The 112,096-nt window shown below is 39.9% G+C and overlaps 4 protein-coding genes across 23 annotated transcripts in view; 2 read left to right on the top strand and 2 right to left on the bottom strand.

The window, feature by feature from the left end:
- GPRIN2 (G protein regulated inducer of neurite outgrowth 2) overlaps positions 1-15,014 on the bottom strand; it is an 18,160-nt gene extending 3,146 nt beyond the window's left edge. For both annotated transcript variants that reach the window (XR_008205261.1, XM_052677801.1), the window contains exons 1-2: positions 14,496-15,014; positions 1-848 (exon numbers count right to left, since the gene is read on the bottom strand). The exon at positions 1-848 is cut by the window's left edge. Coding sequence is in view for 1 of the 2 variants with exons in the window: in XM_052677801.1 (XP_052533761.1) it covers positions 1-832 (832 nt within the window). In the remaining variant the exon portion in view is untranslated. The remainder of the gene's footprint in view (positions 849-14,495) is intronic.
- A 10,209-nt stretch (positions 15,015-25,223) lies between these two features.
- LOC128078186 (synaptotagmin-15-like) lies at positions 25,224-36,602 on the top strand. 4 transcript variants are annotated; one of them, XM_052678174.1, is made up of 8 exons: positions 25,224-25,440; positions 29,565-29,757; positions 30,379-30,521; positions 30,769-31,064; positions 32,111-32,281; positions 32,734-32,854; positions 34,639-34,815; positions 36,058-36,602. In XM_052678174.1, exons 1-8 carry the CDS (start codon positions 25,434-25,436, stop codon positions 36,192-36,194), a joined length of 1,245 nt encoding a protein of 414 aa, XP_052534134.1. In that variant the 5' UTR covers positions 25,224-25,433; the 3' UTR covers positions 36,195-36,602. The 4 variants fall into 4 exon arrangements, with proteins under 4 accessions (XP_052534134.1, XP_052534136.1, XP_052534135.1 ...); XM_052678176.1 differs by lacking the exon at positions 25,224-25,440 and having other exon boundaries at positions 29,597-29,757; positions 30,360-30,521; XM_052678175.1 differs by lacking the exon at positions 25,224-25,440 and having other exon boundaries at positions 29,597-29,757; positions 30,348-30,521.
- Positions 36,603-39,452: 2,850 nt separating this feature from the next.
- Positions 39,453-76,427, bottom strand: SHLD2 (shieldin complex subunit 2). 16 transcript variants are annotated; one of them, XM_052678159.1, is made up of 12 exons: positions 75,989-76,427; positions 75,836-75,896; positions 57,074-57,120; positions 55,823-55,967; positions 53,054-55,482; positions 51,696-51,803; positions 50,887-51,081; positions 48,411-48,545; positions 45,281-45,487; positions 43,725-43,959; positions 40,852-40,967; positions 39,453-39,854 (listed from the first exon to the last, which is right to left on the bottom strand). In XM_052678159.1, exons 5-12 carry the CDS (start codon positions 54,579-54,581, stop codon positions 39,682-39,684), a joined length of 2,697 nt encoding a protein of 898 aa, XP_052534119.1. In that variant the 5' UTR covers positions 54,582-55,482; positions 55,823-55,967; positions 57,074-57,120; positions 75,836-75,896; positions 75,989-76,427; the 3' UTR covers positions 39,453-39,681. The 16 variants fall into 16 exon arrangements, 15 of the variants coding, with proteins under 15 accessions (XP_052534119.1, XP_052534120.1, XP_052534128.1 ...); XM_052678160.1 differs by having other exon boundaries at positions 55,823-55,876; XM_052678168.1 differs by having other exon boundaries at positions 53,054-53,822; positions 75,989-76,426.
- A 46-nt stretch (positions 76,428-76,473) lies between these two features.
- Positions 76,474-107,071, top strand: GLUD1 (glutamate dehydrogenase 1). Its single transcript, XM_052678172.1, has 13 exons — positions 76,474-77,138; positions 88,207-88,287; positions 89,080-89,135; positions 90,030-90,093; positions 91,282-91,376; positions 95,861-96,040; positions 97,424-97,561; positions 100,039-100,176; positions 100,306-100,386; positions 101,152-101,275; positions 101,503-101,594; positions 104,708-104,770; positions 105,699-107,071. The coding sequence occupies exons 1-13, from the start codon at positions 76,709-76,711 to the stop codon at positions 105,816-105,818; spliced, it is 1,662 nt and encodes a 553-aa protein (XP_052534132.1). The 5' UTR covers positions 76,474-76,708; the 3' UTR covers positions 105,819-107,071.
- The last annotated feature ends 5,025 nt before the right edge of the window (positions 107,072-112,096 follow it).

The following is a 112,096-nucleotide window of genomic DNA, read 5'->3' as shown; positions in this document are numbered from 1 at the left end:
TGTTTCCAGGCATGTGGGGTCCTAGAACAGCACTGTGAAATCTTCCAGGATCTGTGTAAACAGTTGTATTATGTGGAATACTACCACTGTCAAAGGTATTTGTGGGTACTTTTTGGTCTATAGGTAGAGCTGGAAGATGAGTCACAAGGTTTTGATAGTGAGTATTTTCATTTATTTCTGATCCATATCTTTCTGCTTGGAAAGACATCTTCACCACTGATGGACCGTGCCTGCTGCTGGAAGAGCTAAGGCTTGAATCAGTAGCACTGGTTTCTATGTGAGTGACATAACACTGCTGTTTGCAACTGCAGGTTAGGTCTGAATGGCTTCTCTGGAGAGCAGCTCTTGGTTCATCCATTTTACCCATGCTTTGCTGGTGCTTAAAACAGGCTGAAGAAACATTCTCAACAGTACTGCTCTTTACACACATCTTAGTGTCACCCACTTCCCAGGATGGTGAGGACTGTTCAATGATAAGAAAATGGTTTGTAGTCTTAGATCTGCTCTGTGAATTGTTATCGGGTGACTGACTGTTCATGGTTTGGACCACTGAGTCAAGTCCCATCAACCCAGACTGTGAGAAGGACCATCTAGGACTTGGTACACTTCTGGCATCGCTCTCATGTCCCAGGGTTTGGCAGACAGTGCTGCTGTGGCTTTTCTTTAGCTCCTGTTTGTTGTTTTGCCATTCCAAACTTGAATGCCCAGCACAAATGAGACTTGAGGAGCTCTTTGACAAGGGGTGACTATTGACATTCAAGAGACCATGACAAGTAGAACTTAGCGTGTCCTTGTGGGAATGAGTGTGGAGCTGGTGGCTGTCAGCTGACATGGCAAAAGGAAGAGATCTGCAAGAAATGGTGGGGGAGAAAAAGAAGCAATTTGAGAAGGTAACATAGAAAAGTTCTCCATGTTTTCTACTTACTGACAATACTCATCTAAACAACCTCAAGTACTGTCTCCGCAAAATTTAGGAAAGTTCACTCACAAGACCAAGAGATCAAAGAGGGCAAGGTCGCACATTTGGACCTCTCAGTGAGAAGCTTCTCATGTGTTATTTACAGCCTCAAAGAGTCATCTGCCAGTGTAACTGATAAAGGGCATGCTTTTTGCTCCATCTGCCAATCAGGAGCTCGGTTTTTGATCCAAGCAGACATCACTGCTTACACTTGTAATTCCATTTTCAATGTTAACTTCGGTAAGCTAATAATAATAAGTTCATCTTGTAACATTGCCATCACTTGAAATTCACCTGCATTGGCAATTTTTCCAAAATGAAATTACACTGAACATGACAGCATTTAAAATACTATTATTTGGAATCACAGAATCACATAGTTGGAAGGGACCTCAAGGGTCATGAATCTCCAACCCCCTGCCACATGCAGGACCACCAACCTGCACATTAAATACCAGACCAGGCTGCCCAGGTCCCATCCAACCTGGCCTTGAACACCTCCAGGGACGGGGCATCCACAACCTCTCTGGGCAGCTGTTCCAGCACCTCACCACTCCCATAGTAAAGAACTTCCTCCTGACATCCAACCTAAATCTCCCCTCCCTCAACTTCAAACCATTTCCCCTTGTCCTGCAGTTATCAACCTTTTCAAAGATTTTATTCCTCTAATCATATCTCTGAGAGGTGTCATGCTCAGTGCTTTGCAATACAGACTTGCAGTTGGCAGCAATATCCTTTAGCATGAAGATTTGCTCAAATTTGGACAAAATTGTATGCCAAAAAAGGCAATCTCCCCTCCTTCATTCGTGTTTTCTGAGTTAGCAGTTAAACTAATTATAGGCTCCAACTGCAGCAAGCCCACCCTGTACAGCACACAGCCTCTCAGGCCTATTGGACTCCATTGACTGCTGGCATCCAGGGATAACACAAGCATACTTCCTTCTGCAAATGAAATTTCAGACTCTTGGGGCTAAAGGCACTGCCAGGTGCAGCCTCAACATTGCTCTATTTCTAAGAGTGTTTCAGAAGCCCTCACAAAATCATGATCAACACTTAGAAGAAAAGCACGTGCTGGGAAAGGGACAGGTTTAAAATACTTCCCTCATCTCCTCCTCCAGAATGTTATCTATCCTGCAGCTACTTATGCCTATGGGTATAGTCTGCCACAAAGAGTTCAAAGGAGTCAATAGGATTAAACACCAGAGCATAGCAGTCTGCAAGGCAAAGACCTTATATTTAATCTCTTTACAAGTCAACACCTGCAAAGGCTCTCACACACACTGGGATGAAATGATATTTACTGATGGAAATCCTGTCAGAAATATTCAGTCTCAAATGAAAGAAAGCTTCAAACAGGCATGGTGTAAAAGTGCTACATGGCTATGGAAGCTTTAAAGAGCTCTCTCAGTAAGCTCACAAGGCTCAAATATGTATATACACACAGATACCAAGACCTCTGTATGCCTTCTTTATGCATCATTTCTGCAGGAACCTGTGTAACCAGAGTGTTGCAAATTTCAGTTTGATTCATGATCTAAACAAAGAGCAGCGATGCATTCACTAGAATGCAACAGACCTGACATCAGTGGAAAGAATACCCAGCATGATGTTCAAAATGAAACCTCCAAAGCAAACACTTTAGGATGCTTTTTTTGTCCCACCCATATAGACTCCAACTGCAGCTGAAACCAAACGTAGGGCCATAAGCAAATGTGGGCCACAGACCTTAAAAACCAATGTGAACAAACACCAGTCAAGTAAAACAACACCTCATCACATAGTTCAGGACATAGCTAAATATGGGAAGGAAAAACAAAACAAAAGACTAAGAAAGAATACAAAGCTTCATCGAAACAAGATGAACCATCTTTCTTTAGAACAATGCACTTCTATACCATGTTGAAATCCAAAGTCACATTTTCACAGGCAGCTCAAATGCTTCCCCATCTGTAAGGCTACCTCTTGCTTTCCCCCTCACTCCCTTGTAGCTACAAGCCCTTACGCAACTATCAGGCACCCATGCACCCGTGGAGCTCTGTGAGAAGGTGATGGGTGCAGAACAAATGTCTGGTAGGTTTGGCCTTCACTGACCTCTGCTGCAGCAAAATGTTCCCACTACATTTTACATTAGCATGAGTGAGCACGCAGCTGTGTCAAACTGCGTCAGCTTGCTGACCCAGATTTTTTTTTTCCCTCCTTTTTTTAACTGGCTTAGCATTCACTACACCAGATCATCAATCCAGCTGAGCATCCAGCCCCATCAATTGCTAACATCAGCACGGGGAAGAAGCAGAAAAAGACCACCCACTCTACAAAAACAAACGGTGGCATAAGCTCCAAGCAAAGCAGTGCACTCACAGTGCTTTTCTTCCAAAGACTTTGGCATTGACATGCAGTTCCATACTTGCCTTCTCACACATCCTCCATTCATGTGCGCGCTGCTGGAGCTGATACCCCAGAGTACACAGGAATTTTTGCAAGTACCATACACCTCCCTACAAGAGCTGGCACAGCTCTGCATTTACACACACTAGAGATGCTGCAACAGGAGTCTGTACAGATTGCATGCAGCTGATGAGAAGCAGAAGGAAGCCAACATGTCTGGGTGTGCACATTTTCAGCAGGGAGAGGCTGGGGACAGGTGAGAATCATGTTATGCTATTTAGAAAACAAACAGAACAACAAAAACTCTCTACTGTAATTTTATAGTCATGCAGAGACATTGCATTTTGTAAATTCTAAGGGAATCTGCACCTAAATGCACAAATAAGAAAGCATGATCCCTGTTATGAATATACAGAAAAATGTTAGGCAAGGAGAGAAAGGATTAGGATAGAAGTGGAATTAACATCCACTATTTTTGGCTTAGCTTCAGATAGCTTATGAGGGAATCTAGGCTGCTTTCACTAATTCCACTGAACTACTTTAAAGCAATAAACGTGTATTTTGCTATGACTTATGATTAAAGTTGCAACCTATTTAATGCACTAGTAAATTTAGTCTCAGAACATTAAATATCATGTATGTTATCGATTGAAATATTAATAATTATCGTTTCAAATACTTCAGCACTTTTATATTGCTTGCACACACTTCCAAGTTCAATTCTGACAGCAATCACAATTGAATATAAAATTGAGTATTTCACTGCTATCACACCATGTGAAGAGGAAACTTCCGTGTGATATTCAGTACCACCTAAGCCATTATGATTGTATTCAGCTCCTGTATCATGTATTTGGTAGTGATTGCTTTCTTTCCTGCCCTGGAAGGTTTCATAAGAACGTTATAATAAACAAGGCATCCACAAAACAGATCCTGGAATTCATAACAATGAGAGTAACATGGAATATTGGCACGTAGAAGAGAATACATTAATAACAAATCTAACAATGCTTGTATTTCCTCCAATAAGCAAAGTTGATAGTAATACAGCAGCTGAATCTGCTAGCCCTGAAAAGTGGTGGTTCTTTTTCTATTTTGAATGGTGTCTGAAGCAAAGAATCAGCACCATAACTTAACAAATTCTACCACACTATGATCTACATAAGTACTCTGTCATCACAAAAAGTAGCTATTTTTTGAAAAAAAATCTGAAAAAAAATGATTCCTTTCTACATTCTATGCTTTCAAAACCAGCACCTGACTACAAAGTAAGTGATGAAATCAGAGTCAGCCACAGAGATGAGAGCTTTAATTTGCACATGTGGAATGAAGTTAGGGGATTGGATCCATACCAAAGGTCTAGGTTGACAGACGTTCTACTCCGCAGTGAGCAGCAGCTCTTTCTGACAGAACATATGGCTTGATGGGCTGTAAGGTCTTTGCCCAGAATTTGCTACTTCATTTGTACCCTTCTGGCCCTTGACAACCTGCACAATAACCAGCTTCGTGTGAGAAACAGAACTTCTGCAGCAGCACCATGCTCCAAGACAACGTGTGTTTTGTAGCAAAAGAATAGTGTAATTTTAATGAACTTACAAGATTTACTCGAATAGAAGGCTGCTATATCTAGGTTCTTAACTCTGCTTAATCTTATTACAGACAGCATGGTTATAAATTTGAAAAGGCAAGAACAGTTTATGGTTAAAATAGCAGAAAGTTCATTACAGCCTAAGCGGCAGCTGTTACTCAGCCATAAGCATTACTAACACCTATCTGGGACACAACACAACACACACAGAAATAACAAAAGGAACTCAATTTCTGCCTAAGCATCCAAGTTACCTTTGGTAGCAGAAACAATGCTGAACATTCACGCCTGTTCTCTTCAGGGCTGCTATTTTAAGGAATGCGTCTTCATTGTTAGTATCTACAACCAAATTCCTGCCATAGATGATTACTATAAGACAAGTGACATAAAAAAAAGTCTTTTCCAACAAGACACTGATTTCTTTTAGAGCTATACTCTTTTTAAAGAGGCTTATACCAACAGAATGAAAAGAAGTACGGCCGTGTCTAATAAACCTGGTCCTGCCAGGTTTGAGAATTACCACTAACTTGCACAACATAAGAAAGGTCTGTTCTGCACTGACTCAAGACTGACTCATAATATGAAGCCTGAGGATCTCCCTCCTACTTCACTCACCTTAAAGAAATGGTCCATTAACAGTAATCACTACTGTTGGAAGGGGCTAGTAAAACCACTTGAAAGGCATTGGCAAAACAGGATTAGCCATGTTAAAAAGCTTAGAGATTCAAGTGTTTGGGATTTGTTTTTTGTGGGTTTGTTATTTTATTTCTGCAAAGTGTAAGGGCAAGGAAGAAACTGAGAAGTTGAAATTGTGGAAAAGATAGTTCTCAAAAAGGAACTTCATTTCTAAATTCTGTAAGTAACACTAAATCAGTGCAAACAGATTAATACAGAATCAGGTTGAAATCCCAATTACTTAACCTTTAATCCATCATCTTCCTGTTGGCTTTCCATTTTGGAATAGTATTATATATTTACTATGCCTTGTTTAAATCTGCTAATGCCATCCTCTAATATTTTAGGTCATTTCCAAGTACCAGGTACTTGGACAGACCAATCTGGGCATCTATGGACACCATCAGATGCTCACAACAGATCAGTGCAGACTGTTTGTGATTGGGAAGATATTTCAGGTCTGACTGTATGTTGTTGCTTCCCCTGCATCACAAGAAGCATTGGTGACAGGGGTGATCAATGTAGTTTCCCTTGTAGGACAAGGAAGATTTGACAGGCTAGAAAACGCAAGACCAGAAGAGTTATGGCACTCAGTGTTCAGGCCAGAAAACACAAGAGCAGAAGAATTAAGGCACTCAGTGTTCAGCAAGGCAAAAGCATAGATTACGACTGCAAAATGCACACAGATTATTCACAGCTTCTCCTTCATTTCTGTTAACTATCACTTTTCTTGCCAGGCTTGGCTAAATATTTCCAGTTCTGGCTTTCTCCTCTTTCGACCAGCTGAGTGGACTCTGTGTGTGGCATCAAGATGATGGAGATCAAATCATGAGGTTAACATGGGCAGTCTGGTCATCAAAGACTTCACCAGAAGATCATGAAATAATTATCATGTCAGAAATGAGTATGTTCAAACATTTGTTCATCCATACACCTCAAAGCAGAATAGTAATGCCAACAGCGTGCATCACCCTCCATTCACCCTCCATCACCATCCATCACCAGCCATTTGAGGGGAGGAGGGAAGAGATCTGCCACAAGCAGATGTGAAAGCAGGCTACAGATTACTTTGGGAATCAGTCTTAGTTGTTCTTAATGCACTTATCCTCTGAAGTGGGTAAAACTCAGCTGTTGGATGGAATCAGGAAAGAGAAATTCAGTAGCCCAAGGCGAACCCCTAGATACACACAGGCTATGAAGTTGTTTAAATCACTGCACGCTTGAAGGAGTTTAAGCTCTTAGAAGCAGGAAATCAATGCTCAGAACCAAGTGGAATCCAAAGAAAAGGTTGAAATGGCCCTGGCAGTGAGTGAGCCAGGGGAGAGATAAAGAAGGAAAACAAGAGCTGGGGAGTCTATATTCCAAAGTGATACTGACAAGGGAGGTGAGCTAAGAAGTATGAATGCAAAGAAGGCTATTTTTATGATAACTTTAATGGAATTCCCAAGAGGGAAATTCACACTGGGCTGTAAATAACTTACTGGGAAAGCAGAGGGCTACGCTCTATCACAAGGGAGGCATGTGTTAGGTACAGTCCTGATGCCACCACAAGACAGACTGTGTAAGTGTGCGTCTTCTTCACCACTGCCCTTTGTTCAATCTTCTGTCCCAGAAAAAACTTCGAAGATCTGCTTAGGATTTTGATCTTTTTAGAAAACTGTGATATGCAAAACATTACTGTACCTGCTTGTACACACAGACTGACCACAAGGTACAGCCTGCCCTAGAACACAACTGACAGAGCAAAAATATCATGAGATACTGTACAGTTGTACTTGATGCTTATTGTTAATATACGGACAGCTCTTTTTATCCCTTAAAGCTCTCCTATTCTGTTGGGAGAGTTAAAACTTTTCAGTTAAAGATCAAATATGTTGAGATGCTTGAGTGATCAGATGGATTCATTAGCTGAAGCTTTAATTAGCATGATATCATGCAGCACTCATGCAGAACTATGCTTACAGTGAAAAGTGTATGCCTACAGAAGTGCTACATTAATATAATTGCCTTGCTGCTTTAAGCAGAACAGAAACTGTTAATTCAACTGCCAGATTTACGCTAGTAAGAGCTGCTAGCTACTGATATCCACTGGAATAATAGAAGTCCCATGAGAAAAACATTTCATAATGTTTTTAAGAAATTAATCTTTAATGCAGAAAATCTGCAGTGACCGATCCACATTTGGATTTATTTCAAGACAGGCATTAGAGTATCTTTTCTTCTTCATAGCAGAAGGTTCAAAACCTACTCCATCACATGTATGAGGGAACAGGGCTGGTCTGCTGTCAAATGACTCATCCTTCTCTGCCTTTCTGGGTCAGCTTTTAGTCACAACAATGTGTCCCCACAGTAAACTCACTTCAGTAGAACTGTGTAAAAAACACACGGCTACAGCTTGCTCTTCATGCCTCCACTTATCTTGCCTGTGTGTGCAAACTGCATGGCTCACCACTGCTTGTGAAGTATCATGAACGTAAAAATCATACAGAAAACCCAAAGTCTGTCTACGGCTTGTTCCAGCCTCAGAGTGAGGAAGTACCACTACATATCAGTGCAACCTGCTTACATGAGGTCAGCAGTTTGCACGTCTAAAATCCCACCCAAACATGAGTAAGTCAGGTATCCACTTGTAAATTCACATGTCTTAGCAGAAAATACTCAAGCTACCTTCTTTGTTGTTTGCTTGAAAGCTTAATAACAACAATGGAAAGAGGTGAACTCAGCTTGGTTTAGCATCCCATGCCATATGGATACCCTAAGCTTTGCCTTCAGGATTGAGCACTGTAGGTAGTTACTGCTGATTGCAAGAGCAGTAAGATACTGTGATGCTCCACTCTGACAAATTAAGGTGCCTCTGATACCTAAAGCGAGTCCATGGACAGCCTGCAAGCATGCTGACAGGAAAAAAGAGGCCAAAGTGCCAAGCCTTCATATAATATGCCCTGTCTCCTAGATGATCTTATTCACTTGGACTCTGTGTTACACTGCCAGCAACCACAGCTTTAGAGCTAATCAGGGTGGCAAACAAAGAAATCTCAAGCCTGCCTTGAAAACACTACTTGCTAGCTTAGGGCACAGCAGCTTCAATGTCCACGTATCACCATTACTAGCAGAAGGATGGCAATTCCTACAGTGACATCAAGCAGAAATAGTGGTGACATAAGCAAAGGTAACATAATCTGAAGATCTTCGAACATCTGTGATGTCCAGAGAAAATGTTTACAGACTGAAAGATGCCTCAATTAAAACAATCAAAGGTGGTACATTCTTAGATGTGTAGTAGCACTTTTCTTCTGCCTAAATCAACTTACCGAGCAAACTACCTAGCAAGACCTAGTAGTTAACCCTCAGTTCTTGTTCTTTCATTTTCCTCTGCAATATACCAAGGTTAATAAAAAACACAAATTCCTTATTAAAGTTAGTGTTTACGAATTGTACACGAAATACTAGAGAACAGGAAGATTCAGAAGGACAATCTAACTACAACCTGCAATTACACTGAGCAGTGGTGGGGAACAAAAGAGGACCACTTCCAAATTATCAAAAATAATTGGTTAGTGATTAGAAAGAGGAAACAATTGCCTCCTACTTCTTTGTTTACAGATATATGATATGACCCTCAGCAAGTCATTCACTTTGTGACTCAGTTTACTCATCTGTGACTCAGAGATTAGATGCAGAAGCCTCTGATGTAGATATTTAGGTCTTAATTCATGATCACAGAGCACTCTAAAATCCCGGGATAAAAGATACTAGACATTGAGAAGAGCATATTCTAGTCCTTCTTTACTAATATTTGCAACAGCAAATATTTCAATAGTTCAAGCAAACAAACAGCATCTTTTATACAAAATCCATGTTGCACTTGCAGAAAACTTCTATCTGGTCAAGTTTAGGACAAGGGATTCCTAAAAAATAAAACCAATATTAACAGTAGTTTTATTTCACCAGAACAGAGAGAGTTTCTTAAAAGGATGTCATCTGTGTGCTACAGATCATATAATGTAGATAATATACATGCTAATAGCAGCTGTATTATGTAGCAAGATTTATTACAAGTAGATTCACTACATTTTTTATAAGCAGAGCTGGCACAACCAGAGATCGTGTTGCCTTACAGACCTTTGTTCATTTGCAAGCTTTCATTTACTTGGATGAACTTTTCACTCTGGCAGAAGCCAGAGAAGCTTCTTTAGCAAATTTAAGGTTGGGTTCACACTGCAAGCTCTGTTCAAGGGGATAAGTTGTGTACACATTTAGTCATGCAGGAAAGGAAATGGACTTTAGAAGGTCTATTCAATCATGTTTGATAGCGCTGAAAAGTTCCTTTTGCCCTAGTGTAGTATAAGCTACCTTTAAACTACAGAAGCAAAGAATACAGCAGAAATTGGGGAGAGTAAACTTCTCAAAACTGATGTTTTGCCATGTAGTAGTTATGCCAAAATGTGATGTCTCAAAAAAGCTTTCCCAGTTATTCTGTAGTCTAATCAGATCTATGCAGGCAACTGTTGTCTATAGCTTTCAGAAACAAAAAGTATCCTTCTAATCTCTCAAGAATAGAAGAAAAGCATTAGAACTTGGATAGAAGAAGGTCTACATTCACAAAATGCTACCCAAAGCCTTTGACATCAGAGATCACAGGGAGAAAAAACAAGACGCATAAAAGCAGCAGACCAAACTTGCAATTTTTAGCTCAACTTCAAGTGCATATGAAGAGCTTCCTCAAGAGCTTTTGTTTATATTCTTCTCCTCTTAGCCAATTTCAACCACAAAACGAGCTGCAATAGCCTCTACTTCCTTATTAACGCTTAGTCATGTTCAGACACACAAATACAGAAGTCTAAAGAGAGGAATTCAGTAGCTGCAAGACAATGGAGGTTCCTCTTACCAGCAGGGTAAAGGCAGATCCCACCTGTACTACCTGGACTGTTGGAAGAGCTCATTAAGCATCTCCTATTAACTACTAGCAACAAGATACCAATTATGTAAAAGTATTTGATGTTGTAGGAACTTTTTGCCATTCAAGCATTTTTGATGTATTCAAGACTAAGGTGGACAAAAACCTAAGAAATCTCATCTAGCCTCATAGCCATCTCTGCTTTGAGCAGGAATTGCAGAAGATGAGCTCCCAAGGTCTCTTCAAAACTGAATGATTCTGTTATTTCTCTTTTCATCATCTTATGTTTTCATTTTGCAATGACAGATCTTCTTTAATGGCTTAGTAGAATTTGCAGCTTCTACAAGGTAAAACAGGAATGAGTTTTGGCAGGTCAGAAGAGTAAGCCTAGTACTGTACAGACAAGGAGATACAAATGAAAGAGGCAACTCCAAAGGTTTTTTTTTCCAATATGTCAGCAACTTTTTTGTTGCTAAAAAGCATTCTACTCATTCAACAGTTTAAGGGCTATTTCAGAACCAAGAAAAGCTGCTGAAACAGGATGCATCTTTGTCCTTGACAACATTTCAGGACATTCTTATCCACCCTGCATATTCACCCTGTTCAGTCACAGGCACTGAACTTTCCAGCAAACTCTTTGCAGGAAGAAATAAAATAATTTCAGAAGCCTAAAAATACCCATGTTCAGACCTTGTGTATTCACCATCTCTCCAACTTGCACACCAGGCTTGTATAGTTCATGAGCTGAAAAGGAAGTTTTGTCCAGTTCAACTCAGATGAACTGAGTTCTGTCAGTCTTATGCATTGTTGACTGGAGTAAAACTTCTGCAAGCCAAATGAAGGTCTCACATTTGCTCAATCCATTAATCTTCGTAGGTGTGCCCTTGCTAAAGATTAATTAGAGAATATTCTGTAGAAGGAGAAAGTCTCCCGCTCCTTTCTCTGCTTCGTATCAGATGCACAAGAGCTAAGCCTTAACTTCGGAAGATACCTGACACAGAGCAATAGGTCATTTCAGAGGTGATCTTTTTTTGGATGCTTCATAGGTGCAGAACAGCACTTTGAAATACTCATGCACTTGATGCTCACACTGAACACCAAGCTGGCAAAGATGTGGCTGATGATGTTTTCATTTAGCTAGTCTGCGCCTGCTCCCGAGTGAGCGTATATACTTCAGCAGTCCCAAAGTGATACGTGGAGGCTCTTGTTGCTAAGAAGAATTGCCCTGAGTGGAACTTTATTCTGAAGTCCTTTAACACCTTTGGTAAAGGAAAGAGTCTATCTTCCCTGCCATTTACTACTGAAGAGTCCAAGTCCTACAGGACTGCTCCTCACATATACATTGGCTAACTGCTGCATATCTTCAGATGAATTCAATAGCAGCTCATTTAACATCTCTCAGCTAATTGTCTTCTCATGGTACCCCTCCACAGATATTCCCGGCCGCTGTACTCCAATATTTATTTTCATTCCTTGCCTCTTTTTGCTTTCACAGAAACAAGATCTCTCTTGCCAATGAAGCATCACCTCCCCACTCCACATTCCACAAAACAAAAAGACCACCAACAGTTTGGATTATTTACATATTCTAGACATTTTAATAGCTAAAAAGCACTTTCACATAGGATGATGTACATGCACACACCTCTATCATTCATGCAAGTTAAAAACCCATCGGCATTGGCTGACTACTCTTAATATACAATTGAGTAAACATCAAGGATTTTACCTTAGGAAAGAACATCAACATGATGCTATTACAGAAATGAACACAGTTTCAGCCACCTTCATAACACTGCTTTCTACATGCTTATTTGTAGAGTAAGATAGTTTACAACCTCCATCTTGCAAAGGCCAAAATTACAGAAATCCTTTTCTCATTCCTATTTGCTTCCCCTGTAATTCCCTTATTACTGTACAATGAAGCCACAAGAATTGACTAAAATGCCAGTGCTCACAAAATCCATGGTGCTGCTCATCATAGCAGGGGAAAAATAAAAAAAAAAATTAAAAATTGTAATATTATTTGCAGCCTATGATTCATGCTATATTGTTCTTGGGAATAGACTGGTCTGGGACTAAAAACATGCAAAACATTGCATACAGCTGCCGAAGACATATCACCCAGTCCCTTTAAGGTCACTTGCAACAATAAAAGCATGGTATACAGTAACAGCAATAGATTTTTGTTCTTTTCTGATTCACTGGAAAATGCTTATGGAAAATGAATAAATACCATTAACAGAACTCTCTTTGAAAGCTGCTTTCCTAGACTGCATTCTCCTGAAAGATGTGTAACAGCTGGCAATACCCAAATGCAAGGGATCGATCAAATACACTCCATCTTCATATTCAGCCTCTAATCTCCAGAAGAGTTGCTGAAGAAGAAAGAGGATTTTGCTGCTCTTCTGTACGGAATTATTCTGCAGAAAATATAACATTATCTGACCAGTATAGCAAATACTGCTACACATCTGGAGTGGTTTAAAGCAACCTCTAAAGTACATCATTTTGTTGTTGCTCTAAACCAAGAAAAATCTAACTTTCATAAGTATAATAATCATAAATAATGATTTTTCTTTGTTCCACTTCCCCTCATATATTCTTGTTTTTCAAGTTTATTTTGAAATAATATGGTTTACCGTGTAAGGAAAAATGTGGATTTGGAGTGGTTAAGTAATGGATATTCATCAGATTTGATGCCATAAGCCAGCTCAAATACTACAATACTGTATGGCATTTACTGCTCCTGTTGTTTGTGCAGCCCTAGGAAAGCATCAGTATCTACACTCTAACTACAACTCTGCAGAGCAAAGCTCAAGTGTAAAAATGTCTGGGTAGCAAAATCAACAAAACCTTACATTCAGAGAACAGTGCTTTCACAGAGTGACTGAACCATGGCATAGAAAACAAAGCACTCAACAAATCCACCCTCTTAAACGAAACCTCCCCCTAACCTAATTATTACACACACAGATTCCTCAGATCTTACTACAGTCCTACTACTTAACTTTAAACGTGCAAACAACTACTTGCAGACTCATCTGCATCCCGGAGTGAGGAAATCACTGATATTTTTGTGTTGGCTAATTACATCGAAACGAGAGTCACTGGAAAAAAAGATCAAAATCTTTGTATGGTTCATCATTTTTATGCAAACCTCTATTATGAAGAATATCCAATAGTTATCTTCCCAGCCAATCTGTTATGCTTTAAGTTCTGAATGCAGAAATAAACATTGGCTTTTCATACCCCTTTTAAACCTCTTCTCCCAAACCCACAAGTGCATCAGCACAAATTCTTACATTTAATCACAGGTTAGGAACTGCAACGTATGCACAAAACAGTCTTCTACAGTGATTTCTGATGAAAAACACTGACTAACAGCAATTAAAAGCCAAACCAAATTGAACTTTCAGCCTTTAAAAATACAAGTTCCTGTTTGAGATGAAAACACTAAAGGCTGTCCTAAATAGTAATTGATTATTTACTCAGGAGAGAAGAGTGTAGAAACAAAGCTGACATTCAGAAGGATTGAAGCATTTCCCTGTTTTTCTTCCAGTGTGAGGCATTAACCTCTTAGGAATTAAGAAACCAGCATATGGTATGCTTGGTGGTAAAGAAAAGAAACCATTCTCCAGTAGATTAGCACCAAAAAGTAATACTTAAAGCCACATATAATCTAGAAATAGGGTGACAAGTCTATTCTACCAATACTTGCTACCAGGCATATACATGCACACCTCAGTTAAAACACAAGCACAGCAAAAAAAAACCCATCCCACAACATGTAGCACTATATTAAATTCCATTAAAGTTCTGAGCCATAGGTCTCATATTTTACCAAAAGAGAGAACTACAATTTCCTTGGCTTTTTAGGCTTTTTACCAACCCCCTGCTGCCAGCACAGCACTTACAGAAGCCTGGCTCTGTCTCTGTGCAATTCCTCTCCCTTCCCCTCATCTGCTTTGTTACTCTCCCGTGGTCCTTACCTTGCCCCTACTCACAGATGGCACATCCAGCTTCCCTGTCCAAGCTACTTGGAGGGGATTTAAAATAGATGCTCAGAAATTTGTGGAGAATGAAAGCCAAAAAAGTTCAGATTTCCTTTAGAAATTGGGCTCTTTGATCCGCCTGATGCTGTTGACACTAAGGTGAGTACATAAGGGGAAGGAGGGGGGATTGCTAGAGAGCATCAAAGGCAGGAGACCGGGAGATGGGGTTTCCTCTGCCTAGAGGTGACGCCCCTTCCTGCCTCCCCCCTGGCTGGAGAGGAAATAAAATGGAGCTTAGAAGGGAGGGAGAGAGATAATCCTGCAGCTTCATCTGATTAGAGAACAGGGCCTGTGCAGAGCCTGCAGAGCCAGCAGTGCCGCCAGGGAAGCACAGGGAGGGGAGGCAAAGAGGGGCAGGAAGAGGAGGAGCAGAGAGAAGGGGATAGAAATGAGGGAAAAAGGAAATGATAGAAGATATACAGAGGAGCTGGCAGCTGGGCCAAGCTACCCTGCCTGTGTTCAATTTCTACCCTCATGGAAATGTGAAAACATCAGTAGGGAACACTCCCTGCTTCTGGTAATCTAGAGCATAAACAAACAGAGAAGCAACCACACACACACACACACAGAACAAAAGACGAACCCAAAATGCACCAGTTGTATGGGTATGGACTGGTGACTAATCTGTCCCAATGGATTCAAAAGACAGAATGTTTGAGCTGACTGGGAGAGATGGGAAAAGTAATATGCCACAAATTGCTGTACCTCATAGGGCACCCCCCGACATGGCAAGGTTCTCTATCGCTGCTGCCGTTGAGCATCCACTGTCCAGTCCTGTCCTATTCTGGTGGGAGAACCCCACCTCGCAGGCCACTTTGTTGGCAGAGGGGGGCCAAAACCCTCCCCCCCACCTAATGCTTTTGCATACACAAGATTGCAGCCTGAAGTCTTCAAAAACAAAGTCATTTTCTATATGCTGTCAGGTTTTCTCTTAAGAAATCCTTCACACACACACTGAGCAATTGCTCCTTTGGCTGCAGGTCAGAAGGCATTTCAGGGGTTAAAAGCCATGCCTAGGTCAGCAGCAGCCTTCTGACTTTATTTCACTCGACAAGTTTATTACAGCAATGAAGCAGAGTAGGCATTTCAAGTCAGCAGCTTGTGCTGACCTTGTGCACCCTGCAAGGATAGAAGCAGAAGTTCCTTGAACCCCTTTGTTCCAGAGCACTCCTTTTGTGGTTCCTAGCAGCTCAGGCAAACCCCCCACAATGGTACAGGACTTTGCAAGCGCTGCTAGAATCACCAAGGTTGGAAGAAATCTCTACGATCATCCAGTCCAGCTGTGCACCTACCTCCAATATTTCTCCACTAAACCACAACCCTCAGCACAACATCCGAACGTTTCCTCAACACCCCTATGGACAGTAACTCCATCACCTCCCTGCGTGGTCCATTCCAGCACCTGACCATTCTTTAAGAGAAGAGAAAATAAATTTTTCCTGCTATCCAACCTGAACCTCCCCTGGCACAAACTTAGACCATTCTCTGTAGTTCTACTGCTAGTTACTTCCTTATTCCAACAATAGGTGTTGGCTGAGGTGCTGAGACATGCCCCAGCACTTGTATAACCCAGCACTGTTCTAAGGATACAAACTGAAATGACTCCATGCACAATCCTTCCAGTAAAAAGCAACTTCCAAATTTGTCTCAAGTTGTCCCATATCCCAAGAACACGTACAGAATAAACATGAGGATCATAGCATGTTTTCTTTAAAACCTTTACAGGATAGAGTCGCATAGATTTCCCGTCCAGGATTTGATAAGTCCAGAAAGATTGACAGTTTTCAATGAAAGCATCAAAATGTTCTTACTGAGAGATACTGGTGACCAACTGTTACCTGAACAGCATACCTATCATTGGCACATATAACACTGTGATGGGTACACAGCTTTTTAATTTTTGTGTAATTGGAAAAGGCACAAAGATGTTTCAAATCCAAGTTTGCAGAATTTATTCTGCTTCTTTCTTTGACTAAGTTCACAGTTGCAGGAAACCAACACAACCATGGTGTCCTCAGATACATTAGGCTAACTCCAGCCTACGTTCATGAACTTCTTTAGGGAAGAAGTGCCTCTCTGAGCTGACTCACAAAAATGCTGCTTGCAATTTGCTGGTATCTCTGCCCACAGGCTTTGTTTGCAAACCCCGGAAGGCTGCTATTTCAAAGCCACTTAAGCCAGTGAAGCTGCACCTGCAACCAGGTCAATTTTAGTTTAATGCATTTCTGAAACACCTTCCAGTCTACAAGAAAACATAGCCCTCCAGGAACAGCATACTGTCTTAGGGGTAAACACTGCTCATTTGCCTGAATGTCATCTGTCACAGCCAATTCGGATCAGGTCTTGGACACTGCCATTGTAAAATATTTTTGAGTGCTTTTTAAGACTAGCAGCACTGCAGAACAGTCTGCGTGAACTTTCAAAAAGCAGCTAATGCACCCCAGGCAAAATAAACTTTCATTATGCACAGAACCAGTTAGATGCTCTTCACTCCAGATACTGCTAGCCCCTACTGAAACTGGTGCTCTGTATACAGTGCCAGATTTTCAGCTTTTGCTAAATGTTAGTCTGAGTGCTCATGACAACCCAAAGGACTTTAAGTCAGACCAGCTTTCATGGTACTTTAGGCAAGCAAAATACATCAGAGATCACTTGAAAGCATAGAACTGACAATTTGCCTTCAATTTGACATAGGCAACACAGGTTAAATGAAATTGTACGAAGAAAGCAACTCTATCAGATAAGAAACAAACAAAAAAAAGGTCAAAATAAAATTATTCACAAACATCTGTAATTCAAAGACATCACAGACTGGCCTGCATTGGAAAGTATCTCAAGGATCATGAATCTCCAACCCTTACGCCACATGCAGGGCCACCAACCTGCACATTAAATACCAGACCAGGCTGCACAGGTCCCATAAACCTGGCCTTGAACACCTCCAGGGACGAGGCATCCACAGCTTCTCTGGGCAGCAGTTCCAGCACCTCACCACTCCCATAGTAAAGAACTTCCTCTGGACATTCAACCTCAGTCTTCCCTCCCTCAACTTCAAACCATTTCGCCTCATCCTGCAGCTATCAACCCTTTCAAAGAGTTGACTCCCCTCCTGTTTGTAGGCTCCCTTTAGGTATTGAAAGGCTGCATTGAGGTCACCCCGCAGCCTTCTTTTCTCCAGTTAAAGAGCACTGATATTTACCAACAGAATCCATCTGAACACATACTGACATTCTACTTAAGAAAGCAATTCATGGTGTATACATATATATATGTTTACTTAAAAAGAAAGCTACAAAGCATCCTTCCATGTCGAGGAGTTATTTAGGAAAAGGAGTGCCCCAAAGGCCAGCCCATCTGTGGCCAGTACGATGAGCCTCTCTAACTTATTTTTTCTGTGAAAAGAAAGATGATTTGTTGGGTTTATCTCATCTGTTCACATCATAAGGTCAATCATGAAATCTGGCAGGTCACAGACATTCAAGCTTCTTGGGAATAATGCTGTAATGCTACTGACAATTTTTTCCAAGGAGCAGCACAGATGCGGTACACTTATTGGGGGATTAATCTTTCCGAAAGCTTTCAAGGCTTTTTAGTACTGAGAAAACTGGTATTTTAGAGCCACAGCATCTATTTTTTTTTTCCTATCTTGCTTTTGAAAGCACCTTGCTCAACAAAGCAGAGCAGTTCTTTCACCTTGATTTTGCCTTGGCAGTTTAGAAGGCAGCCTGCTAGTATAAGCAATCTCATCTGTTTCAAAGACTTTTCCTTCTGTTTTACCAAAATAATAGAATAACAATTGATTATGAAGAACGCAAACAAGATGTCTCTTTTAGGCATATTTTGTGTAAACCAAAGATTTCACGTCAGGAAACCTAGAATTTCATCTTAAAACAAGGGACTGTTTCTCTGCTCTCACTTCTGCTTTGACCAGATCTCACTTCCCACTGTGCACAACTGTTGTTCTCCACTGTTGCTTAATATCCAGCAGGAAAAAAGTATTAAATAAAAGCATATATGGAAAAAAAAAAGGAAAAAAAAGAAAAAAAAAGCACACACACACAAAAAAGCCCCACTGCGAAAAACAAACAAGCAATCAAACAAAACCAAGCAAAAATGGTTCCAGCCACTTCTAGAGTAGCTTTAAGCTGCCTCTCATGCCACGAGAGCTTTGCCCTTTTTGAGAATGTAATCACATGTTTAGATTCACTCCCCATTTTGTTGCAAATCTTCCATCTGTTCTGTTAGGTGCCTGGGTTCTCAGAAACACAGAAACAGGGAGCAGAAAAACAAACAGGACAAAACATTACTCTTTGAGAATGGCAGTAATTTTAATCTACGTCTTAGGTCTGAAGTCTTCTCAAAAGCACATTAGTGTATACAATAATGGTCCTTACTTTCCTTTCACAAATAGGAGTCAAATAATTAATCGGTCTTTGGACAACAAACAGAAAAAAGAAAGTACTGGTGTCTTTTCTGGGTTGTAGAAAAGCCCCCTCATAGCGGGGGCTAAGTGCTGTAAACAAAGCCTGCTCCAGAGACAGCTGGCTCTGCTTAATGACAGCCAGACATCTAAATAAAGATTTGAACTTTTATGCCTCAGTTTCCACATGTAAAATGAGGAAACAGTATCAGCAAGAAGCTGGGGGAAGTACCAAGGAAAACACTGTACAAGAAGAAAACTGCAGCTTGGAACATAATTCCCCACTCTGAGCCACTTTGAAAAAAACATCACTGTGCAGCCCCAAGAAAGGTATTGTTTTCTCATATGACCTGGGATATTCCCAGTTTGGCTCAGAGTCATCACAGTGTGGTTGTCTGGTGGCCCATGGCCTCTAGATTAACATTCAACACTCTTAAAGCAGCCTTCCTCTCCCTAGGCAATATGCTTTGGCAGCAAATCCATCTCCATCTCTGACCTTTGCCTTGCTCTGCTGTTCTCCCTGATATCCCTCAGGTGAGTTGAGATCAGGATGTGTGGGGAGAGAGCATGACAGAAAGGCAGATGGACAACAGAGGCTTCAGGATATTCAGAGGAAAGTGAAGAGGGCTTTAGATACAGTCTCTGGAGCTGCCTTTATTGGTTCACCCTCATAACAGCAGTGATCTTTGGTTAAACAAAAGAGAACAAATTATTATGCAACTAATATAACAGGGATGGCATTCCAAATTAGACACGGAGAGCAACAGTACTGTGCATGAAATATGGCATGCACAACTCAAACCTGTAAGGTAGTACACACAGATCTCCGAGCAGCTCCACAGCAAGGAAACAGTGCTATTTCAAGTTAGACCAGTGCCAGAGAGAACTCAGTGAGAAGGACTGTAAGCCCCAGGCTGGATCTGCCCACAGTAATCTGCAGGTTTGACTCTGTGACGGATTGAAAAGCAGCAACAGTGTTTATGCAACAAAATCTTGTTCTAAATCCATTAGTTTATGTAACCTTTGCTCATGGACATAGTGACTCACAGGTCTCAGGAATCCAAAGAAAATCTTTAACTCTCTCCCATCCTTCAGTCCCCCTGGTTGCCAAATACACAGAATGTTCAAAGCTCTCATTCATTCTCTCTGAGAAAAAAAAGTAGGTTGATAGGAAAGAAAAAAAGTACCAAGTCCTAAAAAGCAATGTGCTTCTCTGTAAACACAATCCAAGTTGTATAATACATTGGATAACAGCAGGCAGGTGTCCTTCAGGTTAGCATTTCCAAAGTCGTGCTGTACCACCAGATCTCAGGCTGGAAAAGGAACAGAAATGGTCAGATTGGCTCCTAGGGAAAAAAAGTGTAAGCAGTGAGAGGAGCAGGCAGTGTGCAACAGGCTGCAGCAGGCAGGCTCGGTCACTGCTAGCCTGCACACATCTGCTTCTTTTGCCACCCCCCTTCCCCCCCCATCAGTTGATGAGTTCACATAACTTCTGTGATGTTGCCCATGTGACTATTTCTGATTTCATTTCTAATGAAATGGAGGGTTCCGACACAGGCTAGAGCCCACTGATATCTCACGGAATTATGTGCATTTAGGGCCAAATACCACTGTATCAATTATACTTAAGAGATATCATGACTTCTTTTTTGTGCATACGAGACACTACAATTTATTTGTACAGCACCACACATTCTGTGAATGGTCCTCCTTATCTTTATTTTTGTGGCAACAGCAGTACAAGAACAGGCTCAGAGTCGTTTCATACAGAGCCCCTTTATATACTACGATGCTTTCCCGGTGCATCCTGTGATCACACTGAACCCGTGTGTCAGAGCCAGAAGCTGGGTCAGTCACCAGCACAGCCCTGTGCAGCCGTTTGCACGTTGCAACCCAGCAGATGGAGCCAAAGAGCTGCAGGTGGCCCAGCAGCTTTGCAGAGGAGTGCCGCTGAACTCAGATGCAATTAGGACTTAATTACATGAAAACTTTATCCTTTTTCCCCTTCGGTCAGGATACTCCAGATCTCACTAATCCTGCTCAGATTTTGGGCACTGTTATCTTACCATTATTTTCAAATACAAATGTGTGGGATGGCCTCTGAAAATCTGCCACTGCTATATACAGAAAGGTCTCTGTGTGGCTGTGCCTACAGAAACAACTACAGAAGCCACAGATCTTCAGATTTCAGTATTTCATTCCAATTGTATAAGCTCCCCCCCCAAAAAAGATCAATTTTTGCTCACAGTTGTAAATTCCCAGTCCCACTGAGCTGTACCCACTGGGGCTGCATTGCATATGGTATAATTGCTATGTCATCACACATGTAGGAAAGTATGAGAACAAATATATGGCAAGGGGTTCGTTTTGCATGTGTACACAAGTAACTGTGCAAGGCCTTGTCCCAGCTGCACAATTTAGATTTCTGTTACCAAGGCCAAATGCTGTAAAAGCCAGAACAAGAAGGCAGACATTGCCCCCAAAAGCTCTAAAATCAAGCAACACAGAGCTTCCCAGCCACCGCCTCTGCAAGAAGCCTCTGTAGGCCTTGTGCACAACATCTGTGAATTTGGAGCTTGTTATTAAAAGCCTTTCTAGAGGAACATTCTGTACTGATTTTTATTTAGAACAGCAACAGCTGTTAACTTTCTCAACTCAAAAATATGCCATGCAAACACATTACAACAAAGCAGACACCATCTCCAAAATACTTATTGTAAAATAAGAGAGTGCATTTAAACAGCATATAAATTCACTTTTTTTTTTTTTTCCTGTATGAAACAGAATGCAGAGAAGTCACTTTCAAGAAAGCTTTTTGTGTTACTACATTGATTCACCTTCATACCAAAGCCCAACTTTGAGCAGGAGAAGGTGCTATTCCTAGCAGGATTAGGAAACACCAGTGGTTAAAGCATACTAAGAGCAAGAGGAAAATACAAGGTAGAAAAAGAAAGATTCTAAATTCCATAGAAGCCCTGACATGCAGACCACGTACATTTTTAGGCATGCTGTAATGCTGCTGAAAAGATCTTTAAGAAGGCCCTTAGGAGACAGTGAATGCATTGTGCTCCTGGCTGTCGGGGACAGAAATATATAGCAATAGAAGAGCATCAAAGCATGGAAAAATCTGTCTTGCACAGCATGCCCTGTTTCTCACATGCTCACAGGCACCACTGAGCTGTTCTGCTTCAGAAAGAAGCTGACAGACACACTCAGGAGGAAGGTTTGCACAAGTCCAGAGAGAATTCTGCCCATCTCTCCATGGAGAGCATCAAGTTTAGTTACAGATTCAGGGGGTTCACTGGGCCAAGATGAAACACCAGAGTTGGAACCCAAAGTGGGGTTCCTGTGTTAGGTTTTAGCTTCTTCATTTTCCCTGCCTAGCTACCTTTCTCTTAGGTGCCTTTAGAGGCAGCACACATGGCAGCTGGTGAAGATTTTCTCCCATTCTCTGTTTTGGCCCTGACTCCCTCATACCTGCAGATCTACTGTGAGCAGTTCTGGATCATGACCTGAGACACTCTGAGAGCTTCAAGGCAACAACTGCCAACAGTGAAGCTGAAAGGAAGCATTTCTGGGGGATTGGATCCTTTCTGGATGTCTCTGCTCTCTTTCTCTTTCACTCCTAGCTTTTCTTTTGAAAGGAAATCAACAAATGGCTCCCAGAACAGATCCACCAGAGGATATTTTATGACTAGATTTTTCATTTGCATCTTCCTTTACGAAATAGTCACATATCCATAGCTTGCTAAAGCCAAGAACTAGAGGTCGGCACAAGGCCAACAGCAGATTGTGGGAAGAAAATCTTATCTCCAGTACACAAGTGTGAATCTGGAGGAATTCCAGTTATTAAGCAGTCTATAAAATAAGGTTAACAATAACTATTATGTCAAAATGCTTTTGCAATGGTTAACTACCAGTAATTAAGGCTGGCACACAATTTGGGAGACTGTGAATAAAATGTGCTATAGAAATTCTAAGTACTGATTATTTTTGCTATTCACCATTATACTTCTGTATACTGATGTAATCTATTTGATGCACTGAGGGTGGCTGTTAGAGCTCCCCACAGATTTGAGTCCTTTATGTCCCTGACCGAAACATTAGTCTGAATTAAGTTAGCTACATATTAATTGAGAAAGAAAACCTACCTCTGTACAGAAGTCATTCTAGCTGAAGGTGCCACCAGTGTGAAAGTGAAAATTCACAAGTGCAAGGAAGTGGCGGAGATGGCTGGAGAATTCAAATACATTTCACTTAAAATGCCTGGATTTAAAGGAAAAAAAAATTAAAAGAAATCTTTTCATTGAAAGAAATCTGATCTAACATTAAGAGTGTTAATAAATTACAGCAGAGACCACATGTTAGAGGGAATCTAGCAACTTAACTATGCCAGCACTACCTACTATTAGGACAATCTGGTGCCTATGATTCTACAGCAGCATCTTCTCTAAGTGTTTCTCTATTCTCTGCCATGGGGTGTTCCTCCTACAAACAGCATTAGGTAATTTTATGCAATCCACCTCACTGGAAACTCAGTGGTGTAAAATACACTGAGCAAAATATCTCAAAGCTATCCAGGTGAAGAAGTAAGATATAAGATAAAGGCTGCAAACAGGTGCATTACTTAGGTTGGTGTCGCAGGAGCACGGCGACATCTTTTTAAAAAGAACACATTTTAGAAAGCTGTTCTGCTATAGAATGCTCCTTAGACTGAATGTTCTGACGTTTAACCACAATTCCTTAACAAATTATTATCCATTTCAAACTTGTCTCTTTTTCAGAAGTTTTAAGAGCAACATTACAGCAGCACACCTTTTCTACGCATTTCCTCCATGATCACATCTGTCTTTCCCATCTCACTTTCAGCTTTGCTGAAGCTAGGAGGCATCTAGAAGTTAGAAGAGAGCAGCTAGGAAAGCAGTATCGTCATTCCACTGCACCAAACAAGGCCAACCAACCTTCACTGAAATAAAGAGAGCAGCCTTATGCAAAGTGGTGTCAAACACAGTAAAATCACAGACTACTTGGTATCTCCCCCACATCATGAGCTATACTGCTCCCTGAGAATGAGTATTTCCAAAAACATTGTATAAATAAGCAATCAGTTAACAACAAAAGAAACAGAAGAGAAAAATAAGCAATTCAGAAATCACGGGGTCTGACTCGTAGTTCTCATAGCTAATACTACAAAAATAATTTAAAAGGGGAGAATTCAGCATCATTTACTCTGCATCCTAAATTAGGATGCGTCAGTAGTTATCCTGAAGAAAAGTAAATGTGGTTGTAGTTACAAAATGAGTTTTTAAACCACCCTTTAAAGGCCTCAGTAAGAAACAAGACTTAGATGGGCACAATGCAAAAAGTTACTGCTATTTTACAGCAGAAAATGCAGATATTTATGTTAACAAAAAAGAATTTGTAAAAATAATCTATTTACTTTCTTCCAGGGGACTCAGAATTCAACGGGAAATGCTAAATCAAACTGCATCAACAGTGGGACATTCTAAGTCCCATACAGATGTTTGATTTTTAGCAGAATCCTACTAACTTAATTCCTATGCATTTCTTTGGCTTTTAAATTAAAATGGTGCTGCATATCACAGAACACAATCAATCACAGAATGGCTTAGGTTAAAGATGACCTTCAAGATCATCTAATTCCAACCCCTGCCACGGGCAGGGTTGCTAACCACTTGATAGCTGCCCAGGGCCACCTCCAGTGCTGGGGCATCCACAACCTCCATGGGCAGCAGTGCCAGTGTCTCACCATCCTCTGAGTAAAGAATTTCTTTAACATCTAATCATAATCTCTCCTCTTTTCATTTAAAGCCATCGCCTCTTGTCCTATCACAGAGTAAAAAGCTGGTCCCCCTCCTGCTTATAAGCTGCCCTCAAGTACTGGAAAGCTACACTGAGGTCTTCCTGCAGCCTTTTCTTCTCCAAGCTAAGCAAGCCCAGCTTCCTCAGCTTATCTTCACAGGAGAGGCGCACCAGTCCTTGGAGCATCGTTGCTGTTCTCTCTGGACCCACTCCAAACCCTCCACATCCTTTTTGTGCTGGAGACCCCAGACCTGGCTACAGCACTCAAGATAGGGCCTCACAAGGCAGAGTAAAGGGGAACAGTCACCTCCAGCTCCTTGCTGGCAAGCGCACGTTAAATTGAAGGTACAGATTCTTACTGCGTTTGCTGAGAAAGAAGCCAACACTGGCAGGCGGAAGGAGTTAGGATGCAGAACTGCTCCTGCACTAGGCACGAGTGAATGCGTTAGTTAAGACCTGTCTGGTTGCGTTTGTTAGGCGAGTAAAAGATTAGACTGTTACCACCGAGGTGCTTTTCGTGGTCAGCCGGCCTCGGGGCGGGGCCGCCCGTTCTCGGGCCCCGGGGGGCGGCAGCTCCCGGCCAGGCCGGGCGGGGCAGATGGAGGCGAGCCGCAAGAGGAGCCCGAGCACTCATGCCCGGTAAGTAAGGGCTGGGAGCGGTGTCGGGGGTCAGGGGGAGGCTTCGGGAGAGCGGCGGTGGGAAACCGGACCCCAAGCAGCTGGGCAAATGGGTCAATCCGCCATTCGGCTTAGGCTCTGCCTATGTTAACAGCTGAAATGTTGATAAACCTGAGTATTCGTATGGGGATTAAAAGTTGTGATGGAGAAGTGCCTGGCCACACCGTCCCAAAAAGGCTTACAGCGGAGTTTGAGTAAAGATTATTATAAGAAGATGCTAGACAAAAAGGGGCCCAGACCAGAAGAGGCACAAGGTACGCACCAGTGTTTCTCTGTGTTGTGAGAAAGGCTGTCAGCACAAAGTTCTTTACAGAGAGCAGAGAGGTGCTGGAACAGCTGCCCAGAGAGGCTGTGGATGCCCCAGGTTGGATGGGGCCCTGGGCAGCCTGGTCTGGTATTCAATGGGGAGGTTGGTGGCCCTGCATGTGGCAGGGGGTTGGAGATCCACAATCCTTGAGGTTCCTTCCAATCCTGGCCATTCTGTGATTCTGTCAGCACTCGAGCAGCACACACACCCCCACTGCAGGGGGCTGTAGTGCCATGGCAGCTCCATGGCTGCTGCCACAATCCTATGCCACAGCACAACACAATACATCAATTGCTCACAGTGGCAGGTAGATATTTTAGAAGATACATATTTCGTCCTGGCACACAATGGTTTCAACTTAGTTCAGTGGTTGGCTTTGTAAGCGGTACTACATTGTGCCCTAAACCACTGGTTCTGTTTCTGATCTGATCAGATAAGATGAACTAAATAAAGAAAATGAGCCAAATGCCCCTTGCCCTCATTAAATCCCAGGTAGATTTGCTGAAAGGAGTGCAATAACTAAACCGGCAGAACTGGACACACTGGCAGAGAATGGCTCAGAAATACTTATTTTGCACTGAACAAATTCAGGACATCAAACTTATGAAAGAAGAGATGAGCAATTGACGCTTTTACTCAAAATCAGGACACAGCTGCTGTTCTTGGCTGCATCACAGCACACCTCAGCTTTCTGTTCTTAATGACAGAAGTTAGAGGAGAATACAGGGTTGCTGCTGGGCACATTAAGGACTGGGGATTGGAGAGGACACACATTAAACAGAGACCAGCTGAGCTCGCTGAAATATTAATTTCTGAAAGGTAGACCAGACAGCTGAACCACCAGCCATCAGTATTTGCATTTTTGATACAACACCTCTGTGAAGCAAATCACTCATTTCTATTTACCTTCACTGACATTAAATTAAAGCACTTGCACTTTCTGCATCAGGCCTTCTAAGCTATAGATCTATTGGCTGCCTGTCTGAAGACACACCTGAGCGTGCCCTATGAACCGCTGAGGAACTCACACACTGGAACAGGCTGCCCAGGGAGGTTGTGGATGCCCCATCCCTGCAGGCATTCAAGGCCAGGCTGGATGTGGCTCTGGGCAGCCTGGTCTGCTGGTTGGCAACCCTGCAGATAGCAGGGGGTTGGAACTACATGATCATTGTGGTCATTTTCAACCCAGGCCATTCTGTGATTCTATGATTTCTGTGCTCAGGGCTCAATTTGTTAGATATTTCCTCATACTGTGCATTTTTATAAGGGAAAACTGAGCTATCAGTGTAGCGTAACAAGATTTGTCCTCATGTTAATATTAACTCACTTCAAATAGGCACTCATTTCATGTTCCATAGATTAAGTACTGCACGAATAAGCCTGGCTAAATACCAAAGCATATCCAGCCTGGAGGAAGGCACAGCAAAGTGCTCATTGCTGTAGAATAGGCAGGAACAGGGAGGCTGCTCCATGAGCCTGGATACACAGCTGACAAGAGGGCTCACAGGCAGCCAATGCCTGCAGAGAGCTAAGGGAACACACCTGTAGGAGAGCTGGGAAAAAAAGAAAGAAAGAAAGCTGGCTCTTGTGATTGTACCAAAGGCAGGAAAATGAGATAGGATGGGAGAAAGGCCTTGGTAGCAATGTGGCCTGGTTAATTTTACAGCAGAGTATTTACGTGTGTTCTGTAGCCAAAGGACATTCCGTATCACCCATTGCAACATGGTAACAGAGAAAAGATCAGCAATACTTTTATTTGCAGCTTGCTTCCCATGCTACTAGCTTTGAAGTTGTTACTCCAAACTCCTACCACCAGTAACTGAATACCCTGTGCTTATGTTGTCTTTATTTCTATTGCCATGCAGAGGTGACTAATTGCAAGGTATGTGCCAAGCACAGACAGAACAACAAGGGAGGAACAAAGCATAAATACTTACACCACTACCAGATGAGTCGTAGCTATACAGGTTATGGGTATTTTATGGCTATCTTTATAGAGTTCAGAGTCTGAAAAAAGAAGCAAGGATAAAAAAGGGTGCAACAGGAATAGTTAGAAAAAAGATGAGAAAGCAGAAACCTTTAATCAGAGAGGTGCTGAAAACAGTTTGAGTTAATGCCTTGGTGCTAATGAATACATGGAATAGCAGCAGTCATCTTCCTACCTTGGGAACACTGCCCAGAAGGAAAGGCAGCCCATGTGCTGCTCTGCTCCAGGACACTGGGATCCGATCAGGAATGGGTCCCTACCTATTGGAAGTAGTACAAGAAGGCCATGTGAAATTGCAGTCAGTTTTCCAATTCCTCTGTGCCTTACTTACTGCTGGATGTTACAGACCCCACCTGAGGAGGCTGCATCTCAGCACACTAACTCAGCTTGCCCACACAGTATCAGAATTGAATGAGATAGCAGATAATGGGGAGTAGATTTTAATCAAGCTCTTCTATCTAGATGTCAGTATAGTACATGACACTCATTAAAGACTCAGATAAAGGAGGGAAACATAATTATGAATTTCTGGATTTCCATTTTTGTTCCCAAAAAGCAAAATTTGTAGCCTACCCACGTTATTTCTTACACTAACTCTGGTCAGGAACCTCTCCCATTCAGAACATTTAACCATGAGCTAGAAAGCACTCCAGCCTAAGCCTCACAATCGGGTCAGACACTGACAAGCCTCCCAGTTGGTTGTCTTCTGGTATTTGAAAAGGAAATGACGCACTGGTGGCAGCCAATGTCCAAAGCAGGTTCAGATCTCACTCTCAACCACCAGTCTGCACCTTAAAACCAGAGACGAGAAAAAGTCAGTATAAGTTGTGAGAGAACACCAGGGCTCTGTCACAGCGATTCCAAAGGAGACCTTGAGAGCTAAGCTCAGTCACTGCACAGTACTCAGCTGATCCTAATTCATCTCCCGTCAGCGTAGAGAAAAAGAGAATTCTGCAGTTTGGGTTCACTGTCACAATTCTTCACTGAGAAGCAGCCATGTCAGCTCAGAGTTCAGAGCTGGGCCAAGGCAGGCTGGTGTAAATTGCAGTGCAGAAATTGTCTCTACAGCATTTTGCTCTAGGATTCAGCAAACGTAAGACAATGAACTGAGGTTCACTATCAACTGTCTGCTCTTGGCCTAAAAGGAAATTTTCGTAACGGAAATCCTTATATTCCTGTTAATTAATTTCTTAAGTTCCCAGTTTTATTGGTGTGAAAAAAATATAAGAAAACCCAAGTAGATTTGATTTTATCTGAAATAATCAGGGTTCAGGAGACAGCGTGTACTGGATACTTAAGTTTGCCTTTACCAATCAGGAAACATGAAAAACAAAAAACATCCTGACCTTTGCTTTGTTCATTGTGCCAGGACTAGCCTCAACCCAGCATAGATGAAGCATTGGTATATCAAAACAAACTGATGTAGTAGTACCTCTTGTATGTAGGTGCTCCCAGGTTTTCTTTTTCTTCTGTTACAAAAGATCCAGCACTTCTGCCATGCTAAGCTAAGTGCTTATGTTATGGGAAAATAAGGATCTATAACAACTAGGGCTTGAGTTGTTCTTCCCCTAGCTGCAATCACTGTCAACATACCTGAACACTTTCTTCACATCTTCAGGAGTTATACCACAATACAGCCAAAGACAAAAGAGTGCACTAGAGCAGAACATTGCATTTCAGGATGTTTTTAAAATTTAAAGGAAAATGTTACTTTTAATTTTCCCATCTCCCCCCCAGAAGGTGCATAACTTTCATCCTGCTATCGTGTTTCGTGTGCTTCTGTTTGTACAGAACAAGTAGTTACTGTTGCTGGAGGTGTGATAGCGGGGATCCTTTTATTTGTTCTCGTTGGAATAACTGCGTACTTGCTCTGGAAGAAGCTTTGCCTTATTTATTCTTATGAAGAGCTCCCTAATCCTGTCAAAACAACACCTGTGAATGCCATTTTGCAAGATCAGTCATCTTCTGAAATTCAACCTAAAAGGTATATAATTTTGTTTTTAAAGTAGGCACTTTAACCTGGTGAAATTCAAATCAGCTATGATCTGATTAAATATATACGTTCTGCTTTGTTCTTTTCTAAAACTATGAATGCAATGATAATTTGTAATTTATGTAAAAGGCAGTATAGTTGAGTATTATTGCTGTATGGAACAGCTTTATCTGTTACATAGACAAATACGGCCCAGGTATCTGTGTTGTTCCCTGTAGTTTCAAACATAGAATACAAAAACTTAGCATTAGGATTTCAGTTCTGAAAGGAAACTTTCTTAGTTTTATTATTACCACAGGGCTTTGAAGCTCTAAAACAAGAAGCTGCAGTTAGTTCTTCATTTTCTTTGAAAGATTTATTCTAAAACAGAAGAGGAAGGTGAAGGATCTGTGAAGACATCAGATCTGAGATCCCTTAGTGGACCTCCAGGCATTACACAGATATTTACAAACAAGGATATTTACTTTCTCCACCTGTGAATCTCTTTTTGTTTGTTTGTTTGTTTGTTTGTTTGTTTGTTTTTAATCCAAGGTAAGTAATCATATTACTGTTAGAAAGTTTGGTTTCTGTATTTAAACTAGAAGAATCAGTAGCTGTTGATGTCTTGAGCAGATCCAAAAGCGTTCCATTTATAATTCCACCAACACTGCATGGGCGAGACTGGATTAACCTGACCAATGAAGAGCAAATTCAGGAAGACAATAACTCCTGCATGACTCCCCAGTCTGGGCCACGGTCGTCATTTCATTCTTTGGGTATGACATTTCAAAAATACAGCTCTTGGAAGGGCAGTCTGATTATGCAGCATGTTCGTTGAAGGCATATCAGACATAGCATTGCTCAGTACAAGCCTACAACTACTCCCAGATTTGAGGGAAAAGTAATTCAGATGCAAATATTATGCAAAGATAGATAAATGCAATTTCCTTAGTACAGCAGTGGGTACAATAATGCCCACGACAGTCTTGAAACTAACATGTTGATACTTTTTATTTTGTGAAGCTGGAGCTTACATTGTAGGGACCATTAACCCAGAGCTGTACAAGTTTCCTGAAGACAAGAGCGAGACCGACTTTCCTGAAGGCAACGTTGGCCGTCTCTGGTTCTCTATAGAATACAAGCAAGCATCAGAAAGGCTCCTCGTCTCTGTGATAAAAGCCAGAAACCTGCAGCCTCCCACTGACTCTTGCAGTCCGTTTGTGAAGATCTACTTGCTGCCTGATGAAAGACGCTACCTGCAGTCTAAAATAAAGCGTAAAACCCTTAATCCACAGTTTGATGAAAACTTTGTTTTCCAGGTACCTGTACTTTTGATGAAGCAGCTTTTTGTTTCCAAATCTTGTCTTATTGAATTAAAGCACACAGAATCACAGAATCACAGATCACAGAATCACAGAATCACCCGGGTTGGAAGGGACCTCAAGGATCATGTAGTTCCAACCCCCCTGCCTAGCAGGGCCACCAAACGTACACATTCAGATCAGGAATTCATTTTGTGAAAATGAATTTTCTATACTCCTACCGAGACACAGGTGTTTCCACTAGAGGTGCAATTTATTACTGGGCCTTCTGGAGATTCCAGGCTACTTACCCAAGTCTGTGGCTCCAGAACCAGCCTTACTTGTTGTCTATGCCCAAGTTAGGGATTCCTGAATTTGTCCTACGAAGGATAATCATAGTCTGAACTATGGCTGAGCAGTGCAGCCCAGCAGCTCTGAATGTCCAATGAAAACCTATATTGATGTTTTTGTAGCTTTTAATTTCTTTACAGTGAAAACAGACTAGAAATTAGAACCCATGAGGTCTCTGGAGCAGTATTTGTATAATTGTATAATATGTAGAAGCTTGGCTTCTGCAGCAAGCAGCTTTGCACAGATGTCACTGAATTATTAATCTTGGAAAAGACCTTCAAGATCATATGTTCCAACTGTCATCCCATCACCACTGCACACAATAAACCATGCCCCTCACAGAACAAGCATTAAAACCAAAGAAGTTTGAGTTTCAGACAACTAAAAATGTTCTAAACATTTTCTAAACAGTCTTCTTAATCATTCTAAACAGACTTCTAAACATTTGTCTCTAGAAGTGAATTTATCATAGCACTAGATTTTCATGGCTTGAAAAACTGCTAGTTCTGCATTTTAAAAAATCAACTGCTTTACATTGGATCTTCAGATTCCTGCATAGCTAAAATTTTGGGCAAATTTAGAGCGCTGACTTGAAATAACAAAAAATCTCCACCTACTTACATCACTCTTTGTCAAATTCCTCTTCTGAAGTTATGCTTGCATGGAAAAGTCTCAGATAGCCTAACTATTATTTCCTTCCTTTTCCTGTGCAGGTTTCCAGTAAAACATTGCTTCAGAGGACTCTGAAGTTTCTGGTTTATCATGTTGATAAGCAGAAGCACCACCACCTCCTAGGCCAAGTCATTTTCCCACTGAAAAATGAAACCTTAACTGATGAGAGCAAAGTAGTTGTATGGAGAGATCTGGAGAAAGAAAACCTAGAGGTAGGTACACATGAGGCTGCTTGGCATTGTTCAATTTCTCTTCTCTTGGAAGACGTATTGGAAGGGTACAAGTAACTTAGAAGTGTGTTGTACTGAATACATCAGATGCTACAGTTTGATAACTATTTGGATTTCAAGTTCCCCTCTTATGAATCTGCAGCCCAAAAGCAGCTGTACAGGCATTATCCAACTGTTCAGAGTCGCATGAGAAAGTACTTCATGTTATTTCCTTCTGTTTTGAAATTGTAAGAGCAGAAAAAGTTCAAGAGGACGGAAGATCCAGGAAAGCTGATTAACCAGTGTTATCAGATGTCACAACAGCATAAAAAAAAAAATTGCTATTTGCTGCCTTGGTGTAGCAGAAAGCACTAGCATGAAGAAACAACCCTTTCCTCCCATTTATCCATGTGAAGTTTTTCAGACATCTGATGAATGCTATTTCGCTTTCCAAGACTCCCTCGGAGTATGGCGATATCCAGTTCTCCCTCAGCTACAACGACTGCCTGGGTCGTCTTACTGTGGTGGTTCTGAGGGCAAAGGGATTAAAGCTCCAGGATGAGAGCCCTGCTGTCAGTAAGTGTCACTTCCTCTTTGCTACAGAATTCCTGCTCCAATTTGTTCCTTCCTCATTAGTCCACCCAGCCTTATGCTGAGTGACTCTCAATAGAATAAACAGAGTCATTTGAATGAAAACAAACTGTATTTTGTTACTGGGGTTATTAGATTTTGATAAATTGGTTCTACTGTGTCTTGGCTTTGGTTCTTAATAGTTCGTCCTTCTACTTGAACACAGTGAGAATCATTGCTTTGCTGCGCTCCTATTCAGAATTAACAGCTGCCCCAGGGAAAAGACCTGAGGCAAATGACAAAAGGTTAAGGGCTGCAGAACAACTGCTTGCACTGAACAGCTGTCCCAGGGGGAACTGAACTGGGAGAAAACTCCCACTTCAGGATGGCCTGGCTGTTGTTTCAAGGACGGTGGCATGGAGTCACAATGGTTAGCCCTTCCTGCACTGTTTTTGTTTTTTTTTTTTTCTTCTGGGACATCTTACTGAAGTGCCCTTGGCCTCAGATATTGAAAACAAATTTTGTTGTGTCCAGAACTTTAGTGGTTTAGTGATGGGCTCTGAAACTAAACAATATAAATGCAAAATAGTATCTAGCAGCTAAAAGATGTTTAGTTCTCTCTGTTCAGACAAATCACAAACCATAAGGTTTCTTTGAACAAGCTGTTACCAGCATGTTTGACTTTAGAGATCACCTCTAAATAAGTTTATAGATTCTCCAGCAAATCCTACAGAGACAGGAATGAGAAGCTCTTGACATGGCTCTAATCTTTGATAGAAAATACATAATGTAAGACCATACAAAGAAATTTATTTTTAGATTCAGGTGAATTACGTGTTTTTAAGAAGTAGTGAAGTAATTAAAAGCTTGTATGGAGCAATTTACATAGTTACTCTTTTCCATATGTAGCACTCAGGTAACAGCTCAGCCAGAACAAGCATCTGTTTTGGTAATTCTGCAGCCCCTGAACAGTAGAGAGAGCCTTGTGGATCAGTGGAAATAACCAGGAGACACAAGGAGCCTGCCAACATTGGTTCAGTCCTGACATTTCTGATTGTTTTTGTTACACAGACGAACCTTAATGAACTGAATAGCAGGGAATAGTAAACACAGTATCACAACTGAGGTAATTTCAGCCAGCTCTGGATCTCCCTGTCACAGATTAAGACCACAGTACAGTACAGGTCCCCTACAGGAAGCATAAAAGTATTTTGTTGTCACCCTGTCCACCTTGTCACCATTTTTGTAACTTCCAAGAAGACAAAGTAGAGACCATTTAAAATCATTCACTTCCTTTCTACAGATTTTCTAATAAATTCCTCATAGCAGGACCAGAAGACCTTTTCAAGATTCAACTGAATAGGAGAATTAGTTCCCCTCAAACAGATACAGTTCTATCAGAAATCAGGTATCAGTTCTATCTCTCCACGTACATACTACATGGCCTTCCCTTGTGTCAGATCAGTTGTGATCACTTACACGAAAATAAAGGTTTGTTTATCAGTAGCTTAAAGAAAAAAACATCAGATGGAAGGAGAGTACAGGAATGGAATATCAAGGATGACAGGTAAAAACATGACTGTTCTTTTCAACAGTTCTAGAGTTGGAAAGGGCAGGATGAAGCTGCACCCTCTGTGTACTCTCCGCTTAATGTTACACGTTACCATACTGCCATATACATTTCAATCATTCATAATGGAGTTTTATACTTGGCATTCACTCCTGAAAGCAAAAAATTCCTTAAGCCTCCCTAACTGCCTCTGATATCTATTTCTTTCTCCCCCTACAAGGTGTCTATGTCAAGGTCTCATTAATGAACCATAATAAGTTAGTCAGAAGTAAAAAGACAGCAGCTGTTCTGGGATCTCCCAATCCAGAGTACAATGAATCCTTCAGTTTCAAGGCAAATAAGACAGAGCTGGATGCAGCAAGCCTGAGTCTATCTGTGCTCCAGAACACTGAACAAAGTAAGCTACATGTTACGGTTGTTAAATCTCTTATTACATTGCAGAGAGGATTAAACCTGGAAGGGACTCATAATCATTAACTTTTAATCATAAAATATCAAAAAGATTTGGAGTGTTATTTGCTCTATTTAAAAAGTAGAACAACTTATTTGCAGTAAGTGTATGTCTCTTTCAGAAGAGAAAAATTCAGCAAAAGGTAACTGTAGGCTAGTCACTATCAGAACACAAACTGTTGTATTTTTGGTTCATTCTGGTATTCTAAGGAAACAAGCTTATACAACTATCATTTGTGAATGCTTATGCATATAAATCCCCATCTCCAAAATTTTGAAGCCATTTACAATATTTGGAAGATGAGCAGTAATTTTAATTATCACAGCAGTTCAGGCAGTGGGATACAAGAGAGATTAAAAACATTTCCCTTGCCTAGCAGAAAATTTAATGCTTGAGGTCACCTTTTAATAATTATCAGAGAATCCATTAAGGAATTCTGCTTAGAGAAGCAAATCAGAATTCAGCATTTCCACTGCTCAGAATGCAAGCTTGCCCCTGCAGTGCCAATCCGATCTCAGTAATTTAACAGTAATACTCTTCTTTGGATTCATACTGGTCTAAAAAGAAAATAATAATAACTGAGTTGAGTTTACGGGTAGGTGGTTTGGAGGATTGACAAGGATTAGGATCAGTGTTTGAGTCTTTCATCATTTTTTACTTGCAGATGACGAAACGCCTTACAATAATCCTGAAATTATCTTCCCCATCCTAGGCTACATAGTTGAGAAGAAACAATCAGCTTAATCACAGAGCAGAAAGATAGCTGGTGGCAGAACATGAAATGGAACCTGTGTATTGATTCCCACCTGGTGTCTCAATAGCTGGATTTCCCAAGCTAGAGTATCATACAACCCCTGCTAAGCTTGTCAATGCCTTAAACTAGGGCACACTTGAACAGTACACTTGGGTAGAGGATCCAGACAGACAGAACTGTGTGCCTTAATCTCATTGTAATTTAAAGCATAGGCAACAAGGTCTGAACTGTCTAAATAGCCACTTTAGGCATCTAAAAGTATCTTAGCACGTAAAAACTAGGGAGATCGAGTGTAGATTCCTTGGCAAAAAAAATGTATTTAAACATAGTTTTCAGAACATGAATTTCTTAGAGAAATAAAGGTTAAGATTCTAATTTATATTTCACATAAGCACTCATGAGTGTTAATTACTGCTTTTTTTTTCCCCTCCCAGAATCACATGTGCTGGGGCGTGTTGTAGTTGGGCCATACATGTACAGTCGAGGCAAAGAACTAGAACACTGGAACGAAATGATCAGCAAGCCCAAGGAGCTGGTTAAACAGTGGCACGCTCTCTGCTACAGCACTTAAACAGCATCACTCTATGGACAAAAAACACACATAAATGGAGAAGCTCTCACTGCCCTTTAAAACCTGATGATAAAGGATACAAAGTCTTTGAACGGTGAACACTCCTATGCAGGCAGGAATAGAAGTATATTCTCCAAACACAATCAGAAGACTTGGTCCCTGGTAGTCTGGAACAAAACCCCAACCTGTCCTTGTACGTCTCCCCAGATATCTCTCTGCTGGAAACAGAGCACGGATTAAGGTTTGACCTACTATGGAGATTCCTACATGGAAAACTCAGTCAATTGGTGGAAGCCCTTAGGATTTACGTTTGTTTTAGTGGTAGTTTCCTGCACTAATTAAATTACTGTTCTGCAACATAATTTAAAGCAATTACTTTCTCTCAAAATAAATACAATTCTTCTCTTCCTGACTGTTCACTAGAGTCCTGACCTTCACACCTTTTACACCCTACTGTCATAAATCAGATAGGCTACTGCAGAAAAGCATTTTGTACAATTTTGTACAATTGTGTTCCAGGAGGAGCATAATTTCTACAAAGTCAATTTCCTTTCAAACAAGATATTATGTTAATTCAATATAAAAAACCTTTCGATTTCTCATTGTCTACAGGAAAATACAGTGAATGAAAATTATACCTGAGAGGAACTGTTAAAATAGATTACTCTTCACCTGATCAACCATCTGAAACATTAAATGGGGTTCTCGGTCTGTCTTGCTACATCAGTGGATATAAGAGTACAGCTGTTAGAATTTAATCGAATATTAAAATACCCTAAAATGAACATACCATCAAATGAACATACTGCCCCAAACCTAAATTTAACTACAAAACCACAGAAAGTTTATCCAACATACAAATTAAATTCCAAAAATAATGAAAGAATATTTAAATGCACTTACCAGCATACTTCATGTTTCTCAACCAAAATAAACAAAAAAGGTTCATTTTGACTCTTCCTGCACGGCAGTTACTCCAGTAATGAAAAAGATATGATTAAATAAGGTACTACGACACAGTGCTGTTGTCACACTAAGATGCAAAGCACAGAAATCCCTCACCCACAAAACATGCAGCAAAGAGACGTAAGACTATACAAAATATGACTCTTCTCTCAATACTTCCATTACTACTGAAAAACTTCAGTATTTCCAAAGCTCTACAATAATGCTATCATGTACTCATAGAAAAGCAATCTCTTTCAGTGGCAGTGAGCAGCAATTTACCTGTTTTACAGCAGAAATGAAGGATACACTCTTGTTCTATAGGGTATTTTTGTAGAGAAGAAACCCCGCCACTACTCAACCAGAACATCTGTACATCATACACTACCGTGACTTCTGTGCTAGTCACAATTATTCTTACACTAGTCTTCTAAGTTCGATGATTAGTCACCTCTATTAGTCCCTCCTTCCTCTAAGTGAAGAACTGAGAGGCCAGATGCATTTATTTGGTGACTACCTGCTCCTAACAAAATGCTCTAAAAACAGCACCTTGATATAAGAGAAAAGGAACACAGAGTTACAGATGATCATGGATCAGATGGCTCCTGGGAAGTAGAACTCCATGCCAGACAGTAGCACAGAAAGATAGTGCAATGACTTCCCATCTGGAATGCACGCAAAGAAGTCTAAAGTGAAAAACATAAGACAGTGGGACTTAAAATTTCCAAGAAAGAATTATAAAAGCAAAGATCAGAAGCAAAGCTACAGCACCACAATAAATTAAACTGACATTGAACTAAACTGTTACATTACATAGATCAGATTTCACAAAGGAACACTATTAAAAGAGTCAGAGAGTGACCTGAAAGGATCATGAGAAGAGAATGAGGACCAAGTTAGCCAGCAACACAACCACAATAGATGAAACTCAGCAGTTAGATGCACGTAGTTCAGCAATCCAGATGGCCCGAAGTACTTCCAAAGTTATGAAATCATCCTAATGAGGCTGCACAGCAACAGGATGTTAAACAATCTTTAGAATTTCTCTAACATAATTGATGCCTGGTTTTCCTAAGTCTTATTAAATTCAAAGAACTCCTGGAATACCTTAATTCATACCAGATTATTATTCATGTATACGCCTCATTTAAACAAATACAAACACTGAAATTATTCTTTCTTTCTGTATGTTCTCCCCCAGCACTAAGTAACCCACAATCTGGAATCAGGCAGTGCTGCGTGAAGTATAGATGGGATGAGGTACAAATGGTGAAAATCTGAACGGTGAGGTAATACTCATTGCAACTCATCTGAGTAAGTTTCAGAAAACCACAGTTTTAGTCTTATGAGACAAGAGTCACACATTCAGAGATGGAATAAAATAATAGGGAATTGTTTTTTAATAGAAGATAGCCAGAGATTAAACCACAAGGGCTTAAGGGGAGGGTGGGCGTTCTCTTTTTAATCAAGTCTACATTTTTGAGAACGTATTTGAGGCTTGTGGAAAGCTGAAATGTTATGTAGAGACATTCACTAACTGAGAACAACACTGGTAAAGGTATGCAAGAATGCAATCTAATATAATATAGAAAATATGATTTATACCTTACAGCTTGTCTCAATAAGAGTCATAATAAGAGGCACTTAGTCTCACTTGGAGGCATAACTTACATCAGAATAGAATACTGATCACTATCTTTCTATTTGATCACTTTCAGAGTAATAGTTATCAGACTGTTGCTTTATAAAGTCAGGTAACATCATCATTTACTAATCTTTTAACAACAGTGTACTTTGATAGTGTCTTCTAAGACCTTAAAAAGAATCAATTTAATTTCTAAATCTGATCAAACTGGGAGAAAGTTGTGTTAAATTGGCTGTAACCAATTTTGAAATTGGCTCAATGTGACTATGCGTATTTCTTTGCTACCTTACAGCTAAATACATTAAATGTAATTATTCAAAAGAACTACTTTAAAAGAACGCACCATTTAAAATTATTTAAAACCTCTGAGATTACTGCAACAACTTGTAGCTACACAAGATCAGATCCTCAGACAGATGTGATCCTCAGACAGATGTTAAAAAGAAAATAGCAGCAAAACCACTGAGGCAGAACAGTAGAAATATTGCTGTTAAAAGACAGACTCAAACAGAGAGCAAGCACAAAAACAACAAATTGTAACTTGGTGATCTTTTTCTTTTCATCATTGTGACAAAAATCAAGCCACTACATTTCAATTCTCTTCCTCAGTCTGCCATATGAAAAACAACCAGACTCAACAATAGAAAACTTTTCCAGAGAGAAGAAAATTGAGATATCGGCAAGAGTTTATTAAGATTAAAAATGTATATATTCATTTATTTTACAACAATTGCAAAGTTTTACAGCAATACTACATACAATCAGCTCATATACCATACCCGTTCTTTTCTGATTATTTATATTTAAACCATTTGCTTCCTTGAGCTAATTCATTCTCCTTAGGTTTGCAATCCATGCCTTACAGTCTCTTATTCAGTCACTGCAAAAGATAATGCTTCAAAGATCAGGATGAAAATTTAGCAGGTGGAAATCCTTTTGCAAAGGATAGCTGTTTTCATCCAGCACAAAATGGCTTCTGATTTCCAACAAATAGGATGCTTCCATATCTGCTAGCAGTGAATGACACAGATCTGCGACTATCATGCCATAGGTTATATCCGAGGAGGGCACTGCAAAAGACAGAACAATTCAATTTACTTAACTTTCACAATACCACCTAACATTCAAGTTTTACCTCCATGAAAGCTACACTGGATTACCAGAAGAATAAACCAGCATCCAAGTAAGATATTATTTGGTTCTCATCTTTTTTTTAAAAAAAGCAACATGCCAAACATTTCTCTCAACTGTTGAATCATAACACTTATGAGTCATGTACAAAATGAAGATGTACCAATGGAAACAACACAGGGGCTGAGAGACTTGCCTGTTCAGCCTAGAGAAGAGAAGACTGAGAGGAGATTTGATCAATGTTTATAAAAAGTGCAGGAGGCAACTGGAAGAAGCCAAACTCTTCCAGTGGTGTATTGTGATAGGACATGGAGTAATGGCCAAAAGCTAGAGTGTAGAAGTTCCAAACAAGTATATAGAAGAACTTCCTTATAATGAGGGTGACAGAGCACTGGAACAGACTGCCCAGAGAGGCTGTGAACTCTCCTTCTTTGGGGATATTCAAGGCTCATTTTGACGCCCACCTATGCAACATATTGTAGGGAACCTGCCCTAGCAAGGAGTTGGACTCAATCTCTAGAGGGACCTTCCAACCCCTGGAATTAAAATTAAACACTGTTCATAGTTATTTACATGACTAATGTATGGCAGCTATTTTTCAAAGCTTCACAGAGATTTTGTTTTCATATAAGGAATCCATTTAGTAGCAAAATATTTAGTTACATGCTGTATAACAGATACTCATAGTCTCACCTATTACTGTTGCTACTCAACTCTGAACTTCAGAATTTTTTAGATAGCAACTAAACGTTCTCTTTGGGTTGCTTTCTTTCCCCTCTGTTTATTAAGTCTCATATACAACATGAACGTTCACCAGACTTATCCAAAAGAACAATCTCATACATATCTTAACTGTCAGTAAGTAAAAATTTTCTTTTCACTGAAAACTTTGCTGCCTGTAGTGTTTGTACTACAAATTCATTCATGGAACAGTACCTACTGATCTTGTCAGCCAATCTGCAGGAATATTAAGGAAGATTTTTTCCATCAGCTCAGACACCACATGTATATTAATCTCACATCCTCCATCTTCCACTGTCATCAAAGCGGGTCTAGGTACAAAAACAAAAGGCTCTTGAAAATTAGCTGCTGCAAAATTTGCAAATGAAAATTATACAATGTAATACAATCCTCCAACACATCAAGTAGAAAATTTCTATGCACACATCTGTCAAATCTGTACAGGTAGAACATGAGCTTGAAATACACCAAATATCACTACACAATGTTAACATTACTTCTAAAGTTACAAGTAAGCCTTACTATGAGACAACTGCAGAAAGCCAGGCTTTAGTAATCTCTTTCACTGAAAGAGGATGAGAACTTTACCAAATGACTTTAAAACAAAACAAAACAAAACAGAGAACATAAACATAAGGGAGATTATTTAAAAAGGGAGATTTTTTTTGAAGGAGTCTTTCATTCCAGTAAGACTCCTAAGTTATCTGAAGTCTTGTATAAGCAAAATATAATGCAGGAAAATTTACACATCCACAGGTTTTCTCTATTCATGCTTTATTACAGTTAAAGGCTGCCCAGAGAGGTTGTGGATGCCCCATCCCTAGAGGTGTTCAAGGCCAGATTGGATGGGGCCTTGGGCAGCGTGGTCTCATATTAAATGTGGGGGTTGGTGGCCCTGCATGTGGCAGGGGGTTGGAGACTCATGATCCTTGATGCCATTCACAGAATCACAGAATGGCCAGGGTTGGAAAGGACAACAAAGTCATACACATTAAAGTACTTAAAGTTACAGCATTTCAAGAATCAACAACAGCCCTTATTTACCTTTTTACACTTGACCAGATGTGGAACTTTCAGTCTACTCTACGTGAAAAAAAACTAAAACTGTCAGAATCTGTTGGCAGCTTTGCAAGCACTTTGTCTCCCCACTGACACTTCCAATCACTAAGATTAAATACCAAGGAAAACACTGGAAAAAAAACCAACATTTCAATTTCCTTAAAATGTAATGAAAGTAAAACAACACCAGACTAATATATAGTCTTATTTTGCCATTACTGAAGAAACCAAATGCTTGAAAATACTTCCATGATTTACGTAAGCTGGCATAGTATTTCAAAGGAGGTGTCGGCACAGTAGTTATTAATATCAGATCCAAAGAGGAGATGGTCTTACAAATTAAGCTTGTATGACCATTTGGAAATTAAAACAAGTTCCTTTTCTGGTATTTGTCAGTAGGTACTTCTGATGTTTATTGATCTTTAAATACTTTGCACAGCGTCCTGCATTCTAGCTGCTAAATGTCAGTAAATGCCACTGCTGTCAACTGCAGTGATTTCAGAGAGCACCAAGGAAGACCTCGGGAAGCAATTTATTCAAAAATACTAGTAATCCTCACTCATATTACCAAAAACCTGTTTGAAAGTTTAGAACGACTTATGAAGAGATCATTGCCACCTATGCTGTGCTTCCACCGAATATTAACAAACTCACTAAAAATATGAAAGAATAAGTAATAAATCTGCAATTGTCTGTTGCTACCAGCAAGTACCGCTACATAAAGTGTAAAGCTTTGAAAACCAAAGACAAAGGTGGTCTAAATATAGTAGATAAGTTCTTCAATAGAAATTCTTCTTCCTTGTCTCTTAGTTTTCAGGATTTCTTCTAACTTTTCTTATTCATATCACAGCCCAGAAGGATTATGCAAGTACTTACACACTATACAGCACTTCAGTAAAGATAAATGTTCAGCATTCCGGTCATACAATAATACAGATAAAAGAAAACCATTTAAGCATATATACATACATCTAAGCTTGTATCTTCAGCACCTAGAAAAAAAAAGCTAAATTGGGTTCACAGCAGATGAACAAAACTGGGCTCCAACAGTTCAGTGGAAAAAGTTGGTGAGTTATAGCACTGACACAGGGAATGACTACATTGACCTGCTGAAGTAGAACACAGATTTAAGACAACATAATTCTCTTAAGTATAAAGATCCTACCACACTATCTATCTAGTATCTTAAATATTTGCATTCTTAAAATAACATTATATTAGGCTTATTAATTCCTACTCTTCCCTGAAGCAGCACCTCAAATTACAGACTAATCATTCAACATCAACACGCATTCAAACGCTGAAGATCCAAACACTGGAAATCTGTTATGATTTTTCTCTCCTCTTCAGTGAGAGGGCAAATGGATGCAATTCACGTTCACCTTATGAAAGAGGTGAGGGAATCTTTTCAGTTAAAAATGGAACTTTTTGCACTTCATTCTCCCTCATAGGATAAAAGCAGCATATAATTTTGCTATGATACTTGAATTTACTTTGGGCTTTTGAGATGTATAATTATGTTTCTACATCAACTAGATCTGTTTTGTTTCTTAAAGTAAGCATCCATCTTGTGTCACAGTGCCATCTACTGAGAACTTCACATCCCTGCTCTTGAAGAATGCTATTGAAATCATTTGTTAGTACAATTTCCACCAGTTTAAATATGTGGCTGTGTGTTCACACATTTCCAAACTTGGGCTGAAAGAAGAGTCGCAAGGAGTTTTACTCTGGTCCTTAAACTCCTCCTTCATCCTAACTCATCAAAACAGAAACGGAAAAACCTTGTTACACAATATTCAAAGGAAGGAAAAAGTTGAATTACGTATGGGTGGAATTCTTTAAAACTAATACAGCAATTCATAAATTGATCTTCGATAATAGCTTAGAAAACCAGAAGACTTAATCACACCTGAAGTACACAATTTATTATGTAGGCAAGAACTTAAAGCAAAGAAAATTGCAGTTCACTTATCTAATAGAACATTTTATTCTTTTTTTTTCTTGTTTACCTGTAGAATATTTTTACTTTGTTGTATGGTAAACATCTAAAACACTGCTTGTAGATCATGTTCTCATCTGCCTGAAGTTCCAAGCCACATTTAGCACAACCCGAGTATGTAATTATAGGCAGAGAAGCCAGAACACACTCCAGTGAAGTGTCAGCATGGAAGATGAGCTGCCTGTACTGACCAGTTGAAATAGTAAACTTCAGCTGTAAGACACGGGCTTTCACTTGAATCACTCCTATAGAAACAACAATTTCAAATGAAATTGCAATCAGTTTTATAGATAAAGCAAAAGGAATAGCTTTTTATATATATATATTTATATAATAGCTGATGAAAAAAAAAAACACTGATAAGGCTTCATGAATTTTATTCATTAGAATCACATTTAAAATGTCATATTTAAGAAATTTCTGCAGTGAAGAATTATTGTGCCTAATACTAAATCAAAAATTTACAGATGTAGTTTCCTCTTAGCTACTGCTGCAGTAAATGCCAACATAGAAAAGCTTGAACAAAGATCAACAAAATGCAATTATTTGCAAAAATATTTGGCAAAGTCCATCAGTACCAGAAAGCAATCAAAATTATTTTCTATCAGAAGAAAGCTGACATTGGAACACAAGTTTTCTGATGAGATAGGTCAAACTGAAGAACATTATTCCGTGGTTAACAGAATATCTACTTTGGAAGTAAAAGAAACACCATCATTAGGAGAAGATTCAGTAGCTTCTATAAGCAGGAATATAATGGTGATGATTGAGTGTAATTACACAGATTGAAAAAGAAACATTCAAAAGACAAATGGAAAATTATTTCTTAAAGATCTATAGATCTCAACGCATACCAGCAAATTGAATCTCACGTTAGGTAAGTTTTAAATACAGGTTATGGATCCAGGAAAATGCTACGACAACTTGACAAGCCCATGATCTGATGCATCAGATGCATTCAGACAGTAGTTTGGTAAAATCACCTACACATTCCAAACTCAGCTCTCAAAAGAGGGGTGGGTAAAAGTGTGATATAAACCACAACTAGAAGTAGAAACTAATTTGCCTCCATGGTTCAGAGAGACACTAAAAAGCAGAGCTTGAACAATTTGCCTTCCACTGATTTTGTACATAAACGCTTTGAAATTAATTTAACTTTGTTACTCCTACACATTTAACACTAACTTCAGAAATAAGCTTTCAACAGCAGCAGCGGTTTTACTGTAATTCTAGAGAATCAAAGAGTATCCCACAAAATCTTTTAGAGGCAAATCACATCATTACAATAGTTGGTGTGGGCAACAAAAGGCAGTAATTCTCCGTATGTTCCAAAGCTATTTGTGGTGTGGCACCACACAGCAATAGTTTCTTACTTCTGTGCTTACAAAATGAAAGCTGCATTCACAGTTTGGCTGGACACCAAGCTGTAGCCTGTTGAATGAATTCAGGCTTTCAGAACTGCGTTAAGTTTAAAAAATAATTACTTGGAGAAACACACCAATAACATTTTATTTAGCTATGTACTACACTACATAGACACTACAGTGCTAAATATAACAACTTTACCTGAGCATTTTTCCTCCAAATGCACTGAGAGATTTGTCACTTTCATAAGGGATGCTTTGCTTTTCTGAAACCTTTCTTTAAATGCAATTGCTCTTTTGTCATCATCAAACAAACACTCACAGGATGACCACGGAGTTGAGTGCAGTTCAAAGTCACCTGAGACAGAACTGCGTTGAACCAGAAGGTATTTAAAGTCCCACAGATGACCTACAGAACAGAAAACAAGTAAACAAGAGTTTAATTTTTATATTTTGGTTAATTTACAGGAAACTGAAGTCATGAGACTGAGTAACCTATGAGTTCTATCTCTTTTTTTCCTCCCCAGTTCTCTTCCTCCTCCTACTGGAAGCATGGGGAAGTGAGGAAACAGCTGCATGGTGCTGAGCTGTCTATTAGGTCAAACAAAACCAGAAACATTTGCTATAAATTATATTTAACAGTTTTTAGTCACAATGATTTGTGTGCATCCTGAGGAATTTTTCAGATGACACCAAGCTGAGTACTGAAGAAGGAAGAAAAGCCATCCAAAGGGACCCAGACAAGTCTGAAAAGTGTCTTATGGTATAATTAAGGTACAGGTTGCAAGCCTAATTTGGTCTTGAAACTCAGCATTGGCATCACCTTCATACTTTGGGAACCATCCCTTACAAACATTACCTGTGACACGCTACCTTGTGCTCTTGGAAAGCTGATGTATGGAGGAGACGAAGGATACTCTCTAGCTCCTTCAACTTCCCCTTTTCCTTAAGGCTAGAACTTAGAACATTCTTGGAATGCTCCCACTAGCAAGATCCTATTGCTGTCTCCTGTATTTCTGATTTTGTGTAAGATTAAGCAGCTACTGAGAAATACTATCAAGAGATATGCCCTAAAGCAGGACGCTTATGGGTGGTAATGTTTGTGGAAGGATATGGGCAGGTATCTACCATGGCTGCCACCTCCAATGGTTTTAGACTTCACCCCTGAATCACTGCAGAATCTTACATGACAGATAGAATGTTTGAAATAAATAAATAAAGGCATGCTCCAATCCTGACAATGCCAGAGTTACAGCTTTCCATACTGTGCTGGCCTATCAATTGTGCCTATCAAACAATGGTCAAATGCTATTCAACACCCTCAAAGGAAAGAGAATACCTCTAGATCTGACTCAGTCCCTTTAAGGATCATAATACAACCCTTTTTCACTAAGCCAAACAAAATATTGACTGACTTCATACATGGCATGCTTCCTCACATTCTCATATCCCTGCATAAATACTTTCAGGTCAATATACGAAACGTTGCTGCAATATTTTTGTACATTCCTTTTTAAACCATAAAGGTATTCCTACAACACTACAAATACACTGCTTTTCATATTTGCCTTGAAAACTTCCTTAGCATTTTCCCCATCTTCAGAGTTCAGAATTTTACCCCATGTTAGTAACAGTCCCCCAAGAATGCTGGTTCAACAAAAATGCATTTAATATTTTCAGTAACCTACATCTAAAGAAGATGAAAACATGAACTGAACATGTGATGACTGTACACTGGAAGCCTGAGGGTGTTTTTTTTTTTAATCATGAGATGAAAAACTGAACTTTTACTGCCAACAGTTTTTCGATGCTTAGAAGAGGTAGAACTTTGTGCAGTTCAAATATATACACAGCTTAAAATTTACAAGTCCCCATTCCTTGCTCTAGAAGGCTGGGCTACCTAGTGTGTATCCTCAGCTGTTCTATCACTGCAGCAGGAATGGGATCACGCGCTTTCCTCATGTAACCCACTCACACTATTAGCTGCTGTGCTGTGTGTTCTTGCTCAGTATCGTGGGAGTTATCTTCCTGGCTGTCTTACTTGGACCAAATGTTCATGGCTGGTCTATGATACATATTTGAACAGTTGTGAAAACACTCTTATCTTGAATTTCAGATATAATCTTTTAATCATTAAAACATCAGCTACTAGATACACAGAAATCTAGCTGGAGAATAAGACAAGTTTTACAGAGAAATACAACTGCTCAAAGTTAGAAAGAGTTGCATCACCTGTTCTGTTTTTCTACTTGAAGCACCAGGGAGTTATACCATTTTGTGTCTTAGAAATTATTTGTGATATTTAATCAATTTTTTTGAGCTCCAATACATAGTATTAAAAATACATTAGAAATTCTGTATTTGAAGTAGTAATATTCCAGCACACTAAATTCCATAAAATTTCTAAACATGTGTCTAATAAAAAGCATATATCTGCCCACAGCACAGTATGCACAAAGTAAAAGACACGCAGATTTCAAGTAATAAAGTTAATTGGTGAGTGCTTAAATTGGACTGTGTTCTCCAACTAGTTCAGGTGGGAGGTCCTGCACTTATGTGAATTATTTAGGAGTATAAATTAGTTTTAAGCTCAGGAGGAACAGGTGGAATTTAGAATCTACATGTAAAAACTCTTGTAGTGAAAATTTATCTGAGGTTGTTTAAGCTTTCTAGGTTTTATTTTGTACCATATGACAACTGACTTTAGTAAGGTGTGCTCAACATCTGAAGTAATACAGTATTTGTTTCCTAAATGTATCCACTGATGAGAAATGCAAATGAGTAATCAATTTAGAAGCCTAGATTCATATTTTCTAAAAGAAAAATAAATGTCACAGTTAAAACACAGGCTGTGTAATTCTGCAAGAAATGCTGCTGTCAGTTAATGGCTGGGCTAAATAGCAGGACTGCTGGGATACGTAACCTAATTCTGGTGGCAGGAAGCAGACAGCACAAATGAGAATTAGAAAAAGCAGCAATTCAAGCAAAAAGAGACAGCAACTGGAAGACTGAGCAAAACTAGTAGCTTACTTTACACCATTTTTTTGTTTAGTTGGTTTCTTTTGGTTTTACTTGCAGTTATGACAACAGTGCATCTTGTAACTAGATTCAAATTTGGGAACATTCACACTTTCTCGGTATTGTAAAATGAGCTCACTGATGCTGATGAGTTGCTGATGGCATTACTTCCAAATAGATGACAATTGTTAAAGATCTATATCAAAATATGACCTTTTCAAGGAGACCTGAATAGCAAACATGACCAGTTGAACATTTTAAAGCTGTTACTGTAATCAGAGAAATCCTATGATAGTAACCTATAAAGGTTTTACCTTTTCTCCTCTGAAGTTGAGGGCACCAGGCAGCCCCTGCTCCCCACAGCACCATCTTGTACTGTTGATCTTTGTCCTGTTCTACTGTTAGAATGATTTTTCTCTGGTAGCCTCCTCTGTAGCTATACACAGATTCTGGAAAGTTTGAAATTACGACTTGTCATATAGCACAAAGCACATTAACAAAAAAATAACACACCTCAATATTAAAATAAAACCATGCTAGTATGTTTTGAATGCAACTCTAGGTAAACAAGAAAACACCTACAATTTCTTCAGGACAGAATGAAAACATTCTGTAGTTTCTTCAGCAAGATCAATCTGGTTTGAAGGAACGCATAAAGAATATTAATTTACCTTTATCCACCTCACTACTTAGCAACAAGACAACTTCCTAGCAGGTATCTAAGCATCTTTAAGCTTAGATCTTTCTACTTACACCAGTCAGGATGATGAGTAAGAAATTGTACTCAATCTCTCAGCAACAGACTGCCATAATTGGAAACTGAAGTTAATGTACTTTCTGTGCAATATACTCAAGTAACAGCTCCACAAATTTTCACAATTCATTACAGTCATGTACAGCACAAATTAATATAGACAGTATATATAAACTGAAAATGAAGGTAAGGATCTGTAAAAATCTATGGATAATGCCCAAGTTTCAGTTCCACACTTTACAATTATTTTTATGAGTTGAATCTTTGAACAAAAACTCATGCTTTCTGTCCTAATCAGAGATATGTAAAATATAATAGGAGATTCCTATATTCAAAAATCTCAACTTATGAGTAAAAGAGATTCTGACAATTCAGTTAACAAAATTGATGTATTTTTCTCCTTCCTACCAATACAAGCACTAACACAAGATGACAGTGCAACATGATCAAATTAAGATGAAGATTATTATATCTAGGACTGTTGTACAGTAAAACAAAGAAGTCAATCAGAGCAGATAAGCATGGAAAAAAGGGGAATTCCTTTTCCAGCAGCTAGAAAAAACATGGCAAAACACTGCATAAAAGTACACTGCATGAGACAACCCTGATTCAGTTTTTGTTCATTTAGCCCCTCAAACTGATTCCAACTGTGTGAAATTGAGACAAAACTGATATTTTCTCCTGGCAAGAACTCTGAAAGGCATCACTTATTTCTGCTGCAGTAAGTGTAATAAGCTCATGCAGCCTTGTGAGCATATCTATGGCTCTATATTAAGAGCTGATGTATGTCCTGATTCCAAAACAATGGAAGCAAATTAACAATTTTAAGATGGAAAAAAGGCTTCTGTAAAGGGAATTCCAAAATACCTGCATTCTCTATTATAAAGGAATGTGACTATTTGAAAGGCACTAAAACAGGTTGCTCAGAGGAGCTGTGGATGCCCCATTCCTGGAGATGTTCAAGTAAAGGTCGGATGGGGCCCTGGCCAACCTGATGCAGTGGTTGGCATTGCTGCAGTTAGAACTATGAAAGTGTATTTCATTAAGATTCCTTCTAATCCAAGCCATTCCATGGTTCTGTTATTCCATGAAAAGCAATAGCGCATTAAACACATGAACTGGTGACAAAAGTCCTTTGGGAGTCCTCACTATACAAAGGAAACTTACATTTCCAGAACAAATCACCTTAACGAGGTCGCTTCCTGTTCTGTTTGCATGAAGAAAATATATTGCTGTGAGACATCTTAATAGGTTCATACTGGCAATTTGGTGTTGAAAATTATAGAGAACTTGCACAGACACACGTAAGGACAATAAAAAAATACTGCAGATATTTAAGAAATGAGAAATGTAATACTTAGCTTTAAGATCTACACTAACAAGGAAAAGAACAAAAAGAAAAACATTCTGAACAAAGCACTATAAAGGAGCACAGTTCCATTATAAAGGAAAAAGATAAAATTCCATAATAACTAAAATTGTGTAATTTTGGAAATCATATGATCTACAGTCTATAAATATTCCTTTGGTGGCATGAGGCACACATGGAAGTCAGATAGAAAGCAAGGTTTGAATTAGTGAAGCCTGACTATCCCCCACGATGCTTTAATCAACAAGCCAATATTCTAAAGCAGCAGTCTACAACAAGAATGCACCTTTGAGTTTCAAAAGCTATTAAAACTAACTTATATTCTTTCACTGTAGATAAAGTATATCTGTCTTTTCAGCATTCCTACTATACATTCCTTAGTGAAAACAAATCAACCACTCAGTGAGCAGGAACACCGTGTCCATGCCCACTGCCTGCATACTTCTCACACACATCTGCATGCTACTGATCAGCTAGCATGCAATAAGCTCACTCAGCAGCTGATTGCAGTCATTTTCTTCCTGTTTAGCCCTTGGTCTTCACAAAAGTTTTGTCAATTGTATCAAAAATTTGAGCATGGAATAGGAAACAACAGGTAAAATGCAAATAGCCATTTTACAAGGCGATTCTGAAGTTCCGAAATTTGAAGTTCAGAGCATGAATTTACCTGTTAATATGGCAATGCTGATAATTTTTAAGATGGAGTGAACCAAAGTGTTTGGCTGAAGCTGGTCAAGCTGAACATACTGAACACTGTCCAGTCTCTGAACCTGCCTTCGTGGAATGTCTCCAAAGTGAGGAAATTCTGATGATACATATGCCAATAAGCCATGGAGAACGTCACCATTCACTACAGGGTAAACTTTAAATAAAAAAAAAACAAAGTTAGAGGGACTCTCCTTCTTTTTTTGAGCTTAGCAGCTTAAAATCTATCACCTGTGAATATTTAAACTAACAAAACCAAATCTGTTCTGAGAATTCTAAGGCAGGGAATGCTTGAGATGTGCACTACTTGATTCAAAATTAATCTGTACTTCATCTGCCTCCTCTTGATAACATCCCAACATTAACTATAGTTGCAGCATTTTAAGTTACACCAAAAAGAAGAAAGAGGCCTGGTATTTTAACTTACTAAGAACAGCCATTCTTGACCATTTACCCAAACCTGTCTTAAATAGGTAACAGTAACCAATGTCAGGAAGACTAAGAACAAAGCAAGTTCCCAGGAACACTTGTGCTATCTTCCCGCTTTCCTCCAACGCTCCAGAAATCCTCATGCTTAATAGGCTGTAAATAATTTTCCCTGATTTTCTCATTTTCTTAAGCCTTACGAGGTCGTGGTGAACTTACCTACACTGTTCTGTACCGTCCAGCTGCCTGCATTTCTACTTTTATCTACATATGAGGCATTGCCAATAAACGCATTACTTCAAACTAGTATTTTAACACAAGGAAACTTATGCATTATTATCTTACATTCTTCTGGATTAAGAACTGAGTAGTTCCCCAGATTCAGTAACTGACTGGTAAATGTAGACTGCAGCATTATTTCTCCATACCAGTGATTCTCATACATCATGATATCTGCAAGAAAAAAACAACCTTATTAATTCATGTGCAAACTGTATTGAAGTACCATACTTATTTTCTCAGCTACAGAACCCAGAATCTTGACTTTGGCTCCACATCAGAACTTTACTTTTGACTCTCCCCTCTTTAGCTTGCTATTTTCAGTCTCTCATCATCTGCTATGTCTTCTTCATTCTCAACTTGTTTGCCTGCCCTCTCTCTCTCTCTGCCTTATGCCTTCTTCACTACCAAAGACACACTGCATCTTAGTGTGCAACACACCTATGGCTGACATTGATATATGCAAGGGACTTGCACAAAAACGTGGGAAAAGCACATACACAAATTTAGTCATTCAAACTGCTAAATTTAATTGGCTGCAAGATGGCAGGAAGGTGCCAAAGCTGTAACACCACCCACAGGAGTGATCATATGAAGTAAGAATTTCAGAGATATCACTTTGAAGCACAGTGATTTTTCTAATCTACCAACATCCCTTCAGAAGACTTAATCAATTTGTTCATTTGCTTGGCTTTATCCTTCATATAAAATATTTAATAGCCCAACTGCAAGCGTTGTATAAGCAAAATTGCTAAGCTATTACAGTGCAACATTTCTGGCAAGTAATATAGTACTGAGGTTACCTAGAAACACTTTTGATGTATTTGGGAGTAAGCAAGTCTAAGCAGAGAACAAAGCTCACCTTATCTTCAATTGCTTTAAGATAACTACCAGTGCAATGTAAGTGCTTACTTTAAGAACTCTTGTTAACAAAGAGATGTAGGCATCTTTAAGGTATCATTGAGCTATTCAAAGAAAAGTAATCCTATACTTTTTTTTTTTTACTTTTTTTTTTTTTGCAAAAACTGAACATTTAGATAGCTATAAAGTTCTTATCAACCCCAGACCTAGATTAGATGCAATGTAGTTTTCTATTTTATTGCATTCTCTTAACAAAGGGAGCTCCTAATATGTATTAACAAGTACAAAGCATTCATCAGTACATGTCTTCATATGCTGCAGAGAAGTTCAAAAGAAGAAATAACTAACGTCTGGTCTGTAACAGCACTTTTGCCTTAAAACATGGACAGGTTAAACTGTCAGGATGACCACAATAATTCAAACTGACAATGAGCGATATGAGTGATACAAGTGATGTTAGAAAAACTGACAGATGGTTAGGCATAATTCCAAGTTACACACTGGTCTACTTCCAATGGGCATTTAAGATCCATATTTAAAAACAAACCAAAACCACTTCTCACCTGTAAGTAATACGACATCTCCAGGAAACACAGTGAGCGACCAAAACGCAGCACCACGCCACAGCACCACCTTTCTCTTAGTTCCTGACTGATCAATAACTACAATTGTTGCTACAGGAACTTTACATGAAGATTTGGGTCTGGTCTTCATCTGTATTTCTTTGATAAGACACGGGTGTACTACGGTGACCAAAACATTGTACTTCTGATTTTTGCAGCAGCAGTCCTTAAGTGGTGATACTAATTTCCCTTGAGGCTTGAACTCCATCCACTCTTGACCCACCGCCATTCCAGGACCGGATGGGGAAGAATTCAATTTAGCTCTCTTTGATTTAAGCTGCCTTTTAAATGTTGTGTTAAAAATATGAAAAAGATCTTCAGACTTGTGGGCTCTTTTATAAGAGTTCTTACGAGAGCTTTCTACTTGAGAGCACAGTATCCCCGAGCTCAATGGTTCAATATGGATTTCATTTATGAATTGCCCAGCAGGAACTTTACATTCATGAGACTCCCCTGCATTTTCATTAGAGCTTTTTTCTCTTCTTGTGTCTTCAAAGCCAATGTTTTTCTCATCACCATCAGAACTGAAAAGTTCAGGGGAACTTGTATACTCCTGCTTACACTCATTTTCAGCCAAACAGAGACATCTTCCAGCACCAGATTCCAATTGGTAGTCATCACATTGCCTTTCTTCATGCTTACTCTGTCCTTCTATCTTCAATAGTTCTACGGTTCTTTTCCGCATCTCATTCTGGCTCTTAAAGTGATCCTGTGCAAAAGCAGCTACCTGACTTGAAGTCATTATGCTACGAAATTCAGTATCAGTCGACACTGCAAGATCTGAACAGTCACTCAATTCTCCTTTTGCTTTTGACTCTTGATTTTGGGGGAAAAACATATTTAGATATCTACTTAAATGTTCATGGTGATCATTTCTGTGATTCGATTCAACACCTTGTTCCACAGAGCTTAGGTGTATGTTGATCTGCTTTGTACTACCAACCAGATCAGAAATGTCAGAGTCCCTAATTCTTAAGTGACTGGATTTTCTTTCAGTGAAGTCTGAACAACTGCCATGTGATTGTTCATCCTGTCTACCTGATTTCACAAGTATCTGAGGGAGGCAATCTGCAGCCTCATCTGTGTGTGCACTTATGTGCCCATCTTTGGATATTTGAAAATCAGAATAAATTAAACCTCTTGTCTTTTGGGATGAAGTAGCACAAGTTACTACCACAGGTACAAAAGATTTCAAACACTCCTTTTCTACCATTAATCTCTTCTGTTTAGACTGCTGAGAGCTGTAATCATTTGTGGGAACTGCTGTGACTACAGAGTTTCCTGCTTGAAACACTAAATGGTCAGTACCTTTGTCTTCTTCATTAAAAAGATTGTGTATATCATAGGAACAGTGGAGTTCTTTCCACTTCTCAACAGCAGGTACTGAACTACTTTGTTCCGACACATCTAGCAGGCTTGAAATACTGGGTGCTCCAACAAAAATATGAATTTGAGGTCTTTCTGACATTTTTTTTTTTTAAACTTTAAACAGTGTGATTTACACAGTAACTACAATACTAAATGCTGCCAAAAATTATATGCAAACTTTTCCTTATTTTAAGGTATATAAATTTTGAAGGAATATTTAACCGCTGATAGAAAACATCACTTAAAGTCTACACATTTAAATGCACGATTTAAAAAAATGGAAGTTACTTCCTGTTTACTTACTTTACAAGTAAGTAAAGAATACTAACTCATTTCTCATCCTTATACTTGGAAACATGGCAGATGTAGACTTGTAGTGAAGATCAGAATGTAATGAATAGATCCTAACAAAGATCTCAGGAATCAAATTTTATTAGTAGTTCACTCATGACATGAGCAGACCTGTGTTCAGATATCATAAACATAACTTAAAATTATAAATAATAAAAATAGAGCTACTTTTGGTTAATTTAGAGGAATTTGGTAGAAATGCATGATTTTACACAGCTATAAATTAACAAGCCTGGTTTAGCAGAAAACCCACAACATTAGGTCAACTAATATTTTAAGGCCAGGTCTCAGGATATTACCAATAACTTTATAAATATTTAATAAAAACTAAGTAGTCAGTGTAGATTGAGCAAATGATTTAGAAGTTAATTCATATTTTTTATCATGCTGTCCAAGTTCCTAGCTTTTCCAGCTTGTTAAAAAAAAAAATTTAGCTCACACTAAGAAAAAATACTTTTTTCTCTTAAGATATCTGCTAAGCAGTCGTTTTAAAATACTCAGATACAGCTAAAAGCATTGTATGCATTAAAATGCAGGCACCTAACGGCATGTTTAAGTTTTAGCAGCAGTGTTAATCAGAGCTGTCATAGCAGGAATTCTGTGAAGGTAGGAAACAGAGCACCAGCTGAGAAATTCAGGAACTAATCCAGCTGCAAACAGAAGAAACAGCATTAAAACAGACACAGCAATCAAAAATACAGGTTGCTCTGGAAGTAATGCCTCATAACACCATTCTCAGCTTTAAAGCATTATTTTTCAACATAGTCACCACCATTCGTTGTGCATTTTCACCAGCAACCAATGACAGGCTGCACACCGTGCTCACAAATATCTGCACCAGTGGAGATAACGGACTGATCACTGCTGAAATGTAGCATCCACCACCTCACTGTGCTCACACCCACTCTTTAGGCTCCATAAATGTCCAGCAAGCATCAATGAATGCCAGTGGGTGTCATTGTATCTGCATGGCAGAATTCAATTCCACACCTTTGTTTCATCCGTGTCAGGCGCCATTCCGTCAGACTGCCCTTCTGCTGCCATCTGTTACACAGCAACAAAACATACTGCAGTGTTGGTGGGAAGGCTCAACCTCTACTGCCGTATCACCAAAATCCTCTTCTGACATCAAGAGCTGAGAAAAAATGGGAGGCATTACTTTCGGAGCAGTACTCACAGTAGCACTTTTCAGTTCGCCCTTAACTGCCGTTTCCTTAACAATCCACTAGGGGTCGATAAACCTGCACATTCAAATGCTCATAGCAACAAGAAAAACTACAAACATCCCGGCAGTCTAAACCCAGGTGTCTTACAGATGCAACTGAGGAAACAGCATACAGCCACCGAGATCAGTCAGAACACAGCACATAAAGAAAAGTTACAAAACACAGCAAATGACACTACAGTCACTTAAGCTCGCCTGCAAAATAAATCATACTTAACCTGGAGCACATTTCTATATTTATGCATTTAAATTACTGCTTGAAGGAATGCAACTTTTGAAGGACAATTATCGTATGTGTGGAAGCTGTATATTACATAACTATGGAATGATAAAACACTAATAAGCAAGAAGAATCACCAGTTCAACATAGAAAATAATAATGGATCAGTAAGAAAGGAAAGAAAGGCAGATGAATTATTCAGGGACAATAGCAGTGGAGAGTCAACATAGTATGGCTAGGGTGCAGTTGGACTTCATGATCTTGAAAATCTTTTCCAACCCCAGCTATTCTACGAATTTATGACAGTGAGGCTGAATCCTTAAACAAGTTAAGAGATAGGTAGGAAAAAAAGACCTCCAGTGCACAACACAAAATAATTTCAAGAAAAGATCCACCACAACCAACAGAACTTGTTACTCCTATTTTATGCGAACTTCAGAACTGTAATCTGACTGGAAAGACTAAATTCTTTCCTCCATTTCAAACTTTGTCTACTACCAGCTTTTTTTTTTTTTATTTAAGTTATGTCAGTACAGTCACTACAGATGGGTATCCTTTTAAAGCAAGTACCCTATAATGTAATGTTAGGTCTAGTAAGAAGGAAGAGATACATGAGATGTTGAAACAAATTACAAAGATCTCTTCTACATGTGCTATAACACAAAAGAACTTAAGTTCTGACACCATCTGTGCTATTTCTGAAGCATTTAGCAGAGATTAGCAAAATAATATCAACGGGCTTTGTGAGGAACAGTTCCTTCTTTTCAAGTAACTTTTACAAGGGCTGAATACAAACCTGCCACAGGTGCTCCAGTCCTGCAGTCCATTGCTTGTCCTTTTGACCTGCAAGAGATATCAGAGGCTTTTCTCAATTCCACTAGAAAACCTCAACCATTTGTACATCAAACCTTCAGCAAACTATGTGTTCCAGTAAAAATAATTTACTTAACTATTTTCTATACTCTCAGAGTAGGCCAGCAGAATGCTCAGAAGAGCTCTTAATAAGGAAATAAAAAATAGGATTCAATTGCACTGTCAATGAGCCCACCAATATCAGTCTTTTATGAGTTCTGGGGACACTGGAAGGGCAATTTGGCTGCTGAGGAGAGATAATAAGACATGTAGAGGCTAGTTTATAGGGCTGGAGTTGCAAGAGCTTTCAGTGACTGAATTAGATATAAAGTGGGTATTCTTGGTATAATTGTCTTTATAAAAACGTAGTTACTACTATGAAGCTACCTTTCAGACTCCCTTTCTCTAGACTGAACAAACCAAAGGACATCAGCCACTCCCCCGTATGTCTTTCCTTCACCATCTTAAGAGAGCATTGAAATAAGGGCTACAATAGTTTTATGTACCTTTTATAACGTGGCACCAAACCCGCACCCAATACTCATGGTGAGGCCCCACAGCACAGCAGGACAATCCCTGCCCTCACCCAGTGGCAGTGCTGGGCCTGACAAACCCTTTGGGCTCCCAAGGCACACAACTGGCTCGTGTTCAAGTTGCTGTTACCAGAACGCCCAGATTCCTTTCTGCAAAACAGCTCTCCAGCCTCTTGTCCCACACTTGTACTTTTTTTTCCCTGCCACCTTTACAGATATGTTGTGTGCAGAGTTAAGCTTTCTTCAATTTCCCAATTCCAAAATTTCTCCAAACTTTTTTTTTTTTTTCCACTTCATAGATTTCTGTAGGATATTACATCAAAACAATTGAATCTTGCTACTACTTAGCAAATTTCTGCTTCATTGATATTTTCAATACCTTCAAATTTGATTTGTCTTCAGAGCTTAGAAATGGTTGGTCTCCACCTTGCCCACAGCAGAGGGTTTGAGGTAGATGATCTTTAGGGTGCCTTCCAATCCAAGCCACTCTATAATTCTAGGCATTTCCCAGCTCACCTAATGAGCCCACTAGCAAATGACCTTGTTTGGCAATTTGAGTGATTTGCTAGATCAAAATCACCAGCCACAGTGTCAATAATAGACAGTGATTATAAAATGATTATAATCACCTCTGTCTTGAAATGAAAAATACTTTTAAATAGTTTGGGCAAATTCCCCATAGGTAAAATTGTTTAAAGAATCATTATTATGCCATCTTTAGAACAACATTAGTATTTATTTAATGAATTTTGCTACCAAAGTTCTCTGCCTTGCTCTAGAGAGAAAGAAGAATTACTATTAATCTTAAAAAAAAATGCAGAAAATGGACAGTCTAATAATATTACAGACACTACTATCACAAATTAAATGTTTGTTTTTTAAATTGTGTATTTAAGTGATCCGACAGGCTGAGGGAGCTGGGCTTGTACTGCCTGGAGGAAAGAAGGCTGCGGGGTGACCTCACTGCAGCCTTTCAGTACCTAAAGGGAGCCTACAAACAGGAGGGGAATCAACTCTTTGAAAGGATTGATAACAGCAGGACAAGGGGAAATGGTTTGAAGTTGAGGGAGGGGAGATTTAGGTTGGATGTCAGGAAGAAATTCTTTACGGAGAGAGTGGTGAGGTGCTGGAACAGCTGCCCAGAGAGGCTGTGGATGCCCCGTCCCTGGAGGTGTTCAAGGCCAGGCTGGATGGGGCCCTGGGCAGCCTGGTCTGGTATTAAATGTGGAGGTTGGTGGCCCTGAATGTGGCAGAGGGTTGGAGATTCATGATCTTTGAGATCCCTTTCAACCCAGGACATTGTGTATGATTCTGTGTGAAATCTGTGGATAGAAAGGGGTTAACTATGAAGATAACAGGAGCTAAAGCTTGTAAAGATAACAAAAAACTGAATACACATATCCATTATATCTGTTAATTATTACACTATTTCTTAATTTGTGAAAAGGTTCTTTATCTGTAGAGCCAATAAAAGCCTACCTTTTTATCTCTGAAATGGTCAGAGTCTGATTGACTGGTCAATGATCTTTTAAAAACTGTAGCTACATCAGCAAGTTTCACATTTGCAAGACACTGCAGCTAAACATTAGTACATGTACTGCAAGAAATACATCATGGTACACAATATCTCCTTCAACGTACACAGCAAGACAGGAATTTTTAAAATTAACAGTTTTTAAAATGCACAACTACTTCACTAAATGTTAAATCAGAGTAATTTGTTGTGTATAGGACAAAATATCCAGACTTGCTTGAAAATTCCTCTTCTGATAGAGGTACTCCAGAAACTTTTTGTGAAGCTAAGTACCCCCCAAACTACCTTAAAAAAATTGCTTTTATTCCCTATTTTACTCTTCATTAAAGGTGTCCACTCACTACAATAATCACTTGAGCATTAGGCCAAAGTAATTTAAAGGGAGCAGGAGCATGACAGATTCAGCTGCTCATCAGTTGTGATGAATGATAGTCATAGGCATAAATTCCTGATTTTCAAAATGATATGCAAGTAATATGTCATCAGGGCTTTACTGTTCTATGCACAGCAAGTTAGCTGCAGAAGTTCTACCTCTAGGTAACAATTTTGTTGTCTTTTACACAGTAAGCTTCAAGCAATAAATAAAATTACACAGACAGTAATGTATCAGAAGATGAAGAATTAAAGCAATATTATGGAAACACGCATCTTTTCCCCTCTCAAATTCTTTATAAGATACAACTATGGAGTGTGCTCTTTTCACTTCTGATGTTGTTTGATTCTGAACATCTTAACCAGTATGTAGTTCATAACCTGATTCCTACAACATGAAAAATTCATTGGCCATTGCCTGTTGAAAATTTGGCTATTTAGAGAACAAATACATATAAGAAGGATATTTTAAATCTTAAATATGAGCTTTTTTACCCCTCTCTCTTTTGCATGGTTGATTCTACACTTCTAGCTGTAGTTAGAAGACAGTGGCACTGACCTAACAGAAAAACAACTCTTAATATCTATCTTCACAGCATTCACTTCCAGTTAAATTCACTCTGTAGTTTCTTTTCTTGAATAAAGTTATACTGTATGACTGTTAAGTAGAAAATGTCCAAAGATATACACCAGTCAAAGGAAAAATGGATGCAGAATGCTAACTATATCACAGGCAACAGACCTGTGATAACCTCAGAAGCCTGAGCCAACTGCATGCAGTGTAGTGACAGTTTCACACATTTTTACATTCTGAACAACACTGGGACAAAGATATGAACATACAACATGTCTGTGCAACTTGGCCAAGAAAAGAAAACAGCTCCAATCAAAAATATTTCTCTTACACTGCAATGAAGATGTTTTCTCTAAGTGTTTGGACTGTATATAGGTATTTATTCAACAGCTGCATTAGATATGAATGTAAAAATTTTTTTGAAACCAAAGTATGCAAAAAAATCTGACAACTTAAGCATTACACATTTCCAGTTCAGTCACTGAGATAACCCTTCTCGCCTGAGAACTGGAGTAAAGGGACTATGCTTTTTGATCATATTCATCAACTTCCTGCTTTGCAAGATCTTGTCTTTTAAGCAACAAACATTACTTATTGATTTTTGTTTTGCAATACACTAAAATCACATAATTAGAGATGAACAGTGTCTGTTACAAACAAAAGTAGTTAAAAGTTCTTTAGAACAGTGACCTTATGAGTAGGAAGGAAAGATAAAGGTAAAAGGTCAAAGATACACAGAAGCAATGTGCGTGTTTTAAAGAACATGCATTCTATAAACCCTTCACTTTGAGAACTATTTCAGAAAATTGAGCTACTATACTTTCTGCCAAGGAAAGACACTCCTCCAGATACTGCAGTATAGTCCAAAACTTCACAATTTAGAATTAAAATGTTGGGGGGAGGGGGAGGTGGTGATTTTTTTTTTTCCTCCCAGGAAAAAATAAAAGGTCAAGTCTGTAGAAAATTATCCACAAGCATAACTACCAGTAAAAACCTATTCCACAATTTAAATCTTCTGATAAACTGAAGTTGATACATAAATACAGGACATAAGATGAAAATGAGGCAGTTCGTCATTGTCAAAGAAACAAGATCTAGCAGCCCTTTACATCAGATTAACTGCCTGTATATTTATTAGCATTATGGTGAAAAAGAAAACATACAAGGCTTGCATCAGATTTTTATTTTCTTATTGTAAAAGTCTGGTTATTTTAAAAAGGCCAAATTATTTAATCAAGAGAACAATTTGTTTCCAAACTGAGTAACAACTCACTGACCTTTGTTTTAGTAAGGTTTTTTTAAATCTATTTTTAAGACAGTAAATGCCTTTCAATTTAACAATACAAACACCAGTGCTATTATACTGTGCTACAGACAACATGAATCAAGTACATCTTCCCATATAAACTTCCAAATTTAAAGGGAGTTTATAAAAAAAGATGGAGATTGACTTTTTACACAGTCTGATAGCGACTGGATAAGAGGGAATGGTTTTACACTAAAAGAGGGGAGGGTTAGGTTAGATGTTAGGAGGAAATTCCTCACTCAGAGGGTGGTGAGGCACTTGAACAGGCTGCTCAGAGAGGTTGCTGATGTCCCATCCCTGGAGATATTCAGGGTCAGACTGAACAGAGCTTTGAGCCATTTGATCTACATGGTGACAACCCTGTCCATTGTAGGGGACTGGAACTACAGTATTTTAAGGTCCCCTCCAAGCCAAGCAATTCTATGACATCTAATGCATTTCCCAAAGAAACCAAGATTCCACTTAGGTTCAAAACATGTAAGCTGGTATTTCATGTTTCATGGAAGTTTCTAATATCCATCTTCCACAGCCTGTATGCAGCACTTGGATTAACTGGTTGTAGCATACAAATAGCCATAATCAAAGGCTGCTCTCACAACTGCACTCACCACAGTGAGTCAAAAAATAGAGGTTACTCACCCATTTTGTATGTTGCTCCCACCCTACAGCAGGCAAAAAAATAACAATATTTTTTCTTTACAAAACATTGACTCAAAAAAGGAGAAGACTATAAAAACTGGAGATCAATGTTTCAGACAAGAGCTGTAGGTAAGACTGCCGTGCTTGTGCCTTTGCACTGTGGGAGACAGGGTGTTGAAAACCTACCTTTCCTAAAATGAACAAAGCCTTATGCAAATCAGTTGTCTGTAAGAGTTACTAAAATACCTTTCACTCTTCACAACTGGATACGTTAGCACTAGAGTTTAACAAAAAGTCACACTTCCTGTTGCATTCTGAAGTCAAGTGGTATATTTTTAACCTGTCAGAATCATTAAGCAACTCAAGCTACATGCTTGTTAACTCAAAAGGCCACCCACTCACCCAAAGGAGTCATAATAGCAATCACTAGGATCAAGCTGTGCTCAAAGACTGTGTAAAACTAGAAACTACTTGAACAGTTCTAGTAGGAACCAGATAACATACATGCCCACAAGAACTCTGTACACCAACAACTTACTAGTTTGTTCTCTTCCTCACTCTGTATGCAAGACCCCTCCATAAGAACAAGCAACCTTTCTATAAACAGGAACTAGTATATTTTTTGGCCAGACTGAGAATATGGTACCAGGCACCATTGGTACAGCCACGTTCTGAACATTTTAACTATGTATTCTGTATGCAATTACATCCTTCATGTAAGGTTATTAATTTACTTTTGTGTGGTACAACGTAACTTATGATTTTATGTATTAAACAGAAGATCTCTTGTGATACTTTCATAGCTCAGGAAGAAAGGAAAGGAGGCTTTATACAGTTTCTCCATAGATCTAAGACCTCAAAAGCATACAACATGCTTCTGATGTGAGTGCTGCACTTTAAACAAGTCAGATTTTTAATTACATGGGAGTGATACAGCAATAGTGATACAATACAGCAATTAGGATACAAGTCAGCTTTTGTTCTTGAAGATACAGAGAAAATTTGAGGCTAATTTGGACTCTCTCCTTCCCTCTGACTCCAAACAAATACATTTCAGCCTTAGCAACTGAAAGATATGATCTTAAAAGACAGCAAGACTCATTTCAGAGATAAAGCTACCTTTAGCAGCTATAACCTTCAGAGTAGGGCCAATCTGGTTCTATACAACAATGAATGGCACTACAGAGATCACAGATGGTTCACTGCACATCCTTGTTTCTTATTGTGGCTACAGAACCAATGTACCTGCCCTTTCTTTATAGGACCCCATGAACCAAGCAAACAGTTCCACCAGCATTATGGATAAGGAGTAAAGTTGTTAATTTACTACAGTGCTGCAGGGAAAAACAAAACAAAACAAAAGCAGGAAGATAAAATTTCAGAGTATTTTAAATTAAACTGCTTTAAAAATTCAAGACTCAAAAAGTTTAGAAGGTTTTTTTTTGTTTTGTTTTGTTTTTTAAGTATTTGCCTATCAAGAAATTAAGAAATGATTCATAAATGAAATTAATTGCCATTAGCTTTTTAACAGATAAGCCTTTCCATTTCAATGGTTTAGATAGATATTAGTTTAGCAAACTAGTTAAGCTTTAACAGAGAACAGGTGACACTGAGTAACTATCAACACAGCTGACTGAACCAAAGGTGCCTTTTAGACATAAATTTCCCCCATTTCAAAGGTAGGTAAAGTTCTTGCTCCCCAGCCACCCTCCCCCTAGTAACTAGAAGTAATTTGTACAACTTAGAAGTTGTAAATCACAATTTTTATTCTACTCAATAAAAAGTTATGTCCATAAATTTGCTAGAAGATGTCAACACTGGAGAAAATCCATCTATCACCGTGCACAAAATGCTTGAAGCATTGGTATATATAGCCTATACAAACATCTGTTCCCACAGTAATCCAGCAATCCAAACCTACCTCTGACAAAATCAAAAACCTCAAGATGAGGTGTTAGAAATCATCTTTTATCTTCCTCTACTGTGTTAAGTCCTCAACAGCGTAACTACTGATTAAAGCCTTCTTGTATCTTTATTATTCTCAGTAAAGATATATCTTCTCCTCGCTGTATTAGTGTTAGAGGCAATACTCAATTACTCTTTGTACCAAAACAGTATTACTCTATTGTTGGGCACTCCATTGCCTTTAATTCAATAACTTTCTAACATAAAACTATTACTTACAGTACTACACAGTCCTCATTATTGAGCTGTATTACATTAAGGGTGAGAACAGCTTCATCCACCTGCTGCATTACAAGTAGCTTATCTGAACAGTCTTTAAAACCATTTATTTCACTTACATTTTTTTCATCCTTGGGAATATTCTAGACACCCCCAGTTCTTCCCTCAAACAGCTTGGGATAAAACTGAGCCACATAACTGCATGCTCATCACATTCACTCATGCTAGCAACCCAATTTAAGGAGGAATAATCTTCAGTGAGAGAAGATGGTGCTCTGCATAACAGAAGATGATCAGTCTTAGTACCAAAAATTGACAAGACCAGTAGAAAAACAAAACATGAAGAAACTCAAAATGCCTGAAGGATGTAGCGTATAATCAGCTATTGTCTTGAGTACAGAACAATTAATGAGTAAATACACATTGTTTTTGTCTTTCCCAAGAAATTCACAATTAAAATCCATTTGTGAGCTCTTAAGAAGATAGCAGATAAAGCAGAAAAACAAAAAACTATTACATTAAACATACCACCTACTATCTTTTTCCAGATACTTGCAACCTTTACAACTGATCAAAGAACAAAATGTACTGCTTGTTGAATTCTTATCTCTGCTGATATTCTGAGTTACTTGACATGTCACTGCAAATCCTACACTGATGTTTCTAATTCTATACGGAGAGACTTATCTTGCTGGTAAAACCAATATACCATGCAAATCAGGAGACATGAGCTCTTAACAACTTAACATGAAATGAAATATAACCACACATCATTCAACACAATCATTTTGAAACACTGGAACAGAAAAGATATCTAAGAATTAAAGACAAACAGCTGAAGTATCAGCACAAACCTGAAAAGCAAGTAGAGATGCAGTTTATGGTATAGATATCAGAAGTAACTGAAAATATATCTTTCCCAAAACAAAGATTAATGTTCAACAGATAAGATATTCAGTAACAAATGAGCAAATGTTCATTGATGTTTGAAGCTTCTGTCAAGAACTCCTATAACATCACAACATAAGGTACAAAGTATTATAAGCTGTGGCTGCCAACAGAAAAATCATGCAGAAAACTGAACATCTGGATCACTGTAAAAAACAAAAACCAAACAACTCGCAATAAAACATGGGACCAAGCATTTAATCCCCATGAAGAATGAGCAAATATTTGGTTTGATAGGGAATGAAGAGTAAAGCATCCAAAGCACTGCCATCTTAAGCTGTAATGCTGGTTAAAAGCTGTAAAAATGTGAGAGAAAAAAGGTATCAGCATAACACTGAAAGAGTTAAGAACCTCGAAATCTGATTATGCATTTGATTTCTGTACACTGACATCACTTGATTTTTTTTCCTCAACCTGTAAAACCCACATTCCATTCTTCCAGCTGTAAAGGAAACTAAAATTCTAATCCCAAATGGGAACAACCTGGCAGACCCTTTTACTTACATCTACCCCTTTAACTTGGGAAATCAAATGTTTTAAAGAAGTGTTTACAGAATCACAGAATTGTAGGGGTTGGAAGGGACCTCCAGAGATCATCGAGTCCAACCCCCCTGCCAAAGCAGGTTCCCTACAGCAGGTCGCACAGGTCGGCATCCAGGCAGCTCTTGAACATCTCCAGAGAAGGAGACTCCACCACCTCCCTGGGCAGCCTGTTCCAGTGCTCCGTCACCTCACTGTAAAGAAGTTCTTGCGCACAGTTTCCGGCCGTTTCCCCTTGTCCTGTCTCCATTCACCACTGAAAAGAGACTGGCCTCACCATTCTGCCCCCCACACCTTAGATATTTATAGACCTGGATCAGGTCCCCTCTCAGTCTTCTTTTCTCAAGGCTGAACACACCCAGTTCACTCAGCCTTTCTTCAATTTACCTTAATCCAGGTACATTTCATGTCTGAGGTTCTGACCCTGGAAGCCATTCAACGCCCAAATACTACTTTCCAAGTATCCCTCAAATGGCACATTGTTTAGGAGACATCTTGAACAGCCTGAGTTGGCAAGTAAAAACAGAAAACATCCTTCAGCAGCATCCTGCACTGATAAGAAACGCAAAGGCATGTGTATTGCTGTATCAAAGAGTGGTGTTACACCAAGTTAGTATTTCTTCCCATAGTCACAGCCTTACTTAAGACAGCTTTATGAAAGAAAGGTCTTGATTCAAACATAAATTTCAGAAACCAATCTCACTGAGATGTTAGTATTCTGCAAAGAGGTGAAAAAATCTTAAGAGGCTTGAAGGGACTGTAAATCACCTATTCAGCTGCTAACCTTAGATGAAGCAAAGCAGTTTTAAGGGGGACCAAAGCTGTTCCTGTTAGAAGGTTATAATAGGTTTTCCATATTCCATTAGATTGCCAATCTAGATCCAGGCTCCACAACAAATTTGCCACCACACTCTGTACTAGTAACAGTACTCACTGTAATTTAAGACTGGTCCAATTCCAGTATCTTTGGAAGGAAATACTGAATTCATAGGTCAAGAGCTAGATGCCAACCGCAGTACTATTGGTGGAAAGCCTGCCACTGATCTTCCAGATTAATAATGCTTAACAAACATTGATGAAATAAAAGATTTGATCCTACTCTAGAAAGGAAAAGACCTCGTGGCTGACAAGTCAAAGCTCTGTCTACTGAGGTCACCTTGCTGTACACCGGAAGATAAGGGAATAACTAAACTACACCATGTTACTGCAACAGGGTCAATTTAGGATTGGCAGTTAATGATCTGACAGGGAAAGTCACTTTGGTCTCTATGTCTCCAGAGTTTATATCCTCTAATGATCTACTTTGGATGGCAAAACAAAACAGAAAAAGCGTACTAATGTAGCCCAAGAAATGATGCTGTTTTCAACTGATCTAACAGGACTTCTCAGCACACTCAAAGTCACAATCATATCTACACTGGCATATTCCCAAGCAATTCATGCCAATTCCAATATCTATTTCCTTTGAGTAGTTTCACCTCACTCAGCACATTAGCAAGTAAACTTTATAACAAAATATAGCCAAAGATCAAGTTATATTACCTACTCCACCCGCCATCCTCTGAAGTGGTAGATAAAGACTTCCTGAAAAAAATATTTCAGACATGCTAAACAAATAACTGAAATCTGTTAGAAAAACCTACTTTCTATTCGACAACCACTCTCATTCAAACAAATGCACCAAAATAATGTACAGAGGCAGCTACAGAGAGCATGTGCTGTTCCCACAGGGAAAGCTTTGCTCATTTCCCTAGTACTCTTTCAATCCAATAGAAGCTGGAAATTTTACATAAGCTCATTTTTTCATCAATTCTTATAAAAACATACGTGAACTCCAGATTCATTACAGCTCACCAATTCTGTTCCAAGCAAGGAAAATATCTGAGAAAATTTATTGTGCTCTGATATCAAGAAATATTATTTATCGCATAATAGAATCAAAGACTTTATGCCTTGAGAAAACCTACATATGACAGAAAATTTGTATTAGCTAGCTATAAAAGCAAATTCCATAGGTTCCCCATTTCTCAGAGGATAAATACTGCAGTTGCTCATAACTTCTGTCCTACACCTATTACTAATCCGAAGTTTGCAAAACGAGCTCACATTCTAAATGATACTTAATGTATTTGTCATCCGCATATCTTGAAATAGGGACGACCCAACTACCTCTTTTTCTTGTGAGAACTGAAGATAGGAAAGTAATTTGCTTCAGCCCACACAGTATGGTGAAGCTAGCAGAGAACTTACAAGTTTTCATGCTTGTACTTTAAATACTGCACTACCACTGCTCAGTGCTACTCCTTTGCCCTTTAGATAACCATCACAAACCTAACCTTTCCAACTCAATGTTACAGTTTACCTGTTGACGTTTTAAAATGGTTAGTCCATTTCTATATCTAATTTCCTCTCTGCCTGCAGTACGAGTTACTGCCTTCAGTCTAATGCTTTCATATTTTCACTAAGTTTTCAGGTGCAAGTATAAAATAATCAAATAATTTAAAGTTGTTATTAGCGTGCCTGATTTAGATTTTTTGTTTTGTTTTGTTCTATTCTTGAAACTCATACTATTTGAAGCAGGTTCTCTCCTACTTTATATATTGTGAAGGACCAATCCACACAAGCATGTCTTGGTTTTCAAAATGTTAAGAACTCCTTTGAGATTTGAGTGCTGAGGCAGTGCACTGTGTTCTGATATGACTAAGACCTGCATGCTCTGGGAGAAAAAAAAGGTGATAAGAGTACAACACTTGGCCAAATACATATTTCCTTAAGTTAACAGGCCCATTAATTTCCTTGACTTGAAATAGCCTTCACTGAGTTAGTCCTGTAACAAAGAATGAATTAAACTAGAACTCAATAACACTAATAGGCTTGCATTACAATTATGGGTTCACCAGTGAGGCATAAAGTATACCAAAGGAACAGAAACAGCAAGGGAGCCTGGCTTTTCCCTTGCCTCTAATCTCCTACCTTCACAAGGCATACAACAGACAGAGGAAGAAACTATTTCTGCTTATATAGCACAATGTTGTTATACAGCCCAATATTACATTTGTATTTACACAACTACCACAATACCAATATGCCCTACTAACTTAGTGAACACAGAGCATGTACTCATGTTCAAGAAAGCTGACATCACTAACAATAATTGTGTATTATTTGGACTGGCAGTTAGATCTTCACTGAAGACAAACCCCACTTTATCTACAAAACTGATAAGGCAGCAAAAAAAAAAAAAAACAAACAAAAAACTTCAAAGTAAGTGTTTTTGCCAGTCCTTGATGTTTTTAAACTGACAGTCAGATGACAACAATAAAATACTCCTTAAATTAAGGAAAATCAGCTACCAACAATGATGCAGAGCTTATCTTCAACTTAGACTTCCACAGTAAAGAAAAATAAAATCAGAGGTGATAAAATAAAACAGATAGTAAGGCATTATCTTGCCAACACTGACAATCTTAGATAACAAAGAATAATCAAGAAAATGATCAGAGAAAAGGAGCTCCAGTATTTCCACAGAAGGACATGACTCAAAAACCAGTTCATTTAACTAAAAGACAGACTAAAAGTACTCGGAATAACTAGCTTGTTTTTTGAAATAAATTATTTAAAGACAAAGAAGTTCACTCAGAGTGAGGGACACTAACTAAAACAAAATCATCGCATTCTGTGGTTCCATTTGGATGAGTTAGATCAAGTTCACTTCCTGTTTTAGATCTCTAGATCCCAAGGCTACCATGAACAGTGCTGAGGTCTGTGAAAGATAACTAAGGCAAGACATCACACGCACTTATAACATTGAGCATAGCCAGTGAAATGTTCTGGAAAATCCGTAATGTATCGAAAAATACCATCTAGCATTCCTTCAGGCTACTCTGATGAACAATACCAACATCAAATGCATTAACAAACTAATTGTTTCACTCTGCACTTCAGCCACTATCATCTTCCACAAAGGACACTAGTGCTATAAATCTCCCTTGAATTAAGCATTAAAACATTCTAACAACAGATTCAATAACCAGTGACTTCCTAAACAAAAGGATAAAGCTGACTTTGTTCAAAGTAATACGAACAGAAGCACTACAGGAGACTAGTATTCTCTAGTTCATAATAGTTTTACTGTTTATCCTTAAAACAAAAAGACTCTTGGTTTATATCAACAAGAATTTCTGATTACCAATTCAGTATTAAAAGCAAGAAAAAGCTGGTTTGCAATCTCTGATGCTGGGATTCCAGGCTGTTAGAATCTCAGGTACAATTTTCAGCCAGACACCCAAGACCATCAAGAGATGCAGAAAAAGAAATATTGTAAATGCTACTCAAACAATTATTTATTTGCCCTGTCAAGCCACACTTTCTATTATGTTATGCTGACTAAAAAAACCAACACTGCTCTAAAGAAATAACTCCTGGTAAGCAAATTGACTCAAGTACTTTTCTTTCTACCACTCTTCAGGGCAGAGAAGCTTGCAAGCTCACAGTGTATCTGTGAATGTTTTTATGCGTGCATGCCTGCCAGCTCTCCCACTGCCAGCTTTTTCAAACACATCTGACAGTTGGGTGAGAAGCTCAAATATATTGTTTGGTAACTGTATTATCTCCCCTTCTGTTTTTCAAGTGGATGCGAGAATGAACCAAGTGAAATCCAGCTATTACTCCACAGAGTCAAAACAGCTGCTTTCACAGACTCCTACTAGTACAGGAAGGGAGAGAAGTCTTTAAATTGACCTGCAAAAGCCTCTATTGCTTAATGAATGCCACGTTGACTGGAAGGTCACTGAAAATAGATTAATTTGTTGTCAACCCCAGCATGCTTCAGTTCAAATATGAAACCTGTTTTGTCCTACAAATCTGAAGACCTGAAATGAATTTACAGAAAATAAGCTTTATAAAAAGAATGTTTATATTTCCACCATATTACCTGGAAACACCTACTAGTAAGTAACAACTTGAGAGTAACACAGTACCAAAAAATGACACCAAAAATTTTTGCATATCTATGGACTGTCTAAACAAGTGACGAGGACTTTATCTCCTGTGTACTTGAAGAGCTTTTTATATCTGTTCTGTCACAAAGCTGAAGTAAGCAGTTGGCAGCAGCAGCCATCACGCACAGCAACAATATAAACAGATGGAGACAGAAGGTCTTTCAAAGTGACAAACATAAGCACCGCCACTTTCCACAGCAATCAAAAGCATATTTACTCATGAGGCAGTTATCAGAATCAGTTCAATATTTTTTGACTTCCACAGCAGAATTATTAACATTTAAAAAGCTCAGAATGCTTCCCTCTGACACGTGCTCTGACAAACTGGCTGAGGATGTGTTCCCCTTACTGAGGGCTTTTCTTCTGCTTTTCTCTTGATATAATTAGGAAAATCTCACATTCTGCAAAACTAACTCTATTACCAGAAACAATAAATGATACCTTGTTTCAGATTTCCAGGACAATTGAAAAGCATTCAGATTGTTTCAATAATAAATTGAACTATTATTTTGCTCAGCTGCCCATATTTTTGTGGCAATATTTCCAGCTTAGAAAACAAGACTCTCTCATTTCAGACTCTCTATTTTTCATGGTAATCTGAATCTGACAGGCTCCTACATGTACAATTCAAAGTTGCACTCTCTATAGTGCAATAGAGCAACAAAAAAATCTTAGCATATATACACATGAACAAGATGCTAGTGGTTAAAGCTCGAGTTAGTAGTCATGAAAATAAATGAAAACATGAAAAAAAAAATTAGACCAATGGTGTCTAAGCATCTCACTAGTAGCATTATGTATTGGAAGCTTTCAATTACTATCTAAGTCATCCACATACCTCTTCTCCAACTTAACCACATTACAGAATGCACATTTCCAACCTCCAGCACATATATACCTAACTCCTGCAGCTTGCCTAGAGAATCACTGACTTCAGGTTGTTTTGTATCAAGAAGCCCATGAAAAAATCTGCCAGCCTGTTTTCCAGAACTGGTATAGCTAAACACAGCTGAAGCTATTAAGAAGAATTAGTTTAGATACCTCAAACAGATAAGGGATTAATAAATCTTTGCCAGAATTCAGGAGGTCACGATCAACAGCACAGAGTCTAGTTAGAGCACTGTAACTAGGGTGTTCTCCAGGGATTAGTACTGGGTTTGGTCCTGTTCATCACCTTAATCAGGGACCTGGACAAAGGGACAGAGTCAACCTAGAGTAAGTTCACAGACAATACAAAGCTGTGAGGAGTAGCTCCAGTCATTCAGCAGGACCTGGACAGACTGGTGAGTTGGACAGAGAGGACCGTGATGAACTTCAGTAAGAACAAGGCTAAGGTCCTGCACCTGAGGAAGAGTAATCACATGCATCAGTACAGGTTAAGGGCAGACCTGCTGGAAACAAGCTCTGAAAAAAATGATCCAAGGATGGGGTTGGCCTGGTGCACAACAGGTTGACCTTGAGCCAGTGCATCTGTGGCCAAGAAGACCAATGGTATATTAGGGTGCATCAAGAAAAGTGCAGCCAGTAGGTTGAGGGAGGAGATCCTTCCCCTCTGCTCTGCCCTGGTGAGGCCACATATGGAACACTACATCCAAATCTGGGCTCCTCAGTTCAAAAAGGCAGAAAACTTCTGCAGAGAGTCTTTGTGGCCAGCAGAAGGCCACAAAGAAGATGTGGGGCCTGGAGAACCTCCCACACAACAAGGAAAGGCTGAGAGATCTGTGTTTCAATAGTCTGGAGAAGAGAATGCTGAGAGGGGAGCCAATCCAATGGGGGCAGACTCTTTTCAGTGGTATGCAGCAATAGAACAAGGGGTAATGGGCACGAACCGCAACACAGGAAGCTCCACAAAACCACGAGGAAGAACTTCTTTACAGTGAGCGTGACAGAGCACTGGGACAGGCTGCCCAGACAGGTGGTGGAGTCTCCTGCTCTGGAGATATTAAAGACCAGTGTGGACACCTTCCTGCTCAACCTACTGTAGGAAATCTGCTTCAGCAGAGAAGGTGGACTCAATCTCTAGAGGCCCCTTCCCACCCCTACAATTCCACATTCTAAGCAGATATGTTTAGATATTGGTACTTCACACTGCCTATGAAACATCTTCCCATCAACTTCAGCCGCTAATTGGTTGTCAAGAGATGACTGAAGATTTCTAGTCAAGAGATCATTTTATAAGAATGCTTATGTGGTAAAGTCAAATTAAAACACAGTCTTCTGAGATTTATCTAATTAATTTGTTGCCTCTAATGGCTTTTCACAGAGCCAGCCCTCCAGCAATGGATCTTGAAGCCAGATGACCGTGCCACACTTTTCATTTTACCCCTGTTATATCAGGTACTGGCTTTGTATAAAAAGGACACAAGTAACAAACAGGATACAAAGATTTAGCTCTAAAAGTAGTGCAATTTATTCACAAATTGTGAATGAAAACTAAGCTTAGATCAGTAAAGCTTCCTTACATATTTAAACTATGGCATACCTTATGAAAATTATATAGGAGGGCTGCTCCAAAAGTAATACCTCCTATGTTACTACATTGACCTGCAGCATTGGAGGCAGATGTTGATGGTACAGCAATCAAGGTTGAATCTTTCCATCAATATTTTCTTATGTTTTGTTGCCATGTGACAGATGGCAGCAGAGGGCCAATCAGACTAGATGGCATCTGACATGGAAGTGTATGTGGAGCAAATGGGCAGAACTGAATTCCTCCATGCAGAAGAAATTGCACCTGCTGACAATCACCAATGCCTGCTGAACATTTATAGAGCCCAAACAGTGGATGTGAGCACAGTGAGGTGGTGGGTGGCACATTTCAACAGTGGAACAGCAATGTGGAAGACAAGCTATGTTCCACAACCACCACACAGATGTATTATTTTTTTTTTTTTACAAGCATGGCATACAAACCCTTGTTCATGGCTGGCAAAAATGCATAACTGACAGTGGAGACAATGATGAAAAACAAATAGTTTTTTGCTGAGAACTCGGTCTATCAGTGTTATTGCGCTCCTTGAATCTGCTGTAGTTTCCATGGAAAAAGGAGGAAGCATTAATGTCAGAGAAACCTACGTACATAAAAAGGAACACACACTTAAACAGTTGCCCCCAACTTTTCTGAAGACGCTGGTACAAGATTCTCAAGTAGAGACATCTATGCACTCTACATTTTCTTTAACATGAAACTTAAAATCATCATCAAGATAGAAAACCCAATTTGTAAAACTAGACAATGCCTTAAGACCTACAAAATAATTATTAGATTGTTGTTTGATAGTATAGCAACATACTTAGCCACAATATGCAAGTAATTCCAATGTTACTGTGAGACCTCATATACATATGGCCTACTGCATACCCTATATTTTACAGGCATGCACAATGTTCTAAACAAAAGGAATATGACTGCAGTTTGTACTCCTGATCCATGTCCTCCTGTTCTACAGTAGCTATTATTCAGCCATTCACACATCTCAGAGACTGAGCATTTTTCCATCAGGCTACAATGACAGCCTCAACTCTTGCAGAGTAACTGTGCCAAGTTCTGTGCTTATCTAGTCTTACTGAGACACCACACTGTTTCCACGCCCAGTGATCTTAACGGCACTAGATATAAAGTTTCAAGTTCCTTTCCAGAAGACCCCAGAATACTTTAAACAACATAAATTTGTTTTCAACACATTACTGTATCCACAATACAGTCCATGGTTTTATGCATGTATCCCAAATGCAATTTTGTACGGCACTGTTTTATGTTCCTCATGAGAGATCCACCTGTGTATGTATTATTGCAACATTACCAGTACTGTATAGCATACCCAAGAAAAGTAAGCATTGTCTGTGATTTCTGATGTAATAAGTTAGGGATATAAAATTACTGACACGTGAAATTAAATGAGAAACAAGACCTCGTTTCAACTTCAAGAAATGCTTAATTACCCCACTAGACTACAGCCTTAATTTAATAAAACAAGTCATTTCTAGAATCACTAGAATAGAGTTCTTAGACATACAAACAAACAATACTTGGATTTTATTGCATAATCAATTTATCTGATAAGAAAAGCATGAGAAATGCCGAACACTTCATGCGTTAAGGCCAAATACTCAAAGCTTGCTGACACACCTCTACCTGCAGAGCATTTAAAAACTGCATTTCTGTTACCAGAAAGTTTCTCAGTTTAGCACACAAAAGGATTAGTTCTCAGCTCAAATTCACTGAATGAACATCGCCCAGTGAATGCGCATACTGAAAACTCAGAACAGAAGGCAATCCTGGGTCTACTTTGGATTCAAATCGGCTCAGCCAAAAGAAGGAGTGAAGTTGCTAAGTCTTGCACAGAGTCCTCATTTCCGTTTTGTGTTCTCTCACCTGCTTTGGTGAGCCAACAAGGATGGCAACTGGGATGCTAACTAGTAGTCGCTATTCTAGCTTGAAATAACGCAGTTCATCCTAGGGACATTTTAGTTCAACTGAATAATACTGACAGAAAACACTATGCTGAACCTTACTGACCTCTTAGCTTTTTATTTTCACTTATAAAATAACTACTAATGATGCCAGACACAGGATAGAGATCACCTTGGTCAGCTGCAGATTTTCAAATAGTTAACCACATAATATTCTGGTGTTAAAGCAGAAAGGATTGAATACGAGACGCGGAATTGATTTTATCCATCAGGCTTTAAAATTTGACACATAAGATTTTATTTTGTTTGCTTTGAAACTATTACACCTTAAAATTTGCATTTCCTCATGGAGGCACAATATAGTGCGCTTTATTGCATGTATAGCTAGAAAGTAATCAAGTAGCACACAAAGATGTTTCAGAAGCTCAGATAAGTTACATCAGCTTGTTCATCTCCCTTGTTGCACGTTTTTAGTAACAACCCATTATAAAGTCTGATTAATACTCTACCCATAGAGGTATTACTGTAAAAACATAAATACACTACATATGTGTGGCTGTGTATTTCCATGTATGAAGAAAGGCACATGTATGTAAGACTAATATTTAAGAGGAAACTGAAGGTTAATGAAACTCTTGGATGTGAGGATGAAATAAAACTTACCTTAGAAACCAGCTGGTTCTTTTTAACACAGCTACTCAAAGAGGAACCTCCTGATAGCACGCTGTGAAAGAGAAGATGCTGTTAACCTCTGGTTATTACAACTGCCACTTCCACACCTGACAGGCTTTTTATAAGCCTCCCTAATCAGCTCACCTTTGACTGCTCAACACCTATGATTAGGGAACACGGGATGGCGAACATCATTTTCGGCTGCCTTTTGACTCCCACCTCCGCAGATTATTTGAAACACTGAGACAGGGGGGAGCTACTTATTTTCACGAGGCGGCCGCGCAGCTCATTCAGCACACGGGACAGCAGCAGTGCCGGTGCTCCAAACACACGGGCACGGACAAAGCTCAGGGCCCCACACGCTGAGCCCGCAGCTCCGCTCACAGCGGCACGCCGCGCTGCCCGCACAGCCCCGCGCGGCGCACACGCGGGGCCTCGCTGCTATCGCTACTCACAGCCACCAGGACGCAGTAACCCGCCACAGGAGTAGAGCTAAAAGGTGCCGTTACTGGTGGTGGAGGCCGAGCTCGGGCCTGAAAGAAAACCGGCAGCGAGGCGGAGCCCGCGCACGCGCACACGCCTTCCTAGGCGAGCAGGGGGCGCCTTTGAAAGGAAGGGCCGCGGGGGCGCGCACCGCTCCCCCCGCGTCCCGCCGGGGGCGGGGCGGGGCGGTGGCGCTGCGCGCATGCGCAGTGCGGAGGAGCGGCGCGTTCCTGTCTCTCCGTACTCCCCCCAAGTTTCCCCCCCCCCACCTCGAGGCCGTTTAAAGGCGGCGGCGGCGGCGCCCCGCGCCTATTGTGGAGCGGCGGCCGCAGCAGCACCGGCTCGCGTCGTCTCTGCGCGTCCAGCGGAAGCGCCGACGCCATGTACCGCTACCTGGGGGAGCAGCTGGCCGCCCGTCTGGCTGGCAGCGCCGTGCTGGCGGGCGCGGAGCCGGGCGGGCCGGCGGCGGCGGCGGCCGGGGGTGCGGTGGCAGCGTGGGGTGGGGGTCGCTGCCCGCGGCGGCACTACTGCGAAGCGGCCACCAAGGAGGACGACCCCAACTTCTTCAAGATGGTGGAGGGCTTCTTCGACCGCGGCGCCAGCATCGTGGAAGATAAGCTGGTGGAGGGGCTGCGCACCCGCGAGAGCATGGAGGAGCGGCGGCACCGCGTCCGCGGCATCCTGCGCATCATCAAGCCCTGTAACCACGTGCTCAGCGTCTCCTTCCCCATCAAGCGCGACAACGGCGAGTGGGAAGTGATCGAGGGCTACCGGGCGCAACACAGCCAGCACCGCACCCCTTGCAAGGGAGGTGAGAGCCGCGCCGCCCCGCGTTGCCCCGCGCGGTGCCCCGCGGAACTGCCTCGGAACGCCCCGTGCTGAGGCCGGGGGAACGGGGGAGGGGGACGGTGCGCGGTGGCTGGCCCGGCCCGGGCGGCGGTTAGCGCCGGAGCTGCGGGGCCCGTTATCGAGAGCAGCGCCCCCGTCCTTGCGGCACAGCCTGCCCTGCTGACGCGTCTCCCCCCTTCATAACGTCCCGCGGCAACTCGCGGCGGTGGCTGACCGGGTTGCCCGCAGCACGCCGGCCTGCCCAGCTGCCCTTGCTGTAATTCTCTGTCAGACACCGGCGGCTGTCGCACTGCTGAACTGTCATTGCCTAAATTACGCTTGTTTGCTGCTGCTACTGTTCGCACAAAGCCCTTTTCGGTACTGCCTGTGTTACTGCTAAGAGCTGCAGGCGGGTAATGTAGCACAGCTCGGGAGCAAATGAAATTATAACATGCTATTTAGGATCTGACATGACGTATCGGAAGCTATCGGTGCTGCTCAGAACCAGAGGAATGTTTGTTTTCTCAGTGAAGAATTACAAAACACTCTGCACGTGAACAAACAATGAATCTGGCTGTCAGTTACCCTCTGTTCCACATCAGCATCTCTATAAATCTTCAGCAGAATTCCCTGATTTTCAGCAGCGTCCCTTAAGCCTGTCTGCTGCGAGCCTGGAGCCAACACTGGAGCATGTGTGGAAAGTTACAGCTGCGCCCTGCAGGCTGTGGTCCATGGCTGCTTCCTCAGTCCAGTAGGCTCCTGGATTTACTGCTTGATGCTATGGACAACTGTGCTTCTTGCAGTCTCAGATAAGATCCAAAAGGTGCAAGAAGTAAATGATGTGGCTCTTAAGACACGATTCTCATGCACTGAAAATTTCAACGCTGTTAAAAATCACAGCTAAGGAAAATAGCTAGCCCTCAGGGTTTGTCTTTATTCTTCCTGTGCCATTCTACACCATGGGTTAAGGAAGGACTTGCCAATGATGTTTTCTTTGTCCTCTATTCAATGCAGTGTGATTGCAAATGGATTTTACCTTCCAGTGCTGTGTAGGGATTTGCTTATTATCAGATGACAGACCTGGATTTATAGTTTATTTAAACAGGACATGAGATACATTACGTGTAGATAGGCTGCTTGAAACCTGCTATTAAAGAGGTGTGCAAACCAGAAACATTTCTGAAACTGCCAGGAAAAGGGGTGACAAAGTTATTTCTGCATCCGTCTGGAGTGCACCAACCATATGAGCTTTTGTCTAAAAGTGATTTTTAAACTAGAATCTTGGTAGATTCCACAGGAGGGGAAAAAAATACACAAAGCCCAGTGCACTGTAACTCAAACTCCCTAGTACGAAATGGAAGAGCTTGCTGCACTGAGTGTCCCACGCACTGAGTCCAGAGTACAGCCTAAGTGATTTGAAGCAGCAAGGGACATAAGGTCACCTTTTAAAAGAAGGGGGTGAGCTGGCAGCTGGAAGGCTTTCAGAGCATTAGGAGTTGCACAGTTCCTAACATCACAGATGCAGGCTTGTGAAGTTTGGCTTTGCACTTAGTGTGAAGTAGCTTGATCAATTGTTCCCCATACCAAATGTTATGTTTTTAAGGACCTATAATTTGTACTGAGCCTTTACTGCTAGGTAATCAGTAGCAAATCAGTACGCTTTGTCATGTCTGTCAGTCTTTGAAGAAGCACTATACTTCTCATCTTCCTTGCATTCCTGGAGCTTTAGATATTGTACAGTTGTACAGTTGCAGTTGGATTTAGGTTTGCATCTTCAGGGACATCTACAGAAAAAGTACATGGTATGCATATTAATAAGCTTTGAAGAATATTAAATACCATTGTTTGCAGTTTAGGTGATGGAAGAAGTAAGTATGGGTGCAGGAAATAAATGATTTTAGTATTTTCAAGGTTGTTGTCTAGTTTTAATCCTTATTTCTGGACACACATCCATACTAAAATTCTTCATGAATGATTGTATGGCTTCTGTGTACTTTCTTGTTTATGTTCATTCACAGATTTAACCAGGAACTAACCAAGAAAAACTGTAAATCAAATACTTTAAAAAAATTTTTTTTTAAACACTATAGACCTGGAGAGAGCTCATTACTGGGGAAACAGAAACTGAATTATTTGTAATAATTCTACATTTTAAGCAGCGCCTTACCATTTCTACTGAACACCTGTGTTTATAGCTTAGCACTGTAGCAATTAGAATCTTTTTTCTTCAGTTACTGATGTCATCTTCAACTTCTTTTGTCTGCACTTCTTTCGCCCCTTGGTGAAACCTCGATCCCTGGTAGTCCAGCCCTGATCTGGAAAGTGCCAACCTCCTTAAAGCAAAGTTGACCTTTATAAAGCAGATTTAAAACTCAGTGCACGCAGGTGATACCTGCCAGTAGAAACTACTGGTCATTCATACCTCCTTTTGTAGTCATTTCTGTTGTCTGCAATTAGGCAGAACTCAGCAGAGCAAATGTCATAAGAGGCTTGCCTTGAAAGTCAGGGTACCAAGCAGGCAATTGGCCTGGTGCAGATGGAACGGCAGAGCACGTGGGTTGGGCTGGATGATGGCAAATTCAAGACCCCTAAGTTTTTCTGTAGACAAACTTCTGTACCTCAGTGGAAACTTGGCTGTCATGTTCCTGAACAAGCATGACACTCTTAAAGGCCTACTTCTAACATCCTAATACACATTTAATATTATAGGAAAATATTTAATAGCTTACTTATCTCACTCTCCCACCAAGTGGGTCTAGAAACACAAGCCAACTTGATTGCGTCAGACACTGTCACTGCACAGAACTGCATGTAACCCTTTTCTGGGTCAAGAGAAGCAATTTTAGGAAATCTGTGTTTGTAACTTCAGTATTTGTTTTTCACATCACAGAGAGAGAGAAAATAGAAATAACTTTCTGCATCTTGCAACACTTAATTTGTAGATAAAAGAATTCTTGACTCTGAGAACTACTAACCTTTGCAACTCAGGAAGGTAGCAGTTTTTTTTTTTGACATGCTTCTCTCCTGTGCTTCGGAATCTTTCCAAAACGGTCACAAATTTAAGCGATTGATCTCACAATACTCAAATCTAGGGTTTAAACACTCCATTTTCTGCAAGTGAGATGTTAGCTGGACTAGAAACTGATTGAGTACCTCCACATGCCATTGAGAACATATTACAGAACACAGAATTGTAAGGGTTGGAAGGGACCACTGGAGATCAGAGTCCAACTCCCTTGCTAAAGTGGGTTCCCTACAGCGGGTTATGCAGGAAAGCATCCAGGCAGGTCTTGAGTATCTCCAAAGAAGGAGACTCCACAGGCTGTCTTGGCAGAAGCTTTTCCTCATCTTCACGTGGAGCTTCCTTTCTTCCACTTTGTACCCACTGCCTCTTGACCTGTTGCTGGGCCCACCAGAACGAGCCTGGCCCCATCCACTTGCCCCCAGTCCTTCAGATATTTGTGAACATGAGCAGTTTTCTTGCGTGGAGGAACTCGAGTTGCTTTTGATCATAACAAGACGGGACTAATGCTCATGGTAGCTGGATCCATGCAGTGGGTCACATTATTCTTTCCCTTGCTTATGTAGTAGTTTGCATGCTAGTGGCCGGAATTAACAGGAATCCACAGCTGCTCTTATTCATTGCACTGACAGCTGGATGAAGAACTAAAACAAACCAAATAGAGTACAGGAAACGAAATGGCTGAATACAAATGACTCCATTGAAAAGTATCCACTCAGTTACTATTTAAAATAATGAATCTTTGTAAATACTTTTATCAGGTTCTGTGGAAGGTATGCAACTGGTTAAGCTACTTTTTCATGTGTCTGCTGACAACTGTCTTCCTTCATAGGTTAGCATGAAGGACTATTTCACAGATTAGTGAAAATAACCATTGTGCAAATATAAGTAAGCTTATTGAGTTCCTACCTGCCCAGTAGTATGGAACTGATTCCATGTTTGCTAGGCAGCACTTACTGTGGGGATACAGCTATAAAATGGTTTTAAAACTTTTTAAAGCCTTTTCATGTTAGCTGACTGCACAGTGGACCTGTTATCAATGAAACCAAATAAATCTGAGTTGGGAAACAGCCTACCTTTTGTTTGTGCTCACCCAACTTGCCCCGAGTCTTATCTGCTTCCTCAGTTCAGAGAAATTTTTAAATCTTCAGTTCCAGGGTAGATTCTGACTTCCACTTATATAGGGGTTTCAAAAAATTTTGTCATATGTTACATTAAAATTCTGTTTGTGATCTGTTTTAGAATACAAATCTATTTCACTTGCTCAGTTGACTTGGAGTCGGATGATCTGATGAGTTTTTGTATGGTGCTGCTTTGGCTGGTTCATGGAAGGAGATTTTTTCAGTATTTCAGAACTGTCTTATTTTCTGTTTTTGGCAGCTTTCCTTCTGCCTATCAGCATTTTTCCTTCTTACTTGTCCCAAGTTCATGTTAATGAGCTTCATACTGCATAAGGTGACATCTATTTGTCTTACCTTTGCTGCAGTTTTTTCATTGCAGCAATCTATGGCTAAAGCTAATCCCAGCATCCAATCACCAAATAGCTGCAGTTGTGCACATAATCTTGTTTGAACTATATGCATAGATGCTGGTAGCCTTGTTTGCAACAGACCAGTACCAGTGGTGGCTTGGCTGCCATGACAAGGTTTACTCCCTTAAGTGGGAAAAATAAGGTATAGTAATGTAAGGCACCTTCAGTTTTACTTCAACTGTGTTGATCTGGGGTTGCTTTGATATTTTGCTTGAAAGTTCTGAGGCTGTATCTTTGTCCCAGTTGGTCATAGAGGATAAGATATGGAAATGTTTTAGAGTCATATAAAAGTTAGAAGAATAAACAGACCATCAGCAACCTGAAACAGACCATGGAAACAGGTCTTATTTTGAAGTAATCTGAAAGTTAAACAAAAAAAGGGTAATTAGCCTAACCCTGGTAACACTTGCAGTGTTAGAGCTAAAGCTTATACAGGTGCCTTATTTTCATGGGTTTCTGTTTTCTTATTGTAGGATAACAAACTTTTAAATTAGTCTAGTAATGGATACATAGATAAATTGAAGAACAAAATAAAAAAAACCAAAAAACAGCAGGATAAGGAATGTGCAGCCTATGCTTTTGCTGTCCTTTTCTAAACTAGTTGCTTTTTTCAGTGGACCATTAGCATTGTTTTTTTTTGCCACTGATACTCCAGTAACAGGCTATGCCTCCTTCTGGTTTTTAATCTTTCTAGTCTCTGCTTTCTCACGCAGTCATCTCCCACAGTTTGTGTAGTAGCCAGCTTTGTCCTTGATTTAAATAGTTGTTTTCCCTTGCTACTGTTGGCTCCTTGTCTATTTATAGAGAAAGCTCTCAGCTCTGGGCTTGCTAGATAAACACGTGGGGGAGTGAGGAAGGGAAACCTCTCCCCTGAGTTTCCCTCATGTTCTCTGTGTCATCCAGGCAGGTATTCTATGCATCTGATTTGCATGAATTGCGTCAGCTCCGCCTCATTAGGATCTAAATTCTTAGGCACTGCATGGAGTTTACCTGCTTCATGCCAGCACTGGCTTACTGTTTTGCAGATCCGATGGCATCTGAACTGCCATGGTCAACCTGTTATTTCTGCCCTCTGCACACACCCATGCTGATGGTATTAATGTCTGCATGGAAGCAGTATCACTGCCTCTCCCATGTCAGTTCTTACCTACCACTATATTGTCCTTAGTGCAGCTGGATGGACAACCTCATCCTTTAGGTAGTGCTTAGGTAGCTCTGTAGGTAAGATCCAACCTTCTAGCAGTATTCTATATGTATTCTTTCAGGTAGGATGTGCCTGCCCAGTGTTAGACAACATTTGCTGTATCCACCTTTAAAAATGCAATATCTTACTAGTACTCCCAGAGGCTTGTTGTAATACAACATTCTTGGCTTTTCTCTGCACAGAATGAAATAAACTTACATGCACGTATGTTTATACGCATTTCAAGTAATAGAACAGCTTGTTAATAGTACACAGGGAGCTGTATACTGACGAGTTCTGCCTGGTTGAGTACCTTAATGCTCACTGAAGAAATGCTTCTGAGCGGATCAGAATGGTGGGAAGCATCTCCCCTGCCCCAAGTTGTAGCTGGTTAATGCTGTACGTGAAAAACCAAATATTCTTCCCTTGGCAGTTAGTGAATTGAATTTAGGGATGAGTAATTCTTGCAACTGATTGTTGAACAGTATTCTTATTTTCCAGCACTGAATTACTCATCCTGCTTTGTTAGAGACTCGTCTGGAATTTCTTAGTCTTCCATAATTACTAATTTGTCACTGTACTGTTTACCACACTTTTCATATGGTTAAATAAGGTTGAGTAATTTCTTTATAGGGAAGGCTAAAAGGATTGCTGATATTTGGACTTAGAAAAATGTACTTCTTTTGAAAGAGCTTAAGGATTGCCTGGAAGATCTGTTTCTACTGTGTAGAAATATGTATATCCTTATAGCTAATGTGCAGAGTTTGAAATAAGTACATTCCATAGTCTCATTTATTTACTTCCCAAACTTCTTCTAAATGAAAATGATACACATAATCTAGAGATGCAGAACTAAGGCATTGCAATAAATACTGGAGTTGCTTTACGGATTCCTTGGAATAGTTTTAACAGCATGGGCATTCTTACTGAATCTCTAGATATGGTGTCAGCCTCTGGGTGGGGTCAGATGAGCTGTTAACTCACACAGCCACTGCAGAAACCAGTGTTGCTGACGGGGAGAAGAATACAGCCAGAGCGAGTCCTAAAAAAGTTTCAGATGAGATTGTAAGGCTTGTTCAGCTGCATGCTGTATAGATAGTACAGGATGGCTCTGTCCTGAAATGCCTACTGTGATGAGCAAGCATTTTGCAGACAGAGGCGAGCAGAGCAAACGCACCATCTGAACAGGAGTACTGACCTGTAAAATACCCACTTAAATTTCAAAGCTCAAATGATAATCACAACCAGAAGAGAACACTGAAGTGAGCACAGGACAAAAGCCTCAGTTAGGCAAGAATAATTTCGACTGAGATACGAATCTGTTCCGTGTTGTGGTGAAGCTGAGAGACTTGCTAAGATTAGCTCAGTGCAGGAGGAGCAGCTCTCTGAGTGTTTTGCTTGGTTGCTATGGCAATGCTTTAGTTTTGAGACTTGGCTTGGAGTGCTTCATGCTCATTAGTGGTAAGAGAGTATGTTGGCACTATCATTTGTCATCGCTGATCAGGAAACAATGTCAGCAACTTAAGTGTGCAGCACATTTAAACAGATCCTTAGGCATGATAGAAGAGCAGTAATCATCCTCCAATAGTTGATGATTCTGTACATTTATAAGGCAGCATAACACATGCTGAGCGTGACGAACAGGCTGGAATCTATACAACATAAAATCTAGGAGGGTGTGGAGCCTCTTCTAAAACAAAAAGATCTTTGTTGCATGTCTGTTGGTACAGACCTGTTGATTAAAATGGTAACTGACTTCTATAATCACAGCATCCAAAATGCAGTCATGCTGATAATTACTGCTTTGACATTTGTTTCAGAAAGTACCGTACTTTGAGAACTTTGCTACCTCTTTTTGGCAAAGTGAAGGTGAATGCATAACATCTAAGAATCTAACTTTATATCATATGCAAAATTTACTGTGACCAAAGTAAGCTTTGGGCTCAGTGCAGGGGGTAATCGGGGGGTGTGCGTCTCCACAATAAAGGTCAGAGAATGGAAGCTTTAAAAGCGAAGACAATGCAAAGCCTGACCTTTTTGCTGACCAGTAATGAAACAACACTGAAATGAAAATATTTCCTCATATGGAATGTCTCACACATAGAAAAACAAACTCAGGCTTAGCACGCTGTTTAACTTCTTGGGGTGGGGCAAGGAAGGAGAATTCTTAACTAGAACAAGAATCTGTATGTTTTTGCAACGAAAAGTATTTTCCATGGCAGTGACTCATACTGTAACTGGAGGCTTTCTTCAAATTATGTTGTCTGGCTAGCTTGCTGTGAGTGCCCTGAGTTTCCAGAGACTTACTGCGTGGAACATACTAGGGTCCAAAAACCAGTAAGGCTGTGTAGTGGTTACTTTCACTGTTCATGTATTTAGAATCTTTAAAAGCAAACAAACAAAAAACCACCACAAAAAAACCCACAATTCTTTATCCTTATATATAGTCCATTTTTAGAATCCAACTGTTGAATGCATAGCAGCACTGCCAAAAGAGCCATACAAATGAATGGCAGTGCTTCCTCCTGCCAAATTAGGAAGCTGTTAAACTAAATTCCACTCACATCTAAATAGAACAGAAATTAAGTCTTTTATCTTTGTGCATTCCCTTGCAGTTGGAATGTACAGCATTCTCAGATGCCTAGTTCTCATCAGTCCTACCAGCTTACCACAGAAAACATCCCTGGTGAGAGGTAGGCCTGCTGCAGAAGAATGACAGCTCCTGAAAATTAATACCCAGCCAAGGCATGAAGCAGAACAGACTGTTGGCACATCCTTGATGCTATCCACCCATGCCACAGAGGGCAGGAACTTCCTGTCAGGGAACCTGAAATCCACACTGTGAGCTATACCTGACATCAAAATAAAACATTTTAGCAGATGAACTAGAATAAAGTGCTTAGTGACGTTGGTTCAAGTCAGATTTCCCTAATCTCTCATTTACAACAGTAAGCCATGCAACAAGCCATTTCAATTACAACTATTTAAGGCTCAATTCTGCTCAAAATATAAAGTTGTCCAGAAGAGGATGATTTCAGTCTCAACTCTAAAAGCTGCCCCTATTCTGATGTTCATATACAGGTGACAAGTAGGTGTTTCAGATGAAAGCACATTCATACTTGATTAGCCTCAGGGCTTTTTCTCTAGTACACTTTGTATAAAAGTTTAATGTTTGTTACAATAAAATTTACAGCAACCTGTGACTGTACTGCTACTGAACCGGAGCTTCTCCACAAGTTTTCAAACTGCTCTTTGTTCACCTGTTCATAACTGCATCCTCCATATGGAGTGTGAGGGAGCTAATCTCTCCTTTTGTACTTTGGTTCCCTGTTAAAACTGTACAAAACAGCTATCCTGAACTATTTAACTGCCCTACTGATTCTATATATCACTAAAGGACACATTGGGTGCCTGCAGGAGTAGTACTAGCATCATTCTGGCAGAACAGTTTTGTGTACATAACCTGGTGAAGTCTGAGTAACTATGTGGACTGAATCAATACACAGTGTCCTGGTTCTGGTGGGGCTTCAGGGACAGAGTTCACTCCTGCTCAGCAGGGTTTGGGGCTTCAGTCTTTACTGGCTCCAGCAGTACCCTGGAGGAAGCATTTCCCAGAGCATACCTGCAGGGCCAGGACCACCAAGCAGGACAGTCAGTGACACTGTGGGGTTTGCTCTTGCTCAAGGCTCCACAAAAGCTTAACTGCTCCTCCAAAAGATCAGAGTAAGACCTGCTACAAAAGCAGATATGTTTTATCCTCAGCTGTTGTGGTGGACTTTAATAGATCCCGTATTTCAAAGATCTCTTCCTTTGAGAGAGGTTCCTGAACCTCAGCAGTAAAACCTTCACATCTGCCTAAGTCAAAAACTAGTTAATTTGCCTTTGGAGGCCACCCTTCCCCCATATACACACTAAATTTAAATTCTGTTCTGTGGAGGACTGGGCTTTTCTTTTCCCAATTGAACAGGCATAAGAAAGCAGAGGTTGGCCCTCAGTTTTGAATAGCACTCAGTTCCTCTGAAACCGGGATGGTTTCCAGATCATTCAGGCCTGGCTTTCACAGTGGCACAGTGCTTTAGTCTGGATAATGTATGCTGGCCTTTTTCACTCTTAAGGACCTGAACATGGTCTTCTCTTTACATAATAAGGAATTAGTGATGCCTTGTCCTAGCATCTAAAGGACACTCTGTGCCTGTACAATCCACCATGAAACTTGGCACAACCTACAGCCAAGGATTTGGGAAGCTGAGGGAGGAGAGAATAAATCCTCCAGAGTTCTGTTGTCTAGTTAGTGATGCAGGAGGAACTTGGATAGAAGCTCATACATCGCTAGAGGTGTTGTTTTGTTGTTGTTTTTTTTTTGCTGTCCCATGACACTGGGCATTGTGCTAGTCCTAAATTTCATCTTTAGGCTTCTGCATGTATACATGCTATCATTTTGGCTAGAGAATATTTTCCACTATGCAACTACCACAATTTTAACATCAAATTCAATCTACTGGGGAGCTACAACTCATTTTTAGAAGATGAGCAAGAGTCAGGCAGTTGACGGGTCTCCCTGCCATTGTGTAATCATTTCCTTCTAAGCTCTGGACAACTTTGAAGGCTGTGATCTCTTGTTTTTTTGCACCCTCACTGTTGTCAACCAACAGCAATTTGTTTGAACTTGCATTGAGACCATTTGTCAGCGCACACTGCTGGATGACTAAGAGCAGGAAATACAAGTGAGGGCAGCCTTTCACAAACGGTGGGGTGGGTGGCCTAGTCACACACGAGCTGGCTGGGATAGTTATTCCATCAAGATGTTTTGAACAGATTTGAATTAGAGGAGTGGCATGCAGCTCTCTGTTACTTGGCAGCACCTAGTAGTCAGAGCTGATGCTAGGTATGGTTTTGTTGGACTACAGCCAACACATGGCAACTTAGCAGGAGCTTGCATTACTCTAGCAAGATCTTGATTTTAACATGTACTAGTAAGTTACATTCAGCTACACAGTTGATCTTGTATAAACAAAGTGCAAAGCTAAAGATCTTACAGAATGCTGGTGAGCCTTATCAGCCTTCTCAAGAACTTTACTCTAGGTCATCGATCAGCATGCTTTGTCTTCCTTTGGAGCTTGATTGCTTCTGTTAAACTACTTAAAGAATTTCTGAAGTCTTGAATTCTAGGTAAAAAATGGACAAATAAGTAGGAGAATGGAGGATCGAAGACTGAAAGCATTTAAGTTAATAAATACAGGCCTGGGGTTAACATTCTCAATTTGTGCCTGTGAAGTTGTTCAGTGAATTCTCTTTTTTCCTCCTGTTTTCTGCAGGTATTCGTTACAGCTTGGATGTTAGTGTGGATGAAGTGAAAGCCTTAGCATCTCTAATGACATACAAATGTGCTGTGGTTGGTAAGTGGTGATTTTACAAGCAAAGACAGAATCTTTAATTGCCATCAGCACTGAAGGATTAAGTTTTAAGTTTTAAACAAGTTTAGCAAGTTAGGAAACAAAAATATAGGGACCAAAACAAATTGCATATATTCCCTCTGCTGTTACTGCTGACACCTAAGCCTGAATAAAGCTGCATTTTCATTTACTAAGACCAAATTCTGGTACTTTCTTCCCTGTAAAAGTGTTTCTTCAATGTGTATCAGGCTCTTATTAGTAGGCTGCTAATTCTAGGGGAACAGGTAGAGGCTGTAAAGGGTTCACACACAGAAGCTGTGGAGATGGAGGAGTGATAAACTTTTTTTATTTACAGCTTACAATGAATTACAATTCATGTGCAACTGCTAAAGCGTAGGGCAGGTTGGAGAGAATCTGTGCATTATCTGATTGTAAACAATATCTCATTGAGCATAGAGGTGCACCACTTTAGACTCCTAAATTTGAGATAAAACAGTAAAATACAAGCTGTAGCACCTCGTGGAAATAAGTTAAGCACGAAACCTTGCAACATAGAAAATTCAAAACCACTAATTTTGGAATTTGAAAGATAAATTTCAAGCTGCCCTTGAAAGATTTCCTGTTTTTAATAGGACCCAGATTAGATCATAGCTTACACATGAGAAGACCTAAACATGGCAAAAACTCAATTCTCATCAGAAAAAAAAAAAACCAAACATATTTGCTCACACATTATTGATGTGCTCTGCCTTTACTGTCAAAAAAATAAAATTATTTTCCTTCGCATTCCTGTAGATGTGCCATTTGGTGGAGCAAAGGCTGGTGTGAAGATCAATCCCAAGAACTACACAGTAAGCTTAATCATAGATGAAAAAGAGTTAACTGCAGTACTGAAGCCTGCCAGCTTCAGTACTTCAGCTCTTACTGGCTCTAAGGGTATTACTGACCACTGGAGACTTCCTGCCACTTCTGCCTCTGTAGAGGCTGAGCTTAGCTTGTGCTTGCAATAGGTTCAAAACAGATCTGCATTTCCAAGGTTGAACTTAGTTGTTACTTTTTTTTTCCTCAAAGTCAGAAGAAGAAAACAACTAATTTGGAACCTGATTAGTAAAAATACCAACTTTTAAAAAAATACTAACTTTTAAAAAAAATAAAGGCTCACATTTAATTGTTTCTAGAAAAGTTAGTGTTTCTCTTCATATTGACAAATAGTGTTATGCTTCATTAAACCCTTTAATGTATTGTTCCAGTGTAAATGGTAACAAACCTGGCTTATAAAAAGCTTATTACAGGCTTGCCTTCTTTCCCTAATTAAAGTAACGTGCATAGAAAAGATTGCTAAAGTAGATAGCAGATATTCTAAGCTCAGAAGTCTAAGGATTTGTGCAAAGTAATTAAACTGCATTGATTACATAACGTAACTGCCAGGCTGGCTCTTGCTGTCACTAGGTATAAATCTCTCACATAAGATATCAGATTTGTGTGACAGAAATCTCTGCACAGGTGGTTCTTCCTGCGCTGCACTCCTAACTTATCAAGGATCAGAATGTACAGAAAGCAAGTCAAACATTTCCTTGTACTGTCTGAATATCAAGGGTATGTTAGGAAAAGGCATGTAAACTGTATAGGCAGCACATGAATCATCCTTCTAAAAAACAAAAAAGGAAGTGTCTTGGGCATAGGCTTTAGCAAGTAGTTATGAACACTAATGATTTCTTGTAATGTTTATTACATTTTCTCTATAGGACAATGAATTGGAAAAGATCACAAGAAGATTTACCATGGAGCTGGCGAAAAAAGGTTTCATTGGTACGTTGCCAATGTAAATCTAAATCCATGCAAAGATTTAGGAATCTGATTTGTTGTTCATTAGGAGGAGCCACTAAACAATATGCTTAAATTGTATTTGAGATCTCTAAATAATTTTGACATAATAGTTCCAGCAAAATGCTGCCAAGAATTGAGTCATTGCATTTTAATTGTACAAGGAACTGTATTTAACTTTTCTTTGTGAGCTGTATTCTGCTCTAAAAAGCCACAAGAGCTGATCTCACAGGATCAAAATGACTCACATTTCTCTTAGAAACATCATAAAAGTTGTGACCAAACCTGTTGCAATGCTAATTTCTAGTATCAAGCTGTTTCACTGTAACTGTCATCTCAGTTGAGGCTTCTGGTGTACATCTGAGGAAACAGAGGAAGGAAGTGGAATGGCCACGCCAGAGAAAGTTGGTGACTTCACCCATGACAACCACAGGCTGCAGAGGAAACACAGGCAAGAAGTATAGGTGCCTGCTGTAACCTGTGGTTGTTGCTATATAGTTTTCACAAGCCTCTTCCAAATACGTGCGAAACAACTTTGTAGAGACTCAGTTGGATTTAAGATCTTGCTGAGTGAGACATCTCAAATAGGTTGTGTAAATGCTAAATTTAGTTACCTAGAAAAAACAGAACTTGCTTCTATTGCAGCAGATGCATGAAAGTACTCTCAAAAGCCTAAGATGTAATGTCTCTTGAAAAACAAAAATCAAATGTGTGTACTACAGTGCAATGGCTAGGAGTGGCCTATCTTCAATTTTTTAAATAAAACTTTTCAACTCAATCAGATGCAAAAAGAAAATTCTAATGCAAAAATAACAGCATGGTACACAGAAATCATACCTAAATGTTGCCCTTCTTGTTACAATGATGATCATAAAAGAAGTAAAACTACACTTTTGATGGGTTATTTTACTCTGAGTTGTGACAAGACTGATCTTGATTTTACTGAGCATCTTGTGTGAAGGGTTGATGGTTTTGATAGTATTGTACAAATGCATGATACAACGCTTAAAACTGAACTGAATCCAGAAGAATCAGTTCCTTGAATAATGAACAGAGGATTAAGCAGGAATACAGCTCCCCTCTGCCAAGCCCTGTTCAATTCCCAAGGGAACAATGCTTGAAGGTAGCAATTAAGGTGTGATCCTTAAAAGCTGTTTTCACTGTTGCCAACAGGTCCTGGAGTTGATGTGCCTGCTCCTGATATGAGCACAGGAGAGAGGGAGATGTCTTGGATTGCTGACACTTACGCCAGTACAATAGGACACTATGTAAGTTTTGAGCAGAGGCTTTGAAGTATCAAAACTTTCTTAGTCTTTGCAGAAATATTTACATCTAGAAATTTATTACCATTATGCTTAACCATATAATTGCATTTGATTATGTGGATCTAAATGTATTTTCAAAAACTGTTACAACTTAATTGATACAAGGTTTTTAGGGTACAGTTGAAGAAAAACTTTAAAGGCTAACACTTTAAATGTTTGGCTTCAACTAAGCTTGTTTGTAACTGTGACAGTTAAGAAAAAATAATGTGCTGTTTTTAAAGGTATCATTCTGTTTTTTTTCCATTTCTACTGTTTGCTCCTACTTTTTCATCAGTGCTATAATTACAAACCTAAATTTGCTAATTAATGGTTTAATAATAGTGGATATAGTCTTAGAAGTACTGAAATATTTCACTTTCAGACTACTGAACTTACAAGTGTATTAAATAAAAGTTTTGATTTTGAGCACTCCAGACCATATGAGTTCTCATTAATTAGTACAACACTAAAATGAAAACCCACATTATTTGACCTTCATCTTTATGTCGCCTTATTTGTGCCTGTTTTGATTCTATCAAAAGTATTACTGTTGACTAGGCAACCTTTAATATTGTATATTTTTGACAAATACAGCAAAAAAAATCTGGATAAGTTATTTAAAACTGCTGTTATACTATCCAATCTTTCTTGCTTGTCTTTCAGACATTTTCTGCTATCTCAGATAATCAGACTTTCCTAAGGAGTCTTGCCATAGCTTCATACTAGGTTGTAAATATGCTGAGCAACTGCATGTTTGCCTAACCAAGTGACTTTTGAATTGTAAAGATGCTTTCTTTTCACTTTTTGCAATTATTTCAAGCAGTTTTTCAGTACAGCAGGGTATATGCTCCCATTAGCAAGGCATTAGAGCTCCCTGACACACATTTCTCTCTGGTATATCTGTACAAGACAAGCCTGCCTTTCCTGAGAGAGTAGGCCCCTGTCAGAATGCTAGCCCTGTTGTGTTGTGTCCTTTAACAGCAGGAGGAGGGGATGGCATGCTTTATTCTAGATCTGAAATACAATACAAGTTACCTTACGGGAGAAAAAAAACCAACACCTTGAGGAAGAGGCCATAGCTTGCTTGTTAGTCAAGGTAAATAGCATGTGTACAGAGCTTTGAGGTCTGAAACATTACTTGCTTTTTTGCTACTCACATGTAAATGTTTTAAATAAAGTTTTAGAACTGATGAAAAGCTGAAAGATACCAGAAAGACTTAAAAGGTGCAAAGTGGCAGCTTGCTCCCAGTTACAATTTAACATTCCAACATTTAAGGAAACTGTCTAGGCATTCTGTTTTAACATTTAACTCATTGCACTGAAATGCATATTCCACTGTAATGCAATAGCACTGCTCTATTAAAACTGACATGGAAGGCTTTCAGCACACAGCCAGTTTTGTTAATAGTCAGTTCATACACTATTTTGTACAGAAGTGTTTTAAATGATGTGGAATATTACACATTGAGCAAGGAAAAGAATCTTATTCTTTCCACTCATTCACATCAGCTTGTTACATCATCCTACACATACATGTATCACTGAAAAAAGCCACCATTGAGGTTAAAATTACAGTTTGAATTACATTACAACAGCTCTTTATTTCTAGGCTCTCCTTGAATGGCAGTGTCTTATTCTTGACCAAAGACAATTGAGAGGGTTTAGATGCATTTTTCTGAGAAGTGAATTAAATAAAAAGGAAACATTAAATCAAATGCACTTCATTTTCTGAAATTGACTCTACACAGAAGAGAAAAGAGTAGCAATAGTGAGATTTGCAAGCTATTGTGGAGAATGGCCAGGTGTAGAGAAAGAAGGCAACACCTCTGGCACAGCTGCAAGAAGTGATCCATGAGAAGTAGTTTATAGGAATATCTTTCAAATAACTCTATCTGACACAGCAAGAACTAAAATTGTGACTGAATTGTGATGAAATACATTGAAGTGACCAAAGGGGAAGGAAGGAAACAGGCTAAGAGACAGAAATGACTACTGAGCAAAACTGAAGCTAACTACAACTCAGGGAAAAAAAAAAAAAAAAAAAAAAATGTGGAAGCTATGAAAAGGACTGTATTCATTAGAGTAGAAAGATTGCTCTGGAGAATGGGAGCTATCTGAGATATGTACAGACTTGGTTAGTTAGTGGATGCACAGGATGTGTGCATGGAGCTTGAAGTGAAAAGGTAAAAATCAAGTAAAAGAATTAGATAGGGGAGAGCCTGTTTGAAACCTAACTATGAAGTCAGGAAGTTGGAGAAGCAAGAACACTACTGCACCAGAGAAAAGGGTTAAGATACAAGTTCAAAGTGTCTGAACTTCTGTATTAGTCTCTGAACTTAGCTGGTGAAGTCTTTAATTCCAGCCAAAAAAGAAAATATTGTACAATCTCATTATAAGAATCATGAAATTGCTTGAGTGGGAAGGAACCTCAAATATCATCTAATTCTGACACTGTATTGCAGGCAAGGCTGCAACCACTGAATCAGGCACTAGATCATGTCACCCATCCAACCTGGCCTTGAACACATCCAGGGATGGGGCACCCACAGCCCCTCTAGGCAACCTGTACCAGCACCCACCACCCCTTAAGTGAAGAATTTCCCTCTGACATGCAATCTAAATCAACCCTCTTTTAGTTTAAAACCGTTCCCCTTTGCCCTATCACTATCTACCCATGTAAAAAAGGGAGCTTATAAATAGGAAAGAAAATTTCATTATCAGAAGGCTTTCTCTTCTCCAGGCTGAGATGTGCTAATTTTCCACCCTCCCCAAATTGACAGTGGTTTGTATGTGGCTTAAGATGACTGGAACGCTACCCTCAGCTCATGCTGTGTCTTCTTGCCAAACCATGCAAGTCTGTAACTACATGTTAACTGTTCCAGAAAATCCATCCCAGGTTTCCAGATCATTGAACTGAATATGACTAAAGTTCTTCATTAAAATCATCCTTTCCACTCTTCTGTACTTCCTGTCCCCAATGTGTGATATGACATGTGAAGGGACTTTAATAAGTACACTTTCCTGTATGCTGGAAGTCTGTATAAAATCTACCTCCTCCTTTGTGAATACATGAAGACAAAAAAATATGTATTTTCAGCCTAAAGAACAGAATGAAAATCTGGTAATCTGGAAAATCTACTTCAGAACACTGTGCTGATTCGTTCCCTTGCAAACCACCACCACAAATCTCATTTATAGTGGATATGCCACCAGAGGGAGCATACAGCTTAATGAGGGAAATGCAGCTACATCTAAGGAAATTGAATTAGTAAATTTATGTCAAGTCCACCATTGGTTTTATTACTTTCAAAATGGGGCTGTTAAATACTATGGTTAACTCACTGTCATTTTCACACAATAAACAGTTGTAGCTTCCATTATGGCTCTAGTTGTTTCCTGCCATTTTGCCACCACTTTTATCTGCTCCTTCCCTTCCTCTCACCAAGCATCTTGCACTCAGGCCACCGGCATGCAAATGTATTTGGCACAAATATTAGGAGGGAGCCTCCCAGTGTCTGTGCTGCTGGCAAAAGAGAAACCCATCCGGCTGCTGGCAGACTCATTACTGTGGATTCCCTTTCATCCCTGCTCTTTCACTCACAGTAGGTGCCAAGGCACTGTCCGACCATGGCTCGAGGGTGTGGGAGCATGGGAACCAGTAGTGACAGAAGAGCAAAGCCCAGCAGTGTGTAGATTAGAAGTTTTTTCAAACTACTAATTTCAACTGAAAATTTCATTCTGGTTTTAAATAATCTACTGATTCCTTGGCTGGCTGTCTAGCACGAATGAAGAGAGTCTTGGTTGTATATAGTGCTTTTCTGAATGAAAGCATGAAAATATCTTACTTTCATGTATGATCTTCATACTGTAGATTTTCCCCAGAGATCAAATTATACCTGTATTCTTTCAACAGGAAGGTATTGGACATGTGGTTCATAAACTGAATTTGTTATAAAGGAACACTAAACACTGCTTATAAATGATTAACTAGCTTTAGTTGGAACTAGTACAAGAATATGTCTGAGCCCTTTAAAAAGCTGAAATGTCAAGAGTAATGATGAAAAGCTTGGCTATAATAGGAGTGAATATTGAAAAACATCCCTCAAAGCCTTTTGACTTATTAAAGATCTGCTCTGTGCTAACAGTGCAATAAGATGTCACTGTAATTAGCTGCAATTTTGCATTAACACATGCACTTTAATGCAACAGAAAATTTGCAGAACACATCCAATTATGCAACTTCCCTGACATCTGCAAGAGTACTTCTGAGAAGCTGTTCAATGAAACTAAGGAAAGAGAACCAACTTACAGATCAGATGTATATACACTAAATTATGTTCCAATTCTCTCAATAGCCGTTTCCCCTTATCCCTGAGGTGTACAAAGTTTCCCATTCCAACTATTATTTGACTACTTCAATAACTCACAACTCCTTCACTGTTTTACAGGATATTAATGCACACGCATGTGTAACTGGTAAACCCATCAGCCAGGGTGGGATCCACGGACGGATATCTGCAACTGGCCGTGGTCTCTTCCATGGAATTGAAAATTTCATCAATGAAGCATCGTATATGAGTATATTAGGAATGACTCCAGGATTTGGAGATAAAACATTTGCTGTCCAGGTAATTTTTTTCTTTCAATGGGAGGGAAAAACGTGATGAAGAAAGTTTCAGAGCTACACTTAAGAAAGGCTGTAGCAATTAACCCTGTTAGCGTTTTACGACTTCTGAGTTAACCTTTACTCTCAAAGTTTAGAAATGCTTTTCAAGCAACACAGGTGCCCTTTAATTTGAACTGTTTTATAAGAACAGACCTTATAATGGCACTGTGTGGGCACAGAGCCAAAACTCCACTCTTTATGAGCATTGGCTGCAAAGAGCAAAGTGAAACACTATTACAGGAGTTCCAAGAACTACTGCATATTTTTAAATTAGCTGTGACACTTCTGCTACCTACACTGCATTTATTGCATTTATTAAAAAAAATGAGGGAGAGGAAGAAATTCTCATTATACTATGGAATGAACAGTTGGAAAAGTAAAAAGCCAACACATTATCCTAAATTTTTAGGGTTGAATATTCATCTTCAGCATTCATAAAGTTTCTGGAGGTTCAAATTTTTGGATTTTCAAAGGCTTTGGTATTCAGTAATTTCTTAAAATTTTAAGAAATATTGTGTTCTATTCACTAGCTTGGAATGGAGAGCTAAATATAGGATTTGAGGGATAGCTTTGTTTTGAGTTGTCTTTAGTACCAGTGTATCAGTGCTTAGAAGCGCTGTAATTGTAGCCTTTAAGTTGTCTTCTAGTTAATCAGTGGGCTCACACAAACATCTCTGCCCTGCACTGAGACAGCATCACAGTATCCCTGCACTTCTAGAATATTGAATAATGACTTAAAGTTAGTTTCATGGAAGGCTGTAGTTTTTTTTCTTGCAAATAAAATGCAGGATTACCTACATTTAAACAATCTGTTTTGTACAGGACAGCTCCAAAAGTATTAAAGAAATAACATAACCTTTCGTATTAAAACACAGCTAGCAGGAAGCTATGTTTATTGTTTTTCATTCCAGGAGAGTTTTATACTTGTAAGCTTTAGACAAATTGAATATTTCTTGGCCTGCAGAGGTTTGTTGGAACTTGGAATGGTTATATAAAAATCCATGAATTCTTCTTAATACCACACCATTTATAGGATACATAGTTGTAATTTCCTAGTATTGATAAAATATCATTTTGAACCTTTCAGAGTAACATTAACAATTCCCTCTATTTTATCCAGTGGAAACAACTTAGCACAGTTTTGCACTGCCAGCTAAAATACATAATTTCTACAGTAGTATTCAGACCAGTAACATTTCTTCCATCGTTCCTATGCACATTATCAAATGCCAAGACGTACCAATAGATAAGGAACTATTTACAGCTTTTCAAATCTATATAAACCCTACTAATAATCATTTTAGCTGAAGGGTTGACTATTTTTCCTTTCTCTTTTCACTTTCAGGGATTTGGTAATGTGGGCTTGCATTCTATGAGATACTTGCACCGTTTTGGAGCAAAATGTGTTGCTGTTGGAGAATTTAATGGTTCTATATGGAATCCTGATGGGATTGACCCAAAGGAACTAGAAGATTACAAATTGGTATGAAACTTACTTATGCAGAAATGCTTTCATTTTTGCTAGCTCTGCAAACACATGGGATGACTATAGACTGGTATGAAATATGTAGCTTGCTCTGAAAGTAACGCCTCATATAACTACCCTGACATCTGCTAAGTGAGCTGAAAAAGTGGGCTGAGAGCAATCCAGAAGGCTCCTGGACTCTATCAAGAATTATTTCCTGAGCCACATAATAGACAGCCCCAGCAAGGGGAATGCAATGCTAGGCCTGTTGCTCAGCAGATGAAGTGAACTGATTAGCGACATCAGGATTGGAGGCTGCCTGGTCTGTGGTGACCCTGTAATGGAGGAGTTCACACTCCTGAGGGGTATCAGGCAGAGTAAAATCAGGAAGCTTAATTTTAGGAAAGCCAGCTTTCAGATCAACCTGAAGTTGATCAACCAGAACTTCAGTCAGTCAACAAAACTCCCTAGGAGTTTGTCCTCAAGGACACAGGAGTGCAGCAGAGCTGTTAGATCAGAATTGTAGACCTCAAGAGATCATCGAGTCCAACCCCCTATAAAAGCAGGCAGCCTACAACAGGTCACACGGGTGGGCATCCAGATGGGTCTTGAAAGCTCCATAGAAGGAGACTCCACAACTTCCCTGGACAACCAGTTCCAGTGCTCCATCACCTGTACCATATGCAAGTTCTTCCACATGAGTATAGAACTTCCTAAGTTCAAGTTTTAGGCCATTACTCCCTGCCTTTGATATTTAAGGAAGCTTTCCTTAGGGCATGAGAGCTCTCTACCTCCTGGTGTAGGAACTCAGACAAGGAAGGCAAGAAACAGGCATGGCTGAAGTGGGACCTGCTGGTCCAACTGGAGAGCAGGGAGAAAATGCATAGACAGTGAAAGCTAAGGATGGGGTCAAGAAGGCCAAGACCCAATTGGAACTGGACACGGCAAGGGGCCCAAAGAAGAACAAGAAAGTCTTCTATAGGCATGTCAGCCAGAAAAATGAAGTCTATAAGGGTGTACCTTCCCTCGTGAGCAAAACAGGCAGGGTAGTAACAACAGACAAGGAGAAAAGAGGTGTTCAACAGTTTTGCCTCCATCTTCACTAGCTCTACACACAAGCCTCGAGCAAATGGTTCAGAAGGTAGAAACTGGAGGGAGATAAAGCAAGCAAAAAAATCAGATTCACAGCAGCCTGAAGATCCTAAGGATCCAGAAGAGTCCTAGTGACACGTATCCCAGAGTCCTGACAGAATGGCCTATGAAGTTGCCGAGCCATTCTGATGACATCTGAAAAGTAACAGCAGTCAGGTGAAGTCCCTGGTGACTGGAAGAAAGGCAGTATAGCCCTTAAGAAGGGTAGGAAAAATGACCAGGGAACAACTGACCTAAGCCTTACCTCAATGCCAGGGGAAATAATGTAGCAGATTCTCCCAGACGTTATGCTAAGGCATATGGAAGAAAGAGTGGTGATAAGGGATAGCCAGCATGGCTTCTCCAAGGGCAGGTCCTGCCTGACCAACCTTGTTGCTTTTTATGATGGTGTAACTGAATTAATGGGCAAGGGAAGAAGTGATCTGTCATGACTTCAGTAAGGCCTTAGACACAGTCCCCCATAATGTCATTCTCTCCAAATTGGAAAGATATGGATTTGACGAACGGGCAGTTCAGCAAACAAGGAACTAGCTATGAGATAACCCAAAGAGTGGTGGTCAGTGGCTTAATATCTGGATGGAGATAATGACAAGTAGTTGAAGAACCCCTGAGGGACACATTTTCATCAGTGACATCAACAGTGGGATCAAGTGCACCTCCGGTAAGTTTGCAGATGACACCAAGCTGTGTGGTACTGTCAACCTTGGAGTTGTTCGAGGTCAGGCCGATCCAGGCTCTGATCAAGCTGTAGATGTCCCTGTCCATTGCAGGGGAGTTAGACTAGATGACATTTGAGGGTCCCTTCCAACCCAGACAATCCTATGATTCCACATAGAGTTCCTAAGGGAGTTATTTCACGTGTCATCTTTTGCATGGAAGGCATGCGAGTGTCTTCATCCCCCTTTCTCAGAAAGCTGGAAAGACCCTCAACTAAACGAAGGCTGTCACTGTAGTACTGACTTTTCATTACTGGTGCTTCTGAATTTCATATGATACAACTTATCCTGTGCATAACAGACTAGTGGATCATTTGAGTATTTGGAAAAGATTGCATTCATCTTGTATTTTAAGAGTTGAAATAAACAGCAGGTGTTTTTTTTGTTTTTTTTTTTTAATTCCAGAGCCCAGACATTTATCAGTGTCTTTGGCCAGAGAGCAATTATGCCTTAATCATATTGGACTGAGGTACAAGACTAGTAAATAAAATGCAAAAAGCAAGCTAATTAAAGATAGCACATATCATCCCTATCTTTCTAGAGTTGTTGCTTCTTCCTTCTCTCTCTTTTATGTTAGTAAAAGGGAAGCAAATTGAGTACATGCACTGGTTTGTTTCCTTCCAACAGCAACATGGGACAATCATGGGCTTCCCTAAAGCAGAGAAGCTTGAGGGCAGTATTCTGGAAACAGACTGTGACATTCTCATCCCTGCTGCAAGTGAAAAGCAGCTGACTAAGGCCAACGCTCACAAGGTCAAAGCAAAAGTAAGTTGGAGAACTCAAAAGCAAATGGAAAATATTGAATACTAGTATCTATACTGGCTTTCTGTAATTAATATGGACAGAAACATACACTTGTCAAGTTAGCAATTATTGTGTTGTGGTTCCTTTTAGATTATTGCTGAAGGTGCCAATGGACCTACAACTCCTGAAGCTGACAAAATCTTCTTGGAGAGGAATATCATGGTTATTCCTGTAAGAGTCTTTTATGACCTTTGATTTTCATTAGTGAGTAATATTTCAGCGAACTATAAACAGCTAGTGTCGGAGAAGAGAGCATTAATGTTGCTCAAGATTTGTAATAATTAAAGAGACTTCATTACAGCTCTAGGTGCCCAAAGATAATTACATGAAAGTGACACGCTTACAAGAGGTAACTACCCACAATTATTGAGTAAATCAGTAGCTTGGCTTGTCTGTTACCTGACATTTGGTCACCTAAGTAGTCCAGTAAGCAAAGAAAGAAGGCCAGGTTAACACACTGGCTAGTTTGTAAAAATTTGTCTGTGGCTTGAACTCCCAACAGAATCGCTTGTTGCAGACTGTATAGTGTAAAAGTTGCCTAGAGTGGTAACTTGGAAGAATGAGAAGTATGACAACATCCTCTTCAACAAAGAAAGAGAGCATCCTGATCAATTAGCATACCTAAAAGGCGTGGCTGATCTATCTTAACTCATTGACTTAGCCAAAAAATATATTAATTCTATTAAATAATTATGCTAAAATAGAATAGTCAGGCATTCCTGAACTTCATATATTTTAAAGTCAAGTCCTCCTTAAATCAGTAGAAGTATTCCCTAGACATCAGAAGATATATACTCTGTCATGTAGGAACAACAACTGGATTGTCTTTCCATAATGTAGTTTAGTATTTTGCAAATCATACTTGCTTTTCCTTAGTAGGATAGAACTGTCTTTATCTAATGATCACATTTCAACACACTCACTGTTTCTTTGCAGGATCTTTACCTGAATGCTGGTGGTGTAACAGTATCCTATTTTGAGTGGCTGAAAAACTTGAACCACGTCAGCTATGGCCGCTTGACTTTTAAATATGAAAGGGATTCAAACTACCACTTGCTCAGTAAGTACACAGTTCTGCTTTCATTCACTATTTAATTGGTAGGATGGAGTACCAAACAGCAAATTTCCTATTTAGTAGGAAACATAATTAAGATGACTCTTCTCTCAGCTCTGCTCCCAGAGTCTGCATTTCTTGGAATGCTGGAAGATTTGGAGACAAATCTTTTTGTTAGTTGTCCTTTCCTTGTCCATTACATTGCCTCTGCTTTTTTTTTTTTCGGTTTGTAGTGTCTGTACAGGAAAGCTTGGAGAGAAAATTTGGGAAACATGGTGGAACTATTCCAGTTGTGCCTACAGCAGAATTTCAAGATAGGATATCAGTAAGTAGTTGCTCTGTTTGCTGCTTTTTTTTTTTCCTTTAACTGTAGCTTTATCCTATTATAAGTACAGTCAAAATTTTACTTTAGTACTGTAGCTAGATGGCTGAACAATTGAAGGAAGCAAGTGATCTGAACAGTTTAAGAATACAGGAAGTAAGCCTTTTTTCCCTCTTCTATTTGGCCACATGCCAATTATCTCCAGTATTGTTATAAAGCTACAATTTTAATACAGACTCGTTTTGTTTGTTCTGCTCATGAAGCAGCAGGATTGCTTCTGACAGATCTTTGGCAATACAGGTGAAGTATCTGCAGGTAGGCCAATAGTCATATACAGAAAGAAGAACGGCACTCACCCAGGTGGTGAAGGGGGATGTCTGGCTATGCATCATTCCTTCTCAGGAACCAGCCTAGCTCCAGAGATGTTCTCTGTTCAGTGGCTGGCCCTTACATGGAGCCCAGAAAGGCTCCATTGTGGTCGCAAGGGGAGCACAAGTGCAAACAATTTGCCCATGCTCCCTGGGCCAGCCAAACCCCTTCACCAGATGCCTAACAGTTCCCCTACTGTGTTCATGTCTGTTCTGTAGTGTTTGATGGGTATTTAAAGTACTACCCTGTTTTCAAAGTTAGTTCTCTCCATAGTAGCTGTTATGGTGCTGTGATTTGCATTTAGAATGAAAATAGTGTTGATAACACTGGTGTTTTAGTTGTCACTGAGTAGTGCTTACTCCTACCTCCTATTAGAAAAGTATGAAGTACCATCTCTTTTTGTGCAAACAACACGAAGGCAATTGGGATATTTTCAATCTATGACTACCTCAGATTTCAGGAGTTAATCATACGAGAGTTGCATGTTGCTGTTCACCTAGCAGTCTGTTGCACTGAGAAACTCCACCCATCTTCATCCATTGTTCAGATGGAGATGTATGGATTTTTTAATCTGGAGAAGGATGCAGAAGGTTTTCTGTTGGTTTTTAAACAACCTAGTAAGGAAATGACTAAGTTGTTTTTTTTTTTCTGCCAATACTTTTGTCTACAATATACTTCATATTTTAGCTGGCTAACCTGATCACAACACATAGATTCTACAATCTCTTTGATTCCTGTCTATTAAAGTCTGTTAAGCACTTATAGCAAGAAATACTGCCTCAGTAACTATCAGAATTTGTTTTGGAAGTCTTGTTAATATAGTTTACCAGGGTTTTCTAACAGCTTTCAATAAGAAGAGTGGTGGGGCAGTGGCACAGTTACCCAGAGAAGCTGTGGATGCCCCATCCCTGGAGATGTTCAAGGCCAAGTTAAATCAGGCTTCATCTGATTGTTGGCACCCCTGCCTGTGGGAACTCAGTGATCTTTAAAACTCCCTTTCAAATGCAAGTTATTTGATGATTCATTCAAAGAACCCATACCACAGACAGCTTCATATAGCATTTCTGTAAATTCAAGATAGTACAGACAAGAGTATAGAATGTTCCTTTGAGACTTGTATTAATGGGCAAAAAAAAGTCATCTAAATTGTTATCTAACGTGTACCAATACAGGGTGGGAAAAATCTTAGTACAAAATGATAAGTTCATCTACCTGAGCTCAAAAGGAAGATCTGGAGGTAACAACAGAACATAGAACCATAGAATCGCTCAGGTTGGAAAAGATCTTAAAGATCATTAAGTCCAACCACAACCTAACCATACTACATTAACAACCCTCTGCTAAATCATGTCCCTGAGCATAAGCTTAGAAATGCACAGCAATTAGAAAATGAATGCAGTGATAGTAATCATTCTGAAATGAAAAGAAGATTGGCTATATAAGACTGACAATGCCATAATTTAACTCCAGAACGTGCCTGCCTTCTCAGCTCTGCATGCAGGTTTCATCTCTGTATCTTATAGTGCTGTAATGTTGACAGTTTTAAAAAAAATAGAATAGTCAAAGATACAGAAGTTCTACACGTATAAAACAACAACCTACTCCAGGTACTATTACTCTGAAATAGTACAGAGATAGTAATCAATAAAATGAGTGATGTGAAAATGGATGGGTAACAACAGCCATCACTGGATGGAAGAGTGAACAAGAATAAGGTGCTGTCAAACAAAACCAATAAACAATTCCAACAGTCAGTTAAGCTGTAGAATACTTTGCCAAGGGATGTATGGAAGCTGAAAGTGATAATTGGTGTAGTGGTTTTTTTTTTTATACATAAGCTCAGGAGAAGATAGAGCAAGTAATCAAAGGGAAAAAAATGAATTAGAAAAACCATCAAAGCATCCTTTCCTCAGTAAATCAGGGGAGGCATGCGTGAACTTGGTTTGCTGTCAGATGACAGGAATAGACTGATTTAGTATGGTGCTGGCATTTGCCAAAGTGTTACACTGAAGGAATAGCATAGTAAATACATTTAGTGGCTTGAAGTCATTACTGTCACCTCTTTAACACAAGCCTTACAAACTGGCCTAGTAATTTCTACAGACCAAATGAGTATTTGAGGTAAACATTTGAATGAACATTTGCATCAAATGAGTATTTAAGGTAAACAAAATGAACGTTTGCATCTGTTTCACGAAGCAAGTCTCAAATTAGTAGTAAGTGACAGTAGTCAGAATGATGGAACACTGACACTCTAACATCCCCACATTTCAATTAGTTACTGTTCAGTGCATTTACATTTCAATGGCAACTAAGTCATTCTGGAGCTGCACAAAGCTAATACACTTCAATCTATGAATTGAGAATTTATGCCCTTCTTAAAACCTGTCTTCAAAATAACTGAAATAACTTCTGTAAGTTATTAATTCTTGAGAGTCTGTTTAACATTTAGGACATGTTTTGAAAACTGAAAGTGGTAGTTACAACATCACTGAAAATGCTAGCATTATGCAATTGGAAGCTAGATTTCATTGACTTACATCTAAGGTTTTACAATCAAATTGACCTAAGTTAGCACTTCTAGTAATAGTAATGGCAATTCAGTTTGTCTTAACATCAGTCACTATAAAAAAAAATGAGAGAGCAAGCTTCAACAGCTACACGAATCTTATCTATTGTTCTTAAAATAGGATTAGTACCTTCTTGTATGCATGAATAAGTCCTGACTGTACTGTGTATTATTGCAGGGTGCATCTGAGAAGGATATTGTCCACTCTGGGTTGGCTTATACAATGGAGCGTTCTGCTCGAGTAAGTATTGCTTTAATGAATCTATGTGTAGGAGAAGAACTTATGGCTTTGCTACATCTTTTTTAAAAGCTGTTTCTCCTATAAAACAGCAAAACTTCTTCTGATAAGATCTTCACAATACCAGAAAAAGTATTATTTGGAATACCAAGAGTCAAAGACAGGAAAAAAGCTGACTCACCCTGCTGGTGATATGGGTCTCTGGCCATGGAGCATTACATCTCTAAAAAGGACCTTCATCAACAAAACATTCTCCTCCTCTGTGGCTGGCCCTTAAATGGGCTGGAGTGTTGGGGGGATGGACCGAGGGTCCACCACTTCTAGTCACCTGAGAAGCACAGGTAAATTGCCTGCAGCTGTGCTCCCTGGGCCAGCCATACCCGTTCACCAGCTGCTCAGTCATCAGTTCAGGCTGTGATCTAACAGTTCCCTGACAAATGTATTCTGCAGAATTTATTAGGTGCGTATACAGTTTATGAATACTGTTCTCAAATGTTTCTGTTTTGTGCAGTGATGACCAAGTTTAACTGGGCGTAGAAAACATTAGAGACTAATGTAAGGTATCTGGAAGAATTTTCTAGAGGAAGCTATGGTGATTAGAAGGGTATTAGTTATCTTTTTATACCTGCCTAATATGTCCGTAGGAACACCTTAGTTTAGCATCAGCAGTTTTAGATTGATCCCTTTACGAGGTATTTCTAATTAGTTGGGAAGCACTACTTGAAACCTTGTCTTTCTCTGTAGAGATTTGAGACCTCATAAATCGTAGATGTACAGAGAACTGAGAAATGTTAGACTTTATTCTCAAAGAATCTGAGCTCCGGTATCAGTGTTAGGGGCTTTTACGCTCCTGCTTGGATCCTGCAAGCAGAATCTGATGTAGTTCCTATAGGAAACTTGCAGAAATCTCATACAACCTTTTCTATTTCAGCAAATCATGCGTACTGCCATGAAGTACAACCTGGGTCTGGACCTGAGAACAGCTGCCTATGTCAATGCAATTGAGAAGGTCTTCAAAGTATACAACGAGGCTGGCCTGACCTTTACATAAGCAGGGTGTCACTGCTCCTTGTTGTATCCCATCCCTCTTGCCGTCAATGTACCCTCTTCTTGGAAAAGCTTATCACAAGTTTACATGTAACCACAAAAATTTATTTTCTTCTGACATTATAGTGGATTCTATTCTCAATTAGTTTCAGTCCAGACTAGTCTTTTTTTACAATAAAAGTCCATGGGTTAGGAAATTGTATACAAGCATGTATCTGAAGATAACAGTTCATCAGCACTTGTGGGGGACGTTCTGGGTATTTCACCTACAAAACAAAATGGTACATTTTATGTATGAAAGAGTGGTCTTGCCACCTGAGCCACTTCTCAAACTTCAGATCAGATACTGTACTGGATGAGCACTTAGCTCATTATTACTTCATGCACTTTTGTTTAATGGTATAATTTTGGCTTTGGCACTTTCAGTAAGGCCTTGTATGATCAATGCTATGGCATTGTCAAAGGAAGAATGGGCCTCCAGCAGGGATTAACTTCGATAGGAGTCTAATTTGTTTTTTAGTAAAGCTTCAGGCCTGTTTCTCTCTAGGCAATGTTTTTTTCTTTAACTGCTGCTGTTATAGGACTGCGCCGTATTGCTTGCTCAAGTTAGCTTGGCTACCACCATGAAGTATGTAGAGTTGACAAACTAATATTTTTATAAGCTGAAATTATCAAGCAATTATAGTTACATTTTTAAATCAAGCATCTATGTAATTATTCTGACTACAGATTTTCTTTTTTTTTTTTTAAGAAAAGGGATAGTCTGAATTTGCTAAGCAATCATACCTGTTTTTAACATTCTTTGTCAGTCTTTTCTTCCCAGAGGCTTTTTCAAAATTAGATACTGCCTCAGTGAACAACTACCATGAAATATAACCCAGAAATCATTGGCCAAACTACAGAGGAGCTAGAATGCTGCTGTAAACTTAATTGACTGTCTTAATACGCAGCTTCTTTTTTTTTTCTTTTTTTTTTGCCATCAGAAGGTCGTGACAGTTTTGAATATATTCAAATACAACAGAATGGACCTCAACACATTACTGGATCAAGCACAGTTTATAAAGTCTAAGGCTTTTGTCCAGCCGTGTCCCCTTGAAGTGCCAGTTGTTATTTATGTAATGAATATGAGTGTTTTTTTCTAAAAGACAACTAGTCCCTCCCAGAAACTTATGTTTTTTTTCTATCTACTTTGTAACTGCATAACATAACCTGGAGAGAAGAGCAGTTATTAAACAAAAATTGATCTTTCCAAACCAACTATGCTGTTGTTTTACTGCTTTCTATTTCATGCAAAAGCTTCCACTGGTTACAACCAACTCATGAATCTTCACAATATACTTGCTGATTTGTTGTGTGGTTACTGGTAAAATACTGTCAATAACTTCTTGTAAGGGGCTCACTCATACAGATATGTCTCATGAGCTTGGCAGACAAGATGGTTGAAGTTAGATACATGTGTTGCTCCAAAAGCAGTGCCTCCTATTTATTTCCACAGAATCTGCAGCAGATACAGAGAACAATAACACTGTTTGATAGAGCAAATTCTCTGCTACAAAACACTGTTTTTCAGCATAGTCACCACCATTAGCTATAATGAAGAGAGCCTGTATGAGCCACGTTCATAAAAATCTGCACCAGCAGAGGTAACCCACTGTTGCTGTTACTGCTGATGAAACACGACCCACTGCCTCGCATCCACTGGTTAGTCTCCATAAATATTCAGCTAGCACTGTTGAATGTCAGTGGGTGCCATGTTTTCCACATGGAGGAATTTAATGACACACCTTTGCTTCATCCACATTTCCATGCCAGACGCCTTTTTGCCAGTCCACCTCTCCGCTGCCATCAATACACAACAATAAATGTAACAGAATATCTGCGGGGCATTCCAACCTCTTCTACCATCCTACTCCTACCATTGTGTTAGTGAAATGAGAAAGAATCCTATAGGTTGAGTTGTGCTATCTGCTGGCATGGTTGTTGAAAATTTGGCTGATAGTTTTTTCCTGCCTGCCCCCTGATTTGCTCTACTTCTCTCCATCAGTTAGCTGTTCAGACCTGAAGAGTGGGGTCCTGTCACTGTTGGAGCACACAGACAGCTGGCACAGATCGCTAAGTAGGATCTTGAGGACCATCTTGTTGCAAGTGCCTGCATGGGCTGTTTGCCACCCACCAGATGAGGCAGCCAGAGGCCTCATCCAGCCTGACCTTGATGAGACTGACGTTCAGAATCTGATTTCAGATTACAGCATATCGTCTGATCTGTCCTTTGCTTGTCAAGCTGTATCAGTGAGTCCGGACTTTTTGTGATAGATATCCTCTTTTGAAATTGTGGTGTGCATTATAAGCTACGCTGGTGCTGAGTTAAGTGCAGTGCAGAGGTCAGTTCCAGCAGCATCAGATAGTTAAGAACAAGATGCTATGCTTTTATCACATCTCTCCCAAGTTCAGGCAACAGCAAAAGAAGGAAAAAAGCAGTAAAATTTCACACACTTGCTATGGGCAACACCAGCCTTTTCCTAACCACAGCTGAAGGAAACAGCCATACTCTGGGCTGTAGATTACAAATATAACCATTGTGTTTCCCTATGGCAGATGTAACTTAGATTTTAGCTCAAACATTTTGGAGAACACTCCCCCCCTTACACAGCCATAGAGCACACACACAAGTGTTGCCTCTAGCTACTGCCATGATCTCTGTTTGCATTTGCTGGCACACCACTGGATGCTTCAGCAAGAAAATTGCTTGGATTTTTGGAAAATTGCTTGGGCAAGGTCCCAGCCAATACCTGATGTTCCACGTGAGCACAGATTTCTAATGGCTCTGAGCCATGCCTACTGCCTACAGCAAATTTGGTGGGCACGTGCAACCTCCCAAGAGCATGGGTAAGGGTACCCACAGTTTTCACAGTTACCTCCCTCCTGCCAGCTACTCAGAATCACAGAATCACAGAATCGTAGGGGTTGGAAGGGACCTCCAGAGATCATCGAGTCCAACCTCCCTGCCAAAGCAGGTTCCCTAGACAAGGTCACACAAGTAGGTGTCCACAGGTCTTGAACATCTCCAGAGAAGGAGACTCCACCACCTCCCTGGGCAGCCTGTTCCAGTGCTCTGTCATCCTCACCTAAAGAAGTTCTTGCGCACATTCGTGCGGAACTTCCTATGCTGCAGTTTCTGGCCATTTCCCCTTGTCCTGTCTCCACTCACTGCTGAAAACAGTCTGTCCTCACCACTCTGCCCCCCACACCTTAGATATCTGGATCAGGTCCCCTCTCAGTCTTCTTTTCTCAAGGCTGAACAGACCCAGTTCACTCATCCTTTCTTCATAGCAGAGATGCTCCAGGCCCTTCACCATCTTTGTGGCCCTCCGCTGGACTCTTTCCAAGAGATCCCTGTCTTTTTTGTACTGGGGAGCTCAGAACTGGACAAAGTACTCCAGATGAGGCCTTACCAGGGCGGAGTAGAGGGGAGTAAATGCAAAAAACCTGCCACGCAGAAGAGCGAGTACAACAACCATTTTTCATGTCAGCAATGAAATCAGTGCTGCATCTGCTGTCATTGATGGCACCTGTCACCGTCAGGAAGAAGTGCTTACACAGTGACAATTCCTCCTGTCATTTCAAGATACCAAGTAAGTGACCTCTAAGTTATGTCTTTAGTAATTGGTGAGAATGTAGCATCCAGTTCCTTACTAACTGCAGTAGCAAATTCTCTTCTTGTTGAAGCTCATGTGCATGTAAGTTCTTTTTTTTTTTTAAAGCTCAGACTTTCTCAGTACTCATCCTTTCACCACGTTTGATAACTGCCCATCTCTGTATTTGACCACAGCTGCTCTGTGCTGCATCAGTGCTTTGCTGCTCAGAGCTGTTGAAGTTGCGCTGACGATTTAGCTCAGTGGCACGTTAGGCACTTGGCCAGCAGTTTCTGCTGTTAATGTTTCAGTGCCAGCATTGGTTTGAGTGTCACAGTACCATTTTATGGTGGTCCCATACACCGTAAACACACTCGATCCTTCATCTGTATAACTTCTAATTGCAATTTTACAGGTAAGATCAGCGCACAGAAGCATGCAGGTACTTACCTTGTCCTGAAATCACTGTTGAAGTATTCAGCTTGTGAGACTTGCCATGACTTCAGCTCACCAAGTGGGAGAAAACCCCATATCTCACGTCCTCGGCCCATATGGAGAGGGCCACTTACATCATGCCCACTCAGAGCCTTCCCTTAGCTCTGACAGTGTTTGGCTGCACTAACAGCAACTTCAGCAGTCTGCTGGGCAGTAATCCCACCTTTCCACATCGCTGATTGTTCTAATGTGTGTAATCAGAATAATCCCAAAGAATGCGTGCCAGACATGTACACAGTAGGGGTTTTATTTATTATATATAATGTATTAAGAATACATTCAGTGATGTTATGTTATCTTCATTGTCCAAAGCTTTTGCCCCAGGAAGTTGCTTGATTTGCTACATTTTTTACAGCTTTTTCACCAGTTTCAGCAACCTTGTAGACTTCATCGAGAGCTTTTGAAAAAGAAAAACAAAGGTAACTGCAGCATCACTGCATTATGTTCCCCTTCCCCACCAGGTGTGGGTAGGAGGGGAGGTGGAGAGGAGAACACACTAAAGGGGTCTTGTTGTGGCACAGTCCTGCGTGGGCAAGGAAAGAATGACCCCATTGCTGTTGGCTGGCCAGCCCTGGCACTGCAGCACAGCCCAGCTTGAAGTAGGCTGATGCTCCTGTGGCCCAAGAAAGCCCAGATCAGAGCAGAAGTGCTGTGCTATGGAATGGAACATGCTAAGAAAACAGGGCTCTGCCCTCCCACTGCAGTCACTGAGGACAGCAACATGGCTGGCATGATCTCACAAGAGGGTGGGTGTTGGGACAGGGGCAAGGGACCCGTCTGAGATTTCACTGGAATGACAGTGAAAGCATCAGAAACATGACCGTACCTTTCTGACCAGCATCCTTGGCCTGTTCCACTGCTTGCTGCACAGTCTGGCCCACTGTGTTAACTGAAGAGTAAAACAGCATCAATTAAGCAGTCTTTATCCGTCCCCCTAAACTCAGTAATCACATCTCAGAAGATGATTCTAAGAAGAAAAATCAGTCAAATACAATTTTGGGTGAGTGACCTTCAGCTGAACCTGTTTGTCTCATTCGCCCTGGCTCTGTGTCGTACCATTTTTACCCACTGCATTGCCCAGCCCCACAGGCTGCATGAACAGCCGGGCTGCTTGTGAGGGGAGGGCAGGAGCATGAGGACAGATGCGTGGGGGAAAGGACAGCATTTCAGTGGACTGGGGTTGCCCAGAACTTCAGAACTTCTCCAGGCCTGGGCTGAATTGCTCTCCAGCAAGCAGCAGCTATGGCGTTAAGGCTGTCTCAACCCAGTGGCCTATTTCTCCCTCGATTTGTAAGATATTTGTACTGCATAAAGCTACACTAATTATCATCACACATCTCCTTCTGGCACAGTTCACCAGCTGGTGGATGAGGTGGGCTGAGGAAGATGCAGTCTACAGCTCCCTTAGGAGCTATTGGGCGGGTGCTAATTTTAGATACTAGCAAAGGCCAGTTGTGCCAGTCCAAACTTAGAAAGGCTCATGGGACTAAGCCTGCAGGGCACAACCGAAGTACTTTGGAGATGACGTAGTTAGCAGTTGCGGAACCACCAGTTGGACAGCCTTGTTCTAGTTCAAGAACTGGCATAAAAACCCTTTTTGTTTACATTTAAAGAGGGATTTGGAGAATACCTCTGCTGATAGCACTTCCAGGACTATGGGTGGTGATGTGAGTTGAGCACCCTGTTGCTGTTACCTACTGTCACTCCCCAAGGCAGGCATGAGACTGCCTGGGAGCCCTGTTGGGAAGAGAACATGCTGCGATGCAGGGCTGCCAGGAAGACGTGTGTGGGGTTCAGGCCAAGGGCTGTTGAGAGTGTCTGAAGGGCTGGCTCAGCTGCCAGCATTTGGGGCAGAAGGGGAAGGACTGCTGCAATCTAAAAGCTCTGCTCTCAGAGTTGGTTGTCTCTTAAACACTTAGTTCAATTGTCAGAACACTGAGATAACTTCTCGGCCCATTCAAGAAGACAAATAGCATGTCTAAAACTCCCACATCAGTCTTCCGGCACAGGAAAAAGTTGATAACAGTCCTCTAATGTAAAGAAATAGAGCAGGAACATGAAAATCTCCACAGAATATGCATGTCTAGGGCTGCTCTAAAGCAAAAGCAAGAGGAATTTTTCATTTGAAAAGATGAGTGCTTGCCCATGTTGTAGT

This window comes from Tympanuchus pallidicinctus, unplaced genomic scaffold (assembly GCF_026119805.1).
Source record: "Tympanuchus pallidicinctus isolate F22 unplaced genomic scaffold, pur_lepc_1.0 scaffold16, whole genome shotgun sequence".
NCBI lineage: Eukaryota > Metazoa > Chordata > Aves > Galliformes > Phasianidae > Tympanuchus > Tympanuchus pallidicinctus.
Note: the sequence above shows the minus strand (reverse complement) of the source record. Positions and strands in the feature narration are given on the sequence as shown.

Excerpts from the sequence above, each read along its gene's own strand:
- LOC128078186 (XM_052678174.1), top strand. Across the intron at positions 32,855-34,638 it reads GGATGAGAGCCCTGCTGTCA|GTGTCTATGTCAAGGTCTCA; the intron begins GTAAGTGTCACT and ends TCCCCCTACAAG. Across the intron at positions 34,816-36,057 it reads GCTCCAGAACACTGAACAAA|AATCACATGTGCTGGGGCGT; the intron begins GTAAGCTACATG and ends TTCCCCTCCCAG.
- SHLD2 (XM_052678159.1), bottom strand. The coding sequence starts at position 54,581 with ATGTCAGAAAGACCTCAAATTCATATTTTTGTTGGAGCACCCAGTATT. Across the intron at positions 51,082-51,695 it reads AGTTCTTAATCCAGAAGAAT|TTTACCCTGTAGTGAATGGT; the intron begins GTAAGATAATAA and ends TTTTATTTAAAG. Across the intron at positions 40,968-43,724 it reads AAAGTAAAAATATTCTACAG|ACCCGCTTTGATGACAGTGG; the intron begins GTAAACAAGAAA and ends TTTTGTACCTAG.
- GLUD1 (XM_052678172.1), top strand. The coding sequence starts at position 76,709 with ATGTACCGCTACCTGGGGGAGCAGCTGGCCGCCCGTCTGGCTGGCAGC. Across the intron at positions 90,094-91,281 it reads GGCGAAAAAAGGTTTCATTG|GTCCTGGAGTTGATGTGCCT; the intron begins GTACGTTGCCAA and ends TGTTGCCAACAG. Across the intron at positions 104,771-105,698 it reads CAATGGAGCGTTCTGCTCGA|CAAATCATGCGTACTGCCAT; the intron begins GTAAGTATTGCT and ends TTTCTATTTCAG.